Raw genomic sequence first — 121,896 nt, 5'->3', positions numbered from 1 at the left:
CAGCCACCCTCAGCTCCTGCATCACCTCAGGGCTGCCCCAGTGCCCCACAGACACCCCCTTTATGTCCAGTGGACACTGCTCAATGTCCCCGGCCCCTCCAGCCCCTCTGTCACCTTAGAGCCAGGCGGGGCTCCGCAGTGGCCCCCGCCACGCCTGATGCCCTACTGTCCCCCCCTCAATGCAAGCAGACCCCTGCAGTGCCCCGGGACAGACCCCTGGAGGCCGTGGACCCGCCCTGATGCCCCTTGGGCTCTCCCTCCCGAAGCCAGGCAGCCAGTCCCCAACGCCACTCGGACCCACCCCCCGCCCGACGCCACATGCAAACCCTCTGATACCCCACAAACCCATCACTCCCTGATGCCCTGTGGGCAGTCCCCAAGCCTCTATGGACCCTCCCCAGTGCCTCGCGGACACCCCCCGATGCCCCACAGACACCGCCCCGATACACCACGGACCCTCCCTGCCTCCCCCAGCCCCGCTCCGCGCGGAGCCCCGTCGGGGGCGGCCCCATCCCCGCCCCGTCCCGCCCCGTCCCGTCCCGCGAGTGGCGGTGAGTCACGGCGGGCGGGGGCTGCCGGCGCGGCGGCGCTCGGGGCCGGGCACGGTGGGCACCTCCGAGCCATGGCCCCGGCGCTCCTCCCGCTCCGCTGGCTCCTGCTGCTGCTGGTCCACGGTGAGCGTGCGGCGGGCGTGCGTGGGTCCCCGGCAGGGCAGGCAGCCCGCAGGCAGCCATGCTCTGCTGCCGGGACAGGCGTGAAGTTTTGGGGCGCAGGGCAAAAGCCCGGCTCCCCGGGGGTCTTCTGCCGTGGGGCAGGGTTGGAGGTACCGGTTGGAGGGGGGCTGCTTTTCCTCGCGGGAATCAGAGGGACGCGTGGGAAGTGGCACAGGAGGGGATGCGCAAGGCAGGAGCTGGTTGTGGGGTGGCTTTTTGGGACGGGTGACAGCTCGGCAAGGTTTAGGCTGCCTCGTCTGCCAGGCTGAGCCCCGGGGCCACCGGGGGACCAGGCGGGCACCGCTGGAGTCACTCGAGGGCGAAGGATGGAGAGAGGGGCTCCAAGGACCAGGCTCGCCTCCCTCGGCCGGCTCCGCTCGCAGCCGGGGCCCCCACGGGGCCGTGGCAGAGCGATGCTTTCGGTGACCTCGGCCCCCTGCCCCGCCGTGTCCCGCCCCCCCCCCGCAGATGGGGTGCCTGCCGTTATGTAAAGGCCCCTCGGCGAGGAGGCTCCTGCCGACGAGGGGAAGTTTATCACCAGCAGCCTGCGGTGTGCCGGCGGGGGGAACCGGTGACTCAGCCGGCCGAGGGGGTGGTGACGAGGCTCCTGGCTCCCGCCCGGGCGCCGTGGGCGAGGGCCGCCAGGCACCCGCACACGGAGAGCCATGCTCTGCCGCCGCCTCGCCGGGGGCTCGGATGGCCCCATCTAACCCGGGAGCACGGGCACGGCTGCGGTGCCAGCTCCCAGCTGGGGGCTCCTAGGGAAGGCGAAGGGTTTATCGGAGAAATGTCTCCCTTCTGACATCAAAGAAAGAGGATGGGAGGAGGGCTGAGCCAGCCCAGACACCAGCCGTTCTCCAAAACACAACTCTGGGCAGCCGCCAGACTCCAAGTCACAAACTGTGGCATCAAGACAGGGAGCTGAAAAACCTCTGTCTTTATTTGCACACCAGAGTCTCAGTGTCATTTTCCAGCCTTGAAGGGACCCGCTTGCCCATGGGTGATGTTGAGTGCCCTGTGGGCACCGGGGCTGGGGGGCTGGAGCTTTCCTTGAGCCTGTCAGGGAGTTGGGTTCCCAGCAGGTGTTTCAGGACTTGCTGCTTTGTCTCTTCCCCCCACCTTCATGTTGGCCACTTCCGTTATCCTCTGACTTGGTTGGTTTGGGGCATCCGGGCTCAAAGCCCTCTAACTTTTCCCAGAAGCCACTGCCAGGCTGGAGGAGAAGCTCACCCATGTTGAGAAGTATGAGACAGTGACGCTGCGCAAGGTGCTGGCACCTCGGGGGAGGAGGGACCTCTCTGCACCACCGGTGAGTAGCGTTGCTTCCCAAATACCAGCTTGGCACAGCCGCCCTTGCTGTCTTGCAGGGAGTCTGGAGGGGTGTTGCAGTCAGCAGAGACCCTTGGCCCACCTCTGGGCTCTGAGCTGGACGCCCTTGGCCCACCACTGGGCTTAGAACCAGACCTCCTTAGCCCTGTGTTGGAAGAAGGACCTGGTGCATGTTTTCTTGCATTATTTCCATCCCAGAGGATGGAGATCTTGGAGTAGTTGATCAGATCAGCTTTCCTGGGCTGCTTTGGGTCAAAACAGGAACTGCCAATAGCAGGGTGGACTCTTGGAAAAGGGAGGCTGCTTTCTTCTTTGGAGACACTACCCAGGAGTGCCACCTCTTGCAGCCTTGCAGTGATCTTGTGACATCTGGTCTTTGCTTAAGGAGGGATTTGCAAAACCTCATTGAGCTGTAAGCACTTTTCTTGCTGTGTTTGCTGAAGTTGGGTTTTTTTCATCCTTTGGGACAGGGAAATAAGAATCAGAAAGTTGCAGAAACCCACATGAAAGAAAGCCAGTGTTATTTTTCTTGGGAAACCTTGTAATTTGGGGGAAGGAGTGGGGTTTGACTCAGTAGTTTTCAGTGCTCGGGGTTGACGTCCATAGGATGATGGCCTTGACCTCAAAGATGCTTTCTTCATTGCCTTAAAGTGAAATTCAGGCAAATACATGGATTAATTTTCTAGGACTGAGAAGCACTGACTTTAGCACCTGATGAGATGGAGGGGCTAGAGACATTTATTTCCTAGTAAACTCTTCGTACAGCACATTCAGCTGTGATTCAAACCCTTTCTAATAAACTAGCTTCATAAACACTCCCTGAAAGCATCTGTTTTCTCTGCTCTAGAAACCTAAACTTGTCCACGAGATAAACATTCCCCAGGCTATTTAGAGACACCATCTGTGCCGGGCGTGCCGGGCGGCTCTGCACTGATCCCCTCAGAAAGGGGAGCTCACTCATCTCAAGGTCCCTCTGCTTTCCATGGCATGGGAGAAGACACCTGCCTTGAGCTGTGTACTTATGGAGCAGCCATGGGTGGTGTCTGCCAGGTGGCACCTGGATTTGGTCTTGGATTGGGCAGTTCTTGGACCTCCCAAAGCTGCTGTGTTGAGGCTATGAGGTCTCCTGCCTTTCAAGCCATTCTCTTCTTCAACAGAAGTTGGGTTTGTTTTCCCAGTAACCTTGGTGAGGAAGAGGTTCTCAGCAAGGCTTGACCACCAACAAGCCCCTCTTTGAAGTGGAGACAGGTAGCTGGATGGGCGTTTTCTGCTCCAGCTCCTCGTGTGGCTTTGCATTAGCAATGTCTGGCTGGGATGGGCATGGGCGAAGAGCTGGTTCCTGGGTCAGAGCAGTTGGGATACATGGGGTTGGTCCAGCAAAGTACCTGCCAGGTGAGGTTTGAAGCAGACCAGCTCCCCTCCGGCTTTGCTTAAATCAAAATGCTTAGCCCTGCAGATGGGGTGGAGACCTGGGTCCTGCAGCACAGGATCTCCTTGGATGCCAGCCTTCCCACAGGCTATGGTCATCTTTGAAGGGACATGACAACAGCATGTGGTAAACCTGGGTTCTTCATGGACAGGGTCCTGAAAAAAGAGCAAGAAGGGCCTTCAGAAAGATTTACAGTTACATGCAAGTGACATCTCTCTCATCTCCATACTCCAGCATTTCAAAGCGCTATATTGAAACAGGAGAGTTGGTTTCCAGCCGGTGTAAGACCCGGTGTTGCAAGCTGCTGACTTCTCCCCCAGCACACCCGTGCTCACACACCCCTGCTGATCTCCTCCACTGCATCTCAGAGCCAGTTGATGCAGAGAGGCAAGTCCTTTGCCTGGGTGGAGACAGCCAAGCTCCTGCTAGCCCAGCCTGGGACTCTGCAGGAAGCAGCAGGACGTTGCAGAGCGAGCAGTGAGGCCGGATGGAGCAGGAGCAAGGGATGGTGGTGGCCCAGCAACCCACTACCTTTTCCTCCTCTCTTTGTGCTGCAGCTCCGCTGATACATGGCATGGTGCAATGAGCCCCATCCCTACTATCCTAGCGAGACCCATCCCCTCTTCCGGCCCAGGGATGAAATACCCCGTGCTGGGGTGGGACAGTGGTATCACATCCCAATCCTCTGCCAGCTCTCCGGATTTCTTAAGAAGACCGACTGGAAGAAATCCCTTCTCTCCGTGTGTTCTGGCCGCGGCTCTGCTTTGCTTGCTCAGCACGGTCACAGGGTTAGCAAGGCTTGGGCAGGGGCAGGGCTGAGCTGCCGGCGCTTTCAAAGCCTTCCCATCCGGAGCCCTTGCAAAGCCCGTGCTAATAAGGAAGGGAGTGATTCAGAGAAGCTTTATCAGGACTTTTTTTTTTTTTAACTTGCCCTGCGGTTGTCTCCAAGAGACAGTCCCTGACCCACTACCCCCTTCCAAGTGCTTTCCTGCCATTTCTTAAGACCACTTCTGGCTCCAGCACTGCCAACAATAACAAAGCATCTCTTTGTGGGCGGACGTGGGACAGGATGGCCACATCAGGCGGGAGACGCTGTTCATAGAAGAAGAATTTGCCAGGGACCCATGAGCACGCCTGCAAGCCGGCGGTGCGCCCGCCTCCACCCAGGGCTGCCTGGACACCCAGCAGGCTTGTTGCAACCTGCTCGGCATGCAGAGAGGATGTTTCATGGCCAGCAGCCCGTTGCTTCAGATTGGAAATGCAAACTGGGTCCAACTGAGGGTGACTGAGTGACGGGCAAACCCTCTTACGTGGCCCCACCAGTGTTGGGTCAGCAGGACTTTCTGCTCAGCCCCAGCTCTCACCAGGTTGCAGATCTTCCCTCCGGGAACGCTGGGCCGTGGTATGACGTGGTGCTGCCATCCTCCGTGGGGAGAAGCTGCACACTTCATCCAGGAGGAATGCTGGCCCTGTGGGCGACGCTTGCTTTGCCTTTTGCTCAGCTCTCCACCCCGGCATCCTGTAAGAGCTGAGGATGTGCCCTCAGGAGAGGTCTCAGTGCTGCGGTGGTGGCTGAGGAGGTCCCTGGTGCCAAGGGTGCAGCCTGGTACAGGGCACCATGCAAGGGATCATTGTCTCTCTCAGTGTCCCCAGTGGGACAGAGCCTCTGAAGGTCTGTGGCCCAACCTCTGCAGATAGAGATCACAAGACAACCCAGAGGGAAACATTTCTTCTGGAGGGACATCTCCATCCTGGGGGTTCAGGGCTCGGCTGGGCTGAGCCACAGCCACCTTGACCCACCCACAGTGACTAGAGGTTGGACTTGAGGTCCCTTCCACCAGCACTAGGGTCACGCTCAGGGGATCTGGCACATGGTAACACTGAAATCTACTGTCAGTAGCAGATGAGAACCAAGAGAAGGCTATTCTCTAACCGTGATGTTGCGCGTTAGATCAGTCAGAGGTAAAGAAGTCTCTGCTGGTGAGAGCCGTTGGGCCCTGGGGATCTTTGTGGTTCAGCCCATGAGTAAGTGCTGAACTCAGTCTCCAAAAAAGGAGCTTTGTGATTGATGAGTAGGAAACCTCAGTTTCTGGCACAGCCATCTGCAGCCATGTGTCAGACACGGGAAACCAGACTTTGCTGACTCTGTTTCATTGCTGGTGACCTGTTCTTTATCTCAGGATGTGCCAGGGATTTGCGTTATTGCTCACATATTTGCTGGGGAATTTGCTTTCTTTCTGCTCTTCTGATTTCCTGTGTCTTTGCTGGATGCCTCCAGGGTGAGCTGCCAAGCTCCCCATCCCACAGCTGCCTTCTAGTGGGGCACATGCAGACCCCATCCCCTTTCTGGACAGGTCTTCTCTTCTGTAGCTCTTGTTTCTGGGGACTGTGGGTCTGTGATGTTGTCTACCTATCTTATCTTTCATGCAGAGCACCTACCCGGACCGTGTCCTCTACAGCGTCCGTGCTGAAGGCAGGGACTACATCCTGTGGCTGGAGAAGAACAAGTGAGTGCGGGTGGGCACGGTGGCATGGCTGGGGGGAACGCTCACTTCCCACCCTTGCTGTGAACTTCAATTCTCCAAGGTCCAGCATCACTGCACCGGCGATCTGAGCCCTTGGCCCCCACCCTCGCTAGCAAAATATCACATTTTCTTTTCCCTCCTTGACAAACCTACCTGGGGAGGTCATGGGCCCACCATACCCAACCTGACCAAACTCATCCCCAAAGCTTTCCATCCACTCCCCAAAACTGGGGTCACTTCTGACGCCCCTTTCCCATCCTGCAGGGACCTGCTGGGGCAGCACTACACCGAGACGCACTACTCGGCCGATGGCACGGAGATCACGGAGGAGCCGGACGTTCAGGTATGGGGCTGGCTCTGGGGAGAGCAGGTTTCCCACTCCCGCGCGGTCCTGCTGTGCCGACAGCTGGTGCAGGCGCCCTTTACACCTCTCCTCTCTCGCGGCGGCAGGACCACTGCTTTTATCAGGGCCACGTGCAAGGGTACGCCGGCTCAGCAGCGAGCATCAGCACCTGCGGCGGGCTCAGGTAGGACCTCCAACTCCCCCGCGGCACTGCGGCCGGCCGCCTGGACGTGGTGCCGGCCGTGGTGAGCCGGTGTGGCCAAGCCCCGGCCAGCCAGAGCTGTGCCAATGGAGGGAGAGCTCAGCTCTTCCCCGAGGAAGGGAAGACGAGATCCCTTTTCCTGCTGGCGGTGGGAGTGCTGACCCCCGGCTCAGCGCCCAGCAGGAAAGTTGCGCGGCATTTTGCAGCTAAGCCCCGCTGGCTTTGGGGTTTGACTCATGGCGCGGGATGAGACTGGAAACCTGAGCACGACAGGAGGTCCGGGCAGGAGTGCCCTCCCCGGGCAGCAAGGCACAGCTAGTTCCGGATCCGTCCTCTCTTCCCAGGGCCGACCGGTCCAAACTCACTCCGAGTGCTGCCGCCGGCGGCACAAGGCTGCGTTCACGGCGATGAACCGGCTTGTGAGCAGCCAGCATGTCTGGGCGCCATGCCGAGCTCCTAGAGCCGGTGGCCGAGCGCCCTTCCAAAAGGAGCGGGAAGCAGACGGTGCATCAGGCCAGCTGCATGGCCCACCGGCTGCTGGCTGTGCTGCCGCTCGTTCCTCAAAAGCTGCCTTGGGTCTACCTTCATTTAACGTCAGAAAGCGTCCTCGCAGTGTAACCCAAGCCTCCGAGTCCATGCAAGCTTGCTCAGTTTGCCGTGGAAGATTCGTACTCTGCTGTTCTTTTTCTTTTAAAATCATCTGGCAGCCAGACACTGCAGAAGAGAGAAGAAGGGGTCCTTCGCAGGGGCATGTGTGAGGGGGACAGGTGGTTCCTGGAGCACCGAGGGACCTGCAAACAACTGTTTGCAGGGGAAACATCTGCTGGAGCTGCATGGCAGCCATCTCCTCACTTTGAGAGCAGGGGTTGTATCTGCAGAGACCTTGGCTTGCACAGCTTATGCCTGCATGGGACACTTGATATCCTTCTATAGTAGGAGGACAAGATGTGCAAGGGCAGGACAGGCGACAAGGACGACACGGACAGGGCACATGGCACACCTTACAGAAAGCATCTTGAAGGCCAGAGCTGCTCAGCAGAAATGCTGAGCCTGGCAGTGCTGGGCAGTTCTCCTTGCTGAGCCCTGGGACATTTCTGCTGCCCAAATTACAGGAAAAAAACTCCCCTTGCCACGGATAACATGCCATGGTTTGCTCCCTCCCAGCCTAGCAGTTTCCAGCTCCCTAACAGTCCCTTTGTTCAACTGGTGCTTCTGCAGCCTCTGAAAGCAAATGCTGTGGACGTATTTCCTAATTGCTCCCCGTGTCCTGGCATGCCTCAGGTCAGCTCAGTCCTGCAGGACCTCCTTGATGTGCTCTTGGGCCAGGTGAAGTTGCAGGGAAGATGCATCCAGCCTGCTGGGGCTTTTCATTGAGTGTGGTTTTATGCCACATGGCCAGAAGGACCTGACTGTCACATCCTGCTAGTGGCCTGTAGCCCATCCAAGCTGCCTGTGGGAACCATGAATGGGTAGGGTGGTTTCCTAGCTGGGATTTGACAGCTGTATTTTGTACCACAGGCACTTGCGGGCGTGCATGTAGGGTCTGTCCATGTCCTGCTGGATATCTCCTCAACCTGACGCCTGCCCTCTCTCTTGGCAGTGGGTTTTTCCGAGTGAATGAGACCACCTTCCTGCTGGAGCCCCTGGAGCAGGATGCGGCTGGCCAGCACGCAGTGTACAGAGCAGCTCATCTGCGGGGGAAGCGTGGCACGTGCCGAGAGTCTGGTGCCACCCTGGAATATGACCACGAGCCGAAAATTCCTGCAGCCATGAAGCTCTACAGATGGGTTAAGGATTGCTTTGCTTCTCCTTCCTGTGGTTGAGTTTGCAAGAGCCTAGGTCCTGTGAAGTCCAGGAGAGGAGTGGGGCCACACTGCATCTTTTGGAGATGCTCCTCTCCCACGGGTTGTTGGTTGGGTACCCAAACATGAATTACTCCCAGTGTCCTAGCTCCTAGTGGGAACAAGTCCTCAGATCCTGTATCACTAGCAGGAGCACGCTCCTACCTCTTGAGCTCCGTGATGCCCTCTCTCATGCTTTATCCGAGTAGCAGACTTTTGTTTTCCCTTGTGTGTCGGAAGATCTCGAACACACCCAGCAACGTAACATCAGAAAGCAGAGCTAGAAGACCTGCTAGCCTTGAATAACACTGGAAGATGCCCCAGGATCCAACACATCCCACAGGAGTCAACTGCAGGTCTCAGCAAGCTGCAGAGCTGAGCCTGTCTTTGCACTCACTCACTTTCCTCTTCCCTTCCAGAAATCATCTCCATTACAAAAAGGTCCCCGATACGTGGAGTTGGTCCTGGTGGTGGACAATGAGGAGGTAAGCGGGGAAGGGGACGAGCCGGTGCCTGCGTTTTCGCTGTCATCAACTTCAGTGAAGAGGTTGAAGCCCGCCTGGAAATCTCTCTGTGTCCTTCCCATAGTTCAGGAAACACAAGGACTTGCGCACAGTGCAGAACCGCATGAAGGAAATAGTGAACCACGTTGACAAGGTGAGCCCAGGGGTCTGGATCTGCCCTCCCTGCTCCCACACATGCCCTGCAGTGCCAGCATGGGCATGAACGTGGTGGAGGAGAGCTTGGCATGGGTGGGGGTGATGGAGCTGGACCCGATCTCAAGCCCGTAGGTGGGCTGCCACAGGGTGACCAACTCCCTTGGCCAGTGGGGTGTGCAAAGTGGACATGTCAAGCTGCTCAGCCCTGGTCCTCAGGACCATGGGATGGCAGCCTCCCAGCTCTCTCATAAGGGAAGGGGGGAGAAATTTCTCCTCATAACCCCCGGGAGCACGTCCCACAGCCACTCTCAAGCTGGAGTGGGTGCTAACAAGGGGAGGGTGATGGATGCAGTGCACCAAAGGAGGGTTTCTGTTTGCCTTGCTTCAGCCTCACTCTTTGGTCAGCAGCATGGGAGCAGCATCCCGGCCGCCATCAGCCAAGAGGGAGCCCAGGGGTCCTGGGGTCACCTGGGGGACCCTGTATATGTGGTCGCCCCAGCTTGTGTTATTTATTGAGGGCATGACAAAGCTGATACTGCACAGTGAGGTGGGGTCCTGAGCTTGGTTGCGGTTCTCCAGGGAAGGTGGGACCTTCCCTCTACTTGTGCAACTCAAATCCAAACGCTCCCTCCGGGCTGTCTCCTGCCCCAGCTTTATCAGCCTCTTCATCTGCGCGTGGCCTTGATCGGCTTGGAGGTGTGGAGCCACAAGGACAAAATCGTAGTCAGTCCCAACCCAGAGGTGACGCTGGACAACTTCCTCCACTGGCGGGAGGCAGAGCTGCTGCGTAGGAAGCCACATGACAATGCCCAGCTGATCACGTAAGGACGGGGGACCACCACCTCACCATCCTTGCAGCCATCCTGCCACCCAGGCTGCGTGGCCATGGTGGTATCTCAATCCCACAGGGGCATAGACTTCCACGGCACAACCGTAGGGCTCGCCAAGAAGCTTGTGATGTGCAGCAGGGACTCGGGCGGTGTCAACCAGGTGGGTCCCACTGCCTGGGCATGCACCGGGAGGAGCAGCAGTCCCATGGTCTGGACTCCCTTCATTATATTTTCCAAAGAGGGTCTCACTTCCACTGGTCTCCAGCTGTCCCCCTCCACAGGCTTAGGGCTGGATCTCGTTCCTGGCATATCCGACCCTTGAGTGACTGAGGCCCAGAGAAGTGTTGGGGCCGCAGGGGAATGGTAGCTGTGGAAACCCACCTGGGTGCCTGCAGAGGGCTCTGGTATACCTCCAGCTCCGTGGACACAGGGCTTCTCCCACCACCTGTGAGGGGGCTGGGGCTTGGTTTACAATTGCTCCTCAGCCATCCTGGCTGTGCTCCTCATCCCTCTCCAGGGAGGGCATCCTCTGCTGGAACGGGAGAGGTCGGCTGTCCAGAACCACCACAAAGCATCATTTCACGGTAGCCGCTATATCTAAGCTCACTTACACCCTTGAGAGCCCAGTCTGGAGGTCTTCAGGGGCTCTGAGGCCAAGTCCAGCTTTTGTCTTCCTTTACCTTGGCATGGCAGCATTAGGGAATGAATTGCAGACAGCAGCGTAGACCTGGCACTGAGCAATTGAAGAGCCCAGTGGGCCCCAGGGAGATGCTTGTGGAGAGCATTTGAACCATACTGCACTTCTTGTCCCACAGGACCACAGCATGAATCCTATCGGTGCTGCGTCCACCATGGCTCACGAGATGGGGCACAACCTGGGGATGTCTCATGATGAAGATGTTGCCGGCTGCCGCTGTCCTGTCCCCAAAGCTGATGGAGGATGTGTCATGGCAGCGAGCGTTGGGTGAGTGAAGGAGAGAGAGGAATATCCCCAGGCAGCAAATATCTTGAGGTGTAGTCCCACACTGTCCTGATGGGGTGAGGCCTGTGAGATGGTCAGGGTGGTCCACCTCAGATGTCTGGGTGGACACTTCACTTGAAGCTACACTTCAAAGGTCATGTTGGTGGCCCTCCAGCTTCTCCCTGGACTGGTGGGTGTGAGGGCCCTCAGGCTCTCATCTCTGCTCATGACTACCTGTTTTTGTGCCCCTTCAGCTTGGTTTATCCCAAGCTCTTCAGCCTCTGCAGCGAGCAGGACATGTGGCAGTTCCTCGGGGACCCCAGGACCAGCTGCCTGCTGAACGTCCCCAGGGCGGATGATCTGTACGGTGGGCCGGTGTGCGGGAACCAGTTTGTGGAGCGGGGAGAGCAGTGCGACTGCGGCACACCAGAGGTAGGGACGCTCTCTGTGAGCCCAGGAAGGAGGGTGGGCAGCAGGGACCTGAGAACCGTCATTCAGACTTGGAAAAGGTTGTGCAAGCCTCTTCCCTGGACATTGTGCTTTGCAACACTCATCTTCCTTATGTTCCTGATGCTTCTGCTGAAAAATAACTTGTGGGGGATATTCATTCCCTTGGATGTATGTCCCCCCTTCATGTGGCTGGCTGTGATTTTAGCAGGAGCATGCCTAGGAAAGATGGACTAGCGTAGTCTCCAGAGATGTGATCCAAAGAGGAGAACATCATGGCACGTTGTCCTTTCAAGAATTGTGCTCAGCTTTTCCTCATCCCTTGCATTGCAGGGGGAGATTTGAGACAAACGGCCAGGCAATGCCTCCGGGATAAATCCCTGGGTCACAGCCCTGAGACCTAGAGGGATGCTCCCCCGATGCAGAGAGCACAGAGATCCTCCTGTTTTCTCCTTCCTGGAGGTGTGCAAAGGGTGCTACCAGAGAGCAGGGGCCCAGGTCAGGCCTCATCTTCTGATAAATCTCTTCTGGTCCTTTGGTTTGGTGTTAGTAATGAGGGTAAAGAGGTGGCAGGAATGGTTCCCACCTGGGATGATGCTGTGGTTTTGCTAGATGGTTCAGCCCATGGCGGCTATGCTGTCGTTGGCACCTGGTGATGTGGCAACTGAGTCCCCCCAGAAAGGAAGGAAAGAATCTTTTGGGGGGCTTTCGGGAGGGTTTCAGTCCCTCCCTGTCTTGCAGGAGTGCTCCGATCGCTGCTGTAACGCCACCACTTGCCAGCTGAGAGAAGGAGCCGAGTGCGCCCGGGGGGACTGCTGCCAGGGCTGCAAGGTACTGCCGCCGCGGGGGGACCAGCTTGGCGGGGAAGGGGCTGGCAGGCGCACACCCCTGCCCCAGGCTCCTTGGGGCTTCCCGGCAGAGGCGAGCTGTGTCTATAGTCCCCACTGGAGAGCCTGAAGGACCTCTATAGCAGCCTGCCCAGAGCCAAACGCACTCAGTGGTTTGGGGGGAAGCACGTTTTCCATTTGGTGCTCTCACTACATGGACAGTCAGCATCTTGGGTGGGAAGCAGCTGGGAAGGTGAAGCAGCCTCTGTTTCTGGCATCCTGGAGACCAGGTCCCCTGGCTCTGTTAGGTTAGGTGCAGGATGAAAGGTGTTGAAGAACAATGATGTTCAGAAGAGATCAGTGTGGCCCATTCCTGTTTTGGGAAGCCAACCTGCCTCTTCAGCTCCACTTGTCTGAGAGAAAGTTATGTGCATTGGTTCCTGCACACAGGCATCAGAAATGTCTTGATGTGACGAGACAGAGCTGGAGGAGGGCCCTGGGCAAGTCCAGACTAAACGCAAAGCACAAGGTTTTGCCCTCAGGGAGAGACTTAACTATGGGAAGAGCCAGTCCAAGGCCTGATCATGTCTCCGTCCCGTGCATTAGCTCAGTCAATGGCAAATGTCTTTGTGCCAGAGCAGCACAAGCTGCCGTGTCTGGCTCTGTGGGGTGCTGGGAGGTGTTTTGAAGACCAGGGTGCTGCCAGGCTGTGGTGCCTGCATGGGTCTGGGGATGCGAGAGCATTGAGGTGGTGCCGACATCCCCTTTTCTATGCAGGTGAAGGCTGCTGGGGCACTCTGCCGGGCCAGCAAGAACGACTGCGACCTGCCCGAGCACTGCACTGGCCTCAGCGCTGAGTGCCCAGAGGACGTCTTCCAGGAGAATGGCATCTCCTGTCAGAACGGCAACGGCTACTGCTACAATGGGGCCTGCCCCTCGCACAGTGAGCAGTGCCGCACGCTCTGGGGTGCAGGTAGCTACTCCCCCACCCTGCTCAATCCCCTGGCCCCATGTGCTGGGTGATGTGCCTGGAGCCCCAGCTCCTTGGGCCAGGGCATTGCTCGCTGTGGTCCCCTCCTGCATCCCTAGCTGGCGTGCTATGGCTGCTGACCCTAACGCATGGCCACTGGTGCCAGCGCTGCCAGCTTGCTGTGGGCTCTGGCTCTGCGTGACCCTTTCCCTGTATCCCACAGAGGCCCAGGTGGCTCCCGATGTCTGCTTTAAGCACAACAGTGAGCAACACCTTCACCTTCACTGCCTCACTGAGTATGGGAAGCGGCCCTGCAGCCCCAAGTAAGGAGCTGGGGAGGGATGTGGGGGTGGTGTCCATGTCCGGTGACAGCAGTGCGGGGCCGAGCAAAGCTCCCCAGCCCCGTGCCACCCCTGCCACTGGTGCTCATGGCTGCTTCTCCTGCAGGGATGTGAAGTGTGGCACGCTGCTGTGCCTGAGCGACAACGCCAGCCCCATCCTCGGTGGTGGCTCCTACTCCCTCTTCTTCGGCCGCTTCAAGTGCAAAGCGGTCATCAACAGCAACGATGCCAACGAGGTGGTGGCCAAGCTGAGGCTGGTGCCCACTGGCGCCAAGTGCGGAGAGGACATGGTGAGCACGCTGGCAGCTTGCTGGGCTGGCAGAGGAGGGGTGACTGCTGGCTGCAGGGACCTGGGGCAGCCTCAGAGCCCCCCTGCCTGCCCACAGGTCTGCTACGCTGGGCGCTGCCAGAACCTCCTGGTCTACGGCAACAAGAACTGCTCGGCCAAGTGCAACAACCATGGGGTATGCTGTGGGACAGTCCTCTTCCAGAGCAGCTGTGGGGCCAGGGCAGCGGTGGGGCCAGGCACCTATAGCATGCCTCACCACCCTGATGCTTTCCTCCCTCACCTCAGGTGTGCAACCACAAGCGGGAATGTCACTGTGAGCCGGGCTGGGCAGCACCTTTCTGCGAGCAAAAGATTTCAGGGATGGCAGCAGGTACGTATGTGGCTGGCACCAGCTCCCTCGGCCGGCGCATGTGCCGGGGAGGGGACCTGGGGCGGGGGTCGGTGCCCTGCTGCAGCGCTGGTGGGCAACACTCCATCCCCATGGGGCATCCCCAGCATGGGGGTGCCCGTCCCAACACCGACCGGGTCTCCACAGGGAGCAGCAGCCTGGTCTTGGCAGCTGTGCTGGCCGTGCTGGCGCTCTCCGGCATCCTGCTCGGCAGCGGAGCTGTGCTCCTCAGAGCCAGGGGCACGAGGCACTTCCAGAAAGGGTAATTCCCCTCTCCTCTAATTCCTACTCTCCCCACAGTAGGGCTGAGCTACAGCCACACAGGCTGAGCTTGGGGTGCCCACACAGCCCTCCATCATCCCTGCGCCCCACAGGAGGACCTCCGGTGGGCCTACTGCTGGCCTTGCCAACCCGCTCTTCCAGGAGGGTGGCCGGACGCGACCCCTCCGCCGCCAGCTGTCCCGCCATGACATTGGCCACCCCAACCTGCTCAGCAGCACAGCAGCTCCACGGGACGCCTGGCCCCTCGGGCCCTGCTGCCCAGGCCCGCAGGTAAGGGAGTTGAGCGGAGCCCCAGCATGGGGCAGCCTTTGTGGCGCGGGCAGGAAGGCGGCCTCTCACCCCATATTTTACTGATGCTGCAGCTGCCGGCACCGGTCCCCTGGCAGGTAACCACCCCTCCAAATGCCACCGCTGCGTCATGGCGGGGTGGCCTGTCTTCCCCGCAGCCTGGGGCTGCTCTCAAACATCCCCCCCTGCCTCCCCCAGTCTGACCAGCCCCAGATGTGTGGGGCGTGTCTATGGGGTGGCCCAGGTGACTTGGAGGGAAGGCGCTTCCTCTGCCCCCTGTCCCCCTCTGGGTCCCCCCCTTGGCACCCAGGCGAGGCACTTGGGTCTCTCCTCTCCTCCCGCCAGGCGAAGCCAAAGCCGCCGCTGCCACCCAGCAAGCCTCTCCCGGCACTGAAGAGCAAAGCACCGTGCCATGGCGAGGGGCCGCCAGGACCGGCCCTCTCTTGCCCCCCGCTGACACCCCCCTCGGTCTGTCAGCGGGGTGTCCCCCCAAAGGTGGCCCTGAAGCCGCCCCTGGCCAGGAGGTGACCAAGGATGCTCCGTCTGCCAGCGCTGCTGAAGAGCTGCCGGCTCTGGCGCTTGGGTGGCACAGCTGGGGAGCCACCACTCACTTCCACCCTTACTTGAATCGCTTGCCAGACCCTCCCTGGGAGGGCATCGGTGTTTACAGATATTTGACTCGTGCCTTAACAGACTTCGTAGCCTCACAGCTGGCCCAGGGAGAGCCGTCAGCTGGGGCTTTGTGATACAAGGAGCAGGGATGACGCCAGCTCTGGTTTTGAGGCCAGCCCCAAGTTGGCCCAGGCTCTCCTGCACCCTGGGATCTGCTGCCTTCCCTCCCGACGTCCTGAATGTGTCCTGCTCCTCCTGCCCCTTCCCTGCTGGGGCTGCGTCAAGGAGCTCCCGGCATTGCCTGCCGGGCTCCTCACTGGGGCAGGAAGAGCACTGCACCGCAGGGACCCTGCCCTGGGGACAGTCACACAAGGAGGTCTCACCAGGCTTTGGCAGGTCCAAGCCCAGCTTGGCCTCCCTGCAGGCCTTTTATCTCTGAAATTATCACTCAAGTTACTGTTCTCCTGAAAGGGAAGTTCCTGGGAGCCTTTTTACTGCAACCATTAACTTATGACCCCTATGTTACCATTTTGAGCCATCTGTCATGAAACCAGGTGTCCCCATTTTTGACATAATGTAGGTTGAATGCTTTTATACCAATAAAGACTGAAGGTAGTGGTGTCACAGGGTGTCTCTCAGCAGAAGCGGGCAGCACAGGCAGCAAGGCAGGAGGGTGGCAGTGAACTGCCCAGGACCAAGGGTGGATCTGGCATGGGTGGAGCCAGGGGGGGAAGAAGGGCTTGAGCTGAGCTCCCAAATCCAGTGTCAGAGCCATGGGGGCCAAACGGCAGTGCTTCTTACCAGCCACATGAAGCGAGTCGCTGTGACCCCCAGTACACAGCACTGCTGGCCCCCAGCTACCAAAACTACCAAAACCAAAGACTGGCCACTGTGACTCCCACCACCAGCTTGGCTCCCATCATTCTGGTCCAAGACAAGCATTCAATGCTTGCAGGCAACATCAGTGCTCAAGGACCAGCCCACAGTTCCCAGGGGCTATGCCTGCTTGGGAAATGCTCCCATACCAACCGCATGTGAGCAACGGGGCAGCTCAGGTGAGGGGCAGCAGGGCTCAGCTCCCACCACGAACTTTGGAGGATGATAGCAGAAGCACAGCAGGACTGTAAGTGCTGCTGCTCAGCACCATCCTGTGGTTTTCTTTGAGCCCAGGCTGCTCATGGGCCTCCTAGGGTGCCAGTCCCCGCAGCTGGGGACATGCAACTAGATGCAGTGTTACTGCAGCGTAAGAGGCATGGGTGTCCCCCCTCCACGTGCCTACAGTGGCACCGGCCCCCAGGACACATGCAACCACCAAGGAAATGGTAACAAAATAGTTTTATTCTTCTTTATCAAAAGAAGTTAACACTGTGCATGTAAACTTGAACCTGTGTATCGTGTTTCCTTAAAGAAGGTACAGATCCAGTGGCAGGCCCCTTTAGTCACACGAGCGCACAGGCCTTTTGAACGGAGAGAAGAAACAGTTCAAACCCACCTTCCCAGTTGCACCCATGTCCCTGCTCCACAGCTCCCAGCTCAGAGAGAAGCAAAGCCCAGACTGGGGTGTTTAAAGCCATGGCGATACACTCCTCTTGCACACCTACTCAGGCTTCTGAAGCAGTGGCTAGGGAAAACGGAGAGGGATGGAGGAGGCTTTTTGCAGAAGGCACCAAACATCACACACACATTGCTGCAGCACTTCAAACCACAGGAGCATCCCCAGGCGTGCCTCAGACCACGCACGTAGGAGGTGGCTGATGCATATACAAACACAGCAGGACAACATACAGCCAGAGTGACAGCCACTAATGGCAAAGCCATGCATCTGCCTGGACAGCGGCAGAGAGGTCCAGCAAGGCTCAGATCCAAAGGGAAGATGCCCTTCCTGCAGTGGCCTGGAAGGCTTTCCTGCTCCCTGCACTGGGATCTCGCTCTCATCGCTGCAGGAGAGCTGTGAGCTGCCTGGTTATTGCTTCTAGTGGTTCCCCTCGTGCCCTTACTTCTTGTCATCTCCAGGCTGGCAGAACGTACCCTGTCCACCCAGGGTTTGGGTTTTGATGCCCAGGATTTGATGCCAGCACTGGGTAGTGCCCAACCCCAGTGAGTACTACATGGAGACAAAGTCTGCATCTCCACCAGGAGTGCTTCTGTTCCAAAAAGCCTGTCTTTGTCTCAAAATTCAACCAAAGTGGCTGCTGCAAGCCAGCAACACCAAGGAGGTGGAGGGTCAAAGAGGTGTGACTCTACTGGCTCCTCAAAGCCCTTCCCACAAGAGAAATGGGACCTTGCAAGTCAAACAGTACTTCCAAGAGACATTTCAAACACCACAGCTAGGAAACACGCTGCCATCCCCTCTGCCCTGGTACCACTCCTGTGGGGAAGGTACTGCAGGGTCTCACGGGGATAATGCTGTGCCTGCCCACTCTCCTGCCATCAGCCATGGGTTTCAGCTCTGTCCAGCCTGCTGGCTGAGCTGCCTTCAGCATGACACACAGATGTCCTTCCTGCTCCTCTGCCCACCAGTGTCCTTCGAAGGCTGCTCTTCACCAGGAGGGCACTGTTTGCCCACCTTCAGCAGGTGAAGACATGAGCACCCCCATGCAAAACCTCAGCTTAGTGCTTCCCAGCCTGGGATCTGGAACGCACATGGCTGTGCCACAACCCTTGTGTGCCAGGTGTCTTAACAGCAAAAACTGGAGAAACCTCTCCTCCTGGCAACAGCAGTACCCTCCCTCTCATCCTGAGAGTATGAGGAACCACGCTCACCCATGACATCCCTGGAAGCTGGGATTGGTGCTCAGCACCTTCAGCTGGCCTGGGGAAGGGTCCCGGTCCCCAGCTCCTGTCACGGCTGGGTTTGAAGAGGAGCTGGTATCCTGGAGCAGAGCACCAACTGGGCCCTGGGAATTTGCAGACAGATGGAGGAAAGACCACCTGAAACTGCTGCGAAGTCCCACAGTCACGTATTACCCAAGCAGGCCAGCAGCAGGAGAGGCAGGGTCAACGCATCCCTGCTCTGCCCCAGAGATGGAGGAGAAGCAGCCAGGACAGGGGCTGAGACAGTGTAAGGCACTGTATGCTACCAAACTTCCTTGAGGAGAGACACTGCCATCCTCCGAGTCGAGCCACACAGGATAGCAAAGCAGCACTGGAAAGCCTGAAGCCCACACAACTCCTTGGGAGAAATTAGCGAAAGTGAAGTTCAGGCCATTTGTTCTGGGTTGAATGTTTCACCAAGGCAAAACCTAAGCATGTTCTGCCCCTTGTCATGACGCTGCAGCTGGTGCCAGAGACAGAAGACCTCAATGCCAGCACCAACTGGCCTGTCGGCACCAACCGGCCCATCCGGTGAACTGCACCAGGGACGAGTGCTGCACAGGGCTGCACTCGAGGGGACAGGAAAGCAGGATGAAGGTACAGATAACCCAGGCTGGCAGAGGAGTGGCAGTCTCTGAACATGTAGTGAGTTCAGAGGTAGGCAATGCTGCGGTGCTACCAGCTGGGGAATGGCATTCCAGCTCAAGCTCTTGCCAGTTGCTTCCCCAGCCATCATCTCCTGGGATCGCTGCAGAACACGATGAGAAACTGGTCCTAGAAACAACCACGTCCTCACAGGCAAAGGGGAGGACAGAAGAAAATAGGAAAGCAGATCGCATCAGCAGGCTTCCCCCCAAAGCACATCTCTTTCCGTCACCCTGCAGTAGCACACGGAGAGCAGGGGTTGGATATATTACAACACATACCAGGACAAAAGATCATCCTGCCAGCACCGCTTGTGAGTCAAAAGCCCTGCAACGCAGCAAAGCCTGGCCAGTGACGAGAGGACCAGTGACAGACTCCCCACTGCAGCTGTTCAAGGATGCATGAGGCAGGTCCCACTTTTTCTTGGAACAGTGGATTTTGCAGAGGGGAGCAGTGATGCCTCACCTATTTTGCGGCTGAGGTGTCAAACATCTGAATTGCTGCAGAGCAGGGTCCCTTCACTCTTCTCTTCCCCTTCACTTTGCCAGCAAGGCAGAGCAGTGGAAGTTGGGTCCTCTTTCCCTGGTGAAGAGACCTACAGGGAGGCTGAGGTCTGAGCAAAGATTTCCCAGCTCTGTTCCCAACCAGCTGCCCGGAGGTGCTCCATGCTCTCTGAAATCTGGTTTAGGGTGCAAGGTGAGACCCAGCCACCCAGCTGAAATGTACTACAGTCAGTCACAGGCAGCCAGTGTGAGGCTCTTGCTTGGAGAGGTTACAGAAGCCCATTAGAGATTGCTTGCTCCGAGTTGTTATCTAGTGTCACTGCCCACAGGAAAGAAGAAGATTATGGCTATGCAGATCCTATTCAAATAACCTATTCCACACCAAACCACTCCTCGTCAGGCCTCGCCCTGAGCAGGAACACGCAGCCTCCACTGGCCAAGGAGAGCCCACTCCAGAGTCCTTGAGGAGAGCTGATAGCACCAGTAGAAACCTGCTGCAGAGTCCACAAGGCAAAGCTTCATCGGCAGGACGAAGGAAACCTCTTCGCTTGGCCTCAGCGAGGAGCACTGGGGAATGACCAGTGTGCAGCAACACAGCACTCAAAGCCACATCTCCTACTTCCAGAGTAATGCTTGCTAAATAATTGCACCTACTGCAGAAGGCTTTCCTGGTGTGTCTTTTAATATTCCAGTATAGGTATGTTAGTACAGGATTATCCCTCATTTGGAAGCACCAATTTAATAGGGGAAGAAACAGAAGAGGCAGAGCACTTGCAATGTGTTGCTAGAAGAAAATCAACCCAACTGCCACCTATACACAAGATGTCCATGCATGTGCTGCATCCGCCCCACCAGCACAGGGCAACATCCCCATTCACAGCTGGGCTAGCTGTTGAGCTATACCGGGTATCTCTCTACCTCTGTCAGCCAGTGCTTTCCTTTGCTCTGAGGTGGCTTTCTCCAGAGGTCTCTGGGGCCTCCTGTGAAGGAAGGCTGGTTTCTTGGGCAGTCCTCAGATTGGCTTGCTGGAAAGCACAGGAATCCAGAAACACGTTGGGGATGCGGTCACCAAAATACAGCTTGCTGTTTGCAGCTATCGCTTGGTATTTCATTAGTTCCAGATACTCAGGGGTAAGCTTCAGCTACAAAAAGAGAAACCAGAGACCATAAGAGACAGCCTTCTGGGCCCTGCATCATTAGATTTCATCTCAGGCAGCTGCTTCCTGGGATGTGTGCTGTTAAATCAAATGTTTTTCCAGTGCTGCCCACCTGAACCTAATCTCCTGTACAGAGGAAAAGTCCTCTTCTGACCAGCTTTCAAGTGCTCACCTTGTTGGAATCAGCCAGCTTCCGAGCAGTGTAGTATTCTGCATCAGCTTTTGCTTTCTCTCTTGCTAGGAACGCAGCATCTACCACAGCAACAGAGGTCAGACAGGAAAAGGAACGTTAGCAAGCGAACAGCCGCATCACACATCACACACACAAAAGCACCTGACCCTTTGTCCCATGGGGACTAGCTGACCCAGGTGTGCTCATGACACAGGCCGGCTCGCTGTGTACCTGCACTGCTGGCTTCTTGGAGATGTACCTGCAAAGGGGAGGAATGACCCCGGTATACTGCACCCTTTATTATTTTTGCAGAATGGCGATGCCTATCAGCCCAGTTCTGAGGTTCCACTACCTGCCACCACCCTTAGCTGGAAGACAACCCCAGCAGCATGCTAGCACCACGGTTACCTTCAATCTCAGAAATTCGCTTCTCTGTTTCCTTCTCCATAATCTTCTGTTGATAGTGAATCCTGGCCACCTGAGCAGCTTTCTCTGCCTCTGCAATCACAATAGGCTCAGCTCAGGCGTTCACTTCTCAGGGCTTGAGCACCAGCACCCTGACGACAGCACCTGGTTGAAGAATCTGCCATGCAAGTAGTTTGCTCTCTGCTGCCTCCCCTTCTGCTCAGATCCTACAGTGCCAGTTTGTACTCCAAGCAATACAGTGACAGAGAGAAAACACAGTGCTGATGTTTCTAGAGTTGCACTGTCTGAGAGCCCTTTTACAAGTGCAAGTCCCCCAGTCACAGAGACATTTAGCAGAGCTGTTGCCTCTTGGCGTGCTGTAGTAGGAGCCCTGCTGTAGGAGAGAGATGTTCGCTGCTCTACTACTATGGGGCGGGAGGAGGGACATAGATACAGCAGCACAAACACTCGTATTTTCTAAACGACTGTTGGTGCGGCCTGGCTGTGCCTCCCTCAGGGAGCTGTCAGCGATACAAAACAACATCCTACCCCAGCTTACTGGGGGATGTAGGAATGGAAATTCAGTCCGGCCCCTGTCTGCTGGTACTCCCAGCTGGTGACATACCAATGAGTGCTTTCTTCCGGTCTGTCTCTGCCTCCTTCTCTACTACTTTCTGCTTCTGGGCTGCGATCAGCAGCTTGGTCTTCTCAGCCTCCCTGCAGAGTGAAAAATGATATCACAGGGAAATGGAACTGGGGAGCAGCTCTGCAAACCAGGGCATGAAAGGTGAGTGGGACAAGAAGCTGACCAGTTGCCAGCATCATGGCCTCACAGCCACGAGGACTAGCTCTGCCTTCAGCTGTATGAGCACATGCGTAGCCAGCATGTCAAAGGAAGGGATTATTCCGCTTCTCTGTTTCGCTCTGGTGAGGCCACATCTGGACGCTACATACAGTTTGAGGCCCTCAGAACAAGAAGCAAGTCCAGAGCAGGGCTACTGCAGATGTGGGGTGGAGAGTGTACAAGGAGAGGCTGGGGAGCTGGGCGTGCTCAGCTGGACTCAATGGCATCTCCCCCTGCCCAAAGGGGTCCCAGAGGTGCTGGGGCCGGGCTCTGCTCAGAGGGTCACAGCGAGAGCCCCCGAGGCTCCAGCACAGCTGCAGCACAGGAAACCCCGGCTGGCCCCAAGGGAATAGCCCATCTCCCTGCGAGCAGGGCAACCCTAGGACAGGGCCGCACATGGCAGGAGACCCCCATCCCTGGGGGTGCCCTGATGCACCCAGACACAGCCCCCAGCGACCTCCAGCAGCTGTGGACCTGGCTCTGCTTTGGGAAAGGGTTTGGGCAGGAGATCTCCACAGGTATGTGTCAAACTGAAATCTGTCTACAGTTCTGTGAGTTTGCTGGAGGGGAGCTTATGGGTGAGACATCAAGACCCCTAAGCCCCTTAATTCAGTTTACAAGTCTTCTACAGGTTCTCTATAGCACATCAGTGTCCCCTCTAAAAAGGCATAGAAACACAGCCTTGATATGGACTCTGTGCATGCTAACGACCATCTTTGTGAAGGGTTGAAAGGCTTCAAGGTGAAAGAGCTATGGAAATGGAGAAACAAAACGCACAAGTGCACCTATCCACGCACATAGTGACCAGAACTCAACTCTCACCTGAGCACCAGGTAAGAGATTCCTAATAGCATTATGCCTGTGCTGGACCCTCAAAACCCATTCATACGATTTTATGCACAGCTACTCACATTAGCTCAAAATTTCTTCGGATGGCTTCTGGGATTTTGGGTTTTGTAACACGCACAGCCTATGAAAAAAGAAAGTGAGAACATTTGAAATTAAACGTTTGGATGTGAGCTGCGTAACTAAGAAATGCATTTGTAAAACCAGCTGTAGTGCTCTGGACACCTCCACATTGATCCAAGGCCACACATAATGGTTCTCAATCCTCTTGTACAACACAGCGGAGCACAGCCACTCTCACAGAGGTGCCTTCCATTTGTATTTCCTGTCTTTGCACCTTTTATGGCATCTAAGTGATCAAGTAAGGCCCATGGAATGGACTGCTAAAGAGGTCCACCACCTTTATTAGAAGAAGCTTAGTTCTCCACCCCAAAGACTTCAAACATCACCAGACAACATTTCCCAAAGCACGGCTCAAGAAAAGGGCTCACAAACCCAATGAAGCTAAATTGCAGGAGCGAGACTTGCAGAACAGATGCAGGGCTACAAGCTCAGGAATGGGTTTTCCAGGAGACACGCTTGTAAAAGCGACAACACAATGAGAAACACAGCAGTGAAGACAGGGGAGAGCAGCAGGACACAGGTGGCAGCTGTTGTTTGCGACTGCGGATGATCGAGAGTGATGTGCATGCCGATGCTGACACCACAACTCAGGTACATGCCAGAGACCACTGCTAAACTGCTCTGTGGAGGACTCTCTCTGAAATATGAGGGAAACACCTCCAGAGGCAGGACCAGAAGCTACTGCTGCTCATCTGGCATGTTGTGTGGCTCATTAGTGACCTTTGGAAGATGCGGATTGACAGTCCATGGCTGTACAGTTGTTTGACAACCCTCCTGCTCCATCTCCACTGTAGATCTAGTGCTCAACCTGCTGCTTCTCTCTGGGGTCAGCAAGTCTGCAAAGAACCAAGGGCTTCCACAGAGGGGAATGGAATATGGACATGTCCAAGGAAGTCTTTGTATGCAGTGCAAAAAGGGAACCACTTCCATGTGACTGGCACCCTGGCCCTGGCAAACACACCCTGCCTGGGGAGGAGCCAGCCTGTCACCAAAGCAGGACACTTGGGAATCACAGAATGGTTTGGGTTGGAAGGGACCTTCCAAGATCATCCAGTCCAAGCCCCTCCCGCCATGGGCAGGGACATCTTCCACTACATCAGGTTGCTCAGAGCCCCATCCAACCTGACCTTGAACACTTCCAGTGATGAGGCATTCACAACTTCTCTAGGCAAGCTGTTCCACTGTCTCACCATTCTTACTGTAAAAGATTTCTTCCTTATATCCAGTCTAAACCCACTCTCAGTTTAAAATCATTATCCCTTCTAATGTACCACAGGCCTTGGTAAAAAGCCCTCTTTATACATCGAAAAGCTGCAATAAGGTCTCCCCGGAACCTTCTCTTCTCCAGGCTTAACACCACCAACTCTGCTGTTTCTCTGAACAAGCAAACAGATTTGTGGGACATCAGATCAGAACATCCTTCAGTGAAAGGATTTTTCTAAGCTACCAAGTCCCTAGAAAGTTACCGCATGTAGAAAGCCCACCTCATCAGCCACTGCAGGGTACACAGGAGGATATTCTTTCTACCTCCATAATACCCCCTGCACCAAAACAAAGATTGGTTTCCGGAAGCATGGCTTTTTCAACATGGGCAAAACTTCCTCTGTAATCAGGAAAGCCGCCAGGTCTTTGAAAACCTCCACTAGCTGCTTCTTTTTCAAGCCAATGGCTCAATCTATTTAATGATGAAATCTACTTAAATCTACGCTACTGTGCACTGTCAACATTGTTAGTAATCAAATGTTAAGGCATTGGGAGATAGCGTATGCTGAAGATCAGATTTAGCTCTGTAGTTAACATCTCCCAGCAGAGCTGTGAGCTTTGGTTACGCACTTCCATACCCTGAGATCAAACAGGGCCTTTACATTATGACGATAATTTTGATTCATGATGAATTTTTGCAGGAAATCTCTCTGCAACGTACAGTGCAAGTTAACTTGGATATTTGGAAGAATGGTGCCATCTCAACTTCTCTGTGATAAGACACTGCCTGTGGTTCATCCTCATCAAAACAGAGCAAGCCTATGCACAAATGAGCTGCAAAGCAGAACAGCATTTATCATAGTATTTCACATGCTGTCAACGGGAGACTTTCCCTCCCTGCACACAGCCAGCCTAGCTAAATGTGACAAGAAGAACAGCAAAACAGATTTGGTCTCACTCTTCCCTACAGTAGAAATCTCCAGTGATTTCCATCTTAGCCCTTGTGAGCCTAAGGTATATTTTTCCCAGTTTGTTGCCCTGAAATTCAACATGCCAAAAAGCCAGTATGTCCCATAACCCAGCTAAGATTAAAAATAATTTTCTAACAGAAAGGGTTTCTAACAGTAGGCAGAAAATCACTTAAGATATAACATCTTTCCCTACCTCTGGTGCAAGCGCAGAAAAGATGAAGATCTCTTTTTCTTTTGCAATTACCTGTAGGAACTGTGCTGACACACTGGAGCACGCAGCTCTGCAGGGGTGCCAAAGGTAAAGAAAAAAATTTTCTTGCTCTTTGCAAATTAAATCCAATACCTATAGGTCTTGCAGGCCTTCCCCTAACATAAAATTAGCATTTTGAAGTGGTCATTGTCATATGGACAGTCTTCAACTGACAAACCTCAACTCAAGGCTCAACTATTTCACGTTACATGGAAAACCAAAGCAAGAAACCTCACCGGTCTAGTGAAAGGTAAGCAAATTAGAGATGGAAAAAAGAATAATCTTTGTTAGGGAATGAACCTACCTGGATAGTGAGACCTGGTGCCATGACATTGAGATCTTTCTGCAGGGCCAACTTCAGATTCTCATCTATCTGATCTGTGTTTGGAGGACAAGAGAGAGACCACTTAGCTTACCATCAGTTCTCCTAAAGCTTATGTGGCAGAGTCTCATCTGGCCTTGAAGAGCAGGTATCTCTATGGTGCAAGACAAGGATGCTTTCTGAGGTCACTCAGTACATTGTTTCCCTTCCTATACCCCCTGGAAAATGTTCCCAAGAGGTGCACCATACACTAGTGTCTCTAGAAAGGTTCAGCTATTGATGAACTGCTGGTATGTGAGCTGAGGGCAAATGGCTTTCAGCATCTCAGCAAGAAAAAGCACCCAGAGCCTGCAGTAGAAGTCTAGCCCTTCCTAGCCTGAGCCACACCAATCCTGCTGCCTAAGGCTCTAGGGACCTGCAGGATCCAGTACTTGCTACTGAAAAAAATGCATTTTGTCACTTCCAAGCTCCAGGACAATCTTTTCACAGAAATGGCCAATTATGAAGGGATTAAGCTGCACATACTATCAGGAAACTCCCCCCGCACTACAGGTATTTGGCAAGTCCGAGTACAGCATTCAAAGATTGACAGTTTCTTAATATTAAAACTCTGACAACCTTCCATAAATCCATTTTCCCCTGCTCTTCCATTCAAGAAGGAACGTGATGCTGTTATGCCTTTGGGGGCACAGGTAGGTACCAAGAAACAGAACATTAAATTGCTATTTCCTAAACCACTGCTACCCCCTTGCGAAAATACTGGAGCATTGCAATGAACTGAGATCATGTCCGTTCCGGCTCTCACTTGCTAAAAACATCCAGAAGGAAGCTTTTAAAGTAAAAAAAGTAAATTCGGCAACAGAACAGGGGACTAAAAGTAGAACAAGACACAAGCATCATTATTAGTGAAGGCAATGGGCATAGGACTGCATGCACAAGTGGCTACCTTGTGTGTCCAGAATTCAGTCCTAAGTGGAAAAGGACTGAAATCAGATTCTCACATGCAGATGGAAAGACAAAGAAATCCGAATCGTGAAAGAGTAAAGTTATATGGGAAGTGACATATGGATATATAAGGAGCTGGATTCTAGATTTGCAACTCCAGCACAGATACTGTTTGCTCACAGGAGCCTGCTGTAACAGTAGAATAGGGAGACTACACAGCCGTTGGTGGGTGCATCCAGCTGCCATCCACTTACCAAACAGCTCAATGTATACTTCCTGGAGAGTATGGGCACTGCAGAACTGATTCAGCTCATGGTGAATTTTATTGAAGATCAAGGTCTTATCGTAGTCTGCAGTGTAGTTTCTCACAATATCATACACTGAGGAAGTAAGGGAATTATCACAGGTCACCACGGATATGTACTGCTTTCTGTAATGCCACAACCACAAAACAACAGCTCAGGGTATTAGGAAAGTAGTGCAGCACTGGGACAGGTGACTGGGGGATCTCCCTCCTTGGGAGTTTTCAGGACTTGGCTGGACAAAGCCACAGCTGCCCCACCCAGCTGTTAGTCAGAAGCCTGCTGTGAGTGGGAGGGAGGTCAGAGGAGAAACCTGCAGAGGTCCCATCCACCAGTGCTGCTGGGATTACGTGACTTCAAAGAGCTGAGTAATTACAGCAAGATACACTGCATGGTCCTGTTTTATGATCTGCATAAACAAATGGAACAGTAAAGCCTGTCGAGGACCTGCATGCATAGGAACAGATACTACTATAAAGTGAGAACAAGTATCATTCCCACAATTATAACATGAATTTACCCTTCAACACCCCAGTAATGCTAGTATTTTGCATTAAGCTATGCTCCTGAAAAAAAAAAAAAAAAAAGCTGTGTGTCTTTGATTTGGCAGCTGGTGAAATAACAAGGTAAGAGGCTCTATGCAGGCTTTGCCTTTGTAATTTTTGCAGGAGCTGTGGTGGCAAGCACCTGAGGGCTTCATCCCATGTATTTAGTTTCACAGGTGGTCTCCCCTTCAGCAGCAAGAAATAGGACTGCTTGAGCACCCGTCACATTTCTAAATGTACAGGGGAGAAGCAATCCTACAATTTATCTTCATCTGTGCAAATCTGTGGCTCTTTGCAAAGCTTGCAGACACATCCATGAAACTAAGTGCTATGGTATTGGGAACCAGAAGGATAACATGACAGAGAAAACTGAAGTCTTGCAAACCAAGATACAGCGGCTACAGGATGAGTGAAGACAGTCACAGCACTGCTTGCTGAAAGAGGATGGGAAATACCTGCATGCGGTGCCAATTTATTCACAACTTCTATTCGGTCAATGTAGATCATAACACCGCCACTGTCAGTGAAAAACAGAATTCATTAATTAGTACTGCAACTGTTAACAGTGGTCCATATTTAAAGCAAAGTCGTCTTTTTCCCGCCTTTACTAAATTCTATTAAACTTACCCAGAACAATTCCGACTTCTTCAGCATTTTGCAATTAGATGGCAGCAAACCCCAGCTTTGTACAGACTGGTCCCTTTCTCTGCATAAATCAAAAGCGTGCTCCAGCAAGTCTGCAAAGCACTTTTGCTTCACTTTTTTATCTACTACTTATCCAGCAACAGGAAAAGGTTTTTGAACAGGAATGTAGCTGCAACTATCAGAAAGGGGGAGTCCAGCACAATGAAGGGAAGGCGATAAGGACAGCAGATGACACCTGCGAGCAGCAGAGCAGACGCAAACTGCAGACACACTGCAGCTCTTCTAGGCCACAAATACATTTTAAATAGAAAAGTCCTTTGTTTAAGTTCATGCATTTACTAACTCCAGCAGGAACGTGACAAGGATCCTGTTAGAAAGGAAGAAACAAAGCACGTAGCAGACTTTAATTCACGTTCCCTGCATCAATGTCATGTTGCAAACAGCTCTCCAGTAACACTGCAACTGTGCACATGTGCCCAGGTATGTGCACTGTCGAAAAGCTCCAGACACCTCATCGGAAGAAGCCTGTAGGCAGTCCTCTTCCCAAGGGACCATGTGCTGCCAGACCGGTAGCGAAAAGAGGGAATCAGAGAGAAGTCTTGATCGCAGCCTCCACTCTTACTGATGTGGCTTTCAGCAGGTCATACCCATCCCTGGGAACCTGTGGCACCAGGGAAAAGCACTAACTCTACAGTGAAGAAAAAAACCTTGATTTTCAACAGCTCACAAGTTTCTCAAGAGTGTATTTTTAAAGTGTTTTTGCAATTTTGTCCTCGGGGCAAAGGCAAATCACAAACAAGAAGCTTTAGCAGAAACTGTTTAGAGACAGCTGATTCCCAGAAGACGACCTCACACGTTTCCAAACTTAGTCTCTGTGGTGTTTTAACTCAAACGTATCCCCCATGACAAACTCTGTTTCTCATTTTGCAGATCTTAATCTCTGGCAGTTGAAAGCTAAGTCTGCAGAAAAATCATCTGAACCTGCCCATATCTGTGCTCTTAGAAAAGATCTCCCGGGCACAGCTTGCGTTTGCTCTGCAAACCTGCCTGCTTCATGGCAAGCTATGAGCTAAACAACACTGGTGATGACTGAACGTGTCTGCTAGGAGGGACAAGCCAACAGAAACGATATTTGTGGCTAAAGAGAGACATATTTCCCAGTGAGATACTACTGTTAAGAGTATTAATCTCTTTTTCACTCAAAATTTCTCTTTAGGTCATGGTCATTCTTACTGTCTCTCTCTTAAGAGCTGTTACTATTATTTTTAAATAAGATAGGCTTATGGATCCTTTATAGGTATGTCAGGCTGCACAAGCAGGTATAACGGAATTATATGTGTTTTTCTCCATCTCATCTGTTCTGCACTTTGTCCCACCACATCCAATAAAATGACTATTTATCATTGCAAGTGACATCCAACAGCATTCCTCATAATCTTCTGAACCTGCTTTCATCCTCCTGATTTGTTCCAATCACCTTGTATCTCCATCAGGACAGGGAAACGCAGCTACCACCTTGGGGTATCTTCTAGATATCTTGGAGAAGAACCAAAGCAGAGTGCATGGGCTTCTTCCAGCAGAATCTCCTCCACTGCACATCCTTATGTTGGGGTCTTTTTGGCATTTCAGTTTTATGGGGATGTTAGAAGGAAAAAGAGAGCACCTGAGACAATCTACCTTCTTCACAGGACTCATCCACAGCCCCTCATCACCTCATGTGCAAGAAACGCTGGCACCTCAGACCAGAGAGAACTGCCTGCTGCCCGTCTGACTCAACAAACACTACCCACAGCAACCCTGCCAAGGATCTCAACATGCGTGGGTCAACAGGGGGATAAGTCAATTATATCAGTCCTGTTGGTCAGGCAATGGTTTCAAGGAAATACGTGGCACTCAGAGCCCAAATACACTGGCCACCTATTTCCCCACTGAGGGCTTAAGGTTAAACCAAGCCTACAAAGGACTTGGACTGTGTTTTCCTTCCATACAGCCATCCAGCCAGCTGCTGGAGCCATCGTCATTTCATCTTGTGCAGTGGGGATGCCCTCTGGCCCTTGCTGCTGTAAACCCAGAAGCCAAACTGAACTGTAACTCTCTGATCTTAAAGTGAGCATCTCAGACAAGACATTCTCCTAAACACCCTGGTCCAGAAGATGTAAACTCCTGGGGTGCCCAAGGTACTGTCCTGGGCAGTTTCGAGACAGTTGCTCTGGCAGAGCATCATGCACTGATTTGGGGTAATTCACACACGTTGTTGACCTGGAAGTGATTCTCTCATCATCCACAGCTCCTTTACTCGCCCTTTGACATGGCTTACATGCAGTGCTCTTTCATTTCAGTGAGCCACTACCAGTCTCAAAACATCCTCATTTGCCAAAGCCTGCTTCTTGCCAGATGTAAGGCAGGGTGACTCCCATGGGGAGATTTCCAGTGCATGCAACTCTCCACTGCAGTTTCCACAGCCTTTCTAACACTGGCATTCACAGCCTCTGCAAGGGCTATTTGTAGCACCCAAAGTCCTGACTGAAGAGCTGCTCACGCGGCTGGTCAGGCAGAGCAGCACTGAGTTAAGCAGGCTCTTTGGCTGGGGCGAGAGGAACAAGAAATCCATAGGAAGTCTGAAAGCAGGATCAACGTGTAGACTATGTGCACCTGGGAAAAGTTTAAGCATAATTAGGCAGCAATAGTGCCTAACTTTACAGAACAAGGTGAAAGTGTACAGGGGACTAACATACAGTAGCAGGCATATCAGCAGACCTTAGAAAGCCTCATACATTTCAGGATTTTAGCTTATGTCAGGCCAGGAGAAGACAAGGACAAAACTGAAGGACGTTGCCATAAAAAAGGGGCCGTAAAAAAGGGCGAAGGTTTAATGCTTATTGCTAGGGGTGACCACAAACCAGACCAGACCAGGTTAGGCACTCAAAGCATGTAAAAATTGGGCTTAAGGGTCAGATCTGGTCTGTCTAGAGATACATGGCTTAATGCAACACATCTGCTTGCAATATTCATGACACATTTTTCCATGTGACTGGCTACCAAACAGGGATCCGTCCCAGAACAGCATTCCTCCAGTGTTCCATCTGCATTTCTACCAATGATCTACAGCAGAAGCACAAGACGACTCTCGTACCTTTGCAAAAAAACATCTAATGCTTGAGTAATATTACTGCTTAGCATCCTCGCTATTTACTGTTTCTTGGCATTGCAAAAACCCGTACAATATTTAGAATGATTCTTTCCAGTTCAGTCTATAAGAAAGATGCTACTTACCTAATTCTTTCGGGCAATATTTGCATGACATAATTTTAAACCCATTTATTGTATTCCAGAATTAATATACTTCTATTTTAATTCTCGATTAATTCTTCCAGTCAGTCCTTTAGAATACTTTGCTCTTCTAAAACTAGTTTATTGGCCTGATTTTCCATCAGTTTTTGGAGATCAGCAGACCTGCCCTGAGAAAGGTCTGCTGAACTTTCCAAGGAACTGTGCACACATTTTTCTTGTTGGGTAAAGCCAGAAATCTCAGACACCAGAGCCAGTTCCCAGCTTGGAGCAGGTATATTCTACCTGCTGTAAAGAAATGGTTTTTGTCTCTGGAGCGACAGCTGTTTTATGAAAAAAAGGCATCTGGTGCCAAAGTATTTGAAAATCTGTATTTAATGTATTCACTTAATGCTGTCAAGTATAAATGGGACAGGTAAGGCAGAAATTGGGGATGGGACACCCACACAGCCATTCAGAAGCTTCCTAATGTAGATGAGGATACAGGGAACAGGAATATGAATGTGGTGGGAGAGAAACCCAGCCTTTAAAATCTGATGGTTTTATATACAATTACAGAAATTTAAACTGCTTAGGATCTATTCTTGTAACGAACTTTGAAATGGGATAGTGAAATTTCAGATTTGATGCATTTTTTATTTATAAGCTAACATTTTATTATTGAAATGTGGATTCAAAGCTTTGGCATGGAGCAGCTGCAGACTTTGATTCCAAATGCAGCAAATTTAAAGGCTCCTGCAGTAACACTTTAAAAATGGACAGGGCTACTGGGACCTTTGGTCTAAAGTGTAGTCAATTATTAACTAAGAACTGCTTCACCAGCTGTTTGGTGTTTTAAAGCTTGTTTATTACCTGTAACTTCACAGCCACCTGTACTGCACAACTGAATCCTGCAATGCTGAAATGTAACGGGAACTTAGTGAACTAACTATACAGAATTAAACAGAATATTTAGCTCCTAAATCACAGATGCACAGAATGATCGAGGCTGGCAGGGACCTCTGGAGGTCATCTTGTCCAACCTCCCTGCTCAAGCAGGGTCAAACCAGCACAGTTTAATTTTGACTGTGTTAGCATGTCTAACGTGGTTAAGCTTCAGCAGAAAGCTTTGCTTCGTCTGTTGAGAAGGCTTGCAGGACAGCAGGACACCATCCCCGGCCCAGAGAGGTGATGCTCTTTTACAACATCCAGCAGGTGAAATATTACTCCTATTTATGCTACTTGTAAGCTAGAAGTTGCCATTAAACACATTGCTAATGATGGCTTATTTTTAACTGTGCCATTTAAAAGATATGGATATAGAACATAATGAGTCTTACTCCTTCCTGCAATCACTTTTTTCTTGACCTAAAGACTCTTCACCTGACCACAAAGCCCTGGCTGCAGCATTGAGCATTAGCATTATTTACATGAAAATAACAAAAAAACTTTAAAAAGTTTGAGATCTAAAACTAAAACCAGCTAGGGCCCCTGAGAACTTTATGTTAATATTTAAGCCCAAGGGATGTCTGATGAGTTGCTGTAGGAATAATTCCAAGAACTGATTTCAATAAGGGCTAAACAAGATCAAAATTAACTCTGCCTCATTAACGCTGCCACTAACATTCAACTTTTAATTTCAGCGTGGTTGTTATGCGTCATCATTCAAGTCATACTTTTTTTTTTGAAACAGAAATATTGTTGAGTACCCTAAAGCTAAAAGACAAGGAAAATCACCAGGTCCCGTTTTTATCCTGAAGAAACAGATTCAGTTATCACTTTAACTTGTGAGTGAATGAACACAACAGGATCTGCAGCCCAGCTCAACTAGCCCTTTCCTTCTGTTACTGCTCTGCTTGGTAAAACTATACAGATATGTGCTGACAAAAGGATCAGCTTAATTGTGCTAATTAAGCTGGCAGGTGCCACCCATGCATAAGATTCTTCTTTATTCCTTCTCACTCTCTCTTTACGTCAGGTGAAATGTCAATTCCAAAAATGCCCGAACAATTCTGATACTCATTTTCTTGAGCTGTTTTTGAAATGAACCATCAGGAGGATTCCCATTCACCATTCAGTTTTGCCCACTGCTGGGGCGAACACTTGTATTAGCCATAAGATTCAGACTAGAAATACCGCAAAGCACAGAGCAGACCAAAGCACAAGCAACAGACTATCGGAGTAACCAAGGGAAAAACCCAAGAAAAATCAAGAGACTATCACTATAAATGCAAATATCCTCTGAACATCAATTCCAGGAAAAGTAAGAGCACTCCCTCCCATACCTCCAGCTCTATTATTTCCAAGTGTTATGTATATGTGTGTTTGGGACTAATTTTAGAGTATGTGCCTTTACTTTTCAGCCTCTGTGTCACAGCACTGTAAATGTAGTTTGCAGCTAGTCATGATAGAGTGCATCTGCTAATCACCAGAAGAAATACAAAGGAAAAACCTACCTTGTCCCACAAGGCACATTTTTCACTTCATCGGTCTGCAATGTGGTCTGAAATAAAAAAAGACAACCAGGGCTCACAAAACCTCTCCATTCTCCACGAAGATCCTACTGTGCCCAAACTCTCACAACCGTTACACAAGAACACGGAGCCAAAAATGTGTCCTCTGCCTCCTTCCTGATTTTTGCAGGTGTGGGTAGAAGACAGACTTCTTTTCAGCTTGCCTTTTGGGAGACAGAAATGCAGCTGTGCTCATTTCCTTGCTTTCAGCTCCTGCAGCACTAAGGCCTGCAGCTCTCCTGAGAAACAATTAGGGCCAAACACAGACTATCCTCCCAGAGCAGGACATCTCCTGTCCGCAACACACACACATGTACACATGTCATCAAGATTCCACCTAAAGGACAAGCCCCAGAGCACAGCTGGGTCTGGCACCTAAGGCAGAAGAAACCAAGGGCTTCTTAGGAGCTGCTACTCTGACTACAGCATAACTGAGCCCCTCTGCAAACACCAGTTGCCCAAGTCACCCCCATGCAGCAACATCCCTATCGACATCCGCTCCCACTCACCCTCTACCAAGATGAGAAGGTACTAACCTGCACGGATCTGAACGTGGTAACGAACGGGAGCATGATGTGGTAGCCTGGTCCACTCGGACTAGTTAACAATGCACCACCCCTACACAGAGAGAGGAAAATGGGGAAAAGGCTCAAGCAACTGGAAAACAGTAAGTGCTGGCTTTAAGAGTGAGTCAGTACATTCAAACTGCCCGGAGTCACAGCTGTGGTAGTCCAAATTACGTTACTGGCCTGCACCAAATTTGCCACCAATTCTCCTACGAAACTGCTGCAACTCAACTATCATTTACCTCAGTCCTGTGAGCAATTAGCTTTTAGAAAAGGCAGATATTGCTAAATTCTTCCAATATTACAACAAAGCAAAAAGCTTCAAGAACACAGATTTTCCTCTTTAAATAGTTCACTGGTAACCATGGAAAAATCCAGCAGTTGATGTGATACCACCAGTTTGGATTTCCACAAGGTATTTGGCACAGTCCCTTACCCACTGCACAAAGAAAACCCGCAGTCTCTTGTGGGGACTGACAGGTAGTTAAAAGACAGGAGACAGAGGAGAGCTCCAAGCGATTGATCCTAAGAGTGCAGCAAGGTCTCCTGCAGCATCCTGCAAGGGCGTGTGCTGTTCAACACACTCCTAATTAAAGGAAAGAGCAGTGCAGAGAAAACTGGCCCATGGTGGCAAATGCAAAAGGTAGAAAAGACATGACAGAAATATAGCAGAAATGGCAAAAAATACAGGAAGGCTGGTGCTGAATTTCTCTGTTCCTTTACTCAAACTGGAAGTAAAATCTCATCAAGAGGCAGCACGAAGTCACTATGAGCACTCACTATTGTGGACTGGTAGTGAGTTGCTCTGCAGATGCTACTCAGTGCGGCTATGAGCCCCAGGTGAAACTCAGCACAGAGTCAGGAAGAAGACCCATTTCAAAGTAACAAAGCATGGCTGGATGATAGTCTTGGGACAGAGGTGACAGCCCTTGTTGTAAAAAGGGGAGATCAACAGACATGAAAAGACTAGACCGACCAAGCTTTGGTCCTCTAAGCTTTGAAATCCACATTGTGACCCAGAAAAGGGAGGAAGAAGTAGCTGAGGATTCAGAAAGATCAAATCTCATACTGGTTCTGCACACAGCCAGGCTCTCCCGGCCCATGTCACTTCTGGTGCAAGAGAGCAGAAACAACACGGCCTGCCCACCTCGGGGTAAAGCCTGGGGGGAAACGCAGGAGACAGCGATCCCCTCCTGCGGTGGTCTGGGGCAGGGGCAAACCCCAGCCGAGAAAGGGAGCTTAGGGAAGGCTGCAGAAGCGGTGCGGCGCTGGCAGGGCACGGTACCTGTAATACACAGCCAGGTGCCCCTCCTCAACCCTGTGGATGGAGGAGTATAGGAGGAAGACGAGGAGTCCCGTGGCAGCTGCAACTGCGGCTCCAGCCTGGGCCATGGCCATCCTCGCATCACCTGCGGGACAGAGACCGTTACCGCCCGGGCGATGGGCGCCGCTTTCCGCGGTCTGCAGGAAGACCCCCGTTCTCTCTGCCGGTCCCTCTGCCCCTTTTCCAGCAACAAAACCTTCCCAGCTCTTGGACCAAAACGCCAGGAAAGATCCTCAAAGAGCCCGGCGGGCCCCGCTCTCCGGCGGAGCGCTGTCGCCGCCGCCGCCGCCGCCTCCTCCTCTCCTCCAGGCCGCGTTACCCCTCACGCCTGTTACGCCCCCGCCGCACCAGGGCCGGCAGCCGCTCTGCGAGAGCCGGTGGCCCGCAGGCTGCTCCTCGGCCCGGGTGGGCCCGCCCCTCAAGCCGCTCCGCGGGCGGTGGCGGCCCCCGGGAGCCGCGCGCAGCCGTGGCGGGGCCGGCGCCGGGCACCCAGGGCCCCGCCGGCGCCCGGGTCCTCCCCGCCGGCGCCCGGGTCCTCCCCGCCCCCCGCTCCGTACCTGCCGCCACCGCGCGCGCCCACGTGCGGCCGAGGCCCCGCTCCCGCCGCGCACGCGCGCCGCCCCCCCCCCCCCCCCGGGGGTGTGTGTTGAGAGTGCGCGCCGCGCGGCGCCTACCGATGGCGTCACGCCGCGCGTGGCCACCGCCCTCACGCTGTTGCCGGGCAACGGAGCGGCGGCCCAGCGGCCCGCAGCCAGGGAGCACCGAGAACCTCTCCACAGCATTTTATTGCGGTTAATTCCATTTAAAATATATATATATAGTCTATACATTCATAGTACACACGTGAGCAGCCATGACAAGCGGCGGGATGCCGGGGGGGGCAGCAGGGCCCGGCCCGGGGGCAGCTGCCACCCATCCCTCACCTCCCCTTCCCCCCCAGGAAAGGTGCTGCGGGGCCAGGGGCCTCGGCACCGGCCCCCCGCGACACGGGTGGCTGGCTGCCCCCAGCGCTGCCCACCGCAGGTGAAGGCAGCGGGCACCACAGCTGTGTCTCCAACGGGCAGGTTAGGTGTTTATGTGAAAGCCCAAGTAGGCAAGAGCCTGTAAAACGCTGTTTGTTACTGCTGGTGGTGTACCCTCTACTGCCCACCACCCTTGAAATCAACTCCACTAAGGATTACAAAACACAAGGTGATTGATGGACCAGTCTTCTCCAGCTCGTCACATTGAAGGCTGCTCAGCCACCTCTCAGCATGCAGGCACTCTGCAGGTAGCAGCAGGTCGGCTCCTTTGGCTATTTCAGCCAGCTCCAATCAAAACTCTGAAAGAAGCAAGGAAACAATTGCAGTGCAGGAAATGGCTACTGAATGTACATTTCCAAGGTGGTGACCAAAGGATGCTCAGCAGCAAGCACCTCTCTCTTCTCAAAGAATCATGTTGATCTAACAGCGGAAAAGTAATCTCTCAATTTCACAACTCAGTTTGTCCCAAATACAAAATCCCCCATACTTACTGCAGTGCTCAGGCATGTCACAGACTGTACTTGCTTTGGAAAGTACATTTTATGCCTGGACAAAACCTGCCGCTGGGGTTCCTAGTACACCATGCGAGATACTGGTAGTGCAAGAACACAAATGAAAAAAAAAGGCAGGCTCCAAGTCAAATGTATGCAAGAAGAGAGAAAAGTTTCTTATAGTCATTAATTCTTTTTTCCTTTTTTTTTTTTCCCCTCAAGCGAATTGAAGAGAACAAATCCCATTTTCTGCTGCTTTCCTGTCACCTAACTTCTGTCCCCTGCTGCAAGGAAAAGGGGAAAGAAAAATAACAAAACAGGTACTGATCTGCAGAGCATGATTCCACAACAATGAATAATCTTTCGACGCTAAAACACGCCAGAGAGAGATGCTGCACCTTGGAATGAAGTACAGGAGATGACAGACATGGATGATTAACAGGTAAGAAGCCAGTCATATGGCTTCTTGCTTCTCTCCAGCCACAGCAAGGAGACAAGACAGGAGAGAAGATTATGTTACACAACTGGTATCAACCCTGTCAGGACGGAACAAAGACAAGCAAAGCATTCATCAACCAATGGATGAAGCCCAGGGTATGCAAAATTAAGGCTGTTTTCCCCACTAACATAATTACTTTGCATTAATCCATAGCTAATTTAATTTCCCCATTCATATTGCTCCATTCCTTGCTATTACAGTGTCATCTGCAACTCCCACTAATAAATTTTCATTTAATCATCCCGAATAACTTAGTCACTCCAGTGAACTCTCAGTGCATTGTTTGCTATTATTCATAAACATTACAACATTAAAATGAATATGAATTATAAGGGCCCCATTTCATCAATGACCTCCATTTCCTCAACCCTCTGTTCCTTTTTATTTCAGCAGTTACAATTGGTAAACACCTTCAACTTTTTTTATCCCATAAGAACGGAAGTTATTCCTAAGGAGATCTTTAAGAAGCTTTTTGAAAACCCAAGTTACAGCGTATCAGTGGATCTTTGACTTCTTCACAGGACTGCAATAAATTTGTGAGACAATCTCATGCTAACAGAAGCTGTATTGACTTTTCTTCATTATAAACAGGTCAATCTACATGCCTCCTTTTCTCATGATATTTATACAGATGCTTCTATGATACAGCTTTTAAAATCAGCTGAGAGCCTCTTCTAAAAGGCCGGTATTCTGTGGTGCTCTTGATTCTTCTGGTAACCGGGCTCTTTTGAACAGTAACTTACTGGCCTCAATTGGTAGTTCAGGAACAGAGTTTCAGGTTGCACCAAAACGTCTTGGTAATCGTTACCTACTTTTGTCATTTCTTGCTATTTAAAAAAACAATTTGTGCAAAGAGCCTTCTTAGGACTCTCCAAAGCCCCATTTTTGCCATAAGGATGGCTTCAATGATCAGAAAAGGGCTCTGGAAATGGGGAACCCTGCCCATTCCAGTGCAGGGACAGAAACCAGGACTCTCCAGCTGAGAGTGCAACCAACATTCAGAGCAAGCTCTACCAGCCTGGGGGTCCCACAGAACAGCCCACTCCGCCACGCAGACCACTCGGCTGACACTAGCACCAATGCTACCTTCCATAACGACCAGCATGTTAGCAGAGTCCAGATGACAGACGTCACATGCCAGCCACAGCAATTTGTATCACAAATGACCCTATTTAAGGGTCTTAAAAATCAGGTCCTCAGATACATCAACAGACTTACCATCATGCTATTGTTCTGCTCCTGCCTCGCCTCCTGCAAAATACTGCTAAAGAGTTCGAGGTAATTCAGATTCTCTTCTATCACATGGACAAAATTTTCCCTGCAGGGAAGGGAAGGCATAAGACGACAGATTTAAGACACAAAGTAACACCAATGTCAAAAGGCTCTGTGCTGGGGGAAAAAACCCAACAAAACCCAAACAACCCCCAAAAAAAGATTTGTAGGAGTTCTCTGCAACTGTAGGAGCTACCTTGTAGGGCACAACATGACTTGAGGTGGCATCCTGCAGATCTCCACCCTGGAAGTGTGGATTTGTTCTCTTTCCCTACAGAGGAACTGTGCAAGCCACACTGAAATTCAACCTTTACAGAGACTAGGAAGGGAGCTAAGTACAAGCGGCCTGAAATCACTGCCCACTCTCCACCGGTTTACATCTCTTGACTCTTTGTACAATGACTTGTACAGCGAAGTCATGGTTCGAAGAGGAGCTCGGAGGTGATCCAAAGGCACCTTGCTCAGAAAAGCACCTCTTAAAGGGCGATCACCCCACATTACTCAGAGGTGAAAATTTCCCTGCATCTGCAGACAGAAAAGAGGAAGTGAATAAAGTTGCTCAAGGTTTCAAAAAAGATCAACTGACTTCCAGCAAAAGCCTGCTTAGAAAATGTCTATCTTCAGAACCTAGTTATTTCCCTGACCACCCAAAAAGAAAGAGATGGCCAAACACTTTGATGTTGGTATTCACAACCCCAGCCCCGACAAAACCAGCACTACTGCGGATCAAGAGCTGAGCAGTCTTTGAGGGGCACCTTCCTGTCTGCTATGCTGACTGGAAGTATAAATTGCTAATGAAGCAAAGAGAAAAACCCCTCAGCTCCTGACAACTCTTACTCAGCTAGGACTGGCTGAGAGAGAGAGGCCTTAATAACCAAATCCAATCCCAAAAGAGAATAACATGACATGCAAGAACGGAATAGCATAGTGCTAGCTGATGGAGATCAACTGCATTTTGGCTCAAAATCTCATTGTTGCATTTTGCTGTGGTATGGCCAGAGGTAAGTTACTAAAACTCCAGTCAGGAGGTGAACAATCTTGCTTTCAGAGACAGTCTAGTATGCCAAAACTCCCCCTGCCCAGCATATCCAAAAAGCACCACACGGGATATGGTGAAGACATGCACCTCAGGCCCCCTCAGCACTGGAGACTCCAGTGGCCAAGGACAGGATTTCAGAGTGTATGCATACAAAATGGCTACAGTGACTTCTTTATAGTGGCCTCCCTGCCCAACAGCTCTTACTCATCTTCAGGAGTGGCCATAGGTGACAGAGGGTGAGGTATGTTCCCTGAGGAGCTCTGTGGGAGCCACGTGGCTGCTGGAGTTGAGGTTGTCCCTTCCAGGCTGGAGCTTACCAGTGATCGAGAAGAGCTCTGAGTCTAGAAAAAAGAAATTCGTCTGCTGTGATGGACAAAGGAAGAATTTAGTCAGGCTTAATTATTTTGTATGCAAGACTTGCAATTAAACGTAAGCACTGTTTGTAACATATACATATAATCTAGGCCATGCCTGTGGCTGGCAAGTCAGCTGATACAACCCTCCACAGTTCTGCAAATAGCTGGTACCAAATGTCTTTGTGTGCAAGTCACCCGTGTTGTACCTGGCATGTCTTCTACACTGAAGAAGGAAGCAGTGCCATGTCCTAAACTGAGAGCCATGCACAGCAGCAACTCTCCTGACAGTGGAAAGACAAACATGTTTCCTATGCTGACCTTGAATGTAGGCATGTGGAAATCAGGAGATCGCTTTAGCTGTATAGTCACTATAATTGATGCAGAAAAAGCAATGCAGTCTTAAAACACCTTTAACCAGGAAAGCACCTATTTTGCTTTTGCAGCACTGAAATCATGACAGGTTTAATACATCAGGTGAAGTTCTCCAGTCCCAGTGTACCCCTCCAACAGCGGCCAACACTAGACGTCTGGGGAACAGATGAACAAGGCTCATGGCATGGCATGTCTACCGTACTCCAGCTACCAGTGACTTGCAGTTTGATGGCTTACTGGGACCAAGGACTCCTCTACTGGGCTTCTTTTCCATGAATTTGTCTACCTCCTTTCTAAAACTGTGTCAATTTTTAGCATCTCAAACTTCCCTTCTCTACAGTAGAATCAACCATTGTGTGGAAGTTATCCTTTTTTAGTCTCCTCAGAATTTCATTTGATGTCCCCTGGCTCCTGCACTGGAAGGAAAAGCAAACAAGTAGTCCAAAAGCTACTTACACAAGCAATTTTCAGCAAATGCCATATCTCCCTTTGTCTTTTGCCCTGCATCTGCATCACTGAGTTGTCAGCTTCCTTGATGTTATTTAGAGCCTCTTCAATCTTTGGAAGCAAGTCAATGATCTTCTGCTTACAGCCCAAGAGCTTGCTATAATAAAAAACAAACACAAAGTTACTTTCCAGCTTGCGTGGCAATATGTTCTGGTAAAACCAAGAGTTTCACCCTGAGATTCAAGAAAAATTCTGTGAGAACATCCCTTCCTCTTAGCACAGCACTGTGACAGCTGGCAGGTACAAAACCTGCAAGACTGGAGGGAGGACCCCTGGACTTTTCCAAGTCCAGTTAAGACAAAAAATTAGGCAGGTGACACTACTATTAATACCCACGATATAAGCTCTTCTTATTTGAAGTGCAAAAATTGATCCTGATGACAATGGACAGCACGGCAATTCAACCATGGTCTTTTATTAATCTTCTCTGGTCTGTGTTCGTCTTGTGGGCTGACCATACCATAGCTAGCAACTCTCTTTATGGGATCTACTAAGCATAAGGCACACATGAGAATAAACCTAAATTATGCTTTGCTGAATTCTTTACTGAAATCTGCATAATGACATTTTTTCTGAGCTACTTGAAGAATTAATGAATAAATCACTGTGGTATCTTCTCAGCTGCTACACTTCCCCCCCCCCCCCTTAAGATTTTAATCCCAACCTAAACACTGGCAGAATTTCTCTCATTTTAAAGTGAAGTGCTGGATGCTAACAGTACAAGCCATTGCTTTCTCTTCCCCTTCCCTATTAGCTATATGTTTTAAAAAAGTAAGTGGAAGTTCAACAGACACACACATATTACTATGAGAGATGTATACCTGTGGATGGAGCTTTTGGGTTCTGATCTCCATGGTTTTCCCTCTCCTTTCCTCCTATAAAGCTACAAGTGCTGCAAGTTGCATTTGTTTGGGGTTTTTTCTGCATAAAGTACCTGAGATGGCCAAAGAGCTCCTTGAGAACTCGGTCTTGGCTCTGTACTGTCTGCACAATGATCTTCACCATGTCCGTGCTGTCACTGTAGGCATGATCTGGAAGGGCCATCAATCATCACATTAGTAAACTGCTCTTGAGCAAGGGGCCACTCTGGACACGAATGCCCAGAAGTCAAGGAAAGATTTGACTTAAGGAGTGCAGCCGAACAAACTAAATACAATGAAACATCTTAAAATCTGGCACAATTTCTCATTAGGCATAGCTCTTGCTTAACGTCTCTTCTCTCTGCAGTAATATATACAATTCCAGCCACACTAGATACTGGCTTCAATAAGGTCTGCAGGTAGTTGCCAAATGCACAGGTAACTAAATCTTTCTGCTCACCAGTTACTAAGTTCAGAACATAATAATCACCAAACATGGGGCTCCATCCAGTACAATTAAGAGAGGAGAGGGAGAAAAGAGACTGCCCTTGGGTTAGAGTGATGACAGAGGAAGACCAGTTCTTCCTATGCCTCGGGGGAGTAAAGCATTAGTACTGGAGGCAGGAAAAAAGGTGGAGAATGCCAGAAGGCAGACACATGTTCAGGGCAGATGCTCCAAGACCAAAAACCAAAATACAAACCCAGGACTGAGGAACAGGACTACAGGAATTTGGGAGAGCTCTAGGCTCAGCAAAAAGAAGAAATCAGCTGAAGGTATGCCTTTGAGTCTGCTTAGCTTTAATACAAACATTTGCCTTCTCCTAAACAGTATCTTCTGTGTTTGAGTTCAGAAAAATTAGTCATGGGGCATGAGTGTGAAACACTCTTTGAACCATCTCCTTCCATACCTGGAGGTCTCGTTTTTAATTGCTTGTACAGGTCTATGGCTCTCTGTTCCCTTTAAAAAGAAGAAAATGATTCATACATGTATCAACAAGCAGGTGACTCAAGAAAAAAAGCATTACAATTAAGTTATGCCTTGCTGAACCTCATATATTGGAGCTGCCACCTTCTTCTACAGCTAGCATACAGGTATGACATTTGGAACATATGGATGGTCTTTCTGTGACGGAAACCAACTCCTCCTGAAAAGCTGTCTTACTTTTCCTCTGATTATACATTTTCTTCTCAGATAACAATACCAATTGGAGGTTATTTTCAGTTTCAAATTTTCACATGGCTCAGCTGTGTCTTCTTTCCATGGTATCGTCAACTATGAAACTTCATTTTTGTAATTATAGGTACTTCTGCACAACTGCCTGAGAAATTCTTGTTCCTGTTCTGCATTTTTTGCCTGAATTTTACAGTGATATTCTGCAAAAGGAACAAGACAGCTGCATCACAAACAACAGGACAGTGTTTCTCTTCCTCCCATTAAGTAAGTGTTACTTCTCTGGAATATTTCAAAAGCAGCCATTCAAAAGCTGAAGCTTCTCCTCTTGAACAAATCTTCAATTGTTCCAAATCAAAAGTTTGTCAGAAACAAGTGGCAGTTTAGCCAGTTCTGACTCTGCTTTTGGGCCCCTCACAAGGCCTCTTCTTCCCTTTAGCCCTTAGATCACCCCAATACCCTCACCCCAAGAGACCATGCAAGCTGCTTCTGCTTATGTATGTCAGCATTTCTAGCATGCTGCAGTCATCCTGAAACTCCCGCATCAGCCAAGCATAGTGGGAGAGGCGCACTTTACTCCTGCTGCGCTGGGAAAAAGAACTTTAGCATCCAGCACCATCAGGTAAATGACCCAGGAGCCATGTGTCTTGTGACTGTATTTCAAACCTTAAGCTAGCGCTCTGCTGTATGCTTTGCTACAATCTCAAAACCTAAAAAGCAGGAAACTCAATCTGTTGTCCACTTCATTCTTCAGTAAGAGGAGTAGCTTTAGACCAGAATAATCAACAGCTTAGGGCACACTTCACGCACCCTGCAAATAGCTAATGCAGCCTTGGCTTTGCTGTAGTGAAAGTGCTTATAAATGATGTTTTAGGAGGCAGGTCCATGATTAGTTTAAGCTGCTCTAAATGTGGGCAGTGCTGCAAGAGGTGTTTTCTCCCTTACACCACTTCCTCCCCTGTGCACCAGTTCTGCTGCTCCTGCAACTACACATGGATGAGAAGCAACTTAGCTGATCTACCTCTGCAAAGAGGGAGGGGGGAGAACATACCAGGAACAGGACATTTCCTCCCAGAATACTCAGAGTCATTCAGAAGAGCTCTTATTAACAAGAGACTTAGTGGCTATTTAATCTTGGTGGTTATTTGATCCCTTTCTTTTACAATTGTCACTTGTGCTCTCAGCAACAACACAAACTACAATAATTGCTTCCTATGTCTTCAGTAATCAGTAAGATCAGTAATACCACTTAACTTTCTCATATTTGAATACTTCAAAAAAAATTCACGTTTCCAAATTTCAGATATTCCAGGAGCTGTTACTTATCCTTGCTTTGAAAACACATTGAAAATATTTAACAAGATTTTACAATGATTTCATAATCTTCTCACTCAACACTATAAAATTCACTCTTCTGCAGTGCAAAAAAAAATCCTCTACATTTTTCAGCTGAGACCAAGATGTATCGTAGGCCCATCCTCTTCCAAGATGAAGTTTCATAGTCAGTGACAGTGTCCTGTCCTCCCTAGCTGTGTTTTCCATGTTTCCCCAGTCATTGTGTGGCTGCAGGGTAAGTTAGGTAAGTTAGATGAGTTCACTCTGGCAACCAAACGTTAATCTTTCTTGTACTTTAGCTAGCTTTCAGACAGAGCAGTGTCCTATTCTGCCTTATAAAGCTGCCAAGCAACTATTAGAACTTCAAAAGGAAGGAGGAACATACAGCCGCAAGTGGTGGCATCTTCCCTTTTACCAGCAAAATGATATTAAACTGATTGCAAACTACTCTGCACTTGCAGTTTGCAAAAAGTGAGGAGTGTGTTTCAAAAGTGCTGATGGAACTGCCATCAGAGGAAAAAAAACCCTCAGAAACTGAAATACACAAAATCCATTTATGCGCAATAAAAATAATACGCAAAGGACTTACAAGCTCTCCATGACCTCTCCTTGGCGCCTTGCGTACGGACTCTTCTGAAGCTCTACAATCTCTGTGTGCAGAGCCATGATCTGCTCATCCAGATATCCAATATCTTCAGCCTAACGGGGAAACGTAGGTACAAATCAAACTGAAGGAGGAGAGCAATAAAGTAGATAAAGATCCCCAGAATACTTTTTTGGATAAAGGGCTGATTCCATGCAGAGTTGAGGAGAAAAAAAGTTCTTTGACATGACTGCTGCTATAGTAATTGAGGTTACAGCTATTATCTTCTCAGTGTATGATACCACCTAGATCCAAATCTCCAACAACCACACTGGATGAGAAAAATCAGCTTCATAAATTGTATCTCTTTGCAATGCATGCTGCACACACATGCACACATGTTCTCTGGCTCTATGTATGTTCCAGCAGTGAAGCTTTTTTTTTCTTCTACTCTTACAGTATGGACAGAGGGTGCTCTTGCATTCTGCCCTCCCATATGCATTTTGGTCTGACATTCCTCCGGTATTTCACATCTTCCTCAAAGAAATGTAAAAGATACCAAGCCTCCATACTTAAATTATGTGAGGCAGCCAACAACAAAATTTCTGAGCGTGACAAGTAGGTATGTGGTGCCAGACATGCACTGGAGATCTCCAGCATGGTCAAGAAAGCACTGGGCACCATAATGGGTCTTAACACCATGGAATGTGGGCACTGATGGGCCTTCCTGAGAAAGTATTTTGAGATATTTCAGCTTTTCCTTCCTGACAAGGGGCTGTAGGACCTGCAAATTGAACATTTTCCAGAACATACCCCTTGCTGAAGCTGCAGAAGTATTTGGTATGAGGCTATATAAATGGGATGGGACCCCTTAACCAGAAAGGGATGTCTGTAGGTCTTGCAAGTAAAGAATAAACCAAGAAGAAGCAGATTCAAGAAGCCACATAATCAAAGAAGAATCAGACTGTGAAACAAATGGGAAGCAAACCCTGTTATCAAAATAATTGTTTTTATCTGTAGCATCATGACTCACCACACAGCATAACTGTGTCTCGAATCCACAGAAGTTAAGCTGTCCACTTGATAGACTGAGATACCGTTGTGTATTACAGAGTAAAATATTTTCCACTCCTGATAAATGGACACAGTGTGACTATACATGTGGACTGCACAGACCATAATTCTGATGGTCTGCGAAGTAAATACTTGTTGAAGTTCCTGTTTTTCTGGAAACAGCCACTGACAGCTGTGAGTTATTCTGCTAGAAGGAGGCTCCTTTGTGTCTTTCTTGCTTCCTAACAGGCAGGAACAAGGTCCCAAAATTTAAAGAGCTAAACAGAGGTGAATTCAGGTGGGAATCCCAATTCCCTTATCTCCATCGTAGGAGCAAGCAGAATCAAGGCTCCAAGAACCTTTTGACTTAGACGAAGATAGGTAATGGATCCCAGAGCCTGAACTACCCAATCTATTCCTTCATAGGGAAAAAAACAGGCAATATAATTTATTGTTTGTGTTTCTAATGGTGTGTGGGATTTTTTTATGTATTAATTGCTGTGCTCTTTATTACTATGAGAGCCAATACAAGAAACCCCTGCAGAAGAGAGCAGAAATGCAAGACATCAGCCCAGCAAACCATGTAACAGTCCTCGTCAGCAGAACACACAATGTTCTTGGCACTCCTGCAGCTAGTTACTATCACAGAGCACAAAAAAGAGAGCACCTTTTGTGGTATTTTAAAGACCTCTTCTCTCAGAAATACATTACAAATGTGGTGATTTTTCCTTGCATTCCTTCTGAATGCTTCCCTCTGAGTGCCTCCTCCCTCCCAAGCTTTATTCAATACATCCAGTAGAAGTGCAAATGAAACAGCTTTTGACAATAAACTATGATCATTCTAACTCTGCTCCTAGTTTTCACAGCTAAAGGCTTATTCCTTCCCTATAAAGGTCTGGACAGAACTGCAGGCAGAATTATTCTCTGTCAAAAAGGCCTCTCTCCTCATTTTCAGTAGAGGTAAAATTAAAATGCTCCTTCCCAGAAGACAGAGATCAGAATTCTACACAGTAGAGAGATTTCAACTAGCCTTTCTTGCAGAACTAACTCTCTGAGAAACAGAAAGCCATTATGTCAGCTCAACTGTCCATAAATCACAAGTGAAAACATCTGTTAACTATTAGGACTACTCAGCATAAGAACTGAATCTAGCTTTGCTTTAAATTTCTTAAGGACAACTCTTATTGAAAATAATTTGCATATTTACTTGCAGCATACCAGAAATTTATGTCTGTACTCCTAAATGAAGTACTGCAATTTGAAATCACTGCATAGTAAGTGATCAGCATTATTTTCAGCTTTAGCAATGGAAATATTCTGTGTGCAATAAATCCAGCCAGGAAGACTCTTGGCTATAGCAACACCATTTCTTTTGGGCAATAAATATCATGTTTTTATAGTCTACTTTCCTATATAGACAACTGAGTCTAGTGACATTTGTGTTGGTTTGTTCAAATCACTAGATTCAAACAACCTGGTGACAGTTTCTTTTTTAATGCACCTGCAATCATATTCTCATTCCCACAGCAGGCAGGACATGAAACATACTGAAGGGATGGAGCAGTGGCACATACGATACTAAGTCCCTGTCATGACCTCCTTCAGAGACGTAACAAAGCTTCTTTAATACACCCTACCTGTGCACACTGAGAGGCCTTCTCTTCCATCTCCTTCCAGGCTTTGAGCATCTTTTCTGAAGCTTAAGAGAAGGGAGTTGTTAATTTATACAAAGATGTAGAGACAAATATAAAGCATGACCTAAACTTTACATATGTCAGTTGAATTTGAACACAAAGAGCATGACGCTGATTCTCCAGGTCGGAGATGTGACCCAGAGATCACAGAGACAGCAAAGTTGCAACTTAACCAATCCATGCTTGACCTTAACTCACATACAAACCATCTGGTAGGATTTCATGGTTTGCAATCACCAGCCTAAGATGAATTGAGTCTTTACAGTCCACCATTAGGCTCCACAACTGCCACTTTTGATTAAACACAGACTGTCCAATGAGTCTTTCCATTTTCCATCATCATCCTTGAGCCCAGTCGTAAGTTTTTACTCAAGTTTCAGTTTTCAGCCATATATACAAACTGTGAATAAATCTTACTATTCTCCCTTGAACAGTATTTGTAAGATCTGGACATTTCTGTGATACTTAAAACTGTGGCTAGTGCTTTTTCACCTCATCTCTCATCCTGATTCATGTTACCTCCTGATATCAAGCACAGCAAGATCACTCCCTCAGCGCTGTTCAAAATGGTGTTTCTGTAGTCACCATGCCCATTTGTTCTGCCATGAACGCTTAGTGGCCCTTCCACTGTACATTAACTGCAGCAACTCTGCCCTCCATTTTATGCCCAGTGACAACTCCAAATGAATCAGACTCTGAATGAATAAATAGTAAACATTTACATCACCACTACTATTAATACTCCAATTTTCTTAGCTTGGTGTTCTCAGTGGGGAACAGCTGACCACCTGTTTCACTATCACTGAAGGGTCTCCAAAAACATTTTCTTTTTTATCCTCCTGCCTGTGCTTCTGCCAAACTCTTCTCCTGCATCTACTCCCGCTAAAACATACCCACAAAGATGCTGAAGAACACAATGGCAGCTCCTGCATTCATTTTCTTTTAAGCTAGTTCTTACCCACAGTCCTTCATACTCAGTCCAATCCTTTATAGGATATATACTCAGGCAAGTGTTACACAATACGTACATATGCCATAAGCCATCTGGTCACTGTATCTCTCCAGGTCGAGGCGAATGCTTTGATGAAAGAATTCCAGCTTTGCTTTCAGCTGCTGAGATGCTGACACCATATTGTTTTTCATTTTGATTAGGTTGGCATTATATCGGAGAAGACTGAGCCTAACAAATGAAACAAGAACAGCACCTGTTAGTTTCAAAGCGTATATGGACTAATGTGGCCAGTGGTAGCACATTACCTGAAGGAAATACATAGCTAGCAGAAAATTTTGTAAGACCGTTGGAACAGGGAGTCTCCATCTCACATGCTCAGAAGCTGCAGGTCCTCAGCAAAGAGAAAGCCCTTCCTCATTTCCCATTTTTTTTGTCAAGTTCAATTAGACAGTCTTTGCAGTGCAGAATATTTCTTAGCATTTACAGAGTCCTGTAGTACATGTTGCCCCTGGTGAATGCCAGCACCTTTTTTATCACTTGAGGTATATGACACTGGCCATTCTGTGACACTGTCACAGGACAAAACCCTACAAATATAAAAAACAGTTCTACTCATTCTGCCAGTTGTGAAACAACTATCCTGGGCTGCATTAGGAGGAATGTTGCCAGCAGATTGAGGGAAGTGATCCTTCTCTATTCAGTGCTGGTGGGGCCACACATGGGTCCAGTTCTGGGCTCCCCAATACCCCAGAGACATGGACATACTGGGGAAAGGCCAATGAAGGGCCATGAAGAATATTAAGGGACTGGAATATGTCTCCTATGAAGAAATGCTGAAAGAGCCAGGGATGTTCAGCCTGGAGAAGAGAAGGCTGAGTGGGGATCAAAATGTACAAATACCTGAGGGGTGGGTGCACATGGAGGACAAAGCCAGGTGCTTTTCAGTGGTGCCCAGTGACAGCACCAGAGGCAATGGGCAAAAAATTGAAACACAGAAGGTTCCCTCTGAACATCAGGAAACACTTTTTTACTGCAAGGGTGACTGAGAACTGGCACAGGTTGCCCAGAGAGCCTGTGGAGTCTCCATCCTTGGAGACATTTAAAAGGCATGTGGACAGTTGACCCTGCTTGAGCAGGGGGGTTGGACTGGATGACTTCCAGAGCTCCCTGTCAACCTCAGCCATTCTGTGAGTCTGTGACTATATTCAAGGCTCAAGTTTTTTCAGTTATTATCAACGTCAGGCACTATGCAGTAAAATTCCTGGAGTGGAATAAGCTCCTAGTGCAAATATGTTTTATAATGCCTAGAACAGCAGAGAGCTGTGAAACTTTGGGTAACCAAAAGTCCCCAAGATGTATATTTCCATGCAGACAGTCTCTGTATTTGCATAATACCAAATCTTCTGAATGAGGAGTAATGACTTACATGGCAGCTCTCTGGCCCTGGAAAAGTCTGCTATAATCTTCTTTTAGTCCAATCACATAGTGAACTGCTTCTGCCCATACCCTGCGCAGCTGAGGAACTGGCAGCTGGATTTTACTATCCTGTACTGAATGCAAGAAACACAATTGTACACAAATGAAAAGGAAACTCTAGAAAAGGACTTTCGTGCTTACAAAATGCCTAATTCCTGCTTTAGGTGCCAAAACTAAGCAATGAAGCCACCTAAGATCTGCTCAATTTTTATGTGATGCTGCCCAAGCAAGTACAAGCTTTTCACGTTATGGCTCCCCAGGTATTTGACAGCCTGCCTCCAGTCAGGCAACAGCTACAGGAGTACTGATTTCTTGGAGCACTTTGGCCTATTGGCACTAGTAGTCATGGGACACACTGCATGAAATGTGGCACAAGGCAGGACCCATGGATGATTTTATCCAAAAACTCTAAAGCACTTGCCCAAGCTAGCAAAGGAAATTTAATTGCCCCAGTTAATCAATTCATATTGGTCACTGTCCTGATGTGTTTCGTCTGAAAATGTCTTCAAATCTTTTGTACGTTTCCTCCCAGATTCCTGATGCAGATGTTTAAGGGGAAAAGACACAGGACTTAGGCGTGTTCCCCTTTAGAGACGGGGAACTGTCAGTACATTGGGATATCAATAAACATGTTGTAAAAAGCCTTAGCTCCAAGAGATTCAGCACAACGATGCCATGCAATTATATTCACCAGAATAAAATAGCCCAGAACAGAGGAAAAAAAAAAAAATCAGAACAAACCTGAGTTACAGTAAAAGGAAACAGAGAAAACCAGCACAACTTCCACAGAGCAGGCCAAAGAAAATAAAGCTATCTAACAGCAACTGTATGTCACAAGGCATTTCCTTTACATGCAGTATCCCAGTGGATGTCGCCTGTCCCTTGACATGATTTTTTCTTTCACAGAGGTATACAAGGTCCTTCATACAGGTATACTAGAGATATATATATATATATATTCATAGAGGTATATTAGGTCCTGCAGATGACTGCTGTCATTTCAGGAGACATGTAAGAGAAGATGTAAGCAGAGAAGCAGCTTTCATGCATGGTCTACAAGTATACTGATGATGCCAGGGCCAGGCAGCAGCATCAGAACTAAGAGGGACCTACTGAGCAGATCCCACTAGTATCCATGCAGCAATAGCCAGGCTCTACTCCTAACAACACAAGAGGAAAGAGGGGCCCAGACTTTCTCAGGCATTTGGCTCTGCTTGGTGAGATCAGAAGCAGGATCAGTGCTATGGAGTTATGGACACATTATCATTAAAGTTAAGAACTGTTGGGAAGACAGTACAAGAGTGCAGGTTTTGAACCTCTGCCAACTGTCTCTCAAGACCAGCCCAAACTCATAACTTCCACAGGGGAATGACAGCAATTCTGCAACTGGTGGAACATGGCCAAACACACTGGCTTGGCTCTGTAATCAGAGCAAGGTGCGTTTCCTCACACAGGGCGTAAATGATCAGCAGCATAGAATGAAGGACCTGTTCTTCCACTTAGGCAAGACATGAGATGTGGATCACAGGTGCAACGCAACTATCACAGACAGTACAGGGCAAAAAGGTAATCTGTATCCTCAGGATGCTAATACGGGGTTCAGAAGCATAAATCTAGGAGAGCTGTAGGAGGGCAACTGCTCATGAACATCCCAAGCACCCAGACTCAGGAAACAGAACTGCAAGGAGCTGAAACCTGATTGTGCACAGGGAAGAGAAGGAGGGTTGTGTGGACAACTTCTACAGATGCTAAACCCCAGGATAAGAAGGTCTCTAACCCTTGGTACCACCAAAGGATGTCTACGTGGGTTATCACTCAAATTCTGCAAAACACTTCCCAGCATGATGTCACTGCAACATCCTGGGGGTGTGAAGGGACAAGACCCTTTAGTAGAGCAGAAGACTGTGCAAATGAAATCACACTCCCAAAGTCAGAATCTTCTTTCCAGGATGTAGTGTGCAGACATAGCCAAACGTTTCCCTCTCAAGGCTGCAAGATTAGGTTACGCGTACTACCTCCCAAGCCTTCAGTCACATCGTGGTTCCATTTAAGCAGAGCAATGCTGAGGTTTAGGTGTTTAGGTGGGGTAGATGCTGTTCAGCGCACAGAATTTAATACAAGGGCAAAAACCTTAAATGAATTCCTAAGTTGCTGTATAGGAGAGTTCCCAAAGGGCGGGCAATAAATTCTCTGAACTGTTAAATCTACAAAATGTGGAGATACAACACTGTAGATTAAACTTTGTTAGTCTGCTCCAGGTTCTTAAATGGTCCTCTTTGAATTAGAGAGTGTCCTTCAAGATAACACAGAGATCTGTAAGGCAAATCTACTTTCATGTTACATGAGAAGCAGCGCTTTCAGTTCCCAGCTGTCCTCCCGCATACTTACCAATGTAATTTACACAGTCAGACAGACTCCGTGAAGCAAAGGGTCCATCGTAGACAGTTTTGCTTTTATCAAACAAATAGACCATGTAGCTATCCCAGCCTCTCTGGTGAGAAAACAAAAGAGAACATAAACAAGAGAAATCCCATAGTTCCGACTACCCCAGAGGGTCCTGGTTACATCACGAACTAATTATTGTGGGCAGACACTCTTCTTATCAGGTCCCTTAAAAAAATGACTTTGCTAGATCCCACAGAAACACAGGACCCTTTGGTAGCAAGTTACTTTATTTAAATATTTAGACAGAGGAGTCTAAATATTTAGACTATAGGAGTCTGCTTACGCTACCTGATAAAGGAAATAATGTAACCTTATGAGTTACTACACTTACAGAGCAAACTGTCTCCAGTGGGAGAAGATAAATTCATCTTCCCTGGGATTTTAAATTCCTTAAGAATGAGAAAGACACTAAGCAAACAAAATCATTCTTACTACGCCATCAATAACACACTGGGAAGCAGGTTTCCGAGGGTCCAGGCAAATCCCTGTTTCCAACAGCAGTTCCTGATTTCCAGTACTTATTCCAGTTTCAAACTCAATACGAATCTGAAGGGAATGAAGGCTTTCCTCAGGATGCAAGAGAAATGAAACAATCTTGGCAGAGGTCATATTTAGGATGTGTACTATCTGTAAAAAGAGTACAAGTTGACTACAAGTCACTGGCTATCAAAGACAAAGGACATAAACACCTGGGAGGGAGTATGTAGCAATTAACATGTGAGAGCATCATTTAAGTTTTAATGACTAGAATAATCAAGTTCAGCAGTAAAGTTCCACATAATAAAACTCAAAGCTTGGGCCTGTAACTTTTAACTTATGCCAGAGAAAATTACAATCAAATCTACTAATAGCCTTCACAGGCCATGCCACAGCTTAATTACATCAAAAGAAGGGTGACAAGGTAGCATAAAGGCCATCTTGAGCATTGTTGTCTCTGATGCTGGCCAGTACTGCTCCGAAGAAAGGGAGTCCCATTTTCTTTAAACCCTCTGTACAAATTACATACCAGCTCTTGTCTTCTCACTGCTCTGATGGCTCTCTCTTTAGTTTTACTTTATCTGGGCAGAGACTGTAGGACCTAAACCACACCACGATATACATATTGTGACAAATTCCAATTATGGGGACAATATGTTGTGTTTCGGGCTTTAATTCCTTTGGAATCTTTCCAGATCAGAAAAATCATCCTCTGAAACCAGGACACTTCTACACATGCTTGCCTCAGCTAATCTTACTCCAGCAAAGTTCTAATAATTACTTGAAAGTAAAGAGTCAGGTGAATGTAATCTCTATTCTACTACAGGCATACTACTACTATAGTACATGGACCTGGAGGTGACAGCATCAGTAGTGGAGTCCAGGAAAACTGTTATTAGCAAATATTAAACCATTATTTTATCTTGGTGAATCCTTTCTGAGATGACAGACAGTAACAGAGGGACTTGTTACTTCTTCTACTCCAAGTGTAAAGCTAGAGATTAATATTGCTGCTGATATTTTGCCTTCAGATATGTACTGGACAGGCTGTATATCCACTCACTTCCTGATACCAACAAAAACATTCCTCATGATCCTGCAGCTTTACTCCACTGAACACACTTTCTCTCCTCTGAGATGCGTTCAGTAGGCCTTTAAACCCAGTAAAAACCCTCACTCACCTTCAAATTCAGTACGTGATCCATTATTAGGAAACACTTTGGACGACTGGTTTCAGGATCTAAACCTCCACCCCTCTGCTGTGGATCCCAGTTCAGCATCAGTTGCAACCAATTTTCCATCGGTTCTACAATTAAACTGAAACAGAAGGGCCATCAGAGAGAGAAGGCAGACATTCTACAACACTCTTAGGACACTTCGGACATTCTACAACACTCTTACTACACTTAGGAAACTAGAGTCTCGCAACAGCAATAAGGTTACAACTCTTTGTTTAGAGACCGTATGCGTGCAACATCTGCTGAACATGTGTGAAGAACAGCAATTTTGCTGCAGTCGCTCATCCCAACAGCAGGGAAAGCTTGGAAGGGCAGGAAGGCACATACAGAGAGAGCATCCCCACTGTAACAATAGTCTTCACTGACCTCAGCAAGAGCATACACCTCGCCAATACACCTTGCATTACACTTCTCCTGACTCCTGTTCACTGAGTCAAAAGTATCTTGACACATCAAGTAAGGTGTGTCAAAATGGATAAAGGGGAGAATTGTTTTTTGGTTCTTTTTCCTCCAAAACCTGTCTGTGATACATATAAAATTGGATAATTTTCAAAGCCTTGTCTGCAGAGTAACAATCCCCATGCTGTAGAACCGCCTGGAAGGTTCTCCTCCATGTTTATCCACACAAGAAACATGTAAGTTTATTGTCAAGAAGGTTTTTAAAGACAGTACACAGTGCAAAAAGCCCAAAGCACTGGCACAAAGCCACTTATTTCATTCTCAACTCCAGTACTTTTCCTAGAAATTTGCCAATGCCAATGAGTTGCACTGCACTGCTGAGCACATCTAAAGCCACAAGTGCTAAATAAGTGACAAATGATCACAGTCTGACTTCTGACTTGGTAAAGATCTCCTGGAGGTCTTTGGTCTGACTCCAGCTCACAGCAGGGCCACATTGGCAGCTAGAGCAGGCTGCTCAGGATTGTGTCCAAGTGAGTCTGGGAAGTCTCCACAGACAGAGATCCCCCACTGCTTAGGGCCCTGTCCCAGGGACACATCACTAGCATGGGGAAACCTTTTTCCTGTGCCTAAATTTTGTTTCCCTTGTAACTTCTGCTGTTGCCTTTTGTCCTTTCACTTTGCCCCTCTGAGAAGAGCCTAGATCTGTAACGCCCCAACAGATAGTAGAAGACAAAGTTAGATCCCCCTTTGTCTTCTCTTCACCAGACTGAAGAAGCCCAGCTTCATGGGCCTCTCCTTGTATGCTCTGACCATCAGGCTCTGACCATCTTTGTGGCCTGTGCCGGACTTGCAGCAGTTTTCCCAACATGAGTACTAGAAGCTTCTGCTTTCATGGAGCAGCTAACTCAAGTACTTGGTTTATGAGACTCAACACCAACAAGTTATAGGGTAGATGTTACTCAGTGGCCTTGTGCGAATGGGTGGAAAGCAGTCAGAGAGTTCATACTGCAAGGTGAACTGCCATCATCCAACAAACTGCAGGGTGAACTGCCATTGGAGAGGCCAAAGTATCAAAGAAGCACCATGGGGCTACAGGCTGTTCCTTAACAGCAAACAGTAGCTTGCCAGGAGCTTGAAGTACTGCTTGGGAGAAAGAAGGAGGACCCCTCAGTGCTTGGGAGAAAGGAGGAGGAGCCCTCGGTTTAAAAGACAAGACACACTTACCCACAGAGGCTGTGAGGCTGTGGCAAATGGGTACTAAAGCGAACCTCCCCATTCATCTCTTCAGAAGCAAAGATGTGCTTTGGATCCTTCTTCTTGATCTTTTCATGCCTAGAAAATAAAGTACTTTGTGGATATACCGACAACGTTACTTTTGTAAAGGGCCAATTGAATATTGGCAGCAGCAAAAAGTGCCACAGCCTAGCAGCTTTAGAAAACAAACTCTTCTTTCAGGACAAAGATGACATTTCCAAACAATCCACCCAGAATAACTCCAAGTGGAAGCAGGGAGCCCTTGCAATTAACTCTGCCTCTGGAAACATTCTTGCACCTGCTTGCAAGGAGGTCTGGACAGCATCAAAGAAGAGGGTCAACAGGCAACAATTCACAGACCACAGAGCAAGCCTGAACAAGAAAAATCAGCCTCCACACATTAATGAGACAGGTAAGATTTGCAAGTCATCTGGCAAAACAAAAAATCCGAGTGAAGCATCTAGTAAGCGTCAGAAACACAGGATGCTTTTGGATCCAGTACCAAGGAAAGCACCACCAGCAACTCTGCCTCAGTGTTGCCTCACCTCGGCTTGCTTAGTGGTGGTGTGAGCCCTGTGAGAGCTCAGCTGCTCCCGCAGCAGCAGGATCTCCCAGGACAGGGGACAGCCATCAGTCAGCTGTGCAGCAGCTGAGTGCTTCTTGCTTCTGGAGGCTGCCAGCCTGCTCTCTGTGCCAGGCAGCCCCAACTGGAATGGAAGCTACATGTGTGTGGCCTGCGCTGTTCTCTTCCTTCTTTTATGGATCAGGAAGAGCTGTTTATAACCTCATTTATTCTTTAGTTTTCTACTACTTACATTAGGAAATCAAGTTTTTCATGTTGGAAAAAATGCAACAAATACTGAACTATTAAAATAATAAAATCCCAAGAATTTGCAGTTAAAAGGGAAACTATTGCAACATATTGGTTAAAATTAATTTTTGTTAATAATTTTTTTAAGCTAATGCTTGCACAAAATCTCAAATTTACCTTTTCTCCTGTTACTATCTCAACACTAACAGAAAAGCAAGTTTCATATTTTTTCTGTTGCGTAATCACTCTTTTAAAAAACAAGCAATACACTCCTGGTATTGAAAGGTAAGAAGTGGAAATATAAAAATATATATTTTTGCCTCTTCTTCTAGCCCTCAAAAAGCAAGCAGAAACCTCCTTATGCAGGTTAAAGTCTTTCAGTCATCACTTTTGTAAAGTTACTTACAAACGTGTAACTGTGTTTACTACACGAAACATGCTCTGCCTTGCTGTGTGTTACTGATTGCTAAAAATAAGTAACTTCACAGCCTAGGTGAACAAAGGACTGTATTGCTCCTTCCCATTACATTTTTCTGACACTGATACGCAGACTGGTTTATCATTATATTTTTTGATTCAAATTTCACTTGAAGGAATTACCAGAGGCTACCACATAATGTCATAAGCATGTACTACAATATGTATAAATACCCAATTTTACTAAAGTATCAATCGCTTCTGCAAAGCTTAGTGGACCACCAGCCTCAGCACCTAAGTAACAACAAATTTGTCATTCTGGTTCATGCTGTCACCTCACCACATGCAGTAGCTATTCTTCCTATTGCCTGGCACCACCTCTTGCAGAATAAGTGTCTTACCAGGTAAACGGCTGTAGATTATGTAAGAAAGGTCTAAATCCTGCAATGCATTCAAACACCATCGTTCCAAAGCTCCAGTAATCAACAGTAACTGAGTAGGATTTATTCTCAAAGAGTTCTGGAGCCTAAAAAGGATCACAAAAAAAAACCACACCGAAAGTGGTATTTCAGGTCATCTATTTTCTTGCGTATCTGCAGAGACAAAGCTGTGTCTAGGTGTGGCTCTCAGTTCCAGAGCAGCATGGGGATCCTGATGTGGCCCCACTTAGGCTGCCTGGTGGGTTGGGGCCTGGACCACCCAACCCACGAGGAGATGGGACGGAGCTGAGCTTGTTGGGTCTGGCTGTGGGGAAGTTGTGGGAGTGGTGGGCAGCTGAGAGCAGCCCCCAACGGTGGCACAGGAAGGGATAGAGGGGATAGATGGGGCCAAACTCATCTTGGAAGCAACAGGTGATACAATGAGGGGCAACAGCCCCAGATCACCATCTGGGAGGTTCAGGTTGGACATGAGGAAATACTTCTTTCCCTGGAGAGGGGGAATACCCTTGAGACAGGTCCCCAGGAAGGTGCAGAATCGCCATTTTTTGAGGTCTCAGGGCTTGGCTGGCCCACAGCATGGCTGCCCTGACCTACTGCTGGTGACAGTCCTGCTGCAAGTGGGAGGCTGGACAAGGGACTTCTGTAGGTCCCTTCTGACACACTTCTGTGATTCTATAAAACGTGGCAATACCACATCACTTGTATACATGAAAAAAATAAAAGCCTTACTAAATATTGTAATGTTCCAACAAATGAAGTGCATAAGCTTCCTTGATCCAGATCCTTTGCGTATCCCAGGTCTATTATTTTGTGAACAATCTGTAGACAGTTTAAGTAGTTCATCAGAAGAGCAAATTCAGAGGAAAAAAAAAACAAACACCAAACAACCCAAAACCTATGCAGTGACACCCACAGCATACACTCAAGAATGGGAAAGCCGGAATGGACATTCTGGAGAAAGTCCATGGTGAAGTTTTGACATGTGACACAGTCTTAAGGCTTGCTGTTTCACCACATAAGCTGGCATTGTCCACCTATCTCAACTTAGGCTAGACTTTATTTAAAGCAGCTTGTAAGTTACAGCTTGGCCAAATAGAATATCTAGCTTTTTATTTTGGAATTGAAAGTTGCTCGTTTGAAGAGTAACAACAGAGAAAACAATTTTCACTAAGAAATTCATTAGGCTGACTCTCTGAATGAGCTTGATTTTACACGCAGCCCTCAAGGCCACAAACACAAGGATACACTACAATCTCATACCACTCATATTCTGTTGCAGGCAGTGTTCTTGAATGGAAGCAAAAGTTGTTTGTTTTTAATGGCAAGGATTTAAGAATAAGCAAAATAGGAATTGTGGCTTCAAGAAGATGTAAACTTTCAGTATATTCACACTTGAGTTTTCAGCCCAGTTCAATGCCACAGACTACTTGTTCTCTTTTATTTCTCTTAGGTACGACAAAGCTGCTGACAACTTCCAGAAATGACAGTGGGAACACAACTGACAGAAGCCACCTGACTTACCTTCCCACCTTCATCCTGAAGAACAATATTTTCAGGCTTTAAGTCTCTGTGTATAATTCTGTTTTCATGCAAATACTGGATACCAGACCCTGAAAGACATGTGTTTAATCGAAAATAAACTCACATTGATTAGAGATACATCTGATAAAAACCTAATATGCCTGACTTTGGGGTTGACATCAATAAATTTTCATTTTAAAGCACCATTAAGAAGTATTGACTTAAAAGATTTGTCAGATTTATGCTAGGACTGAACTAGCTCTGTTCCTCTGCTCTGCAGAAATGGAGGTTCCTGCAGAGTTCAGACCTCGTGGCATAACCGCAGTCATCTCTCTTGCCTTGCAGGCAAGAGATAAGGCACCTGAATTCTTTTCAAACTGTAGAGTTACAAAATGAACCACAGCACGCAGACAAGCAAAACAGGTCTCCAAAATGTGCAGGCAGCTTGAAACAGCTCTGCATGTCCTCTAGCTTAAAATCTTGGTAAATTAACACAGGACAACAAAAAGACCTATTTATATATGTAAGCACTTTATGCAATATGCTGATGAAAGAAAGCACTGAAATTAATTAAGCAAATGAAACAAGTTGAGTTTCCCTTTGACCTAAAACTACTACCAAATAGTGGCTTATAGAGCTCCTAGTAAACTTCCACTACTGCCAAAGCACCACAATGCAAACCACCCCATCAGGGAAGGGACCATCCAGCTGTGATGAAGCAGAAGCACGGCTGGAGCTACAAAGTGATTCCTGGGAAGCCTCTGGTTAACGCTGTGTGGAGCAGTTGACCAAGGTGCCCCCACCAATGCCCTGGTCAGTGTTAGCAACACTGAATTTAGGGGCTCAAGGGTTCCCCTCTGCTGGTGGGGGACTGGTGTGTTCCAAGTAGCACCACTCCTGTCACTCCCACCGCTAAAAATGAACTTCCGTGATTGCTTTTAAGCCAATCTGCGTGAGGGCTGTCACCAGAAGGAACACAGGTTCCCAAACCCTCTTTTCCCAGATGCAATTTCCATGGCAGCACAAACATTTATGGCACTGCATGATCGGCTTGATCCTGGGATCAATCCATCAGGAAACTACCAAGAAAAAAATAATCAGGTTTTAGCCAGGCTGGTTTCCGGAACCTGCTCCTTGCCTGGGTACAGGAGTGGCTGCAATAGGGGAGGGAATAGGCAAAGAGCTGAATTTTGCCTTGTGGCAAGAGTCCACACTTGAACTGCCTTGAGGGGACCATGGAGCCACTAATAAAAACTGCCTGCGGGAAGGGGAAAATTCACGACTGGTCCACCCAAGTAACAATCCTGGCTGCTAAATAAAAGATTATCAAGCAGGTGTCTGCTACAGGACATAGGCACAGGCAAAACAGCAAAAGACAACTTTTTTTAAGTCATGATTTTCAATCTTGGAGACGTGCAAGCGGAAATAAAATAGAAGGTCCCATGAAAGGCCCAAGGCACGTATTGTATTTTCTCATCTCCATCATGGGGTATTTTAAATTTTCCTATGCAAAAGATATTCTGACTGCACATTGTGTAAAGCCTACTTCTAACCAGCTATGACTGTAAACTCTTTACGGGATTATTTTAAGATAAATGTTCAACAAACATGCCTTGTCCACCATTCAAACACTTGCCCCCATCAGGGAAAAAGTCCCCAACTTTCGCTGATATACCAGTCATTTATACATTTAACAGCTTCTGACTTGCATTTATTCTCCACTGCATTTCCAAATCTTTGCCAAAGACATTCAACTTATGAAGACAACCGTCCCCATTCCACAGGTGGAAGGGGAACAAAGATGAAGGAATGCAGAGTTGTGCTTTATTTTGGGATCTCAACTGCAAGCCCTCTGAGCACTGAAAGGACAGAAGCCCAGGCCAATACATCCAAAATGCTTTCTCATGACAAAACTAGCTCCACTCCTGCAAGTAGAAACAGGTTATCCTTAAGAGAACTAAAAAACCAACGAAGTCTACTGAGGAGCTCTCCTGCAAAGCCTACTTGCTAGAGAAACCATCTGTAGGCATCACCCTCAATCAGATGACTTGTCCCCCCCAGAGTATCCAAGAAGCTGGGTGCTTCTGGATGGACAAGAAGGCCAGTTTGACATCTCTCATCTTTTATTTTCTTACAGTGCTCTCAGTGGTCAGGAATTTGGCATCAAGCAAGCTAAAGCTCAACAGTCTGAAAAATGAGATATTTGATTAAATGCTTCTGGATACCATCAAGTTTGTGTCACAGAATGATTTTCACACATTACTACAGCCTTGTGAAATGGCTTTAAAGCAGGCAGCCAAAGGTATCAGATTAAATTGTTCTCTATGTGCAGTGCTGTCACCTTGGATTAGTCCCATCCTGTATGGATTTGCTGCCTGCTCCCTTTCCAAACTGTAGAATCTGAAATCCAAATAGTATCACACACCGTCCGTAACGCAGATCAAGTTGATGTCTGGCTAATTCTCATCTTGTCATCACTCTGCCTCCCTGTAGGCTGCCTTGGGACCTTCCCTAGGGCCATGCACAGCACAACAGCAGTGTTGGTGAGAAAGGAGGTTTCTTCGCCAACCTCGCACTTCAGCCTCCCATGGTGCAACACAGGGCTGCCTTGTCAAGCTGCTCACCAAGTACAGTTTGGTCCCATCTACAACCTTTGCACCTGCCCTTTCTGTAGCCACAGGCTGCTCTCAGACCCTCCTCAGCCTCCCTGCAGTCACACCCAACAATCCCATCTCCTGGTGCGTGGGATGCTCCAGGCCCTGGGCAGCCTTTGCAGGACGTTGCCAGGATCTTCACATCCCTCTGGAACTTGGGGCCAGATGTAGACAACTGTATCCAGATATGGTCTCCCCAGTGCTGAGTATAGGAGACAATGATCTCCATCGCTGTGCTATAGCCACAACTCTAATGCAGAGCACCAGAATTACCCTTCCAAAATGAGAAGCTTCTCAACATTTAGGTGCACTTATTTTGGGATCACCTACCTAATTAACCCTCAGTTAAGAGCAAATCATTAGCCAGAAGGTTGCTGGACTAGCCACGGCATGGCTGACTTCCTCGTCTGCTATGCTCTTACCTATCTTGCTCTCAGCTCTGCTCCACTTTATCATTTCCACTGTACTGTCACACTAAACAAACATAATTTCCCTCCTACTAAGCAAACCCTACACAGTGAAGCCACAGGGTAACTTTGTCACTTCTCACTTGTAAAAGTTACATTCCTTCAAGTGACATGCAATTTGGCATCTCCAGAGCCGTGAACAGAAACGGGGTTTGAACGGAAAACTGTGACCTTAACAAAACAAAACATGAAGGTCACAGTTACCTGCAACTGAGTACTACATGGGCTTTTCCAATCCCATTCCACAGACACATCATAGTTCAAGCTTCTTGCCTTGGTAATCAGCAGGGATACCAAGTCCTTCCTCTGGAATAGAAACCCGATTCGTTTTAACCCCCTGTTCTTGTTAGTCCCCTTTTCAGGGTCAGCTGAAAAAGCAAAATGCCGTTACACATAATAAAAAAACACCCCAAAAACCAAAACATAAGAAAGGCAATAGACTACGTACCAATGTCACTAAGCAGAGAAAGTATTTGACTTTCCTTAAGTCCACAGCAGTTTTCCGGTTTGTTTAGCAACTACAACAAAGAAAAAGATGTTTAGACCCACAGTGCAACAGTTAAGAGTGAAAATGTTTTCCATCTCCTGCTGACACGACACAGAAAACAGCACAGCTCAAATATAACTCTAGTTGAATGAGGTAGTTGGCTTTGTGAAGTAAAAGCATGGAGGAAAACAACTCAAGCAAAATGAAAATTCATTGCACAGTGATGGGGTTGAAAAGAAGATTTGGACTGCTAGAATAATACCGCAAAAGCATGAAAGCCATCAGAAAGCAAACAGGCAAGAGACGCAGGCAGGACCATACAGCTGCAGGCAACAGGGATCCTGAGGCTCCTGGAATCTGCTCAAGTTTGGCTTGATGAGATTCGGGAACACCCCAAATACCCGAAGCAGGACTGCTGCTTGGAAGAACAACTCTCCAGTGAGGAAAATACACCGAGTGACAAACAGGAAAAGGAACGGATATGCCCTTGGCATTCAAACACAGGTCACTGATAAAAGGATGTGAAGGGAAACCGACAGGTTAACTCCTAAATTCAGTGTGGGCCACAGAGGAGAAGATCACTGCAGCTCAAACAGCCCAGCTGGCCCAAAGCAATTGCTGCTTTAATCTGAACAAGCTGCCCATGGACTCTAACACAGCCTGTTTTTCTCAGTGTGCTGTAACCAAGTGATACCCTGCACCATGGAAAAGCCACCCAGGTTTCAGTCCCTGCTGCAACAGGCTGCCAAACACTGTGCAGCTACCTTTGCAGTCACCCATAGTCAGTCCCCGCTCCCATAATGCTGCCTGAGCCTGCAGAGTCCAAGGCACAATACCAGCCACCCACCTCATGGTCAGGCACCTTAAAACCAGCAAAGGGCATGTTGTCCGATAATGGTGCTATTGCTGCAGGCTGCACAACTCCACACAAGTCACCACCTTCAGCACAAAGCGCTCAGTCGCTGGCTATCTCTGCCTTGGGACACAGTCTCCTTCCTGACTGCACTCCCACAATGAGAAGAAGCTGCTCTACACTTCAGCATGATGGATTCTGGGTCACCCACTTAGTTAAGCCTGAGCTAAAAAGCAGATCATTGCCCTGTGGATCACTGGAGTGTCCACAGCATGGACCAAGACCTGAACTCTTGCCTCCACTCTAAAGTCCTTCTTCATCTCTCTTCTCCCTTGCCCTGAATTTTTCTCCTCTAGTGAAAGATATAGTAGAAGCACCTTAGGAAACCCCCTCCTAATCACTGTCTTAATGATCTGTCAATAAGTAGCTTCAGAATTTCCCACATACACTCTGAGTCAATCAACATGAAATCTGATTTTTACTACACTGAAGGCTTTTATAGATGACTGAGGTACAATCTCTGCACTGCAGCTACCCGTTCCATGATGTACCCTCTCGTTTTTGCCTGCCTCTCACACTTCAGGCACAACCAGTAGTCAAAGCTCTATGGGAGAGAAGCCAGACTTCAACATCTCACTCCTTAAGTTCTAGGTAGATGTGCTGAACAACAAAGGAGGAGATGAGCAAAGTCAGAAATCAAGCTCAGAACCCAGAACGCTACCCTGAAAGATCACAAGCACAGGAATGTCCATGGCCCACAGACAGAAGCAGATGCTTTTCCAGGCTTTATGGAAGATTGCAGACGTGCAATGAGAAATTAATAGCAGTGCAAAACACAAATGATGCCAAGCAAGTGTAAGAGAAAGATTTAAAGAGTAGCAGGATCAGAAATAAAAAAACATGCTTTTTTTTTATATTAAGGAGCAAAGCATTACATGCGATCAAATTACATGAAGCATTTTACTTCCAAAATTGTCCCAGCATCTATGCAACATCTAAGGATACATTAGAAATTAAATGATCAAATACTGCATTGCAAGTAGAGCTAATGTGACCCCAAATTTCTTGGCCAGAGTCTCCAATTTACCTTCAAGTAGTTTCAAAACTTTGCAAAAATACAACACTCAAACATCACCAAGAATGTGGTCAGCTACATGTGTTTGTGACATCCAAAAGCTATTTTCATATATACCCACTTCCTTTCATTGCCAACCTTAAAACTGTCTCTTAAAATTGTCCCTACAGTTTTAAACAACTCAAAAACATAAAATGATGCTCAGTAAGTTACTGACACACTAGCTGCTATTGCAGATATGCAGTTATTGCATTCAACATCTGCTCACATTTCTCTAGTGCTGTTGAACACCGGTAACAAAAACAACAGCAGAAAAATGAGCGCCCTGATCACTTAGATGAGGTGATTTCTAAGCAAACCTTAATCAACAGGGATTTGCTTCTTCATCCCTATACAAATGGCTGCTTCCTGAATCCAGCTGCAATGGAAAGGGAGCATGAACCCTATCAGGCCATGCAGCCGCTGCCTGGGGAACTACTGAAAGGTTCCTTTAGTCTTGGGTGTTGCTGTTTTGCAGAAGGGAAGTTCCCAGTTCAGCAGGAAACGGGAAAGTCTCAGAAGCCCTGAAGGCCCCAATCCAGTACCAAAAGGATCCTTCCGTGTGCTAAGAGGATATTCACACTGGATACATGTGAATCAAAACCAGATCAGACTTCAAACAGGTAGAGACATTTCATCAAAGCCAAACACGCTGGGTGCGAGTACCTAGGCTATGGAAAATTACATCAATGCTAGAGCAGTTCCACAAAAGGACATGCTGCTTCAGGATAAAAGAGTATCTGCCCTTGGATTGCGCTCTGTCCTCTGGTTTCAAAAACACAAGCCTCATTTCCCATGCATGGTTTTCTTCCACTTTGCATTTACTTCCCCATATCTGTACCAAAAAAGCGCCACAGAACATGCAGGGTTTCACAGACAAGCACAGAAACAGCATTAACTCCACTTGTTTTGCCACACACTGCAAAGCAAAGCAGACATTACCTTCCGGAGGTCACCCCCTGAACAATATTCCATTGCCAGAAGAGGAACGTTGTTAACCAGAAAGTTCATCTCCTCAGGAACTTCACAGGCTCTTACTACATTGGGATGGTTCAACCTAAGCACATGGAAAGCTGGATAAAACCCCTGACTCCTCTTTCAGAGGAGTGAGACAACAGGTTGTCAACCAACCACGTTTTATGTTTCAGGTACAATTTCAGTTCCCCAAATGAATCCTTGCTGAGAAGTACACTCTTCAACTGGTACCTACCAGTATCCAAATGCATAAAATCCATGCCTTGGGAATATGCAAACCAGTGCGGAGCAGAAATGACTTCTGAAAGTCAAGGCACAGAACTTTGATGATGGGGATCTGGGCTCAAGTTCTGGATTCCTGCACATTCCTGGCAAAGTTGTTACATATATGTGTCTGTTTCTGCATGTGGCGACAGTTTCCCCCCTGGCCCAAGGGTTTCACAGGACTCCGTGTGTAACTGTGCTTAGGGCGGCAGATCCATGTACATGGGGAAGGATTCATTTCTGCAACTGAATTCAAACCACTGCTTCCTGCCTGTCTCTAATATATGTTACTCTTGGGAATAAGAGATACATCCAGCAGGAAGTGAAGGCAAATTACTGCTGTGTACACCTTCCAAAACCTCTGGAAGGTACCACAAGAGCAGCTGTAGCTGTGTGGCTCAGTGCCTGTATTCAGAAAACGAATACGGTGAAAACACTAGCAAGAACAGTGATGACCAAGCCCTGACTTAAAAACTCAGGTTGCCTGCAAGTAGTTTTCTCCAATGTTAGTGGATACAGTGAGCAGGTGAGGGTGGCAAGAAGGCAGAGTAGATAAGTAAAGCTCTATGTAGCAGTGGCACTGCAGGCCTTGGTGAGGACAACTTGGAACAAAACTGAGCAGCATCCCTGCGGCCACCAGTGGGACCGAGTATTTCATGCTCTGTCATGATCTCTCTCAAAAGGGAGGACAAATTCTCAGAACAAGGGAACACCTGTATGAGACACTGACACATAGAGCTACTGCTCACATCCATGAGGACAAACCCGGCCAGCTCTGGTTCTCAGGTACCTTGGTGCAACATGCTGGAGAGGAGGGATGGTGGGCAGCATAGAGCACATGGTTTCTCACAAGAAAGCCTTAGGCAATATTATTCTGTACATGTGGGAGTGTGACAAATAAAAACAAATTCCTAGCTCCCAGGTTGCTAAATCAAAGATGAATGCACTACATGGTATGGGAACATGTAGGTGTTCTCACGTCACCACACTACAACTCAGTGCAAGTTTGGAGGAATTCAGGTATCACTAGGGGATGGACAAACAGCCCAGGGAGGAAAAAAAGCACTGAGTGTTTGGATGTTGCTAGGTCCCAAGCCAAGGCATCTGCTAGTACACCAGAGCAGAAACACTTAGACATCTTGGGATGACAGATTAAAGCAGCACGGAGCCGCAAGGTGATGGGCAGACCCTCAGCCCGGCGGGTTCAGGACCCGGCTGTCCCCAGGCCCGGTGCCTCAGCCCAGCCCGTTCGGGACCCGGCTGTCCCCAGGCCCGGTGCCTCAGCCCGGCGGGTTCGGGACCCGGCTGTCCCCAGGCCCGGTGCCTCAGCCCGGCGGGTTCGGGACCCGGCTGTCCCCAGGCCCGGTGCCTCTGCCCGGCCCGTTCGGGACCCGGCTGTCCCCAGGCCCGGTGCCTCTGCCCGGCCCGTTCGGGACCCGGCTGTCCCCAGGCCCGGTGCCTCTGCCCGGCCCGTTCGGGACCCGGCTGTCCCCAGGCCCGGTGACTCAGCCCGGCGGGTTCGGGACCCGGCTGTCCCCAGGCCCGGTGCCTCAGCCCGGCCCGTTCGGGACCCGGCTGTCCCCAGGCCCGGTGCCTCAGCCCGGCCGGTTCAGGGCCGCCAGGCCCCGGCTGCCCGGGCCGTGCTGTGCCATGCCGACCCGCCCGCACTCACTTCTTCATGATGTCGATCTCGTGGCACCAGCGGTCCTTGTTCTTGACGCTGAGCTCCAGCCGGCAGGACTTGATGGCCACGCGGGCGCCCGAGTCCTGCGGGACACAGCGCCGTCAGCCGCCCCGGCCCGGCCCGGCCGGGCCCTCCCCGCCGCCCGGCCCCGCTCCCCTCCGCGCCGCCCCACCTGGTGCTGGTAGAGGCAGACGTTGCCGAAGCCGCCGGTGCCCAAGCGGTCGCGCATCTCCCAGGGCCCACAGCTGCCCGCCGGCTGCCCCCGCAGCGCCGCCCCGCCGGGGGCCCGCTCCGCGCCGCCGCCGGGCCCGTGGGGGGCGCCCCGCTCCATCGCGCCGCAGCCACTCGGCGCCACCGGCACTCCGCCTTTATTGTCGCGTCACGGCGCGCGCGCCCGCCCGCCCGCCAATAGCCGCCCGTCCGCCGCCGCCGTCAGGTCCGGAGGGCGAAGTCGAAAGGCTGGAAGTCGCGGCGGAAGGCGCGGGCCTGCGCCACCTCCTCCGCCCGCTCTGCCGCGCACCGCCGCCAGTCGGCCCGCTGCGGCAGCGCCAGCAGCGCTTCGCTCGCCAGCACCTCCCTGCAAGCACAGCCAGCGTCACCGCCGACGTCACGCGCCAGGCGTGCCGTCGGCGCCGCGCCCCGCCGGGCCGGGGTGGAGGGAGGGGGGGGGGGGAAAGCACCCACCTGCCGAAGTGCAGCGGGAAGCGGCCGCGGATGCGGTGGAAGAGCTTCTCTCCCGTGTCCAGCTCCACGTAAAAGTAGGGCGTCCCCGGCTGCGCCACCTGCGGGTGGAGAGGCGGCGGGAGGGAGGCGGCTGCGGGCCCGGCGCCCCACCACTCCCGCCGGCCCGGCCTGGCCCGCCAGGCCGGAGCACAGCCTCTAGCACAGAGCAGACCTGTCCTAACCGGAGAGGCGTTTCCGTAGAGGCAAAACAGACCGGCCGACCCAGAGACACCAAACTGCATCAGTGGCTGACGTCAGACTGTAACTTCCAAGGGAGGAGGAAGTAATGGACTGCTTTCTGCTGGGATCATCAGTCAAGGACACATACAGGGCCCTACTATATCGCTTTTTGTGGTTTAATTCTGCAGTTACCACTGCATAGCCATTTAAAGAGAGCCAGGCAGTTCTGATCATTTCTTAAACTGTGCTAAGCCATCCCATACCAATACAGCACATTTTTAGAGGAAGAGGAGCATGTGAAGAGACTACATTCACATTTCCCGGATGAGAAATTGGCCGCTAAGCTTGCCAATGTGGGTATCAATAGCTGCAATGGCTTAGGGAGAGACAAGCGTGCACACGTGCTATTCCTGGCTCCTGCTGCAGATCAGGTCTCCCTGTGACCGCTGAGTGAAAACAAAAAACCCCCATGTCACTCATGACTCTGTATTTCTCTGATATAACAGGAAGACTTCTTTCAAATTCTTACCCAAGGGAACCTAAAACTACCTGATGTCCAGTGGCACTGAAAGGGGGTTGGTGTTTGGTATTAGACGGAATGAATTCAGCAAGCCCTACACACAGCTGGCAAAATTTTCAGATAAGCAATGAACCTGTTGTTCACGGGAACTTCACCGAATACACCTGGCACCTCTGCAAATCAAGTCTACAACGGTCTGCCTCCAACAGCTTAACCCTGCTACACAAAGTGACCTCAGAGGGAAACGCTGCCCAGACAGGACAGAGGGAAAGTAACAGGTGAAAGCTTGTCTCATACTTGCATGATATCCGAGTGCTCTGGGATCTCTAATAATTCAATCTGTTGTTCCTGTGCCTGTGCAATAAAGGACTCTTTAATGTCTTCGGAAGTACAGTGGTCCAATGGGATGGGAATCACCTGGAGAGGGAGGACAACATTTCCGTAAAAAGAAGAAAAGAGAAAACAAACCACTGGCAGAAAGCAACCAATGCATCACTGGAGCTGGTATGCTCCTCAGTACTGCTCAGCATCATCAAACAAGACAGGTGAGCACCTATCTGTACAGGCTTAAACTTATGAGATTTCTTCTGTAGGAGCTGAACAAAAAGCTGAAAACTAAAAGCTTGAATAAGTTGTCAGCACAGCCTTCTCCTTTCTGATCTCTGTGGTGGTTTAAGGCCGCTCTGATACAGTTACAGATCTGCCAAATACAGAAACCACCACAATAAACACCTAAATGACTGACACACAAGAACCAAAAAAAAAAAAAAAAAAAAAAAAAAAAAAAAAAAAAAATCAAATCAAAGGGCTAGTACTGGTAGACAATGACCAGAATTCTGCATGTATTTTCAGATATTCAGCCTACTTCAGTTACAAATGTGAGCACCACGTGCCCGTGTGAGCCAAATCAGAGCCAGAGCAAGGTCTTGCAACTTATCTGAAAACCTTGTGGGCTTTTTAGTCAGTTCCATGCAGGGAAAAGTTCGCCTCACCCATTCAACACAACCAATGCTGTGCTGCTGTAACAGGAAGAATTAAAGGACTCTGGCAGAACGAGCACACCAGTTTTATTTTTGCTCTGGCTCTATCTGTGGGTAGGACGACTTCTCTCCATACTCTGGGAAGGCACAGAATAAAGAGGGAAATTTGAAGGTAGGCTTTCTCTTTCAATTCATTTGCAGGTAAGTGCAAGTTCATGTTCTCCCAGGGTGACACTAAAAACCATACCTGTAACTGCAGATGCTGACTCCTGTAGTTTCTTTCAAATAGGACATATCTCTTCCCCTTGCTTCTGAAAAATTCCTTTAGGGCAGACTTGTACTTGGTCACTTCTTCCACCACCTCTGAAGACAAGTCAAGCACTGACTGATAGTGCCCAATAGGCAAAATCAAGACATGATCAGGTAACAAGCCACCTTTGGCCAGGGCAAGATAGCACTAGAGTAAAACAATACACACCAGTTACTCACTGCAAGCAACACTTACTTACCATGCTGTGGAAATTTACTCTCTGACTGCACTCTGAGTATGCCCCAGCCTAGCAATTCTGCTTCAGGAACAGGAAAGTCTTCTCTTCTATGTCACTTATTAGGGATTGTTTATTAGCAATTTATTAATTACTAGAGGAACGAGAAAGAGAGAGACACTGCTAAAGGAAAAAAAAAAAATCATCTTTTGAATGCCTTGTCTGCAGGCAAGCAGCTGAGTGAACTTCACTGCTGTGGCTAGAATTTCTCACTATGACAAGAAAATCCACTTCAAAATTGTTAACAGCTTTTAAAGTAAGCCCGTGGACAAACCTGTCCATGTAGCAGTTTGAAGTGGATTATGCTATACAGGAGCAATACCTTTAAGCAAAGTGAATATACCAATGATGGAATTAACGTGTACTTCAAGATGTCAACTTTAAAGCTATCTTCTGTTTAATCTATATACAACAAAAACTGGAAGCAATCATCCTAGGGAGATCTGGCATAACTGCAGACAGACATAACATCCTGCTGCCAAAGCAGGTTCCAGTTTACACTGAGTTCACGCTGGAAAAGTTCTCCCAGATGGTAAAATAAGCACACCATGAGGGTGGGCACAGCAAAAAGTGTTCTGGCACCGTAATCCAGCTCTGTTGCCACAGCAAAACTGGGCCATGCTTTATTTTTTAAAAGTCTTTATCTATATACTTGCGTCTTTTGTAGGGGAGATGTGAAGAAACTGAAAGCAAAACCAAGAGTCAGCTTCAAATAAAGTTTGTTGGGTTTTTTTAAGATTTAAAATTATTACCGTGTCTTAGCACAATTCTGCTGTCACGTAGCACAGAATGTGCTATGCGTACTTACATGCGTGCCAATACTAACAACCAAGTGCTTCTCAACTTCTGGGCTGGCGAGGCAGAACCAGCAGGGCCCCGTGGGCTGCGCTTCATTGGGAGAGGAAAGAGAAACAAGTGTTAGGCACGATGTTTATTTGTCAGAACAAGGAACGCAACAAGAGCTGGAAGAGCTATTCTTTTCCAGTCACCCCTCCCCATTGATAAAGTGCTGAAGATGTCAGAAGGACACAGCTCCTGGAAGCAGATCTGGTCAGAGATGGTGCTGGGAAATTCCAGCAAGAGAGAGGAGTGGTGGCAGTCACACCCTTGCTGACTGCCATTCTTATCGAGGGTTCTAATTTAATGGAAAAGCATTAATTCCAGGAATTTAGTGATTAACAGCTCACTAATAAGAAAGCACCAGCAAATTTAAACAAAAAAAATCAAAATGAGGTAAAATTACTACACAGGTACAGACAAGGACAGACGCTAACAAACACACTAGTCAGTTCTGGTCTATTCATCACACTCAAAACACCTGGATTCACAGACAAATTGTGATACCTGAGCTGACCTTTAATATAAGTTGATGGCATTGATAAGCTAAGCCTCTCCTTAGGGTCAAAAACTATATTCACATCCCCTGCAGGCTGCATACCAGAATAGACAGGCAGCTTTGCAAATGCAATAAACATGACGAGGCTCTCCCAAGAACTGCAGGAAACCGAGCATCCAATTCTGGGGTTAATTTGTGAGCAAAACAGTGTAAGAAGGCTCTCTTCTCATGACATCAAACTCCAGAAGATTTTGGAAGTTATATGAATACGCACAATGGCACACTGTGTCCTACAGAAGTGATGGGGGGAAACAAGAAAACCCACACACATTCTTTCACCAAAACTGACTGCCATTACAGCCAGTTGTGCCTCTGCGGGCACGTATAGAGCAATGACACTGTACTCATTTTAGCACAAAGTAATTTAGTCTGTAGAACTGTGACGTACAAAGGGTTTGGAAATCTAATGAATAAAAACTGAACAACTTAGTCTCATGTAACAAAGGCAACCAGGCTTACCTACCAGAGGCATTTTTCAAGAATGTCTTCTTACCCACTGGCAGTGGGAATAGCTTTCACAGAAACAAAAGGGGAGGCTGACACCTACATTTGCATTTTAAGCACAAATTTCTTTGTAACCGAGACCAACATTCCTGAACATACATGCTTGCAATAACACTGTCACTCAGAAGTCACGATCCTTAAAGATTTCATTTCAATTTCTTCAAGTCAGACAAACTCTCATGAGATTTACAGCACGGAAATACATAGGTAATAGAAGCAGGCTTCCTCCCTTCCCAGTTCATTAATACTTCATGAGCTCACAGCACAGAACAACTGAAGTGGTGTTTCATGAAGTCATCAGCACCATGATCCAGTCTCTTGCAGTCTCTCTGAATGGAAACATACTGCTGTGTGAAACTGCCTGTTGTCAGGTTCAGAGACCAGTCTGGTTCAGAGGGTAAATGGCATCAGCCCAACCACAACCACCACAGATCCAATTAGCTTTTAAACTATGCTTTTGACTTCTCTTTCACCCATTGATTGTCAGGTTTGTAGGAAACAAGGGCCCCTTCATTCCTCTGTATTCCCACAGCATCTAGTGTAATGGCAGAGCACAGTGGCAAGCTGACATATACAGCTCAATGGCTTGAGAAAAACCAAGAGTGAGATGGTCCAATGCCTCAAGGGAAGAGCTCAGGAAAAAAGTATCTGCATACTTACGGGGTTTTTTGGCTTGCTTAGGTTGGGAGTTCCCTCTCTCTTTCCCATCTGAGGGACGTTTCTTTCCCTGATGCTTGTTCAAATCAAAGAAAAACTGACAAGCTTGTTCTTCCTGTTTAGAAAATGAAAACCGAAGCCCATTGTAACTGCATCACAGTCACAGTATGTACAAGAATTTGCTTTTTCCTGAAAAGGTCTGTAACCACCTTCAAAAAGCATCAACAGTGAAAGCATCAATATCCTTGAACAGAATGAACTGAGCTCTCCCAGTAATGCAGCAAACTTTGCCTGTCTGGATACACAGCCTCAGCCAGGGAAAAGGTTCTGGGAGAGCTGCCCCAAATTGCTACGTTCTCCTATTTAGCCTTATGCTGAACATTCATGCTTGATTTTATGGATTATTCAGATCTTTTTCACCTGACAACCAGTGCCAAAATAATGTCTGTCTTTCTTAGAGATGGTAGCCTCTCAACAGTCTCACGCAGAGGCTGAAACCATTTGACTAAGTTGTCACGTACAGCAAAACCCCATTAGAAGGCTTTAACGCTGCAGAGGAAAGCACTTTGGAACAGGACAGCAAAGAGCAGGGCTGCTCACGCCAGCTTAGCTTGGCTGCCACACAGGAGCACAACTGCATTCTAAAATCCAACCCATGCTGGAAGAACTGGCATGTACAGCAGAAGCATTTTTCCCAGTAAACTTAAGTTTTCATGCCTGTCTTCAGTTGGATATTGAAGCTCAAATGTACAAGAATTTTTGCTTCCATCAAGCCTTATTGCCAGGGGTTGAACAGCCAGCAAATCTCAGCTGGGAGGCTGGGTATCTGGTGTCCCAGATCAGGAGGTGTCTGTCACCCTCGTGCCCACCCATGCTGTCACGTGGAAGGAGCTAGCCCTTCACTCTGTGTGCATGCACCAGGGAGAAAGGCTGCAGAGCAGTGCTTGCACTTCCTACCTGACACACTGTTCCAGCAAAGCCCAAGTCAAGCCTAACTTCAGGCTGAGTATTTTTCCCCACTGCCAATGATTTCCCAATTTGGTTTCTCTACATTATGTTAAGATACACAGGCATATCTATTCACATGTCCACATTAGCAGAGTATCCCACAATGCTTAGAGGGCAAAGCATGCTCTGCACAAAGAAATAATCTGTCTGTCTACACAGATAAACACAGTCCACGTGTCTGATGAACAAATTACAAAGCTGGGCATTTCAAAGCTTCTGACACCAATTGCTGAGTGTTCAGGCCACAGGAAGGAAGGCTTCTGCCCTCAGGTGGCAAGCAATTCCAATTACCAATGGAGTTGGTAACTTAGGACATTTGAGGAAAAAAACCAGTACCCAACACCTAGCTCACCAGCATTGAGGAATACAGTGGAAATGCAACATTAAAGAAAGTAGCACCTGAGTAGCCAGCAGTCTAAGGGAGGAAACTGAGGGCCAACTGCAAAGGACTAGTTTGTAGTCTACAGGCTTAGAAAGAATAAGACCATGCATGCTGAGGTACCCATAGGGGACAGTCCTGACAAGCAAGCAGATCTAACTACAGCATCACCATGCATACCTGCAGGAAGAATCATAGAATGGTTTGGGGTGGAAGGGACCTTCAAAGGTCATCTACTCCAACCCCCCTTGCAATAAGCAGGGACATCTTCAACTCGATCAGGTTGCTCAGAGCCCCGTCCAACCTGATCTGGAATGTTTCCAGGGATGGGACATCTACCACCTCTCTGGGCAACCTGGGCCAGGGTTTCAGCACCTTCATTGTGAAAAATTTCTTCCTTATATCTAGTCTAAATCTGCCCTCTTTTAAGTTTAAAACTGTCACCCCTTGTCCTATTGCAACAGGCCCTGCTAAAAAGTCTGTCCCCATCTTTCCTACAAGCCCCCTTTCAGTACTGGCAGGCTGCAATAAGGTCTCCCCGGAGCCTTCTCTGCTCCAGGCTGAGCCCCCCCAGCTCTCCCAGCCTGTCCTCCCAGCAGAGCTGTTCCAGCCCTCGGAGCATTGCTGTGGCCTCCTCTGGCCCAGCTCCAACAGGTCTGTGTCTTCACTGTGCTGAGGGCTCCAGAGCTGGACGCAGCCCTGCAGGGTTGGTTTCACCAGAGCATGGCAGAGGGGCAGAATCCCCTCCCTCGCCCTGCTGGCCACGCGGCTTTGGGTGCAGCCCAGGATACAGTTGGCTTAAGACGGCACAAACTGTAACAAACTCCCATGTGTTGCATGCAATACAATTTGGTTGGTGTAAATAGTTTACACAGAACCCTGAAGTGTTTTGAACAGAAATATTCCAAGATTAAAGCCAAACAGTGTTCTAAGCTCCTTGAACAGAGAGAGTGAAACCAGAGTGCACACATAATGGACAATGCAATGGTACCTCTGCACACAGGGGTGCTTTGGTCTTCTGTGCCTCCTTCTGCGATTTTCGGTACGGATTTTCAGTGACGTCCTGTGGCTGTTTCACCAGCTCTGCAGGGTCCATCAAGCTCATCGGCACAATACTGAAGGCATAGAGATACTAGAACAAAAACAGACAGCTCAAATGCAAGAAGCTTTTGCCATGACTGCAACTCTGAAGAGGTCAGCTATGAACTAAGCCATCCTGAAATGGTAACACACAACTTAGCACTGCAAGAACTCAGCAAATCAGTGTTCAAGCTAAGGCAGCACATGAAAAACACTCCCTGTGCCAGTCTCCCACCCAGTGCAACCAAGAGTTAACGGAGTGCTTGCAAGTGGCTCACTCCTTTCACTTTAAAGAAAGATCTTTTTGAAAAGCAAGTGTGTCCTACTTGAAAAAGAAATTATCTTGATGCTTGTCTATTTCCAGGCCTTCTATCTGTCCAGAACTCCTGCACCTCTTTTTGTTACCAGGTCTGGTTCCTATGCCTTCTTAACCACTGGCAACCTGTCCTTCTATACCAATATTCTGTAACTTTCTTACGGGGACAAGAGAAACGGGTTAAAAAACTCAAACAAAACAGCCCCTTCAGTTATTTTCAGTGATTTGCAAGGCCTCCTTGGGAATTTCGCTTCCTTCTTAAAGCAGGTCATGCAAAAAGAAATACGTAAAACAGCTGGGGAAGAGGAAGGAATGGCAGCTTTCTAACCACTTTCCTCTGCAGCTATTTTCACAGCTACATGTCATTTGACTAGGTAGAGAAGACAACGGTGCCTCAGAACACATCTTGTAGCCCTTACCCTTCTGTCGTAATGGGAAAATAGTATCTATTACTCAAGTGAGACAGATCCCTCCACTTCAGTCAAGCTTTTAAGTGATCAACGCTATCTTCTAGCTAGCCAAAGCTGGGCTTACTGCCCTATTACTTGTACTTGAGAAAAGAAGAAAGATCCAAGAAGGTCAGTACCTTTTTCTTGCTTGTATTGCCAACATCAGCAAGTGCAATAAACCTGCTCACGTGCTGTGGGGTCTCCTGTAGCACTATGTGATTTCTGTAAGGAAGCAAAATATGATTGTACTGGCATATACAATATAGAAAAGGACAGTGGGAAAACCATGTGTCCTCCATGAAGCTACTCAGACAGCATGTCAGCTACACACAGGCTTTGGCCAAGAACAAGAAGGCTCAAGGACAGACCCACTGATGAGATCTAGCAGCAAACAGCTGCACAGACATCTCATTGCAGTCCAAATACAGAGATGAGAGGACAATTCACTAGTCTGAAAACAGCTACGCCTTTAAAGTGTTTCCTGTGGAAAGGATAATAATCTTACCCAACATTAACATGACAGCCTTACTTTGTAGGTTGTTCAGACACCTACCTTATGTCACTTAGTCACATTTTCTATGCAAAGTTACAACTGAAGACACCAGTCTCTTCACCAGAGAAGAGCTTTTCCACAATACATTTTCACACATACACCCCTGAATTAGGTTGAATGCTGTTTAAATGTGACTAAGGGCAATTAACTTGGCATGAGATTCACAGCAATGTATTCGGACAAGTGTTGTCAGCAATGGCACAGTTTTCAAGGCAGCAGGAATTATGATAGTAAGATGCATCTGAGAAACAATTTTGACCCTGTGTTGGGGCTGGATGACTTATTATTTTAAAGTTGTCCTCCTGTGTTCTTTAAAAATGGAACTCTTCTTAGAAAACAAATGAGATTTCACATGGTCTTACAAACCTGTAAGGAAGTCTTTCATAATAGGCCTTCTCCAGGGCAGCGAAATGGTACCTTGGTTTGAGAGTTGCAGCTAGATCAGATACTAACTTGGAGCCACGTTTCTTGGTATCTACTTCTCCCTATAAAATACAAATCATGTTGCAGTGAAAAGACACAGTTTTATACAGAACTGCATGCTGGAAATGTAGAGACTGACTATAGTGGTCAACATTCCCTAGAAGTGGGGAAAAAAAAAAAAGTCAAAAGGGCTTGATCTGTCATCGCCAACCAGAGCCTACTCATTCTGTGTACTCAGGGTTTGCATCCACTCATTTCATCAATCCAAGTCTGTCATATTTTCCTTCTCTTGGTCTTGTGAAGCCAGGGCAGGACAGACTGAGTTTGGCAAACACCAACAGATGTCTAAATGTTTAAGACAAGTTTTGACCACATACCCAGAATGACAAAGCTTTAATGCATAAGTCAAGCGAATAGGAAAGCTCTGAGGTTTCCTTAGGAAGCATAATTTTATCCCACTCTCACCCCTGAGAAATCAGAGCAAAACAAAACACAACCAAAGAGCAGACTTCAAACCATTTCCGTGGGTGAAGGCTCTTCTTGTGCTGTCTTTTCCCCATTAGCCTTAGACTGAGAAGTGAAGTAGGAAAGGAAAAGGGCAAGGGAAGAGAGAAGTTCAGAAACAGACTATGTCTGTTACCTGTAACTTGTTATCTTTGGTAAAAGCACGGGATAACGAGACTCTGACCTGGCAGGCATCCGTCACAGCCTTTCATTGCAGCATCTCGACAGGCACTAACCCACCCTCAAGAAAGCAGTTTTCCTCTCTGCTTCTTCCTGCTGCCCTTGCAGCAGGCATGGCAGTGGGCTGGCTGCTTCCAGCCTCACTGAAAATGGACAGAGCTACGAAGCATCTCAGGAAAAGGAAACCCACAGAATTCTCCAGGGAGTCAATCCTCATCCATGCAATTTAGCTCCTCACACTTTTGCTGAAAGGGAAACCTTCAGATGACAAAGAGCAGGAGAACTAATTTTTCATTCCTCAAACTTCCTGCTTTATTTGAGTGATGGGATTTCAGGGTCTCAGTGCACAAGGAAATCTCCAAGACTTAACGACTGAAATCCTCTAGTGATAAAGTGCACACTCCAACAAGATGCATATTTGAATATAATCACTATTAATATACACCCCTGTTAATTCAAGTGAGTACATTCTCAGAAAATTCATGCTGAGGGAAGCCAAGTGTGGAATGATAGACTGAACTACTACAGAGAATCCCCACGGAAATTTCAAGACCCGCGTTTTCTTTTTAAGCCATAACATCCCTACAACTTGTTTCTCTCCAACTCCCTAGGCTAGTGGGCTTGTTTTTTCGTGGGGGGGAAGATGAGAGGAGGTTCTTTATGCTTTTAGACTGAGGATTGTATCTCTTTTTGGATGCTGGAAGATACTGAGAGGAAGCAAAAAGTGTACTTTTGCCCTGGTATGCAGCCTTGGTCTCCAGGAAGGTTTCAGATCACCTGAACTTACGATTGGAAAGTCACTTCTGCTGAGGAACATTAACAACAGAAAACTGGACACAAATGAAACAACTTCAAAATCCAGACAGAGGAAGAACCATACCATTTAGTACAGCTGACTGATAGTTACCAAAATGCTTAAAAGAGGTTTGAAGGGGGGAGAAAGAATGACTTAATGTCAAGTCACATTGAAGATGCTTAAAGCATAGCATTCCATATCAGAGACTAGCAGCATCATTCCACAGCAACTGCAACCAACTGAATTCAGGGCCGTATTTGTGATGAGATGAAAGCCATTGACTGATTTTTCAGGCAGGGACAGATAAAACACCCTGAAATTTCACAAATCCCCCTCCCCATTGGTCCTTCTTCTTGGAAGAACCAGAACATCCACTGTTTTTTACTCTTGGATTTCCTTGAGATGGACCAATAGCCCAAATTGCCGCAGCAAGCAGAAAGACAATCCTTTGTTAAATCCATCTGGAAACCATTCCAGCAGAAAACAGAACACTTACCGCACTGTTGGCAAAAGTCACCACATCTCTGGGCCAGGGGGATGTCAGCAATATATCCACACCTTTGAAGTTTGGGGTTGATAACAAAGATGTTTTTAATTCTGCCACGTCCTTGGCGCTAAAACTGTAGGCAGGAGCTGGCTCATCCTGGGACTCAGTACCACTCAGGTATGCAATCTGCAGTCCAGAAGTACCACTGTAAAGACCTCGACGGCCTGCATTAGTACACAGGCACGCACTTGAGATGTAGACACTGCAAGTAATCTCTTAGTTGCATCACAGACAGAGAATCAAATGCATTAGTCCTGCATTACTTCTGCTGAAATGGTCCTTACAGACAGCTCATTTTCTGTGCCCATTATTTGTGTAAGGACAGGTTTTAGTGCAGTGGCTTGAACTCTGCCTACAGTGAAAGAGCTGTTCAGACAATCTCCAGTCTTCTCTCCTCACTGCCATCGTGCTTCCCAAAAATCAATCCATATCAAAAGCTCAGTATGAAGGCTGAGTAAAAAAAGCCAACTGCAAGTGCCTTTACTTGTTAAGTTTTTTGTCAGGTGGCATTCGACAAAGAAACTAATTTTTCCTTTTAACTTTGCTACAGCTTCATTACCTTTAAAGATGACACTTCTTACCTCTCCTACTCCAGCACAGCTCAGAGCATAGCAAAATCATAGTTCAAGTAGGAAACCTTCCCCATACAAAGATGGGTGCATTATGGGAATACGATATTCTCAAAGAACAGGCTCTTTCAACCACTCTTCCTTTTGGTTAGCAAGTTCAGTCTTAGAAAACAACAAAAAAGCAGGGTTCTCTTTCGCATTTTACAATAGCAAATTGTATCAGCCTTTCAACATAGAGTTCAACTCCAGACTGAACCCCAGAATAAGAAATGCCACTTTAAAATTTCCAGAAAAAGGAAAGGCTTTGAAGCGGGAAGATCAGAAAACGTTCAGGAAAGCACCACCGGGCAAATGCACATCCCTTATCACAAACCACCTTACCTAAATAAGTGATATTCTCAGCTAATTCGCTGCCACTGATGTCTGGAAAATAGCTCACGGTCTCTTGGTCATTAGCGCCAAGCACGTAGGTTGGAATTGGAGCTGAGGAAGGAAGCCACATGCACTCAGTCTGTTTTAATTGAAGTACATTAGCACAAGTTCAGTCCACATTTACTAGCAATCGCAGCAGGTCCCATCCATTCCTAGAGACCCCAACACCACTCCTTTGCAGTGTGCCAATGAGCAATAAGCACAGAACAGGAAACCTTCCTTCAAAATAAGTCCCCCAAGCCTGCTGTTTCCAGAGATGCATAATAGCACCACCAGAGAACAACCTCTGCTTTTACTACAACTCACTCCACTGCCTACATAAGAAGATCAGCTCCAAAATGATCCAGAGGCCTAAAAACATGGGTCGTCTGTAGGGCAATGCTAAGTAAATATAAGAGCACAGGGACACCTGGTGATTCAGTTTAAGCTGATCTAACTTCATATGGCTATCAAAAACACTGCAAACTACTAATGGTTAAGAGGAAAAGCTAAAGTTCATCAGCTCTTTGATTCACTTGGTTGAAGAACTTGCTGCATGACTTCATCTAGAACTGGTGAATGTAATAGAAAAAGCAATGGTAAGTATCAGTTTTAATTTCTTTATGGCTAGGTAATCAATAAAAATAGATTTCTCCAAACAGCATAAGTGAAATCTTTTCAAGCTATTAAAAGTTAGAAAAAGCAATGACATGTCAGAGACACCTCCTGTATACTTCCTGGCAGACCAGCACAGCAGTAACCTCATCAACAGTTCCCATGGTCAGCAGATCCTAAGTTTTTCACTGAATAAAAACAGCAGTAGTTTCCTATTTAAGAAGGGATAGGAGCAGCAATACAGCAGCTGTTGTTAGACTGTTGCTCCAAGTTCCAGCTCCTGTAGTCAGAAGATACAGGAGATTGCTTTCAATTGCAGAGCAGAGTTTGAAAACCTTATGAATGGCTTAAAACCAAAATTAAGTGACACGAATCTATTTGAATCTATGTGTGTATAGGTGAAGTTATAAGCTACAAATTTTTTAACCGTTCAAAGGGTAAACACAATTCAAGTGAGGATGAGCAAAAAATGCACGGATCCAGGGAAGTCTTTGCTGTTAACACCCACTCACTCTTCTCCCTGCGTGCACAGCAGAGCTTCCTTGGGGAGCGAAGTTTAAACCAGTAGCGATTCTCCTTATATTCTCACAACAACAGGAACACAAGGCAGCACGCCTTGCCATGGTAAGTCCTCAGCCACAAGCAAGCAAACGGGACAGTCCTTGTCCAGATGGCTCACACAGATGCACAAACAAGCAGGGGATAACTGGGGAGTGACGCAGCAGCACAGAGCAACGGGCAAGCAAGAGTCCCAGCTCCTTTCTGGCTTGCCTTACAGCAAGGGTGAGAACAGCACTGAAGAGGAAAGAGGAACACTACAAATGCTCGTGAGGTAGCATCTCCCTTACAAGAGGGTGGTGGAAAGAGGCAGAGAGGTCCACATAGGACTTTTCATACCCATGTCTGGGAAAATGTCTTCAGCACAAGGGCTGCAGCGACTGAGGAGGAATGGGCAAACCCTGCTCCTTTGGAAAGCCTTCTGATCTTCATGGCTGAAGAACAGAGACTCGGCCCGCTAGCACCTCTGCTTTCCTCTTTTTCCTTGGGCCTGAATGCAGGGAGGGGAAGAACAGCACTGCTGCACACTGCAGAGAGGTCTGTGGTGGAAGGGTGAAGGTGGGTGTGAACAGGGAATGACCAGGAATTTCTGTGAGGGAAGCACCAAGAGTGGCCGCAGAAGGGCTACACACTGGCAGGTGTGCTGGGATCCCATGGCCTGCTGACTGAAGCACCGTAAACATCTATGTACAGCTTCTCAGGCTACCCAGGTTGAGAAAATAAGGACTGCCCCACATGGCAGCCTGCAGGCTGAAACTGTAAGGAGGTGAAGTAGGAACAGAATTGGAGCCATAAGACAGCCTGGCAAGGAGACAGGAGACCCTGACACCAATTAGCAGCATCCTGTGTCTCTCCTATGACTGCAAACAGCATTGGCCATATGACCCAGGCACGGGCCTTGATGCCCAAATTGTGGGCAGGCCACTTGGCCACATGCATCTTCATGCTCCCGAGTCCAAGAGCGTGACAGAAATGAGTTTTGTTTTAAAACAAACCCATCTTTCCCTCGTGTGAATTCTCCTACTTGAGTTTAACTGCTTTACCATTACACCGTTGTAACTGTGACTTCTGAATTCAAAAGCACGCTGCAATGAGACAGTGAAGTGGGTCGCAAAATAGTGCAATCACCAGCATCCAGAGTGGCAATGCCTTCCTTACCTTTCTTGGCCCCTGTGCGATACTCTGCCCATTCTGTCTCTGAAGTAGAGCCAAAAAAATTCCCAACGCACAAAAGCATCTAAAAACATCAGATAAAGCGAGAGCTGCCATTTGATCAAAGACACAACACACACAACATTTTTGCTGATATGCTGTATTGTCACAACGCTGTGACATCCGACACCTCAACAGCATTTTGTTTGGTATGGTAAAGAGGCTTCTTTGTTTTTATCTGTGTCTAATATTAAACGCGTAACATTAACAGGCTTAAATGTGACAGAGAGTTACTCTCCTGCACTCTGCCCACAGCTTACAGCTTCTCCCAACACTTGGGTGCTAGACAAGGAGGGCTGATGGGGTGCAAATCTCTTCCACCGGCCCCTTCGTACACAAAGCAGAAAGACGAGGGTCATGGTCACGGCCCCGGCCCCGGCGGGACGCGCGCGGGTCTGGACAGCACCCCCAGCACATCCCCTCCACGCGAAACACACCCAGGAACTTCTGCCGTGTCGCCCTTGGCAGGCTCCTGACCTGAGCCATCCCAAGGCCCCTGCACACCCACAGGACGGGTGCAGAAGCCCCACGCGGAACAGCCCCACTCACCCTCACCCAGTGCCCCGTAGGGAGCGAAGCGGGGCACCCCGCGCCCAGCCCCCGCCAGCTCCCCAGAGCCTTACGTCGAAGCGTCCGCTCTTGCTCTGGATGGCTCGCACCCGCCCGAAGAGTGCCTCCAGCCGCCCCTCAACGTCGCCACACGCCAGCCTGCGGGACACGGCGCGTCGTCAGCGGCACGGCACGGCACGGCACGGCACGGCACGGCACGGCCGCACCGCGCCTCAGCAGCCTCCTCCCCCGCGGCCACCCCGCGCCGCCCGGCCCGGCCCACTCACACGCGCAGCGGCGCAGCCGCCATGGCGACGATGGTCAACCCGGAGAGGTGCCGCCGCGTCTCGAACACCCCGCCGCTTCCGGGTGCGCCGCTCAAAGCGCCCCGCCGCCGCTTCCGGGTGCGCCGCTCAAAGCGCCCCGCCGCCGCTTCCGGGTGCGCCGCTCAAAGCGCCCCGCCGCCGCTTCCGGGTGCGCCGCTCAAAGCGCCCCGCCGCCGCTTCCGGGTGCGCCGCCCACAGCGCCCCGCCGCCGCTTCCGGGTGCGCCGCTCAAAGCGCCCCGCCGCCGCTTCCGGGGAGGACGGCGGTGTCCGGGAGGGAGCGAGGGTGCGCGCCGGCGGCGATCCCTGGGAATGGGGTGGAGCAGCCGACCCTGGAAACGTTTACAAGCACGTGAAGGACCGGGAGGTGAGCGGGAGCGGTCTGCCTGGGTTTACCAAGGGGCAGCTGCGCCTCCCCAGTCGGATTGCCTTCTACAGGGAGGTGACTGCGTGCACCCTCCGCCTGGTGGCAGGTGGTACAAAACGGGGAGGAGTGGCTGAGGCACCAGAGGGTCACGCTGCCTTCCGGAGGGACCTCAGCAGGCTGGAGAACTGGGCTGAGAGGAACCGTGTGAAGTTCAACAATGGGAAGTGCAAAATCCTTCCCCTGGGGAAAAATTACCCCAGGCACCAGGATATGCTGGGGGTTGACTGGCTGGAAAGAGCTCTGCAGAGAAGGTCCTGGGCTTCCTGACTGGCAGCAAATTCAACATAAGATGATATGAGAAAGAAGAGGTTTCTTCTTGACAGAGAATTTTTTTACAGTGAGAACAATAATTCGCTAGAACAACCTCCCCAGGGGTGTGGTGGCGTCCCCATTGCTGGAGGGTTTCAAGAGGCGTCCGGAAGGGTGTGACATAGTCTCATCCAGGCTGCTTTTCCCACGAGAGGTTGGACCAGATGATCTTTGGAGGTCCATTTGGAGGTTCCCCAGGGGAACCTGGACTCCTCTGTCATCTATGAGCCAGTGGAGTAGGTTGACCCCTGCTAACAGCCAAGCACTCACACAGCCACTCACTCACTCCCCTCTTCCCTAGGACAGGTGGAAAACAGGAGGTGGTAAGATGGCTCATGGATCGAGATAAAGACAGTTTAATAGGTGAAGGAAAAACTATGTGCACAAGCAATGCAAAATAAGGCATTTATTCACAGCTTCCCATTGGCAGGCTGGTTAAGCCACTTTCTGGGAAGCAGGGCCTCAGCAGATGCAGCGTAAGGAACACCATCGCCACAAACACCCCTCTGCCCTCCTCCCTTTCTTCAGCTGGTGCTGGAGTAGGCTGGCTCTGACTGCCTACTGGATGCTGTAAGGGAGGGCAGGAAGGTCTGCAGATCCATCTGTGCTCCCTGGCCTGGAGAGGCCCCAGCCATGCAAGCCTTCCCTTCCACGGTACCTAATGGCTCTGTCATCATGACTGCCCCTTGCCAGGCCCTGCCTGGCCGTGGCACCCGGCCCCGGGCCTCTGACTGGTGCGTCGGCCATCGCAGCCATCGCACTCCCAATGCTCTCCAGCGTTATCCGGGGAGAAGCACCGTTGATGAGTCCTGGAGGCAGCAGGCGAGGAGCAAGCAGCCACTGCTGTGGCCACCAAGGAGGAAGCGGCCTGAGCGGAGCAGTACACGGCAGAGCTCCCTAGCCTGGCCCCGGCTCATCACACCCCACCTCTGCTCTGTCTGGACTAGTTGGCCAATGAGTTGGTTATGAATGATTTGATCTCTCCCCATGATGCACCAGCCTCTGCCTGCCTGGATACACAGCCTCAACCAGGGAACACATGCACAGACACGCACACACACCCCCCCAGACACAAGCACAGGCACAGAGACACACTCACAGGCACATGTGCAGAAGCATATGCACTGACACATGCATGCACAGAGACATGCACACACTTGCAGACTCATACAGACGCACTCAGAGACTCATACACACATGGAAACATAAACATGCAGACACTCACACACCAGTGCACACAGACACCCAGAGACATGCACGCTCAGAGACACACACGTACAGACAGACACACCTGCACACACACATGTGCACACACAGATGCACAGGACTCATACACAGGACCCTGGCACGGGTGGTCACACAGCCTGCCACAGCCCCGGCACTGCTGTCACCATCACACACCAGCACTGACAGCCACATCCCCTGCTGTGGGGCTGGCACAGCTAGCAGGTTAGTTGTACAGGGACACACATGCACGACATTCTTAGGATTCGCAAGCGCACACACATTTGGGGATCCCCAGGAACAGACACTCTGTTTGAGGAGTGCGTGTGTATGCATGTAAGGGGGGTGTGGGTCTTATTGCAAGAATGGGGGGTGGGTGGGTACATGGGAGTGTCGGTGTATGTGTGTGCAGGCTGAGTGGCTGTGTGAGGGGTGCATGAGTCTGTGTGTGAATGCAGAGTTTATGGGACTCTGTGTGTGTATTGACATGTCTCTGTGTGTGGAGTGCATGGATCTGTGTGTCTGTGCATGCAAAGGGTGTGTGTCTGTTGTAAACAGTGCAAACAATGAGGGTCATTTTGATCAGTGTGCCAGCGTGTGGCACGTGCACAACTGCAGCGGGGGCTGCCCTCGCTCATTCCCCTGAGCGCAGAAGACACAGCATCCCTGCACTCAGCATCACACCCCTTGCTGACTGCTGCCACCAGCCTGAGTCCTGAAACTGCGCTATTTCCAAAGGGAGGACAGAGGAAGACCTGTCAAAAATGGAAGAAAAGTCTCTCCAGAGTATTGCCTTGCAAAGCTGATCTTCTGCTTCTTCATTATCCAGAACAGGAGGTCTACAGCTGCACCAAGCACATGCAAATTCTGTAGCCACACAGCTTCTCAGGGACCCGGTGCCCTGTTGCACCTTCCATCGGACATGCCCAACTGTCCAACATCCTCTGCACCTGCAGTGCCATGGCCAGGGCAGCATGTCCCTGTTCATCTCTCTGGCCAACCCTACTTCCAGCACTCCAAAGATGAAGCAACCCCCAGGGAACTGCAGCCTGTGACTCCCCCACTGCTGTAGGGACGTGAGGCATCGCTTCCCCTCTTGCCTCCCTGGAGGATCTCAGTGGCCCTGGGTGGGGAGGAGGGGCTGTACATGGCAAAGAAGTGACATGGAGGCCCCTGGGCAGAAGGTGCCAAGCCAGAGCATGGCAGGGACTGCTTGTCTGCACAGAGACACTGGTGGGGCTGCCACAGGGATGGGACAGTGCCCTGGGGTGCCATCCCAGAGGGAGATGGAGGCCAGGCTGCTCAGGACAACAACTGCCTTGGGGCTGCCATGTCTCCCTGTTGGCGTGACCAGGCTGCGGGCTGGTGTTGCCGCACTTTGCTGGGCCCCTTGTGAGGCTCCCTGTCTCATGACCTTGTGCTCCAGGGCCCTTTGGTAGAAGGGGAAGAATCAGGTCACAGCCTGGCTTTGAGAAGTAGTTTTTCCTGTTGCCTTACAAGCAGTCAGCTGGCAGAGCAGAGCCGGGGCAGCACCAGGAGCTGGGCATTGGTGATCTCCTGGGAAAGGTGGGTCGTTGGACTAAATGTGAGCTGTTTGGGGCACCAGATCATGGCCCTGTCATGCATGTGGGACTGTGTTCCCCTCCCTCCCCACAAGTTCAGTGTTCCCGTGTGAGCTGGGTCTGCTGGGGTTGAGCTATTTCTCTTCACAACAGCCCATATGGTGCTGTCTTTTGGATTTGTGACTAAACAGTGTTTTGGTACCCAGCAAGCACACTCAGGTGGGCAAGAGGTTGGAACGGGACACAACTGGGACAGCTGACCCCAACTGACCAAAGGGATATTCCATACCATATGACAGTGTGCTCAGCAATAAAACTGCAAAGTGGTTGTGACCGATGCTTGGGGACTGGTTGGGCATCGGTCTGATTGTGGGAGGTGGTGAGTGATTGCCTTTGCATCTCTTGCTTTGTTTTTTTGGTGCTGCTGTTGGTTTTTATTTCTTCTTCCTCTTTGCTTATTAAACTGTCTCCATTTCGACCCACAAGTTTTCTTGCTTTTGCTCTTCCTGTCCTCGGGGGGGAGAGTCTGGGGTAAGTGAGTGAGCAGCTAGGTGGGCTCTGCTGCCAACTGGGGTTAACCCACAACAGATGTCTCCTGCATAACTGGTAACTCTTTCCATCTCTTCAAGGATCTTCCCCGAGCACCTTCATTATCTTTTTGAGGTTTGTACTCTTCCAAAGTCTTGATTATTAGCGTGGAGATTTCTCTGCCAACACCTTGTCATCAGATGAGTCCTATTGCTGAAACAACTCGCTTGGCTTTGTCATGTATGCTCCTCTAAAGCCCAGATCCTGTGCATCCACACAGGCCATTCCCCCCACCCTCTCTCCCCACCTGAGACCTCCTTTCTGGCCAGATCCCTCGTCTCCATTGTGTAATCTCCTTAGTAATTAAACATCTGCCACCACCCCCCCCCCCCCCCCCCCCAACACTAAGGTCTCAGCTTTCTAACAACTGCTACAGCTACTTTCTTCACCAGCATGTGTTCCTGTAGTGGGTGACCTTTCCCACCCTCTCAGTTCCAGCTATCCCCGTGAGACATGCCTGCATCCTGATCAGCTTTACTCATAGACGCTACTCTTCTCTGACTGAAGCTGTTTCCCAGAGACATCATGGCAGCCAGGCACTGCACTTTTCTTACTAGCCGAGTTTTATCAGCTCTCACTGTACCGAGTTCTTCCTTCAGTTTTCGAAATTGCTCAACTTGTTTCTTTATCAGTCTTATTGGACCTTAGTGCTTGTATCTAATTAGGAACCACGTCTAAATTAATTGTTTCTCCCATTGCAGCTTGTAAAACTGACAAGATCAAACCTCAGCCACTGAAGAGCAGTGGAGTTTTTTCTCTTCCTTTGGATGATAGGTAGAGATATGTTTTTTACCACTTTTGAGAGCAGGAATGTGACAAATAAGGTTGATAATCCCAAAGATCCCCTCCATGCTTACATGCACGCAGCCTACAGCCTACACGGGCAGACTCCTGCTTTCTTGGGTCAGCAGATTGTTTGACTCCTCTTTCTCCTTTGATTTTTCTGCCTTTCTTTAGCCTTGACCTTTCAGTATCATTCAGCTATAGCCTCAGACTGGCGGATCCCAGACAAGTCCCCAGAGTGATACTCCCTAAGTCGAACTATCGCCTTTTAGAGTGAGACTTGAAATGCAGCTGATCAAGAAGGTTATTGCATAAGCAACACACTTTTAGGAAACTAATAATGCCTTCATTGACTAAAAATAAATGCACCACCATCTTTCATGGTAGCACTTTGCCAGGATACCGTGTTTCCAAGTTACTTGTGTAGGATTAGCACTGATACGCAGTTATGTTACCATAAAGAAACCTCATAAATCACCCACACCATTAACCTATCATCCTGCTGCACTTAGTGTCAAGCCTGTTCCTCCACTCAGGTTTACCCCTCCCTAGTCCAACTTTCCATACCACACCTTTCAGACACAGGCCTGGTGGAGAGTCTGGTGAAGGGGCCAAGATTTCCCTCCCTCCAGTGTCCCAGGCCACCTGGGTGCACAGGTCAGCCTCACCACTGTCCACAGGCATTTGCACTCCTACTCTTTGGCAAATCTCTCTGTTTGTTCTTCTCCACCTGATTTTACACCTTATTCTCCCTTCAGTTCCCTACATCCACCTTTTTGCCACTTCTCCTTCTTTTCTCTTCCCAGACTTGTTCTGTATAGACCAAGCGCCCCTAATGCCTTTTTCTTGTGCTCTCAATTTTGTTACACCTGTATTCAAATTCGGTATTTCTGACCTGGTTACTTAAGTAACTTTGGCCCAATAGTATATTATTAATATTGTCATCAAGATGAGGGTGGCCTTGCATTGCAGCACTTTCTTCTGACTGTGCCTCTCATGCTTCTTACACTTCATCTACATCACATGTTTTCTGGACAGACTTAGCTTATGGTAGCCTGCCTAATGCTGATTAAGCACAAGTAGTTTTGCTCTTTTGCACAGACACCATGCGTGTCACAGCAACAATATAAATAATTTTGTGCTCAAACCCTACCTTTGCCCTTCCATAGCTTTCATCATACTGCTGGTTGTTATCAAAAGCTTTGACTGTTTTTGAGGCCTGGTGTTCCAGCTGAACATCCTGCTCACACAATTTGGGAATGCTAACAAACATCTCTTGTTTTTCAGACATCATAAATCATAGCTTAAAAGATGAATCAACATACAGTGATGAGTAGTCACTGTCAGGCTTTGAAGATGAGCTGCCTGATCAACTGGCTAGTAGACGGGTAAATGCGTGTGTCTATTCAAATTCTTCAGACTTCTGGGTCTTTGTAAACCAAAGAGATACAGAGATTGTTAGGGCATGTGTATTCCTTGGAAGACTCAAGAAAAAAAGAAATGTATTTTTCTGTCCCGTTATTTAAAAAATCTGTATGGCTTTGTGTAGCCATCTTTGCCCTTCCAGCTGCTCAGGTTGTTAAAGACGAAACTGAAGGGCAAATATGGTGTTGAGAAGAATGGATTTCCCTGTATTCTGCATCCCCAACACAGACAGCACCACCAACCTGGACTGGTCTCCCAGCTTGATGTGGAGTTGAGCCAACACATCAGCCACCCACTGCAGTAGGGTATTGGAGACTTCTCTACCCACTAGCTCTATGAGAAATCCCTTCCAGCATCAGGTTGGCTGCTATATCTGGGAGTTGGACAAGTTGTCTCTGGTCCTCCAACATTCCTTTTTCTTGGGCCATTGAACATTCAGCCTCATAAAACTGCCTCAGGTCCCACATGAAATGCTCCATCCCTAAGGAGCTCTGCAAAATGTCTTTATCGACCATATTTAGCAACTTTTGGTTATTCCCTGATTGCTCATTTTCCTGTTTGCACTAGGCATTAGGCTGGGAAAGCTTCTCCCTGGCAATGTGATCCTAGTTGAATATCTCGTCTATTTCAGGAAATAACATTTTCCCACTGTGGAATTGCAACCCAGTTGCAGTAATAAATTCTGTCAAACCAGGGGTGAGATCACAGTGATTTTGCTGTCTACATAAGTGTTTTCTCTGTCAGCTGAGATTTGTAATCTTTGGTGGCAATGTCTGTCAGATTTCTCAGCCAGCACAGCTCTTTCTCGACTCTGGCCAAGTTCTTCCAGAGCTCAGCCTGCAACTGCAGTGTCTTCTGTTTATACTTTCCCATATGTGTTATTCCAGAAGTGATCTCTCTGGCCAGTTTACTTCCAGTTGTGATATTTTTCACAGTCATCACCTACCAAGATTTTCAGATCGCATCACCTTGGCCATGCTCTCAATGGTACCCCTCTCCTTTGGAAGTGTTGAGAGTGCCTGCTATTGCATACTGGAGGCCTTTATCAAATCTTGCTTATTTTGTGCTACTAGTGTTCCAAAAGTGGGATCGTATACCTAGTGTGCAACGCACCATTATACACACAGAGAAGAGCTATTTTATTTATCACAGATTTGTGCAGATATGGGTGCGAGGTGGTCTTCCACAAAGCTAGCAATTCCACAAAGGAATTACCACATATTTATCACGTTACACGATTAGCAAAAGCCATGGAGAACCCACCCAAGTTTACATTCATTGGCAAGTAATGACCACGTTGCTTATATATTTAAAATGGTGCACATGCTCCTAGAAAGAGTGGGGAGTAATTTGCATAGTCCTTCAACTGCTGATCTCATGACAGCTACATTTTTCGAGAGTGCAGGAACAACTTGGTCTTCATGGTTTACTGCTTAAGTACAACTGCTTCTTCACCTTCTTGACCATTAAATCTGGGTTCACTAGTATTTTTTAATTTTGTTGTCTCCTACTGACCTGCCCCCTAGAGTCTTTCATTTGTCTCAGACATCACTAGTTTTTACTAGCAGACATGCATTTGTCAAGCTCAGTGCAGGGGCAAACTCCTTCAGAAAACACTCCTCCAGTGCTTTCTTGTCAGTCCCGCCCTTGTCACTGATGATGAAGCAGTATTTGGTTGTTGATCCTGACAGATTAGACATATTCTGTCTCCCCAGTGTTCTCAGTCACTATGAGCACTGTTGAGAAAGCAAAACTGCACCAAGCATGATCTGATGTGCCCGTGAAGGTTCACAGCTGGAAGCGACTCTGGAAGAGTGGACTTCTCCTTCCCACAAGGGCAGTACCAGGAAATTTCTACCAGCCCATCTGTAATTTCCTGGAATGCATCACCCAACTCCATTTCCTAGTGGACAAAGAAATTATGGTGGTGCTGGGAAGGACTGAGAACAGTGCTGAGGAGCTTGGACTTGGAGAAGCTGCAACGCCCCAGCTGCATGAAGGAGATGGTTATTATGCACATGCACACCAAGATGTCCTCCTTGAACCCTCTGATTTCTGGCAGAGGGTGCACACTCCACATCCTCACAGTGCCCCTCTTTGCCCAGAGCAGGAGGCTTCACTGGTAGGTGTCAAGGCGAGGGAGCAAGCAGTGGGAGATGAAACCGGCACACACCCATTTTGGAGATAAGCTCCTGCTGGAGGAAGCTGTCTGATGAATGCAAAACAGTGCAGAGAACATCCAGAGGGTGTGAGGAATCATGCCTATCTATCTTATCCAGTGAAAAGAGATCGTCGTGTTTGAGTGGGTGGTCTCAGCATCTCTGGCTAGCTCTTGAAGACAATCCTTTACTGCTCTATCGCATGTCAAGGCTGACTAGGAGTGGTCCTCGACTAGATCTCCAGGATTCACCTGCCATGTGCAGTAGGAAAGAGTGATGTCAGATTTGCAGAGCCTCATGGAGTGGGCTATGGCTGTGCATGCTCAGCTGTGACACAAGTGCTTTTGGAACTTTCAGGGGGAAATTCAAGTTCTCGGAGAGACAGTTACCAAAAACTTCAGGCGATGCTGTTGTCTTGCGAATCCGGCACATCCCGGCACACATGCACGTGTACCCGTGACCAAGAGCAGCTCGGCAAAGCTGCTGGAAAGCGGTGTGGCAGAAAAGGCCCGTGGGTCCTGCTGGACACCAAGCTGAGCAGCAGCCAGCACCGTGCCCTTGGCCAAAGGCGGCGGGCGGCGGTGCCCTGGGCTGCGCTGGGCAAAGCCTTGCCAGCAGCTGGAGGGAGGGGAGCCTTGCCCTCTGCTCAGCGCTGCTGAGGCCATGCCCGCAGCGCTGTGCCCAGGCCCGGGCTCCCCAGGCCGAGAGAGACAGGGGCAGACTGGGGAGAGCCCCCCAGGGCCCCTCCCCAGCCCCGACCCCCAGCCCCCCCCCCGGGCTCGGAATGGCAGCTGTGATGTCGCGGCGCTGGCCCGGCAACGGCCACAGTGCCTGCAGGCACGGCTCTGCCAGCACCCGGCAGCTCCAGGGAGAGACCAGCTCTCACCCAGCGGCACTGCCCGGCACCAGGACCCCCTCAGCAGCCTCGCTCCAGCTGCGTGATGGGGACGAGGCACCTCCTCCTCTTCAACGACGCCTTGCTCATCGCCAAGGCCAAGTAAGAGGCGCAGACCCCGGCTGCCTTTCCTCCCACGGCCTGGCCCTGGCACCAGGGCAGGGACCAGCCCCAGGCCCCGGCACCCTGCTGCTGGCTGCACCCGTGGCCGTGCGCGGGGCAGGCGGAGGCCAGAGGGCAGCCGCCGGGCTCGGCCACCTCCAGGTCACTCCCTGCCGCTCCTCTCTGCAGACGTGGCAGCGCCCCGCGCCCGCAGCTCTGCCTGGCCCTGCGCCGGCTGTGGGTGCTGAGCGGCGGCAAGGGGGCGGCCGGGGATGCCGCCCAGGAGGAGGAAGACAAGGCCACCACGTCCCTCGTCCTCGCCTGGCCCTACGGCTTCTGCGTCGTCACCTTCTGGTGGGTCTCGGTGCCACGTCCCCCGGCAGGGCCGGGCAGCGCTTCTGTCCGGCCCCACGCCGCTTCCTCCTGCCTCTGCAGCCGTCCCCACGGGGCAGGGCTGTGCCGGCGCCCGCCTCTGCCCGCGGGCTGGGCAGCAGCGGGCGCTCAGGCTCTTTCTCCTCTCTTTCCTGCAGCTCCTGCTCGCTGAAGGAGCTCTGGCTCAGCGCGCTCCGTGGGTAAGCCCTGCCTGGCAGAGCAGCTTGGGGGGCCCGTGCTCACAGCACGGGGGGATGCTCTAGCCGTAGCCGTACGATGCGGAAACGCTGCTCCTGAGCTGGGGAGAGCTGCCCCCACGGCTGCGGGCGGCTCTGGAGCGGGCAGAGCTGGCGGAGCTGCTTCACCCAGCCCCGTCCTCCTCCCTGCTGCTGCTCTCCGCTCGACGGCCGGGCGGTGCCCGGCTGCTTCGGGGCAGCTTGGAAGGGCTCCCCGGGCTGGCAGGCGAGGGAAGAGGCAGCTTGGGTCTCACACAGCTCTTTCTCTGCCCCTGCCCCGTGCACAGGCCAGCAGAAGGAGTGCAGGGAGCCCGCGTCACCCAGCTGCCCTCCATCCAGCTCCTGCTGAAGGAGCTGCGCGGCCGCAATGCCGTGAGTGTCCCTCCTGGCCCCGCTCTGCCCCAGGGGCTGCTCCAACCCCACACCAGCCCCATCGCTTCTCACCTGCTGCTCTTCTCCCCTTGCCCAGGCCAAAACACTCAACGCCAGCAGCCTGGAGAGGCTGGTCGAGGGCCTGGCAGAGGTGAGGAGCCCCCGGGCCGCCATCTTGGCCGTCCCCGCCTCTCACACACGGCCCGCGGCCGATGCAGCTCGCCAGGGGCCCTTTGTGCTGCGGGGCTGCTCGCTGAGCGCAGCGCATTTCTTGCAGGCTGGTGCCCAGCAGCGGTACTGGCACTTCTTAAAAAGCTCACGTTGCACCTGAGACAAGTGAGGGGAAAAAAACCCCAACCAAACAATACCAAAGCAGCGTGTTTTGCCTTCAAGCCTGGGTTTCTAGCAGAGGACAGTGAGGCGTGCTGCTGCTCGGGTTTTGGAAAGGACCACATCACAGCTGCCCTGCCCAGCCCTGCTGCAAAGCAGTGCTGCACATCTCTGTCAACTTGCAGAGCTCTGAGGGTATCACACGTGTGGAGAAGGGGACAAAGCCGTGCCGTAGTCACTGCCAGGGAGGGTTGCCTGTCCTGTGCCAGGAACTCCCCCTTGGACAGCACACTGCCCAAAGAACGGGGCCCAAAGTCACGCCTGTTCCCGCCTTCACGGTTTCATCAGCACTTTGGACTCTCTTCTTGCAGGTGCCGATTTGTTTCTGCTGCCTGGATTGCCCGCATGAGCTCTGCTGCCTGGGCTTTGAGGGGCGCGATGCAGCCCCAGCACCACCTCGGCGGAGGCGAGGAGGGAGGCACCGCGCCCTTCTGCTCCGGCCGGCACATTTCACTCGGGCACCGCGACGCCGGAGCGGCCCCGCACCGCCCTCAGACCCAGCCCAGCCCTGGCGGGAGGCCTTGCTGGCTCACTCCTCGGCTCCGTCAGCAAAAGCCCACCAGCTGGCACAGCTGCCCCCGTGGGGAGCTGGCATGTCACCTGCAGATTCCATGGGGCGTGCTGGGCATGGAGGTGTATATCATCTGAGAGGGACACGAGGGACACGCTGGACAGCATGTTGCGGACTATAAAACCCTCCAGGTTTTCTTTGCCACTACTCGTTCTTGGCAGAGAGACGCTGCACCACCTTGCTGCATACAAGAGGGGAGCACCCATTGCTGCCCTTTGGTCGGTGCAAGTCCTTGTATGCAGCACACAGCACAATACCCTTTCTTAGTATTCTTGATCAAACATGACCAGCTTGCAGTTTCCATTAGCTCAATTAACTCCAGGTTAGCTGCAGCAAAAACTCCGCTCTTACCTCTTCTCCGGCCGATCAGCGCTCTCTGCACCGATGCGAACACCCCCCTTTTTGTCAATCAGAACCGGAGTGGTGACGCTTTGCTTTCAGCCACAACACATGCCAAGGGACTGATGGGAAGGAGGAGTTAAAAAAGCCAGCTTAAATGGTGCCCAGAGTCCCACCCACCCTCCACGACAGGAAAAAACACGACACACCTCCATGGTTATTCTAGTCATTCTGTAGCCAATACAGTCCTTTCACTACCTCTTCTGGTGGATTCTGCAGCTTTATGAGAGCTGGAACACCCAGGTCATCAAGAAGGCTGATCTAGCAGGCTGTGGATCTGAACTGGCCCCAACTACCTATGATGCGACAGTGTCCACAACTTGGGTTAGTCACAGGTTTTCCTGTGACATAAGGACGTACAGCTCTTACACCTTTCTCCCTTGAAGCTTTGGGGTTTGTGCTCGAGAGCCTCATTTCTTTCTTATTTATTTTCTTATTCTCTATCATATTTCTTTTCAGAGTTGCTCTTCGTTTCAGCATTCTTTATGATGAGGAAACGATCCTTTCTGTATATATGTTAATTTATTTACATTTAGTAAACAGCATGAAATCCTATTCTACCAAAGATCTGTTTTCCAGACTAATGAACAGTTAAAGACAAAAGTATACTTTGTGTCTGCAAGAAAATGTATAAACCTCTGTAAGTGTATTAGAAAGCCGCGGTTGTTTCACTCGTGGATGTTTGTAGCTATAGCAGTTACAGAGCTGCTGGCTGCCTTACTGCGAGGCCCAGAGGACACCAGTCTTCTCCTGAAGCCTTTCTACCAGTGTAATATGGTTTGAGATGCCACTCCATTAAAGCAGGACTTGTTCACTGACTGGTTTCTCAATGAAAACCCAAGGATAGAAACTTCATCCTCATTGGCAATGTCAAAAGCACCGTGAGGTGAGGCTGCCCAAAGCCTGGCTGCTGCGCTTCGAGAAAACGTCCCTTGGGTTTCAATGGGCAGACAGGGCACGCTTCTGGAAGTCTGGTTCGCAATGCAGCACAACACGCAGGATCTGTGTACAAAGAGCATTAACATCATCGCAAGTACAACCCGTCACAAGGTAGGCAATGCCCGAGTGAAGGCTGCCAGCTGTCCTGCTGTCCGGCTCTGTCATTCATGGCTGCAGACTCCCTTTCCCAGGCACTCACTGAGCGAGAGGCTGGCTTCTCACTCGGAAAGCACGTAGCCAATGCAGCAGCTCACTCCACTGCTCACCGTGTTTCCCCATGGCTGCTTATCCACCCCACGGATCTCTTTGTATCTATTGTTTGTGTACAGAGAAGTACTCGTAGGAGATGGGATAGTAAGAGGCTTGGCCACAGTGATCACAAAACAGTGGAGTTTAAAATTTTTAGTGTAACGAGATACAGCTCAGAGGAGTTGCTACCTTGCTTTTCAGGAGAGCAAACTTGAAGCTACTCAGAGAGCTAGTCTGCAGTGTCCCCTACGAAGCTGCTTTGGAGGGCTTAGGGCTCAGAGAGCAGCTTAGTTTTTCAGAACCACCTTCTGCAAGCACGGGAGCAGGCAATCTCGTGGTGTCTTAAGTCAAACAAGAGGGGCAGAAGACCAGCTTGGCTGAACAGGGACCTCCTTTTTCAACTCAGGTGGAAAAAGTTTATGACCCCTGGGACCAAGGTCTGGCTTCGCAGGAAGATCACAGAGCTGTAGTTCATACGTGTAAGGAGAGAACACAAGAGGCCAAAGCTCAGCTAGAGTTGAAATTGGCCAGTGTTGTGTCGGGCTCTAAAGAGGGCTTTTTAAAGTATGTTCATGGCAATTCCTCGTTGAGCACCACGAGGAACTCCTTGAGGAGGAGGAGGAGGATGCGGCTGGGCTTGCCGCTGCATCGGCCACAGAGCCGCCAGCACCAGGGGCGGAAGCAGAAAGCGCAGAGGTCTGTGAGGTGCACAGAGAGCGTGGGCTGAGCAACCCCATCCGAGGGCTGTGCCTTTCCAAGCAAAGGTAGCGATTGGGCTGGAAGGTCCTTGCCAACCATTAACTTCCACATTTCCATTGCAGGTGCCTCCAGTCCCTCCGGAAAGGGAACGCCTGAGGAGCTCCTCTGGGGAGAGAAGGTAAAACGAGCTAGGTTTGGTTAAGAGCAGAACTGGTTCATGTCTATCTCGGCTTTACCTGTCTAACAATACTATTGAATGGAAAGGTTGCCGGGATCGTCGCACGAAGGGGAAAGACGGTCCAACAGAAAGAGAAAATTAAGCTGCAAGGAGGAGGGGAGAGAGAGCCTGCCAGGCGAGAAGAGGCAAAAGCTGGAAACAGCAATCTCCGGAATGGACAACGGAGAAAACCCGGGTGGGGCGAGAAGAACAAGGAGCCCAGGTGTGTCACAGATCATGCTCTCCACCTTTCCAAGTTCAGTGCTGCTCTGAGTATAGAAACTATTTAGGTGGTGCACAGAGAGGAAGCGTGCACCTGCCCTGGGGAGAACGTGTATGTCAGGGGAAGAATAGCACTCAAGCGCTGGCAGTTTTCATTTTGCACGTGTTAGTGGATGTTACAGCAGGACCCCTCTTGCTCATCTACCAAAGGACTTGGGAATCTGGGGAGTTCCCCATGGACTGGAAGCTCACCAGCATTGTTCCTATTTACAAGAAGGGTGGGACGGAAACCCCAGGAAACCACAGACATGGTGGTCTGACCTCAGGTCCTGCAAAAATTAGGGGTAGGATCACAGTGGTACTATTGCAAGGCGTTTGACATGGACTTTAACTACAACAAGTGTCAGATTCTGCACTTGGGGCAACGTAACGCCGAACACAAGTAGACATTGGGAGAGGAGTGGCTGGAGAGGAGCCCTGCAGGCAGGGATCTCTCCTAGTGCCACCGTTTTTGTAAGCACCAATCGAGGGAACAAACTCTGTTTGTACGTAGAACAAAATCCAACAGCAGGGACACTAGAACCTATGTTCAGCCTTGAAGATGTCCTGGACACACTTAGAAACACCCGAAAGGAGCTGCACCTACATGTGAAACAATGATGAATGATTATTTGGGCCCCTGTTCTCATTCTGTCATAGCTACCATTGATTCCAATTGGGAGCAAGGTTTGACTGTGGACTTTGGCTTGGTAGAAGAAGTTCTTCCCTAGGAGTCCAAACCTAGCCTTTCAGCCATGGTAGAGCGCTCTGCACTCTCTCTGCCTCTCTGCACCTGCCACTGACGTAGAAAGAAGGATTTGGAATGCAGAAATAGTCTGGTGGTCAATTGTGGTGTTGCAAGATCTTTGGACATTCTATGTCAAGGGAAATCTTTGGCACATTAGTAAAACATCACCATTTCCAGTAAGAAATTGTTCCTGTGATTTGCACATGCTTGTTGATGTCTATTGCTCTTCTTTCCTTTGCTTTACTCACGTTCAGTTTTACCCTCCATTCCTGTGGCAGCTGTCTCCAGGCCTGGCCATTGAAGCATGAGTTTGTACAGCAGTTGATTCAAAAGCCCTTGTGTTGGCTGAAGCCTCGCCGAACGTCCACAATCTGAACGATTAGTCTGATAATACCACTCCCTAACACACAGCTCTAAGGAACCCTGCAGAGGAGTACTATGAATGGGTACCGGATTTCACGTCGAAGCACAAGTTGCTTGTTTTGCTTTCACCCTTGTCCCTAATTCCCTAATGTCTGGGTTTTTTGCTCCCATCTTTCTCAGGGCAGGTTGAAGTGATTGCTGAAGAAATGTCTCATGTTGGACCCGATTCCTGGATACCTTCATGGCTCATCAGACTACCCTTCCAAGGAAAGAAACATTCTGTCGAGTCAAACCTCCCCCACCCTCATGTTGTCACCCTTTTCACTCAGCTGGATGGTCTAGAGGAGCCTCAGAGGAACAAGACCACAACTCGTCATTTTTCCAGAACATTCACCAACGCAATCTGACGTCTAATGACTCATGTATGTTATAGCTGTCAAAATAACTGAACAAAGGACGAATTTACAACGTTCACACATTTACCATGGGTTTTTCAGGCAATAGGGCCAGTTAGTGAGTTTCTGGTGTAAGTAGCTATGGACTGAATAGAGGAGGTCGATAGGATGTCATGTCGTTCTGTCATGAATAAACTAGTTGAAGGGTGGGGCTAGCTGAAGCGTTCATGACACCGGTGGGACGTTGGAGGAGTGATACCCTTGAACTGACCGACTTTTACCCATTTTCTTCTATGGTGTGATAGGCCTGCTGCGGTGTTTTCTTCAAAAGGTTTCCAGCATCTCGATCATCAGAGGTGTTTTGGTTGTTGTAATCAGCTGTCGTGCTGTCCGTCAGAGGCCGAACAGAAGCTGCCTTTCTCCAAGGTGTTTGTTCACTTTTCCTTTTAAACACTCTGTAAATACGCAGCCTGTAGGAAGCTGAGGTACTTTGCCCCAAAAGCCTGGCATGAATTTATATGTGAACAAGTTCCTGTATTGACAAGTCTTGGTAGAGACGAACGAAGATGTCTCGTGTGCAACCTGGCAAAAGCAGTCGTTCTAGGCTCTGATTATCTTTCAATAGTCCTTGCTCATTTGGCGTGAAAAATACTTGAGAGCCACATATCGCTTCCGAGCTGCACATCAAGTGGCTTGGGATTGCGCAAGCTGGAAGAAGTGGTGCTGCTGCATTTACGCTCGCTCTCAGTGGCAAGAATTATACCAACCGCATTCTGTGACGCTCTGCAAACACACCTTTTCCCAGTAACACATGCTGTAAGAGGCACACATTTGTTTGCAAGAATTTCCTGTTAGTTGTGTACGTTGTAAAATGGACTGCACTCAGTTGAAGTCACGTTCTCCAGGCTGGGGAAAACTGACAGCGAACACTAAAATGATTTTCATACTGCATTAGCATACAAGCATACAACATCATTATCGAAATGCTGGTCCGTTGCGCCTGTCCTACTACATTAGAAAGAACGTGTACATGTAGCTACGTCACACAGGCAAGCTGTGAGTTCTTCCCTCTTTGACTGGACAGGCGTTCTGGAAGGACGATAACCCTGCTACGTGTTACCTCTATTGCGATATCACTCCTTAGCCTGTCCCTGCTCAAGAGCAACCTGCTTTGAGCCCTATAAAAAAAACCCCAAACCAACAGCAACAACAATAAAAATCAAAAAAGGCTGGAGTCCCGAAGAGCCTCCACGGTAAACTTACGCAGGTCTCAATGGAAGATGAGAACAAGGGAAGTGGGGGCAGTGACTGCTCTGTAAGGCAGTTGACAAAAATATGACCATTACATAGAAAAACCTGATATCATGTTGGTGCTTTTGGTGGATAACTATGTAGATAGTGTAGAGATACACGCTTTCTTATAGGATGAAAACATGTCATATAAAAGGTGGTTTACGTGAAAAAGTGAGATTCTTCATATTAAACTGTGTTGGTTTCTGTGTTTAAGGTGTCAGAGTGACTGGAGGAAGTTTGTGTTTTGCCCTCTCATACCCTGGGGCACAGCCATTCAGGCTTCTGTGGGCAAAGCTACGGAAGATATAGGCAGGCCTTGTGATGCACAAGAAGGCGGCAGAGGATCACAAAGCATTGCTTTGCTGTTAGAAGTGCCTTCAGGAGTTTGTAACTGTGAAATATGTTCATCTGATTCGTGTGATGAAGTGTAACTTTCTGTACTTTTATGGATTTCTCCTGCACCATAAAAAGGGGTAACCCGTTATTTCACAGGAGAAACTTAAACAAACCAGTTTGCATAGTATTGTGTAAAGAGAAACTTGTAAAGTGCATGCATAAAGTTTGGAGTCATCCTGGGGGCACGCTGAGGAAGATTCGAGAAGACTCTAGAAGGAGAAGAGGGCATGTGCCGAAGAAGACACGCCTGTTCATGAATATATATTAGCAGACAGGATATAAACCAAGAACAGGAACTGTACTGCGTGCGTCTTGGTGGAGCAGAGACTCCCGGCGCACCCAGCGCTGTTTGCTTGCCTCTATTCGCTTAATAAATTGTAAACTTAAATTGGAATCCTGTTTGGGACTAAATCATTTATCACAATTGGGGGCTCGTCCAGGATGGTCTTGGTTCCTGAATACTGACTTGATCTAGGAGGGGCGCCCCACCATTTGGTGGCTCCTGATCGGGTCGGGTCGGGACTACCGCCGTCCTGAACCCAAATAGGGGCAAGCAAAGAATTTAATTTTTATGAGCACCCTTGCCGGCTGCAGTAGTTTATTTTGCCCGTAATTCTGCGCGCGAAGATCCGAACGAAGACGACGGAGTCATAAGTATTTAAGGTGTGTACCGTTCGGTTGGGTGGGATTCGGTTGCCTGTGTGTGTACGAGCGTGACTGAGACGGAACCTCGTTCCGAAGCGATTGTGGAGGTCTTCTAACCGCGGTTCCAATCTCCCGCGAGGGACTTGGCCGGTGAAGGACCGAAGTGATTTTTATAGGATCCATAGGTGAGTGACAAGTTTGAAACCCCCTGCAAGACACTCTTATTGGTAACCAAGGGCTGTAGGAATTGCCACAGTAAAAATTCCTAGATGGATCAGACGAAATCGAGAACCCAGGACCAGAAGAAACGGAGCGAATTACTAAAAATACCTCCGGAGAGTCCATTAGGAATAATGTTAAAACATTGGAATAATAAGGGCCCTAGAAAAGGGAAGACAGAAGAGAAATTAGTTAAATATTGTATGGTAAAATGGCCAAAGAACCCCTTGAGACCCCATGTTTTTTGGCCTGTTGGGTCATTTGAGGATTGGGTTTGTCAGGTGCTAAACCTGTATGTAAATTCTAAGGAACCGTTTTGCCAAGAGGAGAGCGAGTATGCTAGTTTATGGATAAAGGCCCGTGTGGGCATTTTTAATCTTAAAACAGGAGTAGGGAAAAATAAGACCGTAGGGGAGCAACACATGGAAAAGGAAAAGAAGGAGTGGGACCCCCTAGATCACTTACCTCCCCCGTATAATCCAGCTACCCGTCAAATACCGTCACCAAATTTGACGACTTCCCCTACGGCCCCGGGGTCGAATTCAACTCTAAGGGAAGGATCCCAAACTGAGCACCCAGAAGCGTCTTTGTATCCTTTACAGGAAGTACCTCTGGGTGGAGATAGAGGATTGGCAAGAGAGAGGGTTGGAAGAATTACTAAGAGAAGCTCAAAAGGTTTATGTCAGGAGGGATGAAGAAAAACAAAAAGCAGAGGCAAGAATTTTTGTAGCAGCAGTAAGGGGAAGTCAGAGGAGTAAGACTCAGCCGGGAGAGAAAAAAGATAAGAGACCAGAACAGCCACCCCAGGGACAATCTCATCAAGACAAACCCACAGTTCCCGTCTGTTACTATTGTAACAAAAAGGGACATGTTCAGAAAAACTGCCGTAAACGGGAACGGGATGAGAAAATGTTCAAAGAGGACTATGGGTGTCAGGGGCTATATCTTCTGGGGACCTCAACATCAACAGAGCCCTCGATAAAACTATTAGTAGGTCCCCAAAAAGAAGAATTTTTATTTTTAGTAGATACTGGAGCTGAAAGGTCAACAATTCAGAAACTCCAAAAAGGGGCAGGAAAAGGAAAAGCCCAGATGTCAGTAATAGGTGCAAAAGGAGAACCCTTCAAAGTCCCCATCTTAGAAGAAGTAGAGATTGAGACAGGGACAAAAATTTGTTTAAATGATTTACTTTTATTACCAGAAGCAGAATATAACCTATTAGGGAGGGACTTGATTTTAAAACTAAACCTAACTATTCAGAGCCAAGGAGATCGGTTATATATTAACTTATGTACCTTAACCCAACTTGATGAGGAAAAAATTGACCCCCAAGTATGCTATAAGGAAGGAGATGTTGGGAGACTAGATATGGAACCCATCAAGGTACAAATAACAGACCCTCATAAGCCAATTAGAATTAAACAATATCCTATATCTATAGAAGGCCGGAGAGGTCTAAAACCTATTGTGGATAAATTACTAAAAAAATGGGACTTTGGAACCATGTATGTCACCCCATAATACCCCTTTACTCCCTGTAAAGAAATCAGATGGTACATATAGGATGGTACAGGATTTGAGAGCCGTGAATCGGCGAACAATCACCAAATTCCCTCTCGTGGCAAATCCTTATACTTTATTGAGTCACCTGTCTCCTAAACATATTTGGTATAGTGTAATAGATTTGAAAGATGCCTTTTGGGCCTGTCCTTTGGATAAGGGGTCCAGAGATTATTTTACCTTTGAATGGGAAGACCCCGAAACAGGACGAAAAACAACAATTAAGGTGGACTGTGCTACCACAAGGGTTTACGGAGTCACCAAATTTGTTTGGACAGACCTTAAAGAAAATCTTACAAGGTTTTACAGTACACGAGGAGGGAAAATTATTACAATATGTGAATGATTTACTGATAGCAGGAGAAACTGAAGAGGAGACCCGAAAAGCCAGCATTAGATTGTTAAATTTTTTAGAGAAAAAGGGATTAAAAGTGTCCTGCTCGAAATTACAATTTATAGAGCAAGAAGTAAAATATTTGGGACATTGGTTAAGCAAAGGAAAAAAAAGAAATTAGATCCTGACCGGGTTTCTGGTATTTTAATCCTAAGACCTCCACAGACTAAAAAGGAGAAAGAAAAAAAAAACCAAACAACAAAAAAACAACCAAAAAACTGGTGGGATATTTATCCAAATTATTAGATCCGGTGAGCAGGGAGTGGCCAGCATGTCTCCAAGCCCTAGTTGCTATGGCATTATTGATAGAGGAAGCTAGGAAAATTACCTTTAGTGCACCTCTAAAGGTATATACGCCACATAATGTTAGGAATGTCCTCCAACAGAGGACAGAGAAGTGGTTGACAGATAGCTGACTTCTGAAATATGAAACCATCTTGATAGATTCACCTAATTTGGAATTAGGAGTCACCTCTGCCCAGAGCCCCGCTCAGTTCCAGTTTGGGGAACCCTCAGAAGCAGTAGTGCTATAACACAATTGTTTAGAAGTTATAGAATCCCAGACAAAAGTAAGGCTCAATCTTAGAGATCTTGAATTAGAGGGAGGAGAAAAATTGTTTGTAGATGGATCCTCCCAAGTAATAGAAGGGAAGAGAAAATCAGGATATGCAAAAATTGACAAGGACTTAGAACTTATGGAATCAGGACCTCTGAGTCCCTCATGGTCAGCTCAGGCTTGTGAGCTTTATGCCCTAGGTAGGGCCCTGGAATTATTAAAAGAAAGAAGAGGGACCATATTCACAGATTCCAAATATGCATATGGAGTAGTCCATACTTTTGGAAAAATTTGGGAGGAAAGAGGCTTGATTAACACTCAAGGAAAGAACTTAATACATCAGGAGTTGATAGTAAAAATTTTAAAAGTGTTAAGAGAACCAAAGGAAATAGCCGTGGTGCATGTGAGGGGACACCCAAAGGGATTAGATTATCGAATTAGAGGAAATAAATTAGCCGATAAGGAGGCTCAGGAAGCAGCCTTGAGGATTGAAACTGTTAAAATTCATCATACACAAACAAGGGAGGACACTAGTGGAAGAGGATAAGAGGAAAAGGAGAAAAAGTTTATGCTGGAGGAACAAGCAAAATTGGAGAAAATAGGAGCTAGAGTGGAACAAGGGAAATGGACATTACCTGATGAGCGAGAGATGTTGCCAAAAGCTTACGCTAGGCAAGTATTAGAACGCTTACACGCGCAAACACATTGGGGTACAAAAGCGTTAAGTGATCATTTCCTTAAACAGTTTGGCTGTATTGGAACAGGACTCAAAAAAAGACAGATGCATTTACTCATGCTTGCTTGTCTTCTAAACCACCTCACTGTTTTTCCTATTGTCCAAGCCCCTGGGGGGAAAAAAAAAACATTCAAAATCACAGGACCCCTTGTTTCCTGGCTTAGCCTTATCTTTTGTGCTTACAGTGCGCACAGATTTATCTAGAGCTCAGAGCCTTCTCCTAAATGCAGTCCTCAGGTCATTGGTCATTTGCTAGCCTCAGGACCACTTACAGATTTGTATCTTCCCTTTGTTACATCAACATATGGCACTCCAGACCTCTTCTGGGCAGAAAGAACTAGCAGGAGGCGAGGCATTCAGCGCTGGCATTTTGGAACTTTGCTGGAAGGTTTGTTTTGCACACAACATTTATATGACAGATCTTTCACCGTGAAGTGAGAAGATGTAAGGGGCGGGGGGGGAGGGGGGATTGTTCTTCACTTGAAGTATTACCAAAGACGCTGACCAGGTGGTGTGGTTTAGCCCCAGCTGGCAACTAAGCACCATGCAGCCGCTCTCTCACTCCCCCTCCCACAGTGGGACAGGGGAGAGAATTAGGAAAAAAACCTCCTGGGTTGAGATAAACACAGTTTAATAGGACAGAAAGAGAGAAGGAAACAACAATGATAATACCAACAAAGGAATGTACAAGAACAAGTGATGCCCAATACAGCAATTGCTCACCACCCAGTGATCGACAGCCCATCCCCAAGCAGCGATTTCTGCCCCCCGGCTAACTCCAGTTTATGTACTGGGCATGACGTCGGATGGTAGGGAATCTCTCTTTGGCCAGCCTGGGTCGGCTGTCCTGGCTGTGTCCCCTCCCAGCTTCCCGTGCACCCCCAGCCTGCTCGCTGGCAGGCCAGCACAAGAAGCTCGACTGTCCTTGCCTGCTTAGCAACAAACCAAAACATTATCAACAGTTTCTCACCCCAAATCCAAAACACAGTCTCACACTAGCTTCTGTGAAGAAAACCAGCTCTATCCTGGCTGAAACCAGGACAGTATCCACCCCTTATTCCATACTATTTACGTCATGCCCGGGTCCTATACTTTTCAATACATTCCAATTATTCATTATTACTCTTCCTGTCTTCTAATATATACACACAGATACCACTTTCTTAGTCCATGGGCCATCACTTTAAAATGTCTGTGGAATTCATTCAGTCCATGACTCTGGGCTTCATCCATCATAGCAGTCTCTCAGGGCAGGGGAGATGGTATGCGGTGTTGGATTGTCATCTGGCACGGTCCATGTCCATGATCTGCAGGTCGAAGATGTCGATCTCGAGGGAATTGTTGGGCGCAAGCTGCTGAAGCCAGTTCTGGTTCCACCACTGCTGCACGTTGCTTGGTTTCAGTGAAGCTCATTCGTCATCAGTCTGGGTGATTCTTACTGTAATACCATTGATATGGTAGATAGCAACCATAGTAGTAATTTCATACTGTATTGTGTAACAATTAACATAATACAATTCAAATCATTGCCTGTTTTCACCCAACATCAAGCCTCCTTGAGGTACACATCGGACTTGCTCATCCTTGCGCATTACCCACCAAGTGCACCCAGGTCCCTGGGCAAAGGCAATCCCACGAACGGGTTTGCCTTTGCCTGAGGCAGGAGTAACCCAGACTGTCTTCCCCAGCGTATTTCTCACATGCACCACAGGGACTTTATCCCCTTCTACAGTACGTAAAAGTTTTGATTGGGCAGGGCCGGCTCTATTAGTAGATCCCCTAGTGTTGACTAACCAGGTGGCTTTTGCTAAATGTTTATCCCAACATTTGAATGTTCCGTCACCCATTGCTCTCAGTGTAGCCTTTAACAGTCCGTTGTACGGTTCAATTTTTCCGGAAGCTGGTGCATGATAGGGGATGTGATACACCCACTCAATGCCGTGCTCTTTGGCCCAGCTGTCTATGAGGTTGTTTCGGAAATGAGTCCCATTGCCTGACCCAATGCTTTCGGGGGTGCCATGTCGCCATAAGACTTGCTTTTCAAGGCCCAGGATAGTGTTCCGGGCGGTGGCATGGGGCACAGGGTATGTTTCCAGCCAGCCGGTGGTTGCTTCCACCATGGAAAGCACATAGCGCTTGCCTTGGCGAGATTGTGGAAGTGTGATATAGTCAATCTGCCAGGCCTCCCCATATTTATATTTCAACCATCGTCCTTCGTACCAGAGGGGCTTTAACCGCTTGGCTTGTTTGATCGCAGCGCACGTTTCACATTCATGGATAACCTGTGCAATAGCGTCCATGGTCAGGTCCAGCCCTTGATCCCGAGCCCATCTATATGTTGCATCTCTTCCCTGATGGCCTGAGGTGTCATGGGCCCACCGAGCTATAAATAATTCACCCTTATGTTGCCAGTCCAGATCCACCTGAGCCACTTCAATCTTAGCAGCCTGATCCCCCTGATGGTTGTTTTGATGTTCTTCGGTGGCCCGACTCCTGGGTACGTGAGCATCTACATGGCGTACTTTTATGACTAGATTCTCTAGTCGGGCAGCAATATCTTGCCACAATTCAGCAGCCCAGATGGGCTTGCCTCTACGTTGCCAGTTGCTCTGCTTCCATTGCTGTAGCCACCTCCATAGAGCATTTGCCACCATCCATGAGTCAGTATAAAGATAGAGAGTATTGGCCATTTTTCTCGTTCAGCAATATCTAAAGCCAGCTGGATGGCTTTCACCTCTGCAAACTGACTTGATTCGCCTTGTCCTTCAGCAGCTTCTGCGACTCGTCGTATAGGGCTCCATACAGCAGCTTTCCACCTTCGATGTTTGCCTACAATACGACAGGACCCATCAGTAAACAGGGCATACTGCCTTTCGTTCTCTGGCAGTTTATTATATGGTGGAGCCTCTTCAGCACGCGCCACCTCCTCTGCTGGTGATATTCCAAAATCTTTGCCTTCTGGCCAGTCCATCATCACTTCCAAGATTCCCGGGCCATTAAGGTTTCCTATTCGAGCCCGCTGTGTAATAAGCGCGACCCACTTACTCCACGTAGCATCAGTCGCATGATGTGTAGAGGGGACCCTCTCTTTGGGCCGGGTCGGGTCCTGGGCCTGAAGCACAGGAGGAGCTGTGCTTCAGTACCAGCCCCTTCTGAGGCAGCTCGAACTCCTTCATATGCTGCCAATATATCCTTTTCAGTTGGAATATAGCAGGACTCAGATCCCCTATATCCTCCACTCCAAAACCCTAGAGGTCGGCCTCGAGTCTCTCCTGGTGCCTTCTGCCAGAGACTCCAGGTAGGGCCATTCTCCCCGGCTGCCGCGTAGAGCACATTTTTAACATCTTGTCCTGCATGGACTGGCCCGAGGGCTACGGCATGAACTATCTCCTGTTTGATTTGTTCGAAGGCTTGTCGTTGCTCAGGGTCCCATTTAAAATCGTTCTTCTTCCGGGTCACTTGATAAAGAGGGCTTACAATCAGACTGTAATTTGGAATATGCATTCTCCAGAAACCCACAACGCCCAAAAATGCTTGTGTTTCTTTTTTGCTAGTTGGTGGAGACATAGCTGTTATTTTGTTGATCACATCCGTTGGGATCTGTCGACGTCCATCTTGCCATTTTATTCCTAAAAACTGGATCTCTTGTGCAGGTCCTTTGCCCTTACTTTGTTTTATAGCAAAACCAGCTTTCAGAAGGATTTGAATTATTTTCTTCCCTTTCTCAAAAACTTTTTCCGCTGTGTTGCCCCATATGATGGTGTCATCAATGTACTGCAGATGCTCTGGAGCTTCACCCTGTTCCAGTGCAGTTTGTATCAGCTCGTGGCAAATGGTAGGGCTGTGTTTCCACCCCTGGGGAAGTCGATTCCAGGTGTATTGGACACCCCTCCAAGTGAAAGCAAACTGTGGCCTGCACTCTGCCACCAAAGGGATTGAGAAAAACGCGTTAGCAATATCAATGGTGGCGTACCACTTGGCTGCCTTTCACCTCAGTTCATATTGAAGTTCTAGCACGTCCGGCACGGCAGCGCTCAGTGGCGGCGTGACTTCATTCAGGCCACGGTAGTCTACTGTCAGTCTCCACTCTCCATTAGACTTTCACACTGGCCATATGGGGCTGTTAAAGGGTGAGCGAGTCTTGCTGATCACTCCTTGGGTCTCCAGCCGACGAATCAGCTCATGGATGGGGATCAGGGAGTCTCTGTTGGTGCGATATTGCCGCCGGTGCACTGTTGTGGTAGCGATCGGCATCTGTTCTTCTTCGACCCTGAGCAACCCCACAACAGAAGGGTCCTCTGAGAGACCAGGCAAGGTGGACAGCTGTTTAATTTCTTCCGTCTCCAAGGCAGCTATACCAAAAGCCCACCGGTACCCTTTTGGGTCCTTGAAATACCCTCTCCTGAGGTAGTCTGTGCCCAGAATGCACGGAGCCTCTGGGCCAGTCACAATGGGGTGCTTCTGCCACTCGTTCCCAGTTAGGCTCACTTCGGCCTCCAGTACAGTCAGCTGTTGGGATCCCCCTGTCACTCTGGAAATACAGATGGGTTCTGCCCCTATATGGCTTGAGGGCATTAGGGTACATTGTGCACCAGTGTCCACTAAAGCCTTATGTTCCTGCCAGGCCATCTAATCCACACAGTCCAATAAACTCGGTTGTCCCTCTCCTCCGCCTGGCTGGAGGCAGGGCCGCTCTAGTCCTGGTCATAGTACTCGTTACCCACTTCTTGTAAATATGAATCAGAAGTCCCTTCAAGAGGATCAGAGGTGAGATCAGCTCTTCTATTCTTTCTGGGAAACTGCCCACTGGAAAGTGGAGCGACGATTTTTCTGGAGGAACCTGAACCCCCTTTTGTAATTGTTTTTCCTTGCAGCTCGCGTACTCGTGCCTCTAGGGTCGAGGTAGGTTTTCCATCCCACCTCCTCATGTCCTCTCCGTAGTCACGCAATTGAAACCACAGGGTGGCTCGCGGTGTGTATCCTCTATATCTTCTCTCTTGAACAGAAGAGCGCTTACTCCTAATGGCTGAAACACTGGTCCGTACGGGTGGAGGGTAGGGCATATCCTCTTTGAATTGCCGGAACTCCCGGGACAGTTTCTCTACAGCAGAGACGCAGGCCCGTAGGGAGGAAGAGAGACTTTCTTCATATTGCCGGAGTTGGCCAGCCAATTCATCCACCGTTGGTCTCTCTCCGTCTTTCCAGGCCATTACTGTTAATGAGTTGGCATATGATGATGGTGCGCTCCGTAGAAAGTTCCGCCACATAGGTCGCGTGCAATTGACTTCATATGAATCTTTGGATGATTGTCCATTGTCCAGGTCACCATAAATGACTTCCAGCAGAACTAGCTCCCTCAGGTACTGGATACCTTTCTCCATGGTGGTCCACTTGCCTGGGTGACATAGAACATCTTCCTTGAAGGGATACCTTTCCTTCACACCTGACAGGAGTCGTCTCCAGAGGCTGAGGACTCGTGAACCTTTTCCAAATGCGAAAGGCTCCTCGGGGGCGATGCGACGAAAGGCTCCAAAAAGAGGCCGGCGCTGCGACGAAAGGCTCCTCGGGGGGGACGCGAAGAAAGGGTCCAGAAGGAGCCCGGCGCTGCGACGAAAGTCTCCTCGGGGGGGATGCGACGAAAGGGTCCAGAAGGACGCCGGCGCTGCGATGAAAGGCTCCTCGGATGCAACGCGGCGAAAGGCTCTTCAGACGCGACACGGAGAAAGGCTCCTCAGGTGCAAAGCGACGAAAGGCTACGAAAGGAGGCAGGCGGCACGGGAAAAGGCTCCGAAAGGAAGCGGGCGACACGGCCAAAGGCTCCGAAAGGAGGAGGACGACGCGGCCAGAGGCTCCGAAAGGAGGCGGGCGATGCGGCCAAAGGCTCCGAAAGGAGGCGGGTGGCGCGGGAAAAGGCTCCGAAAGGAGGCGCACGAAACAAGGCTCCTCGGCGGCGAGGCGGCGAGAGGCTCCCGGGGCGCGACGCGGCAAGAGGCTCCTGGGGCGTGACGCGGCGAGATGCTCCAAAAGGAGGCGGTCGACGCGGGAAAAGGCTCGAAAAGGAGGCGGGCGGCGTGGGAAAAAGCTCCGAACGGAGCTGGGCGACGCAACAAAAGGCTCCAAAAAGAGCTGGGAGATGCCAAAAAAGGCTCCTCCAGGCGACGTGGCGAAACACTCCTCGGGGGTGACGCAGCGACAGGCTCCTCAGGGGCGACGCGGCGAGAGGCTCCTGGGGCGCGACGCGACGAGAGGCTCCGAAAGGAGGAGGGCGACGCGGCCAAAGGCTCTGAAAGGAGGCGGGTGGCGCGGGAAAAGGCTCCGAAAGGAGGCGGGCGACGCGGCCAAAGGCTCCGAAAGAAGGCGGTAGATGCGGCCAAAGGCTCTGAAAGGAGGCGGTCGACGCGGCCAAAGGCTCCGAAAGGAGGCGGTCGACGCGGCCAAAGGCTCCGAAAGGAGGCGGTCGATGCAGCCAAAGGCTCCGAAAGGAGGCGGTCGACACGGCCAAAGGCTCCGAAAGGAGGCGGTCGACGCGGCCAAAGGCTCCAAAACGAAGCGGGCGACATGGACAAAGGCTCCGAAAGGAGGCGGGCAAAGCACCAAAAGGCTACTCGGGGGCTACGCGGTGAAAGGCTCCTTGGGGGCCACGCAGCGAGAGGCTCCTCGGTGGCGATGCGGTGACAGGCTCCTGGGGTACGACGCAGCGAGAGGCTCCGAAAGGAGGCGGTCGACGCGGGAAAAGGCTCCAAAAGGAGGCGGTGGACGCGGCCAAAGGCTCCGAAAGGAGGAAGACGACGCGGCCAAAGGCTCCGAAAGGAGGCCGTCGACGCGGCTAAAGGCTCCGAAAGGAGGCCGTCGACGCGGCTAAAGGCTCCGAAAGGAGGCGGTCGACGCGGCCAAAGGCTCCAAAACGAAGCGGGCAACACGGCCAAAGGCTCCGAAACGAATCGGGCGAAGGACCAAAAGCGTACTCGGGGGCTATGCGGTGAAAGGCTCCTTGGGGTTCATGCAGCGAGAGGCTCCTCGGTGGCGAGGCGGTGACAGGCTCCTGGGGTGCGACGCGGCGAGAGGCTGCGAAAGGAGGCGGGCGACGTGGGAAAAGGCTCCAAAAGGAGGTGGGCAACGCGGCCAAAGGCTCCAAAAGGAGGCGGGTGGTGTGGGAAAAGGCTCCGAAAGGAGGCGGGCGACGCAACAAAAGGCTCCGAAAAGAGCTGGGCGATGCACCAAAAGGCTCCTCAGGGGTGACGCGGCAAAATACTCCTCGGGGGTGACGCGGCGACAGGCTCCTTGGGGGCAATGCGGCGACAGGCTCCTGGGGCGCAACGCGGCGAGAGGCTCCTAAAGCAGGCGGGCGACGTGGCCAAAGGCTCCGAAAGGAGGTGGGCGGCACGGGAAAAGGCTCTGAAAGGAGGTGGGCGGCACGGGAAAAGGCTCTGAAAGGAGGTGGGCAGCACGGGAAAAGGCTCTGAAAGGAGGTGGGCGGCACGGGAAAAGGCTCCGAATTGAGGCGGTCGACGCGGGAAAAGGTGCCGAATGGAGGCGGGCGGCGCGGGAAAAGGATCCTCGGGGCCAACGCAGTGAGAGGCTCCTGGGGCGCGACACGGCGACAGGCTCCTGGAGCGCGACACGGCGACAGGCTCCGAAAGGAGGTGGTAGACATGGAAAAAGGCTCCGAAAGGAGGCGGGCAAAGCACCAAAAGGCTACTCGGGGGCTACGAGGCGAGAGGCACCTTGGGGTCCATGCAGCGAGAGGCTCCTCGGTGGCAAGGCGGTGACAGGCTCCTCAGTGGCGATGCAGCGACAGGCTCCTGGGGCGCGACGCGGCGAGAGGCTCCGAAAGGAGGCGGTAGACGTGGAAAAAGGCTCCGAAAGGAGGCAGACAAAATAGCAAAAGGCTCCTTGGGGGCGACGCGGTGACAGGCTCCTGGGGTACGACGCAGCGAGAGGCTCCCGGAGCGAGACGCAGCAAGAGGCTCCCGGGGCGCGACGCTACGAGAGGCTCCTGGGGCGTGACGCTACGAGAGGCTCCGAAAGGAGGCGATCGACGCGGGAAAAGGCTCCAAAAGGAGACGGGTGGCGCGGGAAAAAGCTCCGAAAGGAGCCGGGCGACGCAACAAAAGGCTCCAAAAAGAGCTGGGCGATGCAACAAAGGGCTTCTCAGGGGCGACGCGGCAAAATACTTCTCGGGGGTGACGCGGCGAGACGCTCCTGGGGCGCGACGCGACAAGAGGCTCCGAAAGCATGCAGGCGACGCGGCCAAAGGCTCCGAAAGGAGGCGGGCGACGCGGCCAAAGGCTCCGAAAGAGGCGGGCGACGCGGGAAAAGGCTCCGAAAGGAGGCGGGCGGCACAGGAAAAGGCTCCGAAAGGAGGCGGGAGGCACGGGAAAAGGCTCCGAAAGGAGGCGGGCGGCACGGGAAAAGGCTCCGAAAGGAGGCAGGCGAAGCGGGAAAAGGCTCCGAAAGGAGGCGGGCGACGCAAGAAAAGGCTCCGAAAGGAGGCGAGCGAGGCGGCCAAAGGCTTCAAAAGGAGACAGTCGAAGCAGGAAAAGGCTCCGAAAGGAGGCAGCTGACATAGCAAAAGGCTCCGAAAGGAGGCGGGTGACGTGGCAAAAGGCTCCTTGGGGGCGAGGCGGTGACAGGCTCCTTGGGGGCCACGCAGCGAGAGGCTCCGAAAGGAGGCGGGCGACGCGGCCAAAGGCTCTGAAAGGAGGCGGGCGACGCGGCCAAAGGCTCGAAAGCAGGCAGGCGACGCGTCCAAAGACTCCGAAAGGTGGTGGGCGACGCGGGATAAGGCTCCGAAAGGAGGCGGGCGAAACACCAAAAGGCTCCTTGGGGGCCACGCGGTGACAGGCTCCTCGCGGGTGACGTGGCGAGAGGCTCCCGGGGCGCGACGCGGCGAGGGGCTCCCGGGGCGTGACGCGGCGAGAAGCTCTTGGGGCGTGTCGCTGGGAGATGCTCCAAAAAGAGGCGGTCGACACGGGAAAGGGCTTCAAAAGGAGGCGGGAGGCGTGGGAAAAAGCTCTAAAAGGAGCCGGGCGACGCAACAAAAGGCTCCGAAAAGAGCTGGGCGATGCACCAAAAGGCTCCTCAGGGGCGACGCGGCAAAATACTCCTCGGGGGTGACGCGGCGACAGGCTCCTCGGGGGCAATGCGGCGACAGGCTCCTGGGGCGCAACGCGGCGAGAGGCTCCTAAAGCAGGCGGGCGACGTGGCCAAAGGCTCCGAAAGGAGGTGGGCGGCACGGGAAAAGGCTCTGAAAGGAGGTGGGCGGCACGGGAAAAGGCTCCGAATTGAGGCGGGCTGCACGGCCAAAGGTTCCGAAACCGGGCGGGCAGCACGGCCAAAAGCTCCAAAAGGAGGCGGGCGACGCAGCCAAAGGATCCAAAAGAAGGTGGGCGACGCGACCAAAGGCTCCCGAAAGAAGGCGGACGGCACGGGAAAGGCTCCGAAAGGAGGCGGGAGGCGCGCGAACAGTTTCCGAAAGGATGAGGACAACAAAGCCAAAGGCGCGGAAAGGAGGTGAGCGACACGGGAAAAGGCTCCGAAAGGAGGCGGTCGACGCGGGAAAAGGTGCCGAATGGAGGCGGGCGGCGCGGGAAAAGGATCCTCGGGGCCAACGCAGTGAGAGGCTCCTGGGGCGCGACACGGCGACAGGCTCCGAAAGGAGGTGGTAGACATGGAAAAAGGCTCCGAAAGGCGGCGGGCAAAGCACCAAAAGGCTACTCGGGGGCTACGAGGCGAGAGGCACCTTGGGGTCCATGCAGCGAGAGGCTCCTCGGTGGCAAGGCGGTGACAGGCTCCTCGGTGGCGATGCAGCGACAGGCTCCTGGGGCGCGACGCGGCGAGAGGCTCCGAAAGGAGGCGGTAGACGTGGAAAAAGGCTCCGAAAGGAGGCAGACAAAACAGCAAAAGGCTCCTTGGGGGCGACGCGGTGACAGGCTCCTCGGGGGCAACGTGGTGAGAGGCTCCCGGAGCGAGACGCAGCAAGAGGCTCCCGGGGCGCGACGCTACGAGAGGCTCCTGGGGCGTGACGCTACGAGAGGCTCCGAAAGGAGGCGATCGACGCGGGAAAAGGCTCCAAAAGGAGACGGGTGGCGCGGGAAAAAGCTCCGAAAGGAGCCGGGCGACGCAACAAAAGGCTCCAAAAAGAGCTGGGCGATGCAACAAAGGGCTTCTCAGGGGCGACGCGGCAAAATACTTCTCGGGGGTGACGCGGCGAGACGCTCCTGGGGCGCGACGCGACAAGAGGCTCCGAAAGCATGCGGGCGACGCGGCCAAAGGCTCCGAAAGCATGCGGGCGACGCGGCCAAAGGCTCCGAAAGGAGGCGGGCGACGCGGCCAAAGGCTCCGCAAGGAGGCGGGCGGCACAGGAAAAGGCTCCGAAAGGAGGCGGGCGGCACGGGAAAAGGCTCCGAAAGGAGGCGGGCGGCACGGGAAAAGGCTCCGAAAGGAGGCAGGCGAAGCGGGAAAAGGCTCCGAAAGGAGGCGGGCGACACAAGAAAAGGCTCCGAAAGGAGGCGAGCGAGGCGGCCAAAGGCTTCAAAAGGAGACAGTCGAAGCAGGAAAAGGCTCCGAAAGGAGGCAGCTGACATAGCAAAAGGCTCCGAAAGGAGGCGGGTGACGTGGCAAAAGGCTCCTTGGGGGCGAGGCGGTGACAGGCTCCTTGGGGGCCACGCAGCGAGAGGCTCCAAAAGGAGGCGGGCGACGTGGCCAAAGGCTCCGAAAGGAGGTGGGCGGCACGGGAAAAGGCTCTGAAAGGAGGTGGGCGGCACGGGAAAAGGCTCCGAATTGAGGCGGGCTGCACGGCCAAAGGTTCCGAAACCGGGCGGGCAGCGCGGCCAAAGGCTCCAAAAGGAGGCGGGCGACGCAGCCAAAGGATCCAAAAGAAGGTGGGCGACGCGACCAAAGGCTCCCGAAAGAAGGCGGACGGCACGGGAAAGGCTCCGAAAGGAGGCGGGAGGCGCGCGAACAGGTTCCGAAAGGATGAGGACGACAAAGCCAAAGGCGCGGAAAGGAGGTGAGCGACACGGGAAAAGGCTCCGAAAGGAGGCGGTCGACGCGGGAAAAGGTGCCGAATGGAGGCGGGCGGCGCGGGAAAAGGATCCTCGGGGCCAACGCAGTGAGAGGCTCCTGGGGCACGACACGGCGACAGGCTCCTGGAGCGCGACACGGCGACAGGCTCCGAAAGGAGGTGGTAGACATGGAAAAAGGCTCCGAAAGGAGGCGGGCAAAGCACCAAAAGGCTACTCGGGGGCTACGAGGCGAGAGGCACCTTGGGGTCCATGCAGCGAGAGGCTCCTCGGTGGCAAGGCGGTGACAGGCTCCTCGGTGGCGATGCAGCGACAGGTTCCTGGGGCGCGACGCGGCGAGAGGCTCCGAAAGGAGGCGGTAGAAGTGGAAAAAGGCTCCGAAAGGAGGCAGACAAAAGAGCAAAAGGCTCCTTGGGGGCGACGCGGTGACAGGCTCCTGGGGTACGACGCAGCGAGAGGCTCCCGGAGCGAGACGCAGCAAGAGGCTCCCGGGGCGCGACGCTACGAGAGGCTCCTGGGGCGTGACGCTACGAGAGGCTCTGAAAGGAGGCGATCGACGCAGGAAAAGGCTCCAAAAGGAGACGGGTGGCGCGGGAAAAAGCTCCGAAAGGAGCCGGGCGACGCAACAAAAGGCTCCAAAAAGAGCTGGGCGATGCAACAAAGGGCTTCTCAGGGGCGACGCGGCAAAATACTTCTCGGGGGTGACGCGGCGAGACGCTCCTGGGGCGCGACGCGACAAGAGGCTCCGAAAGCATGCAGGCGACGCGGCCAAAGGCTCCGAAAGGAGGCGGGCGACGCGGCCAAAGGCTCCGAAAGAGGCGGGCGACGCGGGAAAAGGCTCCGAAAGGAGGCGGGCGGCACAGGAAAAGGCTCCGAAAGGAGGCGGGAGGCACGGGAAAAGGCTCCGAAAGGAGGCGGGCGGCACGGGAAAAGGCTCCGAAAGGAGGCAGGCGAAGCGGGAAAAGGCTCCGAAAGGAGGCGGGCGACGCAAGAAAAGGCTCCGAAAGGAGGCGAGCGAGGCGGCCAAAGGCTTCAAAAGGAGACAGTCGAAGCAGGAAAAGGCTCCGAAAGGAGGCAGCTGACATAGCAAAAGGCTCCGAAAGGAGGCGGGTGACGTGGCAAAAGGCTCCTTGGGGGCGAGGCGGTGACAGGCTCCTTGGGGGCCACGCAGCGAGAGGCTCCGAAAGGAGGCGGGCGACGCGGCCAAAGGCTCCAAAAAGAGGCGGGCGACGCAGCCAAAGGCTCCGAAAGGAGGCGGGCGACGCGGCCAAAGGCTCGAAAGCAGGCGGGCGACGCGGCCAAAGGCTCTGAAAGGAGGCGGGCGACGCGGCCAAAGGCTCGAAAGCAGGCGGGCGACGCGTCCAAAGGCTCCGAAAGGTGGTGGGCGACGCGGGATAAGGCTCCGAAAGGAGGCGGGCGAAACACCAAAAGGCTCCTTGGGGGCCACGCGGTGACAGGCTCCTCGCGGGTGACGTGGCGAGAGGCTCCCGGGGCGCGACGCGGCGAGGGGCTCCCGGGGCGTGACGCGGCGAGAAGCTCTTGGGGCGTGTCGCTGGGAGATGCTCCAAAAAGAGGCGGTCGACACGGGAAAGGGCTTCAAAAGGAGGCGGGAGGCGTGGGAAAAAGCTCTAAAAGGAGCCGGGCGACGCAACAAAAGGCTCCGAAAAGAGCTGGGCGATGCACCAAAAGGCTCCTCAGGGGCGACGCGGCAAAATACTCCTCGGGGGTGACGCGGCGACAGGCTCCTCGGGGGCAATGCGGCGACAGGCTCCTGGGGCGCAACGCGGCGAGAGGCTCCTAAAGCAGGCGGGCGACGTGGCCAAAGGCTCCGAAAGGAGGTGGGCGGCACGGGAAAAGGCTCTGAAAGGAGGTGGGCGGCACGGGAAAAGGCTCCGAATTGAGGCGGGCTGCACGGCCAAAGGTTCCGAAACCGGGCGGGCAGCACGGCCAAAAGCTCCAAAAGGAGGCGGGCGACGCAGCCAAAGGATCCAAAAGAAGGTGGGCGACGCGACCAAAGGCTCCCGAAAGAAGGCGGACGGCACGGGAAAGGCTCCGAAAGGAGGCGGGAGGCGCGCGAACAGTTTCCGAAAGGATGAGGACAACAAAGCCAAAGGCGCGGAAAGGAGGTGAGCGACACGGGAAAAGGCTCCGAAAGGAGGCGGTCGACGCGGGAAAAGGTGCCGAATGGAGGCGGGCGGCGCGGGAAAAGGATCCTCGGGGCCAACGCAGTGAGAGGCTCCTGGGGCGCGACACGGCGACAGGCTCCGAAAGGAGGTGGTAGACATGGAAAAAGGCTCCGAAAGGCGGCGGGCAAAGCACCAAAAGGCTACTCGGGGGCTACGAGGCGAGAGGCACCTTGGGGTCCATGCAGCGAGAGGCTCCTCGGTGGCAAGGCGGTGACAGGCTCCTCGGTGGCGATGCAGCGACAGGCTCCTGGGGCGCGACGCGGCGAGAGGCTCCGAAAGGAGGCGGTAGACGTGGAAAAAGGCTCCGAAAGGAGGCAGACAAAATAGAAAAAGGCTCCTTGGGGGCGACGCGGTGACAGGCTCCTCGGGGGCAACGTGGCGAGAGGCTCCCGGGGCGCGACGTGGCGAGAGGCTCCCGGGGCGCGACGCTACGAGAGGCTCCTGGGGCGTGACGCTACGAGAGGCTCCGAAAGGAGGCGAGCGACGCGGCCAAAGGCTCCGCAAGGAGGCGGGCGGCACAGGAAAAGGCTCCGAAAGGAGGCGGGCGGCACGGGAAAAGGCTCCGAAAGGAGGCAGGCGAAGCGGGAAAAGACTCCGAAAGGAGGCGGGCGACGCAAGAAAAGGCTCCGAAAGGAGGCGAGCGAGGCGGCCAAAGGCTTCAAAAGGAGACAGTCGAAGCAGGAAAAGGCTCCGAAAGGAGGCAGCTGACATAGCAAAAGGCTCCGAAAGGAGGCGGGTGACGTGGCAAAAGGCTCCTTGGGGGCGAGGCGGTGACAGGCTCCTTGGGGGCCACGCAGCGAGAGGCTCCGAAAGGAGGCGGGCGACGCGGCCAAAGGCTCCAAAAAGAGGCGGGCGACGCAGCCAAAGGCTCCGAAAGGAGGCGGGACACGCGGCCAAAGGCTCGAAAGCAGGCGGGCGACGCGGCCAAAGGCTCTGAAAGGAGGCGGGTGACGCGGCCAAAGGCTCGAAAGCAGGCGGGCGACGCGTCCAAAGGCTCCGAAAGGTGGTGGGCGACGCGGGATAAGGCTCCGAAAGGAGGCGGGCGAAACACCAAAAGGCTCCTTGGGGGCCACGCGGTGACAGGCTCCTCGCGGGTGACGTGGCGAGAGGCTCCCGGGGCGCGACGCGGCGAGGGGCTCCCGGGGCGTGACGCGGCGAGAAGCTCTTGGGGCGTGTCGCTGGGAGATGCTCCAAAAAGAGGCGGTCGACACGGGAAAGGGCTTCAAAAGGAGGCGGGAGGCGTGGGAAAAAGCTCTAAAAGGAGCCGGGCGACGCAACAAAAGGCTCCGAAAAGAGCTGGGCGATGCACCAAAAGGCTCCTCAGGGGCGACGCGGCAAAATACTCCTCGGGGGTGACGCGGCGACAGGCTCCTCGGGGGCAATGCGGCGACAGGCTCCTGGGGCGCAACGCGGCGAGAGGCTCCTAAAGCAGGCGGGCGACGTGGCCAAAGGCTCCGAAAGGAGGTGGGCGGCACGGGAAAAGGCTCTGAAAGGAGGTGGGCGGCACGGGAAAAGGCTCCGAATTGAGGCGGGCTGCACGGCCAAAGGTTCCGAAACCGGGCGGGCAGCGCGGCCAAAAGCTCCAAAAGGAGGCGGGCGACGCAGCCAAAGGATCCAAAAGAAGGTGGGCGACGCGACCAAAGGCTCCCGAAAGAAGGCGGACGGCACGGGAAAGGCTCCGAAAGGAGGCGGGAGGCGCGCGAACAGTTTCCGAAAGGATGAGGACGACAAAGCCAAAGGCGCGGAAAGGAGGTGAGCGACACGGGAAAAGGCTCCGAAAGGAGGCGGTCGACGCGGGAAAAGGTGCCGAATGGAGGCGGGCGGCGCGGGAAAAGGATCCTCGGGGCCAACGCAGTGAGAGGCTCCTGGGGCGCGACACGGCGACAGGCTCCTGGAGCGCGACACGGCGACAGGCTCCGAAAGGAGGTGGTAGACATGGAAAAAGGCTCCGAAAGGCGGCGCGCAAAGCACCAAAAGGCTACTCGGGGGCTACGAGGCGAGAGGCACCTTGGGGTCCATGCAGCGAGAGGCTCCTCGGTGGCAAGGCGGTGACAGGCTCCTCGGTGGCGATGCAGCGACAGGCTCCTGGGGCGCGACGCGGCGAGAGGCTCCGAAAGGAGGCGGTAGACGTGGAAAAAGGCTCCGAAAGGAGGCAGACAAAATAGCAAAAGGCTCCTTGGGGGCGACGCGGTGACAGGCTCCTCGGGGGCAACGTGGCGAGAGGCTCCCGGGGCGCGACGCTATGAGAGGCTCCTGGGGCGTGACGCTACGAGAGGCTCCGAAAGGAGGTGGGCGACGCGGCCAAAGGCTCCGCAAGGAGGCGGGCGGCACAGGAAAAGGCTCCGAAAGGAGGCGGGCGGCACGGGAAAAGGCTCCGAAAGGAGGCGGGCGGCACGGGAAAAGGCTCCGAAAGGAGGCAGGCGAAGCGGGAAAAGGCTCCGAAAGGAGGCGGGCGACACAAGAAAAGGCTCCGAAAGGAGGCGAGCGAGGCGGCCAAAGGCTTCAAAAGGAGACAGTCGAAGCAGGAAAAGGCTCCGAAAGGAGGCAGCTGACATAGCAAAAGGCTCCGAAAGGAGGCGGGTGACGTGGCAAAAGGCTCCTTGGGGGCGAGGCGGTGACAGGCTCCTTGGGGGCCACACAGCGAGAGGCTCCAAAAGGAGGCGGGCGACGTGGCCAAAGGCTCCGAAAGGAGGTGGGCGGCACGGGAAAAGGCTCTGAAAGGAGGTGGGCGGCACGGGAAAAGGCTCCGAATTGAGGCGGGCTGCACGGCCAAAGGTTCCGAAACCGGGCGGGCAGCGCGGCCAAAGGCTCAAAAAGGAGGCGGGCGACGCAGCCAAAGGATCCAAAAGAAGGTGGGCGACGCGACCAAAGGCTCCCGAAAGAAGGCGGACGGCACGGGAAAGGCTCCGAAAGGAGGCGGGAGGCGCGCGAACAGGTTCCGAAAGGATGAGGACGACAAAGCCAAAGGCGAGGAAAGGAGGTGAGCGACACGGGAAAAGGCTCCGAAAGGAGGCGGTCGACGCGGGAAAAGGTGCCGAATGGAGGCGGGCGGCGCGGGAAAAGGATCCTCGGGGCCAACGCAGTGAGAGGCTCCTGGGGCACGACACGGCGACAGGCTCCTGGAGCGCGACACGGCGACAGGCTCCGAAAGGAGGTGGTAGACATGGAAAAAGGCTCCGAAAGGAGGCGGGCAAAGCACCAAAAGGCTACTCGGGGGCTACGAGGCGAGAGGCACCTTGGGGTCCATGCAGCGAGAGGCTCCTCGGTGGCAAGGCGGTGACAGGCTCCTCGGTGGCGATGCAGCGACAGGTTCCTGGGGCGCGACGCGGCGAGAGGCTCCGAAAGGAGGCGGTAGAAGTGGAAAAAGGCTCCGAAAGGAGGCAGACAAAAGAGCAAAAGGC

At 50.4% G+C, this 121,896-nt stretch overlaps 4 protein-coding genes across 4 annotated transcripts; 1 reads left to right on the top strand and 3 right to left on the bottom strand.

Annotated features, from left to right (window-relative positions):
• Positions 1-622: 622 nt before the first annotated feature.
• Positions 623-15,192, top strand: ADAM8 (ADAM metallopeptidase domain 8; the record flags this gene model as incomplete). The annotated part of the gene is made up of 21 exons (XM_082002171.1): positions 623-674; positions 1,913-2,022; positions 5,902-5,978; positions 6,261-6,339; positions 6,447-6,523; positions 8,142-8,328; positions 8,802-8,867; positions 8,971-9,039; positions 9,693-9,862; positions 9,950-10,031; positions 10,687-10,835; positions 11,087-11,264; positions 12,021-12,110; positions 12,884-13,079; positions 13,300-13,399; positions 13,524-13,707; positions 13,804-13,881; positions 13,992-14,076; positions 14,242-14,356; positions 14,469-14,646; positions 15,010-15,192. The coding sequence occupies 21 exons, from the start codon at positions 623-625 to the stop codon at positions 15,190-15,192; spliced, it is 2,505 nt and encodes an 834-aa protein (XP_081858297.1).
• A 4,969-nt stretch (positions 15,193-20,161) lies between these two features.
• Positions 20,162-35,781, bottom strand: ERLIN1 (ER lipid raft associated 1; the record flags this gene model as incomplete). The annotated part of the gene is made up of 11 exons (XM_082001881.1): positions 35,600-35,781; positions 34,285-34,366; positions 33,692-33,738; positions 27,779-27,840; positions 26,731-26,856; positions 25,514-25,587; positions 22,728-22,786; positions 21,598-21,689; positions 20,976-21,065; positions 20,568-20,647; positions 20,162-20,380 (listed from the first exon to the last, which is right to left on the bottom strand). The coding sequence occupies exons 1-11, from the start codon at positions 35,710-35,712 to the stop codon at positions 20,162-20,164; spliced, it is 1,044 nt and encodes a 347-aa protein (XP_081858007.1). The 5' UTR covers positions 35,713-35,781.
• Positions 35,782-36,932: 1,151 nt separating this feature from the next.
• On the bottom strand, positions 36,933-68,154 carry CHUK (component of inhibitor of nuclear factor kappa B kinase complex; the record flags this gene model as incomplete). The annotated part of the gene is made up of 21 exons (XM_082002579.1): positions 36,933-36,959; positions 38,869-38,968; positions 40,166-40,302; positions 41,146-41,293; positions 42,131-42,227; positions 42,965-43,014; positions 45,152-45,261; positions 47,836-47,897; positions 48,921-49,072; positions 50,271-50,394; positions 52,709-52,811; positions 53,198-53,392; positions 54,424-54,559; positions 56,107-56,214; positions 57,766-57,890; positions 58,534-58,623; positions 59,326-59,414; positions 62,895-62,964; positions 65,843-65,957; positions 67,812-67,906; positions 67,996-68,154. 21 exons carry the CDS (start codon positions 68,152-68,154, stop codon positions 36,933-36,935), a joined length of 2,292 nt encoding a protein of 763 aa, XP_081858705.1.
• Positions 68,155-68,255: 101 nt separating this feature from the next.
• CWF19L1 (CWF19 like cell cycle control factor 1) lies at positions 68,256-83,787 on the bottom strand (the record flags this gene model as incomplete). The annotated part of the gene is made up of 14 exons (XM_082001933.1): positions 68,256-68,400; positions 68,508-68,605; positions 69,544-69,663; positions 70,474-70,683; positions 71,580-71,659; positions 73,332-73,443; positions 75,707-75,847; positions 76,698-76,782; positions 77,480-77,598; positions 79,513-79,727; positions 80,514-80,615; positions 82,875-82,953; positions 83,552-83,636; positions 83,765-83,787. The coding sequence occupies 14 exons, from the start codon at positions 83,785-83,787 to the stop codon at positions 68,256-68,258; spliced, it is 1,614 nt and encodes a 537-aa protein (XP_081858059.1).
• Positions 83,788-121,896: the final 38,109 nt, after the last annotated feature.

This window comes from Phaethon aethereus (assembly GCF_964289735.1).
Source record: "Phaethon aethereus genome assembly, chromosome: 7".
NCBI lineage: Eukaryota > Metazoa > Chordata > Aves > Phaethontiformes > Phaethontidae > Phaethon > Phaethon aethereus.
Note: the sequence above shows the minus strand (reverse complement) of the source record. Positions and strands in the feature narration are given on the sequence as shown.